At 42.1% G+C, this 106,463-nt stretch overlaps 5 protein-coding genes and 1 long non-coding RNA gene across 9 annotated transcripts; 4 read left to right on the top strand and 2 right to left on the bottom strand.

The window, feature by feature from the left end:
* The first annotated feature begins 15,463 nt into the window (after positions 1 to 15,463).
* Positions 15,464 to 18,819, top strand: gpr4 (G protein-coupled receptor 4). The gene is made up of 3 exons (XM_088301564.1): positions 15,464 to 15,604; positions 15,867 to 16,131; positions 16,647 to 18,819. The coding sequence occupies exons 1-3, from the start codon at positions 15,476 to 15,478 to the stop codon at positions 17,366 to 17,368; spliced, it is 1,116 nt and encodes a 371-aa protein (XP_088157690.1). The 5' UTR covers positions 15,464 to 15,475; the 3' UTR covers positions 17,369 to 18,819.
* A 4,836-nt stretch (positions 18,820 to 23,655) lies between these two features.
* nova2 (NOVA alternative splicing regulator 2) lies at positions 23,656 to 74,999 on the top strand. 4 transcript variants are annotated; one of them, XM_088299808.1, is made up of 5 exons: positions 23,656 to 23,891; positions 28,171 to 28,239; positions 41,723 to 41,866; positions 64,626 to 64,792; positions 69,427 to 74,999. In XM_088299808.1, the coding sequence occupies exons 1-5, from the start codon at positions 23,876 to 23,878 to the stop codon at positions 70,447 to 70,449; spliced, it is 1,419 nt and encodes a 472-aa protein (XP_088155934.1). In that variant the 5' UTR covers positions 23,656 to 23,875; the 3' UTR covers positions 70,450 to 74,999. The 4 variants fall into 4 exon arrangements, with proteins under 4 accessions (XP_088155934.1, XP_088155935.1, XP_088155932.1 ...); XM_088299806.1 differs by lacking the exon at positions 23,656 to 23,891 and adding an exon at positions 25,049 to 25,737; XM_088299809.1 differs by lacking the exon at positions 28,171 to 28,239.
* Positions 41,644 to 83,596, bottom strand: LOC148333443 (uncharacterized). The gene is made up of 4 exons (XR_015844194.1): positions 83,512 to 83,596; positions 82,131 to 82,274; positions 68,278 to 68,421; positions 41,644 to 41,938 (listed from the first exon to the last, which is right to left on the bottom strand). It is a non-coding gene; the product is annotated as an uncharacterized LOC148333443 (long non-coding RNA).
* Positions 83,597 to 89,385: 5,789 nt separating this feature from the next.
* On the bottom strand, positions 89,386 to 91,756 carry polr1g (RNA polymerase I subunit G). The gene is made up of 3 exons (XM_088300951.1): positions 91,336 to 91,756; positions 91,076 to 91,217; positions 89,386 to 90,334 (listed from the first exon to the last, which is right to left on the bottom strand). Exons 1-3 carry the CDS (start codon positions 91,418 to 91,420, stop codon positions 89,743 to 89,745), a joined length of 819 nt encoding a protein of 272 aa, XP_088157077.1. The 5' UTR covers positions 91,421 to 91,756; the 3' UTR covers positions 89,386 to 89,742.
* Positions 91,757 to 91,838: 82 nt separating this feature from the next.
* On the top strand, positions 91,839 to 95,275 carry irf2bp1 (interferon regulatory factor 2 binding protein 1). The gene is made up of 2 exons (XM_088300949.1): positions 91,839 to 93,565; positions 94,221 to 95,275. Exons 1-2 carry the CDS (start codon positions 92,571 to 92,573, stop codon positions 94,501 to 94,503), a joined length of 1,278 nt encoding a protein of 425 aa, XP_088157075.1. The 5' UTR covers positions 91,839 to 92,570; the 3' UTR covers positions 94,504 to 95,275.
* A 2,496-nt stretch (positions 95,276 to 97,771) lies between these two features.
* Positions 97,772 to 104,651, top strand: foxa3 (forkhead box A3). Its single transcript, XM_088301272.1, has 2 exons — positions 97,772 to 98,092; positions 100,978 to 104,651. Exons 1-2 carry the CDS (start codon positions 98,021 to 98,023, stop codon positions 102,220 to 102,222), a joined length of 1,317 nt encoding a protein of 438 aa, XP_088157398.1. The 5' UTR covers positions 97,772 to 98,020; the 3' UTR covers positions 102,223 to 104,651.
* Positions 104,652 to 106,463: the final 1,812 nt, after the last annotated feature.

Here is a 106,463-nt window from a genome sequence, read left to right as displayed (position 1 = left end):
ACTTTCACTGGAGCGGATCGCAGCAGAGTGCGAAGTGGTTGGGTGGAAATCAGCTCCTCCAAATCTGAAACCGTGCTTCTCAGTCGGAAAAGGGTGGAGTGCCCTCTCCAGGTCGGGGAGGAGATCCTGCCCCAAGTGGAGGAGTTTAAGTATCTTGGGGTCTTGTTCACGAGCGAGGGTGGGATGGAGATGAGATCGAAAAGTGGATCGGTGCAGCGTCTGCTGTGACGCAGTATCGGTCTGTCGTGGTGAAGAATCGATATACGTTCCTACTCTCACCTATGGTCACGAGCTGTGAGTCGTGACCGAAAGAACAAGATTCTCTGATACAAGCGGCTGAAATGAGTTTCGTCCTCGGGGTGTCTGGGCTCTCGCTTGGCATCTTTCGACGACATTTTACTTGTTGCGCTGATGTGAACTAGTGCAGTTTCAAAAGATAGTTGTCTTCATAGTGTGCCGAAGTTGTGTTACTCGTGTGAAGAATGCGCTTTGAATGACTTCATTGTTTTGTAGTTGACACTCACATGATGATAGTCAGCCACCAAATAAGATTTCACTCTCCCTATCGGGCTGTGTGAAAGTGTACCCATTGACACTAACATCCTGTCCATGTAAAAAGCAAACGTCGGATAAATGCCGGATTGTCCGTTTGAGCACTGATGTGGCTACCGAGCGGAAGCTTTGTGTGCATGAGAAGGCAAATTCAAGGACTAGTCGGGCAGCATTTCTGTGTCAAAATGCCCACGGTCACGATGGTATCTCATTCTGCACGAAAAGCAAAGGTGTCATCATGTGTAGACCAGTTGAATGCGAAGGCCAAGAAGAACTTGTTCAACTTGAAGCCACATTCCTGCGCATCGCTTTCATTAAAAGGCGGCTTTAATTGTTTATGTCGGCACCGTCTGAAGAAGATGGCCACGTGTGCATGTTGTGTGTGTGACTTCACGTGTGCAAGTGTGACTGTCTGCTTGCAGGTGTGAGTGTGCCAGTGTACGTGCATGCATCCGTGTGTGCGAGTGGGGGTGTGTTTGTGTGTGTGTTGTTTATGCATGACCGTAACAACAATGTGTGTGTCTTCACGTGCGTATGTGAGCGTATCTTTGTGTGCATGTCGTGTGTGTGTGTGCATGCATGCAAGTGATTTTGTATGTGCAGTGCATGCATGAATGTGTGCATTTGTTTGTCTGTAGTGTGTTTGTGTGTGTGTGCTTGTGTGACTGACTCTGTGTGGGTGTTAGCGAGCTAGTGTAGTGGCATGCAATTATGTGTGTGTGAGAGACCGTGACGGCGTATATGTGCGTGTTCACGTGTCTGTGCGTGCGTGAGTTTAGTGCATGTGCATGCTTACTCGTATTATTGTATATTTGCGTGTGTATATAGGTGTTTGTGTGTGTAGCGTGTGCACGTGTGTGTACTTGTTTGTGTGTTTGCATGTAGTCGTGTGCTTGTGTGACTGACTGTGTGTGGGTGTGAGCGTACTAGTGTAGATGCATGCAACGGCATGCGTGTGCGCGCGTCTGTGTGAAACCGTAACGGAGTGTATAAGTCTTTACGTGCACGTGTGTCTGTGCGCGTGCATGCTTACTCGTACTTTCGTTTGTTAGTGTGCGTATACTATATGTTTATGCGCACGAGTGCTTGAACGTGTAGTTGTTTGTGTGTCTGCATGTACGCGTATGCACGTGCGACTGATTGTGTTAATGTGAGCCCGTGATTAGTACGTGCGTCTTTGTGTATCCACGAGCGTGTGCATGGGTGTGTACGTGCTTATCTGTCGTGTGCATGCGGCGTGAGTGTGCGTGCATTGTTGTGCTTTCCAATATGTGTGTGTGTACGTGTGCTTGTTTTTGTGTGTGTATGAGCCCATGTATAGAATGAGGAGAATGTAAAGGAGGTTGCACATGCCGGCCGAGCTCTTAACAGGAAGTAATGTCGTGTTGCAGCTGTTCGACGCCTCCTCCCTCATTCACTCATTCTCGTTCTCATCCTCTCCCCCCTCCCTCGTTTTCTCTCTCTCTCTCTCTCTCTCTCTCTCTCTCTCTCGCTCTTTCTCTCTCTCGTCGCAGTGTGCAGGCGGTCCCCACTCAACTCACATTGGCTTTTGTGCATGTTACTCTTCATTGTTTTCACTTTTACCTGCGGCAAATAATAGTTTGACTTTTTTTTTTTCTAAGTCTGTGTTGGATTGTAACTGCTTGTTTTTTTTAGTTGCTGTTTGTTTGGGACCGGACAAACACGTGAACGTGAGTACAAACTTAGTTTACCTATCTATCTTGTCTATCCATCCTTCCACTTATCTGGCCATCCATACCGTGCCATTGACTAATGTGGCTGTTATTCACATTGCTATTCTTTAATTTGCACTTTACCATTCTCATAAATATTATTTATTGATCCAATACCATTGCGAAATACATAAAATATACCGTATATTTCTGTTCTTATAATTGCTAAGGACTTTGTTGTAATAGCTATAAATGTTAATGCGGTTTCTAACGTGATTGTTGGTGGCAAGTGTGTTTTTAATTATTTTAATCAATGGACTCATGGCACAAAAGTTGTGTGTTGAGTCTTGGATTGGCGTTGTCACGTTAAGATGCAAATCCTCCTCATCTGGACCGCTTATGTGTGTTGAAAAGCAAACCTGTCCACACAACAAACACAAAATAGTTTGTTGCCAGTGCCGGGGGCCGACAACTATGAGTAGAAACAAGCTGGACCGCAAACTGGACGACACTCCACGGTACCACTGAAAGCTTGGCTTGCTCAGTGCAACGCAGACGCGAAACAGAAACTGCCTGACAATCAAATCAAAGCAAAACTTTCAAGCATTGATACTTAATAAGCCGCTTCTAACAAGTGCTTCACATGTGTGGTGGGCTTTAAACAAATGTTAAGGTTTCATATTTTTTATATTTAAAAAAAATCAGCATGTGTTAATATTGTCAAATGATCACTTCTACAAAATTCCTAGGTATTCACAATATCTCACCATTGGTGGTGGAGCTACCTTCCGAATGGGGCATATTATATATAGTCCGTATTATGTAGTCCAGCAAATTGAGCGGAAGACAATGCCAAGCGTGTGTGCATGTCTGCTAATCCCAATTGTGTCTCGACGTTCCCAGCAATCAACAATGCTTGCTCAGTTCCTCCTCCAGAATTCCTACTTTCTGCATTTTTCCAATCTTCTCTGTATGTCGTTGTCCTCAAATCAACACCAACACCTTTTACTTCTTCTTCCGCTTAATTGACGAGAACAAATACAAGAAAATTCTCGTGAGCGCGTTCCAATGTTCTCATAGTGATTATATAATATTACTTGGTTTGATGTGAGCTCGTTTTGGAAGTCTCGCCTCATTGGCTGGGTTTTCATTCATTAGCGTTGATGCATCTTTGGGCCAAATAAATGTCAAGCATTACAGCACTGCTGTTGAGTATGTTAAGCAGGGGAAATAAACAATAATTCATATCTTTTTTCTGGTATGTTTTTAGAATTGGTTAATAACTTAATAAAATAATATTATATAAAAGTAGAATATCTAGTAACAAAAACAGAATTCATGTATTTAGCAGAGAGCATTAAAATCCACACACTGATTTATTGTAATGAACTTTAATGAGGAGTAGGAATTGAAAATGTGAACAAATCACACGTGAAATGAAGATAAAACATCTGCCCCGGCAGGAAGGATGCTTTGTGAAATTGGAGCTGCGACCTCCAATCCGGACAGACGTCTGCGGTCCACATGTGAGATCTTTTTGGCTCCGTCCACCCGCGGCTTGCGACGGAAATACTTGAGAAGAGACAAACAAGCCTCACAGCTTGAAAGAAAAAAAAATAGAAGCTATACACTGGATTAAAAAAAGTCTACACACCCCTGTTTAAATGCTAGGTTTGTGTAATAAGATAAATCATGTCAAAGTTCAGATGTTCGAGTAGGCTTTTTTAGATTTTTTTATTTATTTTTTTTGGGGCCTCTTTCAATTTGGGCCTGTTCATTTGTCTCAGGCCCAGCAGTGTGCATGGAACATGAAGATAAAAGCCAGAGTTTTTGTGAGGATGTCATGGGAAGCGAAGACTATCAACCAGATGTTATTACGTCACGTCTCGTTGGTGATTAGATAAAAGCAGCACCAACTATTTACTATCGTGTAATGCCTCCATCTCCACGACGCTCGGACAGGAAGTCACCAGGACCGACTTGTTTCCTGCCAGCCATCAAATCATTTCGTATTGAAATTGGTGAAGTTCAGCGCAAAATCTCGAATGTCACTATTTAGCATAAAACCAGATCAGAAGTTGAACAAAAGTTTTACTTTGACACATCATCGCAAGTGATGTCACATAAGACTTCAGCTCAGTGAGCATCTATGGAGAAGAAAACTTGTGGTCATGTGGGATTTTAAAAAAGGGACAACATTACAAATGGATGAAGTAAAAACAAACAACCCAGCTGTTAAAATGTGTAAATTGCTGTATATATTTTCAACAAAATAGATTTTTTCAATAATAAAATAATAAACCCTCATTTTAGCAGTATTATTCACACTTAATTTAACGCAGTTACATTTACTGAAAAAAAAAAATATATATATATTAGTTTTTTTATTCTATTACCCCTAAATATGTTTTATATCATTTCTTATTTCAACTAATTTACTAATTAATACAATGAAAAACAAAAAACACAAACACACAAAGACATTGTAAAAAAATATTAGTTTTAACAAAAAAAAAAAAAAAAAAATCAAAAATCAGTTAAGATTCGCTCACCTTAGGTAAAATGGCTAAATGAATGCCACAAACTCATTCACTGGCAGCCTCGCTAAAATGATTGGCATCTATATCCGTCAATGGCAGCGAATGAGTTAAGTACTCTACTGATTTTATTACGATACCCCTGAACTGGAATGAATTTTCTCCACCATTTAGCATTTTCTTTCCTGTGTGTGTGTGCGCGCGCGTGTCTGATAAAATAGTCAAGTGCAGAATGTCGGCTAACTGTTGTGTGTTTTCGTGTGTACTATTCGTGCATTGCAAGCACACCCAAAGTTGTGCCCTAATGGCTGCCATGTTGTTGTTAACGTTTGAGTCACAGAGGAGAGACAAAATTTATGTTTTGTCCATTTAGTGATGTCGTTGATGAAGGAGACGAGGTGTACTTAAAAGCTTCTGTGGTGCACTAATGCTGATGATGAGCAACTGAGGATAATGTTCCGCACCCACGCTGGTGGCTCCCCTTCACTCACAACTCCTCGCTTGCCCGTTCTAGCCCGTCCTGTTTGATTTTTTATTTTTTTTTTTTTAACGTGTCAATGCTATTGCTGTTTTGTCCTGTCCTGTCCTGTCCCATCCGGTTACTTCCTGTTTGTGTTCCTGATTTGGGAAGTGGAAATTTGTTTCTCCCTGTTAGAATAGAGTTGCCGGTTCCAGTTTGGGAGCATTATGTGCTCATCTAATGCCTCTTAATTGCAACGTTCCTCGCTTGCTCGCTCTTCAAAACCTTGAACATGACCAAGAAGTTGTTCTCATGCCACGATATTAAGGATCATCTCAATGGTTTTAAACGCACGTCTTTAGAAGACATCTCCATGAAATTATGACATGGAGCAGATACCACCCCAACACATTTCTACCTCCTCCCGCTTTGCTCCATCGTCAATCTCCTCTCTCCTCGTTGGAAATTCTCGTAAACAGAGGAGCGAGAACCGAGGAACATGATTAGCGTAATGAGATGCATCCTGTGACTTCCTGTTCCAGCAGTCGTCACTTCCTGTTGTTCCTGTTGCTGCGTGCCTCTTCGATTTGAGGCACTAATTGATACCAAAACAACTTGATTACACTCGAACGCAGTCAATACGTTGAACAAAAAGTGTTTCTAAGTTTTGCAGCTGTTAGGCTGCAATTCCTCAAATGAAAATAAAAACATTGCGATGGCGCTTGCATAAGCAACATATTCATTTTTTTTTTTTTTTTTTTTTTTTTTAGTCCTGCATAATTACAAAACATTCCGAATATGCAACCTCCACATTGGGGGTGGCGGTGGTGGGGGAGACATGCTTGACACAGACCAATCATGTTCTTCGTTGCATTTGTAAAATTGGGACGTATAATGAGTGTGGTTATTAGACTTTGATTTAATCCCACTTGAAGCCTAAAGTGCACATTTGCGGTGATAATAAGCGTTGACACGCATCAATGATGTAATTATCATCCTTGCCCCTCTGTCCATCTCCTCCCTCCCCGATGGAACTTTTGGTTGGAGGTGCTAGCGTATAAAGAAAGGAGCGAGGACCTCGAAAATTGCGATTAGAAAAATCAAATTATCTTACGGTTTAATTTGTAGTCCATCTGATCCTCGCTCGTTTTCAAACGTCACCATTGAGGAGCTCGAAGACATCAGCCGTCCCTCAACTTAAGCTAGCCCATGGAAGCTCCTCAATGCTTGATCCTCGCACCTCGATGCACATTTAAGACAATTGAGACACTCCTTAATACGCCGGCGTGGGAACAAATTCGGGATTACTTTCAATGTTTTGAGCAGCGAGGAACGTTGCGATTAATTAATCTCCGTTGGAGCAGAGTCCTCCCAACCTGGTCGATGAGTTGTCACTTTCTTTCGGAGGAGGGCCGTCTTGTCTCATAAAGGAAGTGGATTCATTTTTATTGTCCTGTTGGAGGAAAGCTACGATTCCCTTTTAATGAATGCCATGTTGCCTCTGTCATGTCCGGATGTGTCAACCCGCTCTTCACATCACTTTCTCTTCTCTTTCACGCAGCTGCACGTCAATAACATCGAGCCAATTGATTGACTCCTTCGTTGTCGCGGGGAATGACGATCAATATGAGGTTTTATTGATGGCATGGGATGAGAGTTTAACGGTTTGCCTTGAAGTCAAGGAGGCGTGGGTGGTCCTGAAACGTCAACTCTCAGTCAATTCAATGTACTATTTAAATAACCTCTGAACTCTAGACACGCAAATGCACCGCTGTGGGACTATAAAAATTAGTAATCACGCCTTAATGAGTCCCGTGATGCGGGGAATCCAGCATGGGGAAATTCCTGACTGCTGATGTTTTTCTTCTGCACTTTGAAAAGCATCGATGAGTCAATGAAACTTTAATGAGCCTCTTGAAGAAACAAAACAAATTATTTTAATGGGGTGTATTTATAGTGGGTCCAAATGTATTCTGAAGGCGGGGATGCCTGGAAATGCAATTTGTTTGCTGTCAGTCACATAAGAAATTACATTTAAATTATCAATGACTTTGACTTTAGAAACAATTACTGGATATTTTTGTGCTGGGCATCCCACAGGAAACCTTTCTCAGTCCGGAAAATTCTGCCCCTGAGACTGTTTGACTTAGCAACATGACAATGTTGCAGTCCTGCCTATCACGAGTAGATCCTCCAAAAAGTTTCAAGGTCCCATGCCCGAAATGGAAGCGAAAGACAGACATTTTGTGTTGAAGAAGCTATTATGGCTTAACTTCGGCCATTTTATGGGAAAGACTTGCCAAGACTAATGTTCCCGAGAGATTTAGTCTCATTGCTCCTAGATTTGAAGCACATATATACCATTCACTTTTCCACCCATTAAGGCACTCAAAGCGCTTCATACTGAGTTCTCATTCACCGATTGATGGCGCAGCATCAGTATCTTGCTCCGAGACACTTCGGCATGGTCACAAGGGCTGGGGGATCGAACCCACAACGTCTGGCTTGGGAGACGACCGCTCTACCATTGAGTCATGCCGCCTCCATACGTCCACTTGGCAGAACGACAACGCTAAATTGTGCAGAATTTTTTTTATTTTTTTTTATTTGGGTGGGTGGAGCATGAAAAAATGTGCACGTATGCAAACTTGGGGTGCCGAACTGTAACTATGCAGGAGTCAACTGTAGTTTTCGGTGTAATATCACCAATCACCACTAGATGGCAGACATGTCTTAGTTGCCCTTACACTGGATCCCGGACAATTGGGACACATCTTATTTCTTGTGAAAAATTGTGGCCTCCCCTCCTGCAGTGAAGTTGACAATCCCTTTAGTAGACAGATGGATGACTCAGTTGTGAAAAAGAGTTTTGGGCATTGTACGGATGCGGCTAAGTTAGGTGACTCATCGTATAACAAGAAATTGTAATGAGATTATTATTTTAATTGTTTCATTTAAAAACAAGTCAACTCCACAAGCTCAAGTTGATCTTACTTTTTGTGTGGGTGAAAGGTCACATCCTGGAGAAAATGAAAACAAGAACCACTCACTCTGTAGAAAAAGTTTGAAAAATCAGAACCTAGATCTTTTTCACCATGAAATTGAAATCTTATGAACACATGCCAGAAATTCAACAGGAAGTTGGACATTTTCATTAGAAACAGTCAGTTTGGGCAAATTCTATGGCTCGTATGATTACATTTTCCCAAACAGCCGGTAACTTTTTTTTTGCGCTGATGTGGGCTGAGCATAGCGTCAGCATTTGATGATCCTTTTGAGGATTCACCATGAAAACGGAGTTCGAGGGGCTTCCTTAAGTGATGTCTTGTCATAAAGATCTCTTTTAATAATAAATAAATAAATCAGATTCCATCAACGTTTATGTAGCCTGTAAAGTCCCTGCGGTCGAGTACTTGCAACGGGAAAGCAAAGAGAAAAAAAATGTGACCACGTGTTTGTCATCACGCTCAACCACAACACTGGCGACCAATCAGACAAAAAGACAGAACACAGGAAAGGAGAGAGGAAGCACACACACGCACACACACACGCACACGCACCATTGTACCACTCACTATTGTATGAATGTAACACAAGTACCATGGTAGAGAGGATTAGACTGCAAAGTATTGACCAAAATTCACTTGCATTCTTGGGTTCTTCTTGTGCTCCCATGATAAAAAGCTCAAGTTTCTCCTCATGTTGTGTATCAAAACATTGTGTAACCTCCTATTCAGGTTCACATCCTTTGTTTGAGATGCGGCTTCTTGCCAGCCATCGCTGATGTTTATTAGCTTTTACTCGCAAGTGTGCGTGCGTGTGGGTGTGTCTTGGTGGGTGTGTATAGTGTTTATTAGGAAGCTGGCTGGTCGTGTCCGGCTAACAAATCAGATCCTACAAGCGAAATGAAATGACCCTTTTAGGAATCATAGATCATCTCACACACACACACACACACGCACACACACACACGGTTATCTGATCACAGTGAGATGAGATCAATGAAGCAGAAGGTGCACGTTTATTAAAGTCGTTCATTTTTGTGACGTGTAACGAGTTGTCCACCTGCGTGTGAAATGATCGCTCGCTATTTGCAACGTGCACCTCTGTGGTGTTTGGAAAATACGCTCACTGGACACTTCATTGGAACACTATTTTGAAGGTGTTGTCAACACTTGTTAACAGCAAATTGTAATCAGACATGGCTTTATGTGTCACAAAATATATTTTTGATGGAGATTTAATTTTTTTTTCTCGAAAATCAAGTTGTTGAGATATTTACATTTTTTTTGTTTTTTAAGTTTCACCTATAAAAGCTTGCGCAATATATATTTTACCATCCATTCATTTTGTGTTATAATTTATAGCTATGATGTTTCAGGAGAAAATCCCACCTGTTGCCAACCCTTAAGTCATAACTAGTACTAAATATATCACTTTATTATATATTATATTATTGTTATTACTGTGTTGTTATTATGATCATGAAAACCTGATGTGCAAGAGAAAAAATAGTCAGATTTGGAATCAGCGTAACAACATAAACTACAAAAATTGGCTTGCATCGCCGATTAAAACATTTAGTAGAAAATTGTTGAACAGAACTTTTTTTTTTTTAATGGTGTCATGTCTCCTTCAAACGTTCATCAAACTTTGATGTGATACTTCGGCCACATTAATGCTCATTTGGATGAATTCCGAGTCCTGGAGTTCCATCAAAATGGCTGCTTCAAAACAAAATGGCTGACTTCTTGTTCAATTTCAGGAAATTTTCCTTGCGACATCGCAAAATCCATTCTCTTTTAAGAAACATGTCCACCCAATTTTGTGTCAATTAATGAAATGACGATTTTCTCTAGCCTTGAAGAGCTGCTACTAAAATACACGCGTTACCACCAGGATGCAAGTTTTTGCTAACTTTAGTGACTTTTTGGGCATGTTCCTCAGGAGATGAATAAATGCAGCAACATCATACTGACAACTATTGCTAATATTTAGATTATTTATTTGGTCACTGGATTTCTGTCTACAGTTTGGACTTCCACACAGGAAGTGACACGTTCAAGCGCTTTACTGATGTCATCGTGTTTTTATTTCCAGTCTGGCTCCGCACCTGAAATTCCACAAATGCTTTTGCAGGGATTTATGCGAGCCAGCAGGAAGGAAGGAAAGGAAAGAGATGTGTGTGCGTGTGTTCGCAGAGTCAGTACTTTAACATGCTTTTGACACACACACACCCCCACCCCCACACACACACATGCTCACCCCTTTCCAGCACAGTTGCACTCAGAATAGAAATGCGAGCCCACGCTGACACAATTAAATACTAAAACAGAAAATACAAGATGGAGTGTGCTGCAAACATTTGCATCTCCTACGCGAAGCACCTGTCGCGACGTCAGCTGACCCTGTGCTTTGCTCTGATTGTCTGCCGACGTTTATATTATTTCTATTCATTCAAATACATGACTTATTTGCCATTGATTTGTTATTGCCAATATTGTCACAGATACTCCAAAGTTCCTTAGCATTGTAAGCGGAGGCTGGAATCGCCTACACTGAAATTTATCCCGATACTGCTGCAATCCTCACTAGATACAAGTAAATATGATGCTGTTATTGTTGACAATTAAAAGTGTAAAATAAAGGCCGTAACACCGAGACTAATGTTGATGAAAACACTCTATCACTTGTAACGAACGCATCTATCGATATTGACTTTACATTTCCTTAGCAAGAAAAATAAAATAGAAATTGGTAGCTCTGATCCTGTTATCGAAACAATTACTTTAAAATTTGGTATGGATACCAACTCTTTACATTTACTGAAGTCAAATATAGGCGGGTCTTGACAATATTGACAACTTAACTGATAGAAATAAAATGAAGGCTGGCATCACTGTTGTCAATACTTCAAAATTAGTTTCCAGTACAAGTTAACAAGAGGATTTTATTGTCGATACTGATATTGATACCCGTCATGCTGATATTGCAGATACTGATATTGATACTTTCCTAATATTTTTCTAGCATTTCCTAACTAGTGCTAAAACTAAATAAAAACCGGTGTTACCAGCACCCATATTGATATTTTACATTGTCTAACCAATATAAGTGAATAAAAACTGGCCTTACTGATTTAAATGAAATAGAGGCTGATATCGGTAATGTGATGACAATCTTTTACATTCATTCATTATGTTCACTCTGGAGCACAATTTCGATTTTTTTTTATATTTTTGCGATATGCGACATGTATCAGATTTTTTTTTTCATGCAGTTTGAACAGTACAATTCAGATTTTTTTTTTTCAAATCCAACCTGGGCCTCTTTCGTATGTGAATATAAATCCGATATGTATGCGATGCAGTCTGAACACTTATCACTCATCCGACCTATACGGCATCAAAAGCCTAATATTTCCTCCGCCCGAGCGCAGAAGAGATTAATGGGGAGACTTCTGGCATCATCTGTGAATCTGTTCTTTCGGGTATCCGTTATTGTCTTCACATTTGACTCGAATCTAATCCTGAATGAAGCATTTGTGATGATTGTCGTCATTCAGCCAAGCAGATGCTTCATTTATTCCAGGTGGCAATGACGTGACGTCATCTTTAGTAGATCCGTTTCCATTAAATGAGGAGTGTTGGCTTCATATCTCCAAATCATTTATATGTACGTCCTCTCGCCCCGCTACATAAAATGAGTCCGTGTGGCGTGACTCGACCACGTGAGGTTTTCAAATTCACATTAGGCCTGTCCAAATTCGCCTACATGAGGAGCCTTTAAAGGCGTCAAAGGACCCGAGCCTGCAAATTGTCTTTGCAGAATTCGTAACCACGTGGGGTTGAGTTGCGACAGAAGTGATATTATGCGGCCGAAAATGCGGCCGATGAATTTGGACACAGCCTCAGACTATATTTTAGTATCTGTTCATTTTCTTTTGTGGGCTACTTAGTGCTGAGCTAACATATTGTGGTTCACCTGCGTCACGGAGGTCCAAATGCAGGTCAGCGTCTACGGGCTAAAAGTGAGCGAGACAGTCAAATTTCACTTCCCGTGGCAGTTGTGCAACCGCGTTGGACTTCCCGTCTTTGTTTGGCGCTCCACTCAAGTCTGGCCGGAGCACCTGGGTCTGCTCATGTCTATTTATAGATAGCACATTGCTGACATGCTTGATCCTTGAAAGCTTTTCTAGAGTTCCTTTACGGGAGGGCCAGCCCAGTGGACAACTTAGTTGTCTTGTGGTGACATATGCAATTTTTTTTTTTTCCACAATTTAAAACCGTTCAAAGGCATCTTTAATGTTTGCTTGTTTCTCCATAAGAGTCAATTCCTTGTAAGCCTCTTCTTCTGTTTTTCATCCTTAACGCAGATTGCTTTTCAGGCTCCTCTTTCAATCCATCTATCTTCTGTGTCCAGAATTCGTACGTTTGTCCTCGGCGTCTATGTTGTGACACGTGCTTGCTCAGTGGTTGCTTGGTGTCCTCAGTAAATACATCAGCGCATTCCTTTCTGATTCCCCACCAGATAGTTTTTCTGTTGACGGTCCCGTCTTTGGGATTTACTAGCCCAGGGGTCACCAACTGCAGTCCTCGAGGGCGCCTATCCTGCATGCTTTCCATCTCTCTCTGCTGCAACACACCTGATTAAATGAGCAGGATCATTATCAGGCTTCTGAAGAGCTTGCCGCTGAGCTTATCATTTGAATCAGGTGTGGGAGATGGAAAATATGCAGAATAGGTGCCCTCGAGGACTGCAGTCGGTGAACTTTGTACAAGCCTTTGACACAGAGTGTTACCAGTTCCAAAGTGTATTGGAATGTTACGTTACGTCGCTTTCTTTTGGCCACATGGGCTGGTTGGGGTATTATCAGCTCTGTGTTGTAGGGTTCTGATAACGGACGGTTTGTGTTCCAGTGGGTGGTCTGAGTTTGAAAAAAAATAAAATAAAATAAAAAATAATGGTCAGTGTGTGGGGGTTTTCTGTAACCCCTTACATGGAGGCAGGCGTCTGTCATCTTCAATGCGGATTTTGCAGTCCAATAAAGGCAACTTACTGCCTTTGACGTGTGAACTTGATGCATTTGTCCACTGAGTTAATGTGCTTGATGAATGAAGGCTTACAACGTCTGGTGTGAATGTGAGAACGGATGATTGTTCATCTTTGCTGGGATAGGCTCCAGCACCCCCGCGACGCATGTGAGGAGCAGCGGAACAGATAATGGATGGATGGACTTTGTCGAGTAATACTTTAAACATGTACTGAATGATAATATAAAATGCAATGGCCTGATCTCCAACATTGTAATCTTGCTAGCAGCTTCAAGACGACAAACTCTACTTGTAATTTCATTTAACGTGGGACGTGATATGGCACAAACACGAATACCCCTCACCCTCATCGACATCTTAGCCAAATATTATGAGAAACTAATGCTAATCTCTGCGAACACTGCAACTTTTGTTTATCTTTCGGCTTTGGCGTGACAATGGTTGCGCCGCCATGCTTTGGAAATTTGTTCATCGTCGCTAATCATGGCAAAGCCTGAGAAACTTTGAGTGGTTAAGGTTATTTTGTTAATTACTCCCAGTGTGATGTCACAATCTGGCAAAATTCAGAGGGGCTCGCTCACAGACACATTTTCTGAAATGGGCAGAAAGCTAGAGATTTACTCAGTTGTGTAATTTCAGGAATTCACAGTCACTTTTCCTTATGTCTTTTAAAAAATGCCCGACAAATGTTCGTATTTATCAAAGCTCCAAATATGTTGTTGGAAACATGATACAACAAGTCTGCGGCCACTTGTGTTGTTAGTTTAGCTTTGTGCCAGCGAAAACACGTGACGCTATGTTGACTGAGCGTTTGTTTGACCTGCTCTGGCATGAGATCAAACGCTGTCGGGTTTGACCAAACAAAAATCATACATGTTGATGGACAACTCCACTACAAACGCACAATGTCACGTAAGTTTCATTTAGGCTCTTCCGATAATCACTCCTGGCTAAATAAATCATAAAATCAGTGGAGAGATCCTTCCTTCCTTCTTTCCTTTTCTGAGGCTGGATTGTAAGATATGTTCTTAAAAATAAAAATGTTTATTTTTACATTTTTTTTTATTGTAAAATACTCCTTGAAATATTAGTTATATATTTTTGAATGAATTAAAAAAAAGTAAAGTATCTCAGGTGGTATCAACAATATGTTCGTGCATTTATGCTTGGGGTTGCGTCTCATTTTGTTTCATGTATGCTTTTCTGTTTCTCTTTCTAAAGATATTTTTAAAGGTGGTCGTTGTTTTTATTCATTTTATATATATATATATATATAGAATGAATAAATGTTATTGCTGTCAAGTGATTAAACTTAAATAATTACTCGCAAAAAATCTGTAATTAATTGCAATTAATTGATTTTATTTTATTATTATATTCATGATATTTAATATAAATTAATGAATATACTTGAGGAGAAAAATACAACTAATTGAAAGTACATTGTAATTATGCAACTTTAGGGAGTAAAAAGAAACGTGTTAATAAAATAAATATACCTTAAATAAATGTACCTTATTAAATAATTGGCAATTGAATTATAAGCAAATGATTTATAAACACTACAATTAAATGAGGATTACTTTATTATTAGAATTAACCATTTTCATTATTTTTTTTTTCATTCATGTAAAAATCACTTCATCTATGAATGATGTGGCCCCCTTTTTTTTTTTTTAAATCAAAATGTGACTCTTGAACACAAACGTAATCACAGCCTAGTTGTCAAAAGTCGAACTCCAGTTAGAAAATGATCATATGAACAATGTCTATGTTACAGGTGGCGTGTACAAGAAGCAGCTGTGTCAAGTCATCACACATCGATCTACTTGGGAGAACATCAGTGACTGGAGACACACACATCAGGCACACTAATCTCTAAAAGATTGATGAGGTCCACTCAGGCCCCCGTGAGGCCTGGTTCAGCGTCGATAAGGTGGCTTCATTTCACCGCCATTCAACCCTCTTCCTTCTCCAATCAGACGCAACTCCTTGAAAAGAGGCGTGGCATAGGCGGCAAAATGATAACTTTAGAGCCCTTACCCGGGAATCGAGAGCCATGACAGGTCACAGGAAGGATGCCTCGGCTCGGGCCGGTTGGGTGGAGGAGGACGACGCCACGATGTTGTTAAAATGGCGGACGAGCAGGAAGGCGCAGAGCTGAGACTTAAGAAACATTAAACACACACATTCAGGACAATGTGCAACATCTCCTTCTGTAATGTGGACAGCAAGGTGGATCAGTACTTCCAGCCCACGCTCTACATCATCGTCATGGTGCTGGGCCTGCCCACCAACTGCTTGGCCTTGTGGGCCGCCTACATGCAGGTGAGCTTCTACAAGTCGAGAAAAGACGCGCTCTCGTTGAGCTCAGTGTGCATGCCGGGTCGCTAGTGGCTGGTCTAAGCATGAAAAAAAAAAAAACACACAAGCAAGAATTGCAAACAACAAGCATCTGACAAGTTGGCATCGACCAGTCGTGTCCAAACTCGGCCCTCAAGAGCCGCTTTCCTGCCCGGACAGCAAAGTGGCTTCCTTGTTCCTCATGTCTTCTTCATCCTGATTAACTGTCACCTTCTCCTTCATCCAGGTGCGGCAGCACAACGAGCTGGGTGTGTACCTGATCAACCTGTCCGTGGCGGATCTGCTGTACATCGGCACGTTGCCACTGTGGATCGACTACTTCCTGCAGCGTGACGACTGGATCCACGGGCAGGAAAGCTGCAAACTCTTCGGCTTCATATTCTACACCAACATCTACGTCAGTATCGCCTTCCTCTGCTGCATCTCGCTGGACCGATACCTGGCAGTGGCCTACCCGCTCAGGTTCGTCAAGGTGCGACGCGTCAAGACAGGTACGTCCCGTTCGGTCGTCACCGATGCAGTAAATAGGGTATGACAAAATAGCGATATCACCATTCAGTATGGGAATGTCACAACGTTGTTTCCTGTCACGCATCACGAAATTAGCATTTTTGTTGGCAAAGCATCGGAATTTTATATTTATATAATTTTATATCTTTGACAACTCATTGATGATACACTACAAGGATGTTATGATATTTGATACCATGCATTGTGATATTAGGGTTGTATTACGGTCATCGATGTATTCATTACCTATCATGAAACAAACTACATGGAAAAAGTGGCCTGATATTAATACCACGCTATTGCACATATACTTTGTCTAAGTTTTATACTTTGCTAAAATCAGATATAACACCCAATTATTGTAAGAAGATCATAGAATTATTGGAGGAACAAGATATCACGATATAGGCTATTGATATTGCGATATCATTGCCAGTACAGTATGTATTGGGACAACCACGATAAGCGAGCGCCTGTCTTTTTGGCCCCCATGTAGCAATCCTGGTGAGCGCCACCGTGTGGCTGATGGAGATCGTAGCCAACTCAGCGCCGCTCTTCCACGACGAGCTCTTCCAGGGCCGCTTTAACCACACCTTCTGCTTCGAGAAGTACCCCATGCAGGACTGGGTGGCGGGCATGAACCTGTACCGGATCTTCCTGGGCTTCCTGGCTCCGTGGACCGCCATGCTGGTGGCCTACCGCAACATACTGACGGCCGTGCGTTGCAACGTCTCCACCGAGCGGCAGGAGAAGGCCAAGATCCAGCGGCTGGCGCTCAGTTTGATTCTGATTGTGTTGTTCTGCTTTGGGCCGTACCACATCCTCCTCCTGGTGCGGAGCGTGATGTTCCTCAGGAAGCCGTGCGACTGCGGTTCAGAGGAGCGCCTGTTCGCCGCCTACCACGTCGCGCTGGCACTCACCAGCCTCAACTGCGTGGCCGACCCCATTTTGTACTGCTTCGTCAATGAGGGTGCGAGGCACGACGTGGGCCAGGCTCTCTCCGCACTGTTGTCGGCAGCATGCCACAGGAGTTCCACTTCCTCGCCGTCGAACGCCGACGCGCTCAACGCCGCCTCCGTCACCTTGGAAACGCCCCTTGCGGCCAAGAAGCAGCCGTGCGTTTACGCCGACGGCAGCCAGGCTGTCGGATACAAGACGGAACTGATGGCGCTCAAGGAGGAATGTCTGCAGATGAGCATACTGGCAGGCAGGAAGTGACTCGAGACTCAAGGGGAGAAGTGCTTTGATGCGTGTCGGGCTTCTAATGAAGATTTTGGTTTCAAAGTTGGATTAGGGATTCAAACATGGATTAGAGTTTAGAACAGGAGTGGGCAAACTTTTTGATTGGCGGGCCACAATGGGTTCTAAAATTTGACAAAGGGGCCGGACCAGGAGCAGATGGATGGAGTTTGGTAACCTCACCTCATCTGAGAAAAAAAAATACATTTAATTTTAAATGAAAGCGAACAAAAGCATTACAACAAAATATGTCTTTGACACACCACAGTATTTAGAAAATAAAACATTAACAAGGTTTATTCATTTATTTTTTTTTCAATTTTGGCGGGCCGGATTAAAACTTTTAATGGGCCGCATGTGGCCCCCGGGCCGTAGTTTGCCCACGCCTGGTTTAAAAAATGCAAGATGATCTGGGAAAAGAATACAGAAATTGAGCTTGTTCTTGAAAAATGGCCCAGCCTGGCTGGATTATCCCGTTATCGCTTATCACAATAAAGATATGAGGCACACACAGAACATATGACTGCTTTACAATACTTTATCCTTCAGTGTTTGTTTAATTTCACACCAGAGAAAATTCTGCGGTATTTTTCTTTTTTAATGATTGAACATGAGCGTCCCTTATGTTGCGACGTGTTAATGAGTGACAAAAAAATAATCCGAACAAATTTTTGGCCGATTTTAAAACATCCAGTAACAGCCATCTGATTAATTGCTCAAGGCCAATTTCAAAGTAAATTTAAAGCCAGTGTTGAGGATTTAAATGAAGGTTTCCAGCCAGTGTTAGGGTTTGACGTCCGTATCTCAAAGTATAGTTCCAGCCACGTTGGGGTTTGAAATTAGTTTCAAGGCAGAGTTCAAATTTCACTGCAAATTTTGCTGTCCAAAAAGGGCTGGGGTCTCAAATGAGGCATTCAGATCACGGTGAGTGTTTTGAAGGTGAGTTGTGAGGTGAGCCCTCATGTATTTGCATTTCCGTTGTCAAAAGTTGAAGAAGGGTGCCAAGGTAAGGCAAAATTTGCCACCAATTTGTTGAGGTACCAAGCGCACTGGTAGGGTACTAAAGGGGCGAACGCCAGACATTTCTACTCTCAAAGCGCAAAGTGGACCACGGGAAGATGACGAAGGATACGGCGCTTTCTGTTATTCAGGAAGCGAGTTTACGTGTGTTTAACCAACGTTTGACCCGAAGGAATCAGGAAGGTTCCTTGGCGTCTTTGGGACGGGATTCTATTTGGAATCCTTCTTGCATGAACTGTTTTTTTTCTGTCACATCAGACGATGTCCACACTTTTAATGCACGCATGGACACTGGAGTCGATGGTTGGTGTTGTTTTTTTGTTTTTTTTATTGTTGAAAGACAAGTTTGTAAGTTATTCATTCTTTTGTTTTTGAATAAACCAGAATAAACTATATTGTCACCTCACCAATCAGCAGTCAAACTATTTTAAATACATATACCGTATAGCTCTTTCAAATTAGGGTTTCAAAGCAGCGTTCCAAAGTGAGTGTTTGAAATTAGGGTTTTAACCGAGCATGAGTGTTTTAAACGAGGGTCAGGGTTTTTATAGTCGGGTTAGAGGTAAGTGGGGTTTTATAGTAGGGTGACAGATTGAAATTAGGGTTTTAAAGTAGGGAAAGAGTTTCAAAATAAGGGTTTCAAACTAGTCTTAGGGTTTCAAATTAGGGTTAGGGTTTTAAATTAGGGTTAGGGTTTCAAATTAGGGTTAGGGTTTTAAATTAGGGTTAGGGTTTCAAATTAGGGTTAGGGTTTTAAATTAGGGTTAGGGTTTCAAATTAGGGTTAGGGTTTTAAATTAGGGTAAGGGTTTCAAAGTAGGGTTTCAAACTAGTCTTAGGGTTTCAAATTAGGGTTAGGGTTTTAAATTAGGGTAAGGGTTTCAAAGTAGGGTTTCAAACTAGTCTTAGGGTTTCAAATTAGGGTTAGGGTTTTAAATTAGGGTAAGGGTTTCAAAGTAGGGTTTCAAACTAGGCTAAGGGTTTTAAATTAGGGTTAGGGTTTCAAATTAGGGTTAGGGTAGGGTTGGGGTTTAAAATTAGGGTCAGGGTTTCGAAGTGGGGTTTTAAATCGAGGGTTAGGGTTTCAATTTAGAGTGTTAAAAAAGAGTTAGCATTTCAAATTAGGGTTAGGGCTTCAAAGTAGAGTTTTAAACTAGTGTTAGGGTTTCTAAGTAGGGTGATAAGCTAGGTTAAAGGTCTCCAAGAAAAACGCACTGTATGCTTATGAAAAATGTTTTGAAGGTACACATGCATGTCATTGGACAGCGATCATATAATTATTTTTGGGTCACTGAAAAATGCTTTAATCCCGTTGTTACGGCTACAGAATGGGCGCCATTTAGTCCTCCTTCCAGCGTGACCAATTTGACCCAGAATCCATTTAGAGATCAAAAGCAGAAAAACAGCACTGCAAACTGCAAGCACATTCTTGCAAAAATATTCTATTGGATATTGGAGGACTCTAATATCAAATCAAATTTATTTGAACTGATTATCTCAATTTTTATTTGAAGTTTTCCTTGCCCTGCTGGGGGTCAGGATAAAGGGATGTTGCTAATATTTGTCAACTGTCGGCATGTGAAACCCTTTGAGACTTTTCTGTGATCATGGGCTATATAAATATATTTAATTTGACTCTTCCCTTTTCGCAGCCAAGTTGGACGGTGCCACTCAGGAAACCAAATATTATTGTTTGTGAACTTTTGAGATGGGTATTATCGTGGCAACTTAAGTGGACATCTTTCATGCTGTTAGCGTCTCGAAGCAAACGAGGCAGGTTTATGATTAAATTTGGTGAATATAATATAAATTTGTTTTGACCAAATAAAAGTTGGGGACCACTGAATGAGACATCTAACAACGTGTCCAGAGTCTAAACAATAGCCCACCAAGCTTCTTCAAATGTTCGGTCCCCCTTGGAGAATGTTCCGGTCCATTCTAGCATGGGAATGCTATTGTGGTTGCTCTACAGAGGGAAGAAAAACACAACTTCCTGTCAAAGACAATCTCAGCGCTGTCAGCATGAGGTCTGTTAATGTCAACATTGGATGCACTGAAGTCATCAGATGTTCAATAGCCGATCAAGAGGACGTCGGCGTGAAGGACCTGAACCACTCGCGGGCCTTGATCAATCAACCCTGTCACTTCCTGTTTGTCAGCAAATGTGTTTCTGTTTAGAACACGCACAGTAAAGAAACTTTCTCACGGTACCCGGAAGGCTTTTGCATGCTGAACAAATAAATGCTGCTGTAAAATACATCAGCCTACGTGACTTTTGGTGTTTACCTTACCCCAATAGAAAACACCATCGAAATTGGTTTGACCTCTTGAATACACTTTGAACTCAAGATCAAATATTTAATTATTTTTCCAACAAAGTCTGAAGTCGTGTGTAATGTCACATTCTGCTTGTACTACATGTTTAAGAAAAATAAATAAATCACGGAATCAGAAACTCACAGAATTTTGTCTAATACCGCCATCTTGTGTCCGATGAACACATTGCAACAGAAAGGATATAAATAAGCAGTTATCAAGCTTATTACACCGTGTTGCTAAAACAAATTTAAAAAAGAAAGTTAGACCATAAATCGTGGCTTTTATACTATGTATCCCTTTATTATTTCATGACTTAGGGTACTATACAAAAATAAATAACAAAGAGCGCGTTTTGAGCATTTTTCCTTCATCTGATTGGCAGTTGTCAGCACTTGTTACATAATTTTAAAAAGCATCCACACTCAGTGTAGCTTTTTAAAGTTCCCATCAGTCCTTTTTGTGAATGAAGTGATGTCATGCTCTCAATCTCACTGAGTGCTATCTCCTCCTCTCTCTCCTTACCATCGACTCGTCTAGCGATCTTTGAGGGCACACCATGGACGACAATCATGCAAATGTAAAGTGGGGGAAGGGCTCAGATGAGACGTAACAAATGTCCTTCACTTGGAGCAGGAAAAAACGTCCCGTTGGTTACTTTCACCTCCTTAGCGTATTTATGTTTCACTTTTATGCTCACAACAGCCACAGAACAAACACGAAGCAGCTCGTTTTTCTCCTGCAAGAGGAAACCAGTTCATTTGAGGTAATTGTTCTCTCAAAATGGAAAACATCCATCTTGCGAGACATCAGAATATTTTGTTGTTTCCTTGAACCAAACCAAGAAGGCGAAGCAGATTGTTGATGATTCATTAATGTCATCGGGCTAAATATAAAGCTTACGCCATTAGCAATATACTAGGACCTCGAAAGTCCAACAGAAAACATTCTGGGATGTTGATCAATCTCTAATTTAATGAAGGATTTAAAACCATTTTACCCATAAGTAATGGAAGTACAAATGAGCTCTCCCATGGTCAAAGTTTTTTTGTTTTTAATTCATCATGCAGGCAAGTAACATTTTCATATATTTTTGGTGTTGAACATGCAGCTGCAGTTATTTATTTAAAAAAAAAAGTGTTGCAAAAAAAGCACTCTCACACTTATACCAAGGAACAATTTAGAGTGTTCAATCAACCACCCTTGCATGTTTTTGGAATGTGGGAGGAAACCGGAGTACCCGGAGGAAACCCGCAGAGGAACGGGGAGAACATGCAAACTCCACGCAGGAAGGCCGGAGCCGGGATGGAACCCTTCACCTCTGTCCTGTGAGCTCATCGTGCTAATCAGTCAGTCACAATGCCGCCATTCACTAAAATATTAGAAAAAAATAAATTACACACAGAAAACGGCCCACAAAAATTGGAAAAAAAATCTAAAAAAAAAAAATAAATCATCTTGAAACCGAAAATACAAAAATCTGAAAAAAAAATAATTCCCCCACCAAAAATAATCATAAATTAGATGAAAAGCACACTAATATTGTCATCAAATAGAAATAAATTGTGAATATTACATCACCGGAACTCCAAACTGAAGACCACCGAAAGAAAAACTGGGCTGCTCTTGCGCTTTGCTACCCGCAGATGGGGCCAGAGGATGAACATCTGCAAATTGAGTCTCTTTAGAGAGACTCAATATTACCTGCACAGATGTTTTTCCAAGTCCAAATTAAAACGCTGCGTGTCACATTCTGTTTTGACTAACCTACAAGTTTTAAACTGCAAAAATGTTTCTAGAAGATACAATGTGCTTTTCGGAATATTTCCTTGTGGAGCAGGAAGCGTCACAGGTGTCAAACAGGAGCTCACAAATATTAGCACATCTGCTCTGCTTGTAAAAAGTCTAAAACACTGCCTGGCCTGCATGTGTTTTTACTGCCCACCATCCTGTTTGACTTTTTCCACATGGCGGCGGCGTTGGCTGGCAGGAGCGTCTGGTAAAACATCTGGACAGAGCTTGGGAACGCAAAAGGTGCACATTGCCCCAAATAAGTTGCCACGTGGTCAACTCTCACGCCCTTGCATTCTTGAGTGGACATGGGAAATCAAGAAAAAGCACAGCAACCAGTCCAGGATGTACCCCGCCTACTGCCCGAAGACGGCTGGGATGGGCTCCAGCATGCCCGCGACCCTCGTGAGGATAGGCGGCTTAGATAACGGATTGGTGTTTGAAAAGTTTTTCCACATGATTTAAACTTTTCAATCCATTCCAAGTCACTTATTAAAACACATCCTTTAAGTATTGCTTAGTGTCTGTTGTTGTCCTCGCAGTTAAGAAATGCAAGACTATAGCATAACATGAGTTCTCCAAATGAGACGCAAAATATACTTGTTTCAAACTGTTTGTCACTTAAGTTGAGGTTTACTGAAAATCTGACACATAAAAATAAAATAGAATAAACAATGCACTGTATCTGTAAACACCAAAATGGTCAACCAAACCATATTGATATAATTTCAAACACATGGAGCAGCAAAACACACAAACAGAACAATGCAGTAATACTCACAGGAATCTATTCCCTCAGCTCTGTAGGAATCGCGACTATTACTAGAGATAGTTGAAGACCAGCTCTGCCTCTTCCTCTCACTCATCATTACGCTGCATCTCTTCCACGAGCTCGGTGCTGCCCGGGGTGTTGTGGCAAAATGTGGTACGACTGTGAAACTGCACAATAAATTGGGATTCCATACAGTAAAACACGTTTTTTTAAAAACATCACTATTAAATTCGGTGATGTAGTGGGCGGCTGCCTTAGTGTGTGGTTGTGTGTGTGTGTGCGTGTGCGTGTGGGTGTGTGTGTGTGTGTGTGTGTGTGTGCGCGCATGCAGGCAATGTCACCTTGACTACAAGCTACAGGAGGCGATGAGGGTGCATCTGTGCACTGGGCACAGGGGAGTGAGCGTGATTGCCGGTCTGTCTAGTGTGCGTGTGTGTGTGTGTGTGTGTGTGCGTGGGGGGGTGCGTGTGCGTGTGTGAGTGCGTGCGTGTGCGTGTGGGTGTGGGTGTGCATGAGTGCGTGGCAAACAGCCGAAGAGGAAGAGTGAGGAGCGACCGGAGATTCACCTCTCATCACAGAACCGCCGACATGTCAACGCACTCAGGTGGGTCACGTGACCAGTCACATGGCGTCCATCTCATGTCCATGCATCACATCGTGCTTCGTCGCTCAAAGGCATTCTAGGACAATTATGTACGTCCAACACTTTGGGGAACTTCCTTAAAGTTCCACCAACGGTATGTTTGGAAGAGTTTGGTGTGGAAGAATAAGCCCATCACACACCTATTAGGATGAAGAAGAATAGAGATTGCGGTGTCTTTTCTTGTCAAATAGAAACGTGTAAGTGATACATGCACAAGCAATCATTTTCTTCTTGATGATGCACAAAAAATACAAAGCAGCTCAATAACAAAACTAAGTTAATGTTCACGTTTGAGCGGTATATTCATTGTTAGTAGTTTGCTCTGGTGTTGACGTTTGTTTTGGAGATTTTGAGGTCTACACAATAGTAGTATTTGAAAGTCAAAAGGTGAAAAAGGAACCATGTCACTGCATGCAGCTGAATAAGCATAATATTAGGAACAGCTGAATGAAGACCTCACTGACAGAGTAAATTAAAAGTGATTATTATTCATAACGCTGATTTAAAAAAAAAATCATATTCAGGGGCAGTGCATGGTAACAATAAACTTGTAATATTTGAGCGTTATTCAAGGAACGTGATGTTAATGGGGTGGGCTAACTTTTTTTCTACTCAAGGGCCACAACTGAAACTTAAAAAAAAAAATATGTATATATATATATATATATATATATATATATATATATATATATATATATATATTAAATTACACATCAGGTAAAATTGTTTATTTTACCAGTATGTATTTAATGAATTTCAATAAAAAATCTATCATTTTTCAAAAAGAATTACGAAGAAATGTTAATTTCACAAATATTGAGTCAATATAATGAATTCATGATCCAATGATGAACGCAGATTTAATTAATAAATACATTTTAATAAACAAATGAATACATATAAATTCACGGCACAATTGTAACAGCATTCGTGTACCAAAGAAACCCCCGTACGTATTATGTCATGTTATTAGCGTAAAAACAACAAAAAACATCCGAAAGATGTGACGCCGGAGTTCACGGGAAGCCCCTGAAGGCACCACGAGGTCCTGTGACGTCACCGCCCCTTCCCTTCCCCGCCCCTCCCTCTCCCTCCTCCCGAAGCATTGAGCGAGAGTAGGGATGCTCTCCGAACGCGAGAGTGACTGCAGCATCTTCAGCGAGACGACGCACAGCAGCACGTCGCTCTTTTGCCTCCGCCTGCGCGCTCCCGACGTCACGCACGCACGCACGCGCCGGATCGTTGCTCTTCTTTTTCTACTGCGCATGCCCTGCAGCTTTTCCCCATCTTTTCTTCCGCTCGGAATTGACCCGTTTCGTCGCAATGACACGCGCGTGATGGAAGACTGACGTGAACGCGCTCCACCAGCCTCTCCTGGAATCTTCTTCTCTTCTCCCCCCGCCCCCTCCCTTGTCCACCTTATCCTCCGACCCACCCTCCCTCCTCCCCCACGCGCAGCATCTCTCGTACGCCCGTGCGCGAGAGCCCACGCCGCTTTTTCGTCTAGTGCGGACACGCGCGCGCGCCACCCTCCCGAGGACTCGCCCGCGCGGCCACGCTGCGTCAAGAAGAGAAAGGGAGAGAAAAAAAAAGCCGAAGAAGAAGGGGGGGATTTAAGCGGGCCGAGGCAACATCCAAGAGAGCGCAAACATGATGGCCGGCGGAGCAGTGCAGCAGAACGGCCTCTTCGCCACCCCGCACCACCACGGCCAGCAGCCCCACATGGAGGCCGACCCACCGGACTCGCGCAAAAGACCCTTGGAGACCCCCACCGAGGCCAGCAGCACCAAACGCACCAACACGGGAGGTAAGAGATGCGCGCGGGGGTGGGAGCGAGCGACGGACGATTAGCGGATGGGGTGGACTCGGCTCGGCTGGCCCTCGGAATGGCGACGTTTCATTATGATGCCGCTTATTATTATTATTATTGTGTAGCCTTCCGTTCTGCTTAATGGAGCGTTTTATTGGCTGCGTGACGGGAATGGGACAATGAAGCATGACCGGGGGATGCGGAGGCGAGGCGGCCGCGGAAGCCTCCCCTCCACCCGGGCTGTTTTTCTCCGCGGAAGCCCCGCGCCGGAGAAACAAGTGGGACGTAAACAAGTGAAATCCGGATGCGGCTGGTGCGTGAAGACATCATGACCTTGTGCGAGTGTGTGTGTGTACCTGAGAGTGAGTGAGTGAGATAATCTCACACATCAGCCGCCATCGCCCGATTAACGAGCAAGTGCGTCAGTGTGCACTCACGCCACCCAGTCCCTCTTATTTTGATTCTGATGATGACGATTCTGATGGTCAGTATGTCGCCATGGCAATCTCCATTCTTGTTTTCTTTTTGTGTTTACATGCTGTCATGCATCCCATCACAGCATCCCAACCATCATGCAGCCACACTATGATATACATTTAGGATCATATTTGACACTATAACACAACGGAGAGTTCTTCACGAGCAGTGTGTTTTCTAATATGGCTAAGAAGTAGAGAAATGTGTAATGATGCATTTCTACGACAGTGTTTATGTGTAAAATTACCACTTGTGTGAAAAATGTACTGGTCACTATTGCACACACTTACGTATCCTTTTTGAATTATGCATTATGAGCCTAAAAATATGAGTTGTTAACAGAAAGTAAGCAAAAGGTTCTAGATTCGTACGTCAGCATTATTTAGTTTAAATTTCAGTGACGCTTTTTTTTTTCTTAGCAGTTTCTAATGCAGATGTATAAAGAGATCCAGACTAAAAAAAAAGTGAAGAGACCCCAGACAAGACGGTACTGGCCTGTGATTAAAGAAAAACAAACCTAAAACTGGCGGAACATTTAAATCGTCTGAAATCCGCTAAATCTGCGGCGCATCAAAACATTTGCCGAGTAGTTCTGTGTGACCTACTTGCCGAAAACCTCATGGACACCACGCAGACGACGTTTGGCAGGAATGTGATGTGGAAGTCGGTGACGTTTTGAATTGAATTGAACTGAAGTGAGGGAAGTCAGTGTCGTTTAACTCGGTCATGTTTAATATTGTGGTTAAAGTTAAGTTTTGTTTTCATTTGTGACATAAATCAAATGCGCTGTGATTGAGTTAAATTCACATTTCAATGAGTGACTTACATCCGTAATGTTTTCATTCTTGAGCCAAGCTAGTCATGTTCTGATGAGCCAAGTTGGCAATATTTTTATTGACTTAAATCACGGATGATTTGACGTGTGAGCAAAATCAGTGATTGTCTGATTGTGTAAAATTAGAATTATTTTGGCCGGTGACTTAAATTGGTATTATGACGATTGAGTTTAATAAATAATTCAATCAGTGACTTAAATCAGTGATGTTTTGCCGAGTGACATAAATTGTTGATGTTTTGATTATTGACCCAAATGAATAATATTTTAATGTTAAGATGAGTGACGAATACTCCAATTAGTGACAAAAATCATTGCTTTGTTGAGAGAGTTAAATGTGATCTTTTTCTCAGTAAATTAAATCTCTGATGTTTTGATTCTCGACCGAAAAGAGTGAGAAAGGAATGTTTTGACAAGTCAGCCAAAGGAGTGATATTTTGACGAATGAGCTAAGTCGATAATATTTTGGTTAGTAATTTATGGACTTAAATTGGTGATATTTTGATGAGTAAGCTAAATCAGTTATTTTGATTGTGTTAAACATTCTGATGAGTAAATTTCATCTGTAATGTTTTGGTGGGTTAAATCGGTTCTGATTCCTAAGTTGTGCTGGTGCTGCCCGAATTTAGGTGAGTGTGTAAAACCAGTGATATTCAGATTGGTGACTTAAATGGGTGATGTTTTGACGACTGACTTAAACTACCGAGGCTTTAATGCAGCTTAGTGCTGCATGTAAAAGCCCCCCCCCCATCCCCCCAGCCCCCCCTTCCCTGGGGATGCTGAGTGCAGCAGGCAGGCAGGCCGTCCATTTAGACAAATGAAAAGCTTGGGATGATGATGAAGAGCAGGATGAAGAGGAGGATGAGGAGCGACTTAGCTACCTCGGCCAGCAGACTGAAAGCGAACAATCGGAGTTTATTGTTGACGAAATGTCTTTCGATTGAACCAACGGTCTGATGTTATCGCGAAATCAAGTGTACTTACTAACCTTAGTGTGTTAGCGTTTAGCTCAGCCATCCTCTTGGTTGTTTCTGTGAACAAATTAGTTGACGCCACGACAACCCCCCCTCCAACCCTCCGCCCTGCCCCCCCTCCCTCTCTGCTTCCTCTCTCTGTAGTGGCCTTCCTGCAGCCCCTTTTTGAAAGCGAAGGCATTGTTTTCCCACACCAAGACACTGAGAGCCATGGTAAGACTGCCTCTTTCTACCAATACCTAACCTTTACACGCACACACACACACACACACAAACTGCCTACCAAGGCATGCTAATGTGCTTTCTATTGTATCCATGACATTCATTTTTTTTCTTCCATGTATTTCCTTTTTCCACACTGCCAAGCTGGTGAGTCCTCATGACCTTTGAACTCATGCCAGCCATGCCATCATTTGGGCTTGTTGTTTAATTTATTTATCATGTGCAAGTTGAGACATTGGGCCCTATTTTGGTAGACTGGCGCCCGTGCGCTTGGAGTAAAAAAACAGGCATAACTTAATTTTTGTGGTGGCACAAGTCCAGTTTCGTGCATTTGAAGCCGTGGTAACAGAAAGTATTCTGCGCTTGGTGCAAAAACTGTACTGCCATTTTTGTGACGGGGCAATGGTCTAGTTCAGCGTGTTTGTGAATTTGATAGTCGCGCTCCGTCTCACTGGGCTCAGCGCATCTCACAATTTGGCGACAAAAAAAGAGGCAACATTTTAGACTGGCTAAAAGGTGGGCGATTTTGCAGCGCGGGACGGTATAACGTGATTTTGACGTATTCACTCAAGGCGCAGGCAGACAAATTTCATGCTCCATGGACATCATGGTGTTTCATTCATCCATATGGAACCAGCGTGGGACAATCCCTCTCAATCAGTGTGGAAATCAATCCAGTGGATGAATTAAATTGATTTTCATTTTAAGAATATGTTAATAGCACCCCCATCACTATTGGGTTCACACCCGGACGCACGTTGGGGTGCAAGGATGACGACATCATCCATCCGCAAGGGGAGATCTTGCTGCGGGTCTATCTTTGCTTCCACCATGCCAAGCATGGCGTACTCCAAACGCCCTAATTTTGATGCCAATGTGGGATGCTACTGGGATTGGAGACTATTTCCATCCCACAAAGGCAGAAACAACTCATTTTGCCCAATTCGACAGTCTAGCAAAATAGCAAATGAAAGAAAACTCCACCCATGTACACAGTTAGACTTTGCTTTGTGCTAAACTTGCACCTGGCACGAAAATAGGGCCCATTGTCTTTAACTGCTTTGTTGAGGATTTTGCCATGAAAGGAACAACAATGTATATTTTACCTCAAAGATTTAATGCATACAAAAATATACAAAGTACAAAAACAGCACTTCAGGGTGAGAAGCTTCCAAAAAGTAACACAGCGGACATTAGGAATAAATTGGGAAAGAAAATATATTAAAAATTATTATAATTTTCTTTTACACCAAACATTCTTAACCAAAAAAAGCCAATATGCGTTTCCACAAAAAACGAGAGTTTGGCTCCTTGTAAACGGTATGACAATATTTTTAAAATATATTTCTAAATATGAAAAAAGGTGAATGTGCCGGTGCTGAATGGCAAGTATGCGGTGGGTCACAGTGCATGAAAAACATACAAGTAATAAACTATCATCTATCATAGCAAAAAAAAGACATTTTACCTCTAAAATTCAATATTTACAACAATATAGAAGTAGAAATTTGATAAAAGCTACTCTTTCACAGTAGGAACTAACATTTTACTTCTAAAACATCATGCACAGAAAATCAAAAATCTGAAAAAGTTAAAAATAGACAAAATGGCTTTGAATTTAACTTTTTGTCAGCAACAACAAGGCTATTTCATGGTCAGAATGGACATTCTTTTCCTCTAAAAATTAATGAACTGGATGTCATTTTTTTGGGGAGGAGGGTTTGAATGTCATTTTCATTGCCTTATCTTACGTGTTAACAATCTGCCAATTTTCAGCAATTAAAAATAATAAAAAAAAAAATAAAATAAATCATGTTGCCGATTAATCTTTCAAGTCTTCTTGGGCACGTGTGCCAAAATAACAACACTCTAAACCAGTGGGTTGTAACCAATGAACTAGGGCTGATATTCAGACCACAAATAAAACTTCAAATCAACTGTGATTAAAAAAATCCCCAGAATAATAAAATTTATAAATGCCGATAATTTGAATTCATCAACATTTATTTCATAGTTTCAAAGGGTTGAAATCGGGAAGAAGGAAGGCTTGTGGCCAGCATCCGCTAAAACCATAAAAGTCTACAACCCCCGTTTAAAGACTCAATGAGAAAGCGGGAGTCATATTTAGACACTGCACACGTGTACGTACGTTTATGTACATGTGTGTGAATGTGAACGTGTGTCCCTGTGTGTGTGCGTGTGTGCTAGCTAGACCACTGTCAGTGGTCTGTGTGTGATCCAAATGTCCGCCTGCAGCTCATAAATCACCGCAAACGTCACATAAAGAGGTGAAGGTCTTCAAGATGAAAAGATCAATGAGAAGCCGCTTTTCCAAGCACCCGCCAGCATCTCCCTCCCACCCCGCACACACATCAGCCTTGCGAGCCCCCCCAACACCGCTTTAATCCACAGACCCTGAACTCAGCGTCATGTCTAGCAGACCTCGCCGTGTGAAAGCAGGAATTAAAAATGGATCGCATCCGCGTGATTTAAGCATGTTCGAGGCTAAAGGATGTCAAATAAGAAATATTCCGCTAACTTGAGCTTGGGAATTAATGGATATGTCAAGACAATGTTTTTTAAATGATTTTTTTTTAACAACTTCTGGAGTTTAAAGCGATTAAACCCGATTATTATACTAAGCACATGGTTGTGGACAGAGAGGAGCGAGTTTACAAAAGCGCAGACAGTTATGACAACTATTTTAGTCACTTTTACCATCCCTCTCGTGACAGTGTTTTTTTTTTTTTTGTGATTTTTAAAAAAAAATAATAATTCCGTATATAGCACCTGCTTCAGTCTTTTATCCATCCATTTCCAAGCAAAATGACTGAATCCTTCACAAGACTTCAGGACACGGTTAAGTGGCACCTAGCTGTAACAAGACACGTTGTGACACACAATTATTCCATAACCAATGAAATTTGTACTTAAACAGATGAATCCAAAGATGTATTTGGATGGGGAGACGCTGAAATTGAAAGTTCAGAGAAGGAGTGATGACAAACGAGTGAGGCAAACGGGAGGGCCATTGGCATTTAGCTAACGGTCGAGATGCTAACGAGCGTGTCGGCCATTAACGAGCGCGCTCAGTCGCGACCATTCGGCAAGTTAGCAAATGCTACCATGATGATGATGATGATGATGATGATGAGGAAGGTTCTTGTTTTTGTTCTCGCTCTTGTGTTTGCGGTGGAGGAGGAAAGATGGCCTCTTGAGGAAGGGCTGAACTTTCAGTTGCCATGGCAACCAAACTGGATCAGCACTCGATATCCTCCCATTTTTCTTTTCTGCGTTTTCTTGTTCTATCATTTTCATGATTCCTTCCTATCTTGTTTGTTTTTCTACTTTTTCCATTTTAGTTTAGAACTTTTCTTCACATCTTTTTCTTTGCTATTGTTTTATTTTTTTTTATTTTTACATAATTTATCTTTCTGATTCATCATTTCACTCATTGTTTCTATTTTTTCCTCATCGTAACTTTTTTCTTTCCCTCTATTTAATTCTTTCTTTACATTTCAAACTTTCTTCTAGTTATTTTGCACATTTTTATTTTCATTATGTTTTTCTTTCATTATTGCTTTCTTTGACCGTTCTTTCTTTTTTAATTTACAATTTCACATCTCTGTTCTTCCTTTCATTTTCTCTTGCTTTCTCCAAGCTTCTAATTTCTTTTCTTTCCTGTTCTCTCTATCTTTAAGTCTTATTTCTCTCTCTTACTGGTCTTTTTCCTCCAATTATTTTCTTTTCTCATTGGTTTTCCTTTTGTTTTCTCTCCTTTTACTTTTATCCTTATTTTCCTCTTATTTCTCACGCATTTCGTTCCCCCTTGTAATTTCCTTTCAGTCCATCATTTTCTATCCCTTTCTCATCATTGCTTGTCTTTCATCATTTTCAGTTATTTCCACCCCCTTCCTTTCCGTTTTCCATTTATTTTCCCTCCTTCCCTTGTTTTTTTTTTATTTTGGAGTTCTGTAATCCTTTTGTCTTCTGTCCTTTTCTCTTTCCTTGACTTTCCACTCTCAGCTGCACGATGTGTTCCAGTTCAATCTGTAAATTGTTGGACTGACGCAGCATTTTTTTTCCCCCCCGGAAGGTCGGGACAAGGAAGGAATACAGGCGCGCACACACGCACACACATCTAGTAATATCAGAGAGGCCGATGCTAGCTACTTGGAGTGGAGCATCTTCTTTTTTTTCGGATTGTAATATGCCAATCAGGAAGCAGGAAGTTTATGAGTCCGTATGACGAAAGCAAACGTTGGAGAACATGGCGTTCCCGGCCTACATTTTCCTTCTCTTCATCCTCCTCATGCATTCTAATCAGGCTGTGCTCCAGACCCTCACGCCCTCGCCCTCCTCCATCTATCGCCCGGCAACCGCCGCCACCGCCAATCGATCAGGAAGGGCGGTGAAGCCAATTGCTTCGACCTCTCCTCCGTCTACGTCGTTTTTATTTTTTTCCAAATACTGCATAAAAGTAAAAAAAGAAAAAGAGAAAAAATGGAGCCAAGAGGCGGAGTCGTTTCAGCTGAGCGAGCCTCGTGATTGGCTATTTAGGGTGGCGATGAATATAGATGAGAGCCGGCGATAAAAAAAAGGCTGAGCCAAGCAAGCTGCGCACCTCCCCCTCACCCAAACACACGCACACACACACACGCACGCGCGCGCACACACTCACACTACAAGGAGAGAGGCTGTTAGCATTGTTAGCATAGCTGCTTCTATTTGGCCTGATGAAGTGTTTTATTGCTTGAAATAATTGTCATTAATGACCCTTTGCTAAAGCAAAAATTCAGGAATAGTAGAGGCCCGCCCCTTAAATTTCCTGCAATGACTGTTTAAAGACCTTCATTGACTAACAGGCCATGTTTTTGTGGTTCAGCGAAAAACAATACAGTGCAGTACTTTATGTTATATGTGGAGCGTAAAAACGCATACACAGTCGCAGTATTTCAGTTACAGTGCGTAAGTAGATGCGTGGTTCTGAATCTTGAATGAATTTTTTTCCCCGCAATTGTCCAGATCAGTAGTTTTTGGCTGCGTCATTTGGTGAGCAGCGGGCCATAATTAAGCTCTACAAAAAAATTCAATTCACAAAATGTGTCATGAATCTCCATTCAACGGAGAATTCTAGATCATGATGCTTGCCACAACGCCAGGCGTCGAGATGCCTAGAAAAAAATAGATAACACACACAAACAACCACACACCCATACACACACTCACATACACACGCACGAGGCATCAAACAATCCTCCCAAAACCCCTTGATGAGCTCCAAGTGTATTTTGGTGAATCTTTCTGACTGTAGACAGCTGGTGGAGCCTCACTGCTGTTTGAGTGTGTGTCTGTGAGTGTGCGAGCGTGTATGTCTCTGTGTGCAACCCCCCAACAAAAGACCCCCACGATCAGGGGGTGTTAGACAAAGCATGTCCCCCCCCCCCCCTTTCCTCTCCCTTAAAGGAGATGAATATTTGAATTCCCCAGAGGACACGCACCCACCCCAGAGTCGCCCCCCCACTGTCCAGCCTACATGCACACACACACACGCACGCACCCCCACCCCCACGCACACACACACATACATGCACACAGACACAAAGCGAAATATACAATCCTTTTTTTTTTTTTAAAAACTTTTACAAATACAGCAAAGCTTACAAACTGCTGTTTAAGAAACGCGATCAAAGTGGCGAGCATTAACGAGCTCATAAAGTGGGCGCTGTCCCATCTGGTTTTGCCTGTTACGAGCGCACATTTAATCCGGTTGTAATCCGAGACCCTGGTGGTCATTGCGCCACTCAAACCGCAACATTTTAGCCCCAAAAGTATTCCTGCCAACAATTCGTACTTGCTCGGAAATGCCTTTAAAAAATAGGCAGAGGTGGCACACACTTTGTACTTCAGGAGAAGTACAGATACTTGTACTAAAAATAAACTCTGGTAACAGTAGAAGAACTGACTCAAGTCTTGCCATGAAAAGTAGACTAAAAAATGAACTTAAATCTTATATTTGGTTCGGCTGAATGAAATTTGACAGCAATAAAAACACCGGCGATGTCGTTCTTCCAAAACATCCCATAATTTATATAATAAATATTGTTATTCGATTGCATAGGTGCTACAAAGTGGTGTACCCATGTCTACTACAATTGTGTTTTGGATTTAGATGGCCTGTAAACAAGAAAAATGGATACGCTATGTTAAAGAATATCAAACTGTACACGCTATAAATGTGTCTATTTTTTATGGGACAGTTGTAACTTGGTTCAAGGAGGCGCTTCAGACCCTCGGGAGAACTGTCTGTGTTTCCACCACATTTGCACATGTTTGAATAAGCACCTGTTGGTCTTTGAAGTATCACAGAGGAATCAAAATAGTGAACAGAGTGAAACAGCAAAAGAATGAGCATACCTATTCAATACTAAAGACTACTGATTATAAATGTTTTGATTAAAAAAAACAAAATATCGATATTTATTCTCTGAATAATTAATGCTTAGTAATCCATTTATTAATGTCTGACAAGTTATTCATACATTTTGAAGAGAACTGTGGTCCAGAATATTAATTATTAATAATATTATTATCAATTAATAATAGAATAATATTGGGAACATACAATATGTGTTACAAAAGTATGTAAAATAAGGCTTCAAAGTGGTAGAAAATCAAGCCGTGGTCACCGCTCTCGGACACTGTGGGTTATGTTTGATGAATGCGCTGAGACCACACATCACTCAACTGTCAAATAAATACCACGGATATGACTTGGAAAAACGCATGATGCTTCTTTTAGCATCTTTCTTATGGTGACACATAATAACATCGCAGGTCTTTTCCAAATTGTTACAATGAGGCGCTCTAAAGCAGCAATACCAGCGAAAAGCTGCTGTCCAAACAACCAACATTCCCAATTATTTTTAAACCGTATAATGCATTCGCAAACAAATCTCTGATTCCATTTCACAGGGCTTTAAGTTTTCATTTTGTACGTCGGTGTGGTGGTGAGAATGAGTGGAAGCAGCTCGGAGAAAGAAGAGCCCCCATTTTCTTTGCCCCGGGGACACAAGATCCCCAGGATTTAAGACCTCAATCCAGCAGCATGTGGCGCCTATTCTGGGCCCGCTGGGTCGGCGCGGGCCTTAGCAACAGATTGCACTGTTTACTCGCACCACGATGGTGTATTATTTATGATGGAGCACCCACACACATGTTGAGCTCTGCTTATGTAACCTACAAATAGCACACACTCATGACAGCGGGGTTAAGTTGACTGGCACGGTGGTGAAATTTGTTGAGGTAACGCACAAAAACCTGGCTTTTGGACCCAAAAGAAAGGGAAAAAAAAGACGAACAACCATCTGCACTCACAAACACACTCAGGGGCAATTCAGGGTGTCCAATCATCCTACCATGCATGTCTTAGGAATGTGGCATGAAACCGGTGTACCCGGAGAAAACCTACACAGGCACGGGGAGAACATGCAAACTCCATACAGGAAGGCCGGAGTCAGAATCAAACCATGACCTCTGCACTGTGAGGCCATCGTCCGAACCAGTTGGTCACCATGTTGCGCTATAGAAAAAAAAAATATATATATATAATTTTAATTTACATTTTCTATAGGATGTTCCCCTCAATCATCGAAAAAAAAAAAACAATTTCATTTGATCATACAAATGTAATTTCTTTAGGTAACTGTACAAATATTGCAATAATATCGATATTACTATTATCAACATACATATCGCATACCGCAAGTTTTTTTCAATATTGTATGGCAAGAATGGCAGGAATCAAATCAGCAGAGGAAAAATGTACAAAGATGAGAATGAAGTTACCAGAATATAGTCATAAAATCGGAGTTGAATTATGAAATGTTCAGAAAAAGTAATGAGATAAGGAGAATACGTTGTAATGAAACAAAATGTCAATTATATAATACAAATATAAAATCTAAAAAACATTTAATTACAAGAATGAAGTGACAGTATGAAATAACAATAATAATAATACTAATATAATAATAATAATAATAATAATAATAATACAAAGAAAGCATGAATATAAATAATTAATTTATAAAAAATTAAATAATGGTTTTAATGTTAGTAAAAAAAAATCAGTTAACAAAAAGTAAACTACACATTTTGTGTAGTTTAATTTGCTGTAAAATTACAAGAATAAAGCCACACAGTTAAAGGACAAAAGGATTACCAGACTGCAGTTGGATTCATTGTAATTTTACCAGAAAAAAAGTCATCAAATGAGCACAATAAAGTAAATACATACAAAGCGTTAGGATGTGGAATTTCCCGAGAATAATCAAAGAAACTAAAATACATGGTAAATCCGCTTTACCTCCGCAGACTTTTCCCCACCATGCACATTGTCATTTTTTTTTATGCAGGGGTTAGTGAGATGCTGACAAGTCAGGGTGACCTCGGTCAGATCTACAGCGTATGCAAGGGTGACGGGATTTATCTTGTTTTGGAAAGAAGATTTGTTTGTCATAAAAGCTCTCAGCAGCAGAGTTTATTACCTCTTAAAGCCACAAGCGTTTAACTGGCAAAAGCATGCATCCCTGTTTGGACTGTGTGGCCAAAAAAGAAGTCCAGATTAGATTCCAAGAATAAAGTCATGGAGGTACAACAATGAAGTCATGCAACAGCAAGGATGAAGTTCTGGAATTTCCCCCAAAATTCTAAAAACTCAAAACGCAATCACAATCAAGTCAGAAAATTACAATTCCAAGATAAAAGTTGTAAAGCAATAATAAAATACAATTGATTAGTAATATGTTGTAAAAATAATACAATTCAGTTTCAATATTTACATTTTTAAAATTTCAAAAATGAAGACTTAAAATTTCAAGTTCTAACGCAATGCCATTGTAGTTATTTGGAATATTAGGTACGTTAATTATATTTGCATAATAATCCAAAATAATGAAGCTTCCTCGCCAGAATGGATTGTGGAAATGAGTGTGTGTGCGTGCGCGTGTTGTGTCAGTGTGCGTGTGTGTGTGCATGTGTGTTTTGTACTTTTCGTATTTACCAATTCCCCTGCTCGTTAGCATAGGCTGGTTATAATTAGCTAGCCTCCATCTTAAGCAGGTCAGCGCCAAGGCTTCGCGCCACGCACAAGTGGGTCACCGCGGCGAGGAGACGAGAATCAAGTGCATGATGGGAAACGCAGAGGGGAAGGAGAAAACACATTGATTTGTTACATAAGAGATCCGACGACACTACCAAGGCCGTATAAAACTGGAAGGTTAGCCCGACATTTGTGTTAGTCAGTCTTGCCGACAGTTGCTAACTCGCATTATAGTAGCAAATTAGCAAGTGTTGATAATTTACGCTCATCTGCTGCAAATTGAACAGTTGAGAACAATAACGACTAGCTTTACGTAAGAGTCCGGCACGCTAGTATTCAGTTAGCATGAGTACACTCGGGTAGAGGAGGTCTCTGTTGTGCCGCTAGAAGCTAATGAACAAACTAGCCGTGGTGTTGTTCTTACGAAAAGGCGAATTGTCTCAACACAAGCTGCAAATGACCTTGTTCGGGTTTAGAAGGCGATGCCCAGGTTTGTCATCAGGCTCCAGCTAAACGTTGTAAAAGTAGCCCACGGCGTGACACCAAAACAAACACAGCTGCTAATTAGCAATATAGCCCACTTGTTGCTGTAGTGAAAAATCATCCCAGAATAATTTGCTTTTACAGCATCACTGTGTTAAAAAAGTCAAAAACAGCAAAACCCCGCCCCCCCCCAAAAAAATAACGTTAAAGGTAATTTTAAATTTAAAAGTTGATTTCAGAAGCTAACATTGAAAGCTAAAGTTGAAGCTAATATTGAAAACGAATATTAGCGGTAATGTTGAAGCTAACGTAAGAAGTAATGATGTCCAACTTAAAAAAAATAAATAAAAATGGAGTCTGGTGCATGTATGCACTCCCTGCTCTTTGTCTTTCGCCGCTGTCAGTGAGTGTCGAGGAAAAAAACAGTTGAGGCGTAACTTGTTTCCTGCCTCATGTGACCTGACGCAATACGAGAAGCTCGCTGACACGTCGTTTGTTTGACTCGTCAAATCGAGTATGTGAAACAATGACGCCTGTTTCTTTTTTTAATGCGCAGTCAATACGCTGGAACGCCGCCGGGTTTTGTTTATTTCTGTCCAGCGGTCACCCGTGTGGATTTGTGTGTAAGTGGGGTGCCGCTGTAGACAGGAAGCTGGTAGCATGAAGTCTTGTCTGCCTTCAGGGACAACAGTCCATGGGAAACACCTGTGGCAGCCTTTTTGCTTTTGACACATTTTTTTTGGATCAAATTTTTCATCGCTTTACATTCAGGCGCGCTCTTTTGGTTGTTTTCTGTCTACGGCCTACAACTGTGTTGCATGCAAATATTAACTGTTAGTATCATATATATTATTTAAAAAAATAGAAAGATATTTGATGAAAAATAAAACAGTTGGAATAAACGAATGTCACAAATATTACAAAAATGTCAATGCTATTACAAAATAAATAATATTTGTAAAACATATAACTATATTCGTGGAACACTAATATTGGAAAAAGAATACTAAAATATATGGGAAAAAATAAAGTGACAAAAAAATAAATATTTGAAAAAAAAAATGGGAAAAATACTTTTGTCCAGTATTACACAAATAAATAAATAAATTGTATCAGTAAAAAAAGTACACTTGTGTATGATATTTTTTTAAAAGAGAAAAATACTAAAATATTGGCAAAAATAAAAATACTGCCACCTAAAGGACTGGAGTAGTACATGTCAGTCTTTGTCTTTCAACAGACATGGTTAGAACGTTAACAGCTCAGCCATGGTGGATGTATCGCTTGTGTCATTCCCAAAGACTTGAAAATTGACGTCCTTGCTGTATTTTTTTTATTTTTATGCTTCACTTGGAAAAGCACAGCGGTCTCGCCTGTGCGTACAAGTGTGACCCTGTAATAATAATCCTATTTTAATCTGCTACCCCCCGAGGTTACGTGTCCCGGATTATCAAACATGAGGACGGCACATGGACCCAAATCTGATGTGATACACTCGCTCGCTGACCTCTACACTCTTTCATGACCAGCGGATTTTTTTTTTTTTTTTAACTGCTGCTTCTTTGTATTTTTTGGGGAGTAAATCAATATTAAAGATCTTAAAATTACTGCAGTGTGAACATCGCTGTTGTGTAATACTACGTACCTAATAATAATTACTAGGTGTTTGCCACAGGCCAAAATCAGGGAACAAAAGGCCAAACAAAAATTTGCATTTCTTTTCTGTAAACAGGAATTAAAAATAAAACTGCTTACTGAAACATTCAACAAACAGCTTGATTGCCTCAGACATTTGTAACTTATTGTCACAAAATAAATAAAAAATTGCAACGTGTTTGTTGAAGAAGAAAAAAATTCGTCTGTGTAAATCCATGATGGTGCGCATTGATTCGGGGCAGCTGGACTGTTTGTTTGTTGAATTTATTGTTTTTCCAAGAATATTCAAACATGACTTGTACAAATTATGCGATTAGGCTAACAAAATCAAAGATCATTTAAAAAAAAAAAAGGAAACTGTCCAACAAATATGTAGAATTGCTTATTGTAGAAATAAAGTAATTATTCATTCAAATTTTTAAGTTGAATTGTTATAATTTCATTATAACTGACCAATGACAAATATGTGTGCGTGCGTGTGTGTGTGTGTCTGATTAAATAAAGGCGAAAGTCATAAGTGTACGACTTGAATTATTTTTACATTAATTTAATGGATTTTTCAATTCATTAATTTATTCAGTTTTACATCATTTTTCCGCCTTTGGTCAAAATTGACAGAGAAGCTATCTGATGACACCACATTCAGTCAGCAAGCAGGGCAGAGAAATACATGTGTCTTCGTTTATTTAGCAATTCATGTATTTATTTAAATATTTATGTGTTTGTTTCCATTCTGAGATCATCTCCAAGTCTAATTTTTCTCCCCCAAAAGTTCTCGGCAGAGCTCCAGCTCACAGGCGATTTTATGTACACCTCTAATTCTCAGAACGTGGAACGCAAACATCTTGGTCACGTTCCGCATTGCAGGCGACACACAAAAGATACTTTTTTTGTAGGGAGGACCCTCATACGCCGAAACCCGCGCGAGTGAAGCTATGCATCCAGCGTTGGGGGCTGGCGCAGATGTGATTAGAAGCTCGCTCCTTGGCTCCTTGTCGCCGTGCCAACACGCTGACGAGGACCAGATTCCTCGGCCCGACACCGAAATTAGATCAGGGCCGATGCGAGGCCGCCGCGTTCAAAGGCTTCGCGGGAAAAGCGAGCAATAATGCCGGCAGGGAATCCTCACATTATGGAAATAATGACTTGTCATGGGCATCGGTCATCGTTTGATCGCCGCTTCCCCGTCTCTTGACACTTGAGTCCAAACGGGAGCTTCTTGGAATTGAATTTCCATGAAATGTAATTGGGATGAAAAAAAAAAAAAGATTGCAGGCATGGGGACTGAGGTACAAACAGGCTGTGATCAGAATCACTTCCTTTCCTTTCCACAGTGAACTTTCGTTTATTGTGATTCAACTGCTGCAAGTGAAAATCGGAGATATGGAGAGACTGAAACTCCATAGATGGGCGAATGTAAATTAGCATAAACGTTACAGTCACTATAGACTTTCAGACAGTTGTCATTTTAACACACGTTAAGATAACACTTACAATGTATAAAACAAAATAGTATTACACGTTGTATAAGGTAAACCACCCTCCAAATAATCCAAACACCTTTAAAAATATGCACTGTAGTTATATTGAGAAAGCGCAAGAGTAACGATAAGACAAAAATATTGTCCATTGTTAAAGTGTACCGAACACTCTGTATGTTTATCGGAAACACATGCGCAAAATTGTATATTATAAAATGTCACTTTCTGTAGGCGTAAAAAGCAGGATTGAAGAGGAATTCATATTCAGTAATCTCAAGCAAAAACTAGGCTGCGACTTCCTCAGAATAACGTGCCGCCATTTAGTGGCCGACAGTAGAATTGCACCCAAAATAAACGGGAGGCAGAACTAAATCCAGTTATGTAAACTACAAAATAAAATCTGCAAAATAGTGACACCATTACTGTATATTTAAACAACGAAATGTTCAAAAAAACTATTTTTTTTGTCATCTCACAAATAGCTTAATGCTAACATGTCATGCAATTCCGTAAACGTAACGGAAATTACAAATCTTCAACTGACTGAAATTTTGAACACTTTGAAGATCTCAGTGCTGCCCAATATTTCAGTTTATAATAATCTCTGTTATTGAATTAAAAAAAACAACTGTCTGGCATGAGGACAAAGATCCAAACGGACTCCTGCTTTTGGTTTTCTGTCAAACTAGATTGTGCTTTAAGGGAAAGTTTCCCTCCTTCTAAATTCTTGTTTCCTGTTTTGCCGCCGCAGAGGAAGGCGAGTACTTCCTGAAGGTTTTGATCCCCAGCTACGCGGCGGGCTCCATCATCGGCAAGGGCGGACAGACCATCGTCCAGCTGCAGAAGGAAACCGGAGCCACCATCAAACTGTCCAAATCCAAAGACTTCTACCCCGGTAAGAACTTGGAGCCCATCACTGCATGCGTGGATCACAAATGCTGGCTTGGTTGGTCGGTCAAATTGGTTGCTAGGAAACGAGAATGGAACGATGGATGATCAATAATGACTGGATCTTAAAAAGATGCTTTGATGGTTGAATTGTGGGATTACGGTTTTTATGATGATGGATGCAAGAAAAAAAATCATGCTTGGTTGGTTTTTGGAAAGACAAATGGATGATGAATCATGAGGACGTTTTTATAAATAGATAAACGAGAGGGATGACTGTTGGATTGGGATTATGAATTAATGGTGGATTAGTGGATGCATACGTCAAAGTCGGTTGTTTGATTTGTGGAAAGATAATGGAATGATATTATTGCCTATTATAGATAGAATAAATGTTTGATTGATGGTTAGTAAGATTATGGATTGTGATTGATTGATGAATGACCTGAGATGGTTGGAAAAAAAGACAAATGATGGGATGGATTATGTATATTTATATTTTATGGATTGATGCTCGATCAATGGAATATTTAACGATGGCTTGATGGACGTATGTGTGGGTAGTTTATTGATTAATTGATTGGCTGTTTGCCGGAAAGATGAATGAATGATGGGTGATCAGTTGTGGGTGGATGTTTTGATTAAAGGATGTTTGGTTGTTGAGGGATTATGGATTATTGTTGGGTTGATGTACGGATGCATAGATATAGATGCTGGGTTTTCTGGAAATGATGAATGTCATGATAATGGATTAAGGATGGATTTACAATGATCGTAGTTCGTTAGTGGGATTATGAATTCATTTTACTGGAAGGATTAATGGAATTGTGGTCAAATGCTAGCTCATGGTTGCTTGCTTGAAATTCCCGCGAGATGCTATTAGACTGCAGTGTTGTCATGGCGACGGCAGCCTCTGTGTGTGTGTGTGTGCCGCATTTCCCATCCTATCACACAGCGCCAGGCTGTGTGTGTCTGTGTGTCCTTTTGTGGGATTGTTTGCACATTGAATTCTTTGATGTAGCGTCATGCTAACATGTGTCGCTATGTAATTATGGGTAACAGAGGCAGCCATTTTGTTTGTTTGTACCGATGCATTCGCCACCGCAAATAAGGCGCCGTTGTTGTTGTTGTTGCACACAAGACTCGCTTTGCCAGCTACAACACACACACACACACACACACATTGCAGCAGGTGGGCCTTTTGATTTGTCACCCAGGAAGAACCCTGTCGCATTTGCATACAGATGCCCCCTTCAGCGGCGGCGACAACACGCACGCACGCGCACTCACACACTCACGCACACACAGCTCCTTCAGTCAAGACAGGAGGAGTGTACAATCGTCTCTTTCTTTCTTTCACTTGTCGTCCTTCCTCCCCTTGCTAAGCGTTGCAGCTACTTTGGCACTGCGTGTGTGTTTGTGCGACTAATACTTTCACCACTTTCCTCAAACGGCAATCTAAAATGCGCTTTTGCGTGTGTGTATGCGCGTTCGCATGTCGGGAATGAGACGTCGTGTCTAATGAAGACAAAAAGGACATTTACTGAAACGTCTTGGCCGGAGCGTCTCATTCCTGTCCTTGCTCGCTCCTCGGAAGACATTAGTCACTTTCCTCCCCCACTCACATGTACACACACCCACATCCACGCACACAAAGACACACTCTAACACACATGCACAGCACACACACAAGCTAACACATCCCCTTCCTCCCTCCTGTCCGAGCTTCTCGCCCCCCCCTAAAATAGACCGTACCACTTTTCTCTTGTGTGAATGGGAGACATTGAAGCTTGAAAGTAACCTTGGCTTCCAGTGAGGAGAGGGGCATGTGTTGTTGCCATGGCAACACTAGAACTACTTTTATACACCTGCTTGCAATTCCTGCACGCCTCTTTTCCATGAAAACTTTGTTCTCTACCTTCTTTCCTTTCTTTTGTCCTTTCCTTCACACCTGTTTTTTATTCTTGCATTCTTTCTTCCCACAAACCTGCCTTCCTGCCTTCGTTCCCTCCTTTCTTTCACTCACTTTTATTCCGGCGATCCTTCAAGTCTCCCTTTTTCCCCTGAAGTCTCCTTATGTCCTTTGCTTGAACCTGCTTTCATTCCTGCCTTTCTTTCTTTTGCCCTTCCTCATTTGCTTCCCTGAGTTCTGTTTTTTTTTATTCATACATGGTTACATCCTTTCTTCCTTCTCTTAAACCTGCTTACCTTTCGGTCCTTCCTGATTTCCTGCCTCATTCTTTCAGTCCCTCCTTCCTAACATACTTCCTTCACTTAATCCTACGATTCTGCCTTCCTTCCTTACAGTCGTCTTTCCTGTCAGACCTGATCTCTTTACCTCCTTCCTTCATTCTTTCATTCCCTGCTTTGCCTTCCTTCCTGACTTGCTAGCCCTCACACTTATTTTGCACCCTTTCTCCCTTCACTTATAACTTACTTCTTTGCCTTCTTTCTTTAGCTGCTTCCTTCCTTCTCTCGGCCCACGGTTTACTCTTGTCCCCTTCCTTAATTACTTCACCACCGTCATGCTATTTGCTCTTCTTTCCTTTTTTCCTCATTTCTTCCTGCCTTCCTTCTATACAGACATGTTTTGCCTGGCATCCTTTTCATTTTTTGCATTGCATCCTAACTTCCTTCACTTCAACCTTGTACGCCGCACTTTTCCTCCAGACCGTCTTTTCTCCTGACCTTCTTCCATCCTTCCCTCAGACCTACTTCTTACTCCTTTGCTTCCTATTCTTCCTTTCAGCCTGCGATCCTTCCTTCCCTTCTTCTTCCTTTCTGTGGTACCCGTGCTCATCCATCACATCTCTGAGGAGAAAAGTGCATCAGCAGCACTTCAGCCTGAGTCGGCCAATTAAAAGCCGCCAGTGTGAGAGCACGAGACGGGCCGCCATTCATCCTCACGCACTCACGCACACACACTCACACACATGCACACACGCACACGATATGACAGCTTTATTATAGTGTGAGTTGATGCTAGTCCAAATATAACCTCATCGTCTCAAAGGACAAAGCTGCAGTCACAATGTGGGAAAAGTAACAAACGTGTGAGTGTAACGAGTACTCACACATGAGGAGCGATTTCTTTTTTTTTTTTTTCTACATCTTGTAATGTTTCTCTATCAACGTAGAGTCTGGCAGAAGATGCGACGTTGCCACTTCATCACTTTGCGCTGGAGGCCCCTCCACATTAAATATTTATCCCATACACCTGTTTTCTTTTTAATTACAATCGACCTGTTTGCTTCCTTTCGTGATATTGACCACGCACTCGCGCACGCACACACACACACACATATATATTCTGAGGCAAAGTCATAAAGTCAAACTAAAAGCAGCAAATGAATTAGTATTGATGTCCCCCCGACCCTCCAATGCACCCACACACGCTTTACGGACGCGACTTAATTTGAAAGCCTAACGCAGGGTTGCTACGTCATCAAAACGCTCGGATGATCATGCGGGTCTTTATGAAAAACATCAGCTTTTTTGTCCGTCTCGCTGTCTTTCTACTGTATATATCTTTCTATCCATACTTTAAGTGTCCAATAAATGTTGCCTTCAGGGACAATCTGACAATGCAGTGCTGTGGGGTAATATTGCAATTGCATTTTTTTTGCCTAACTTTGTGCAGCACAGGTCAAAAAGTAACAGTTGTCACAATGTCAATGCTTTTACAACCCAAAATTCGGCCTCCAAATTTTAGACAACATTGCGTTAACCTGTTTTCCGAAAAACCTTGCAAATAGGTTAATGCAATGTTGTTGTTTTTTTTAAGCACTCTGATTTTTGGGACCACGTCATGTTTGGCTTTCATTATCTACCGCCGCAGTCACAGCGCGCCACCATTTTAGAATGTTGCCTCTAATCCCACGCCATGATTGCAGCTCCCTCCACACACACACAAGCACATCTGTCACACACTCTAAGATAGTGTAGCACACACCTGACACGCACACTCACACACGCTGTTTTCAGATCAGTAAGCCTCTTATAGCATCGCTAAGCTCTCGCGCCGCAAAAACATCACAGAGCGGGGCAAACATGGCCGCCGTTGGCCTCGCGCTGTGATTCGCCATGCGGAGCTCGCCGGGCAGACCGCACAAGCCGATTGGCTGGCTTTCTCACACTATCTTCATCCTTTGTCAGTTGAGTCATCTCTCTCTGCATTTATTTACTCAACTGGCTGCCAGGATGGCCGAGTGGTCTAAGGCGCCGCGTTCAGGACCCAGTCTCCCCAGGAGGCCTGGGTTCGAATCTCGAATTTCCCCATTGTGGGACTAATAAAGGGAATATTATTATTATTATTATTATTATTATTATTAACTGCAGATAGGGAGTTGGTGTCACACTTTTGATTTCGGCATGTATTTTTCACGCTTCCCTTTACACGTGCCCCATCCAGATGTCAGTCAAGACAGAACAGGACAGGTGCACAGCCCCTTACTCACTAGGCACATCAGTCAGCGACCCGGCAGCCCCGCTGACAGGCACGACTAATCGATCTGCGCACAGCATCTGCCTCCCTGACGGGGTCAGGACTGGACGCAACCTCCTCTTCATCCTCCTTCCTCCCCATCTTCCTCGACCACAACGGTCACAACGCCTTCGCAACTTTTAGGACTGACAGCAGAGTGCAGAAGGATGATGGATGGCACTCGGCGCTCGTAGTCTTTGGCCTTTTAATGAGGAAGTGTTGAGGGTCCCGTAGAGGCCCGAGCGTAAATAGAACGGCGGGACTGCAGCCTGGCAATCGATGCCGCTGCATAAAATCTGTGTGCATGCGTGCATAGGAGAGAGAGAGAGAGAAAGAGAGAGAGAGAGAAAGAGAGAGAGAGAGAGAGAGAGAGAGACAGAAAGAGTGAGAAAGAGTGTGCGTGAGTGTGTGTGGTGGGATAATGTAGTCTTCCAATGAAATACGACCTTTGAAAACCCTCAAACACTTTTGCTGTCTCTCATCACCCCTGGAGCACACACACACACACACACACACACGCACGCTACTGAAACACACTTGCACACACTACTGAAACACTAATACACATGCTACCGAAAAACTCTCATACACACTAATGCACGCACACACAACAGAATCACTCATGCTCAATACTGAAATTCTCTCACATTCACAATTGAATTATGTGCCGCACGCGTGCTGCTGTAATTGATATAATCAAGGTAGGATGTGGGAAGATCCAGAGCCACTTTCAAGCGTCCCAAAAATACTGTCAAAGACAAATATGCAAAGCATTTAGCTTCTAATTAGCAGCTCTACTCAAAAGTTGTCAATTTGTGTTTATCTGTTTGGCGTAGTGTTCGCTGCATGCGCCACATGCACAGATCCACGACACTAATCAAATGTAATTGAGTGGCGACGTGCTGGCTCCACCAGTGAAAATCTTAATTGGTGTGGCCAGTTGCATTTTTCTTCAGACTGGGCAGTTTGTAACGCCATAGCTTCAACAAAAAGCCATACTCTGAATCTGGGTGAGACAGTCACGGCACCCTGTAACGTTTTATCCTTTGTACATTTTTACGAAACAATGTCAGATTTTATTATGACATCAGGGAACTCTTTTAAATTGTGATAAAAGTGCATGATGTGTTTCATTCAATGCTATAAAATGACTATGGCGCTGTTTGACTCTGTTGGTAGTTTGCCTGTGTGTGTGTGTGTGTGTGCGCGTGTGTGCGCAAACACCACAGCTTGTCAAAATGTTGGCTTCCTCACTGCGAGACATGAAAAGTGCAGCACATGTTGGAAATAAAAGTCAAAACGTAAGCGCGCAAGCACACACTCAAGTTGGAGCTGACGTGATGATTCACGAGCGTGTGCTCGTATAAAATACTTCCAGCTTTCTGCAGGACACACCGAAGGGTAAAGCACATTGCATCGTTCATTATTTTGCAAAAATGGAATCTGTCAGCATTCAATTTGTATGGAAACTAAATTTCCCCCCATAGGAAATAATGTGTATCGTGTTTTAGCCAAGCCAACTGACAATGTCCAGTACATTTAAAACCACTGACCGAAGTGAGAAACGAGAGTATAAACAAAATACATGTGTGGAAAAACAATACCATCTGAGTAAAGTCATTCGGTATATTGGCCCTTAAAAGTGCCTTTAAAAGATGTACCTAAATGTGTTAAACAAAATCAAGATGAGTAAAATAATAAAAAAAGTCAACACTTCTGTTATGTATATAAATATATAGAGAAAAAAACAGCATTAAAATGATTTTGACCACGCTTTTCCTTTTTATCTGCCGTGGGCCATATTGACCCATGAACAGGTGATAAACAAACACAAATTGGGTGTTCTTAATAATTGCAGATTAAAAAAATAATCTATATTTTTAAGGGTGTAATTGACATTTTTTTAGGCCGATACAAATTCCAAAATTTGGCAAAATGAAATTCTGATAACTGATTATTCGATGATTATTATTATATTAATTCAACAAATATACAATAGAATCACATTTCTTGGGCCCTTAACGATGATAACAACAATAAAGATATGAAATACAAGTAGTTTTACAATACTTAGCCATACAGAATTTGTTTAACTTTACAACAGAGAGAAACATCTGTGTTGTTAAGTCATCACTTCTGTATGATCATCTTGCTACTTTGAGTGTGACATCACATTCCTCTTTCGGAATCATTGGCACAAAAAAGCCAGAAAGCACTTTGTGCGGCCTATCATTCCCCCAAACTTTAATCCAAATCTGAATGATCCAACCTCAGCCCGCCTCTCCCCACACTGCTCCAAACCCAGATCATCAAATACATATCACATTCATTGTGTATGTGTGCGGTTGTGTGTGTGTGGGTGTGTGTGTGTGTGTGTGTGTGTGCCAGGTCATCAGAGTTCTGAGGAACAGGCCTTAGCACATTGTTGTCAGGAGTGCAAAGCCAAGCAAATGTTTGAAGCGAAGCTTTCCAAACAAATGAAAAAGATGTTCCTGTGTTGAGAATTCACATTTAACCCTCTACAGGAGCCCGGTGCGACGTGTTCACGTCAAAATGGTGAGCAACGGACATTTTTGCAGGACAATCCGACAAAACAACTCCAAAATATTTGACGAGCATTTTTTTGGGGCGTTAATTAAAACCAGAAAAGCGCTCGTTATATTGACGATCTTTGACTAGCTTTTTTGGACTGGTGTCTGTTTCTTAGCGGGAATTAATGTTGCTCGTCACTTTTTGAAAAAAAAAATAAAAAATAGTCTCGAGCCATGTTGCACATCAGCAGGGATGTGCTTCCTTTTTTGAGCCTGATGCCAATCAAATTCAGATAATTGATTAATCAGACCATTAACTAAAAAAAAATATATATATATAAAGATAAAAATTATTTTGTTCTGGGACACTTAATCCTTAGAACAATAAATATGAATTATAGGCAGAACATTTGACTATTTTATAATACTTTGTCCTGTAGTATTTGTGTCGACAGTTCGGAAAATAAATAAATCGGCCGATTTTTGCACATTTTAATTCAGTCAGGCGCTTGCAAGCTTATACTTGTCTCCTGTTGCTCTCATCGTCAGACTTTCTTCGACTTTGTGCTGATCAAGAGGTTTCTTTTTTTTTCTCATCAGTCGTGTCCAGCTGTGCAATGGCTGATGACGAAGAGGAGGGGAAGGAGAAGGAATAGGAGGGGGAGGAGAAGGAGGAACGGCCGGTGAAAGCAGCAAGGGCAAAGAGGAGAAAGGAGAGGAAAGTTGAATGTGCAGGGGTTTCTGAGAGCTTCAATGGCCACCAACTGCTGAGGACAATAGAGGGGGCGAGGCTCCCCGTATGACAATAGCGCCTTTGACCCCGATCATGAGGAGGGGGGGTGGGGTCCCCATCTGCCGTGGTGTAAGAGAGAAAGTGTCTTAGAATAGAATGGGATAGAAAAAGCCTTCATGAGCAAGCGCATAAGAAAAAGGACAACATACAGAATGTTTGGAAAATTAAACTCCAGAACAGTTTCGTTCATTTACATGAAATTTGGTAGGCTGGTCTGTCGTGACTAGCCGAACAAAAAAAGTCTCAAGAAGCCAGGATCACGTATGATCAACAGTCACTACGGGCTAATATTTGCCAAGACGCGGAGCTGTGGTGGCTTGTGAAGCACCAAAATTGGCTCGAATCCTGCATTTGGGCGTGGATCGGCAGTGCTCGGCTTGGAAGCGCACTGAGACCCCCTCAAAAGGTGGGTCTCGGTCCACACCATGATTCGTTTGTGTGTTCTCACACATGCATAAAAAGTCCGGAGCAGCAAGGGAAAGGAACCCTGGTCCGTTTAAAGTGGACCAAACAGTACATGTGTGACGACACCCTTTGATTCATTTGGCTCAGTTGTGACTGATCGGACACAAATAATAATCCATCCATCCATTATCTGAACCGTTCACGAGGGTCGCAAGCGTGCTGATTTTAATCATGACAATAATAATACTGTAAATACAGCTGAAAAAGCCAGTTTGACTTGGCAACATGAAATTTGGCAGATGAGTCGGTCATGAGTAGACCCACAAAAAATTCTCCATAAGCCATAAGAGAAATGCACAGGAAGTCTGCCATTTTGGTTTGAACTGTTCATATCAGGGTCGTCCCCAAAGTGCGTGGGGTGGTAGGGGGGCCTGTTCACAGCAACCCGCAGCTTTGATTGCTGTCATGGTGTTGAAAGCATATGGCTGAATATGCACAATCACGTCTTAGCAAAATCTCAAATGAATCCAATTTCATAATTTTCAACCATGTGTCGTACACACGCCCAACTGTGCTGACATGTCTCGACAACTAACACGATAGTGAACCCTCCACGACCCCCTCGCCCTCCCCCGCTACCCCCTTCCGTCTGTGAAAAAAGATAGCCACAGGCCACATGGAGTCAGAGGAGTTTAAAGTGACGGCCGCCGCCGCCGTGATGTGTCACTTCTCATGACAACGCGAGACGTTACTGCTTGCTAAGCTACACGAATGTCACCACGCATCTTTGTCTCACTCTGCAAACACACACACTAGTACACTAGCTTCCTGTAAATAGCACACATACTTTATTTGGTTACAGTGTTGTCATGGTGACACACATGCACACTCACACCACAAGGGCTCTCTCACATAAATCTCACTCATATGCACTCTCTCTCACATTCATTCACTCACTTACTCTCCCACATCAGTCTCATTCACTCATTCACAATTTCACACACTTCTTTCTATCAAACACACACACTCTTTCACACACTCTCACTCACTCACACATTATATCTCTCATTATTTCACACACATGCTCTCATACACTCTTGTCCACTATCTCAGAGTCACTCTCACTCACTCATAAACTCCTTCTCATTAACACCCTGGCACACACTGACCGACATAAGTCACTCACTCGCGCCCTCTCCTTTCCCTCTTATACATACTCTTTTCACGCGCACACGCACACGCACGTACTCGGTCATTAACACACACTCTCACACAATCTGTCATACTCAGAGACACACACACACACATCTTCAAGCTTCCTGTAAATAGCACACATACGTTGATTTGTTTCTGTGTTTCCGTGGTGACACACACATACACACATTCACCTCTATCGGACAAAGCAGAGGATTGTGGGACGCCCATCGCCGTGGTGATGGGAATCAAAGTGACAACCACAATGCTGAAATTGGCCCCGCCGCCCCCCCACTCCTTCCTCCGAGTGGCCCCCTCCCCCACCCGTGCCCCCTAAGCCCCCTAGCAGGTGTAAGAGCGCTAGAGAGAGAGACGTCTTTCTTCACGTCTTGGTCCACGTCCAGATCCTCTCGTCTTCCGCAGCCCTCACCAAACCCACCCTACATTACGCGTGGGTCTACGTGTGCATGCGTGTATTTTCAGCGACTTAATAAGATATCAGTTCCTTCAAATTAATACTGCAGTAAAAAACACGACATGTGACGAGTACTGCTAACCAAAAATGTCTTCATCGGACACTATTTTGTGTGTGCGTGTGTGTGTGTGCGTGCGTGAGAGAGAGAGAAAGAGAGAGAAATGTCAATTCGCTCTACATAAATAATTATAAAACTAGCCAACATACAGGAGAAGCACTTGAAGAAAACAAAACTTGCACTTCGGTTTTGTAAAATTGAATGCAGCACAAATATTGAAAGTGTGTGTGGGGGTGCGTGTGTTTGTGTTTGAGACATATCAGTTTTCTCCACATGAATTTATTACGAAACGAGAAACTGTGCATGCGAAAAGCACTTGAACACAACACAAACCTCCTAAAGGCACACCTCCCATTTAGCAAATTCAATGCAACACAATCAAATACTTGGGGTGTGCGTGTGTGTGTGCATGTTTGTGTGAGGACAGGATTGGATCCAAAAATTCAAATGAAAACAGCATGTTAAAAACAAATCCCAACACAGACACATGCACGCACGCACGCACGCACGCACGCACACACGTAGACTTCAGAGTGCATTTGCTGCGTCTTGATTGGCCCTCAACAACAATGACACTCAGCGTTGCCGGTCGCCGTGGCAACCTCCCTCGGTTGGCACAAAGGGGTCACATTTAAAAGGTCCAAATGGGCTAATGTCTCTCCTTGTGAGTACTTTCTCTCTTGCGCTCACTCACTCACTCGCCCACCACAGATGTGTGCTCTTAAAGGGGTAGTGTGTCCTTTCTTTTATGGCATGGAGAGTGCATAGAAGAAGAAGGTAAGTGCCGCAAACAAAGAGGTGTATTGATGATGTTTTTTTTTTTAACTCCGGTGAGGGGACCCCTTTATCACACGCGCGTGTACTGACATGACAATAGAGCTACTTCCACGGGGGCCCCTCCCACCTTTTTCCCCCATTATTTTTAATCCTCCCCCAGTGAAAGCCCCAAATGCCCTACTCAAACCCCCGTCCTTACAGAACCCCCCCCCCCAAATACCATCCTCACCCACGCCCTTTATGATTAATCCCCCTGCCTCAAATACCACCCCCACCCCACCTTATGATTAACCCCCCTCGCTTCTCAGTCTGGGATCCCACAAAGCCGTCAGCTGTCACGGCCACTGGACTTTCCCTTTAATTGTGTGCGTGTGTCTGTGGTGTGTTTAATGACATTGAGGACTTTTAAGTTCTGTCACGAGTGACATCCTTCCTTCTTTACCACTTTCTACCTTTCTTTCTCTGGTCTTGACTTGCCTTCATTTGATTATTTCTTCCCTCGTTCCATCCTACCTTCTGGTGCGCCTTCTTTCCCTTTTTTGCCCTTCAAGATTTTATTTATTCGTCCTTTTCTTTCTTCCTTACGCTTCTAATTTTCTCTTTTCTTAAGGCCTTCCTTTCCACTTTTCACTTGTGCTTTCTTTTTCTAAGCCTCCTTCAATCACCACTTTGTTTCTCTCATTCCTTCTTTTTTCTTATTACGGTTGAAATTAGTTTTTTGATGAGTCTGACCAAAACCGGATTGCACGAAATCCAAAACAATACTTCCCTTAGGAAATAATGTAAATCCAATTAATCCGTTCCAGACGTTTTTGCGTAAAATATCTCCTTGTCAAGTTTTACATACAAAAACAGTATGAAATAAAAGACTATAGAAGTGGATTTATGAACATCTGAAAACCGAATGATACAGAAAACTTTGGCAAATGAAAACCCAGATTCCACAGTATTAGTTCTTTCTTGCATTCTTTTAAATTCCTTCTTTTTTTTCCCATTTCTTCATGTCATTGTTTTCTCCCCCTCTCTTATTTTCTTGTAATTATTTCATTTTGTCATTCATTTGTACTGCTTTCATTTTCACTTAATTGCTCTCCTCCTTTCCTGCGTTTCTTTCCTCACATTTCATTCCTTGTCCTTGATTCAAAAAAGTTTGTTTTTTCCGTTCTTCACTTCGCTCATTTAGCTCCTTTTCCTCTCGCCCTACTTTATCTCCCTCCCTTCTTTCATTTGTTCGCCCATCTTCCCTTGCCACTTCCTCCTTTCCCCACATCGCTCTCTGTTTCCTTCCTCATTCCACTTTTCCATGTTCGTGCTTCCTTCCCACATTTCTTTCCTTTCCTCTTTCCCCCTCTGTTGTCTTTCTTCATTTTCTTTCATCTCCTCAAGTCGTTTCTGCTGACATTTCCAAAAAAAAAAATCTGTCTGCTTTATTTTTTTTTTTGTTTTGTTGTTTGTCTTGACATAAATGAAAAGTAATCATCTTCCATGTGCTTCTAATTCATAGCAATGAGCTCACACACACACACACGCACAGGCTGAGCTAATGTAGTGGAGGAGGCTCAAATTATGCCGTGGTATAATTCTTGATTATTAGGATATTTTTATGAAAACAAAAATGTTTTAAAAATGCACACATATAGTACATTTTTTATCAGTAGACGTTTCAATATCGCGTACAGGACGTATGTGCCGATTTTGAAAATACTGTCTGGGTGTTCAGAGTTCAAGTTTTTTTTTTTAATTATTGCAGCATTTTTATTTATACATTGATAATCTTGATACCTCAAATTGGAAATTGGTGAAAAAAAAAATGGAGCAACTAAGGTAGTGAAACACCCTCACATGTGGGCAAGAAGAGGCATAGCAGCACTTTCAGCCATTTGCTGACCACGTCAAACACACAAAAACAAAATTAAAACACTCCCAAGGAACTAGAGTAAGCCAAAACACGTGCCCAGTTGCTGTCACGCTGTCGAGGTACCAGTGCATAAGAAATGTCTGGTGTAAGAGAAAACACCATCAAGGAGAACTTTCATAACAAAGCGTCCATGTTGGGAGCTGTGTGGTCACTTGCAGCAATGACATCATCCCAAAAAAAGTTCTGTTGGCGACGTCCAGGTTGATGATTCACGCACTAACAAAGTGAAACAATATGGCTTCGTTCTTTCGACTTGGCGGCATGTGAAAAAAACGCTTGGGAGAAAGGCCACGCCGCCAAGCGCTGCTTTGTTTTTCTTGGTTTGGAATTAGGAATGTCATGTCCGACTTTTTTTTTTTTTTTTTTTCGGGGGGAAGCGGGAGTAAGGAAGTTGTGACATTCAGAGTGTGTGTCAATGTCGCTGCGAGTATACACGCTCACGTGCACACACACGAGGAGCCAGTGGGAACATACAGTAATTCAAGATGATCTCTCTTACAACTGAAAGGTTCTCACACACATTACAGAAATCCTTTCACACATAATACTGAAATATGAGTTTCAGTAGTATGTATGGAAGTGTTTTAGTAGAGTATGTGAGGAAAACAAAATTCTAACTAGCGTGAGAGTTTCAGTAATATGTGAGAGCATTTCTGTTAGAATGAAAGTGGTTTGGTAGTGTATATAAGTGAAAATTATTTGATTGTGTGACAACATTTAAGTAAAATTTTCAGTAGTATGTGTGACAATGATCCAGTAGCATGTGTGAGAGTATTTCAGTAGTATGACAGATATTCGTGAGAGCAAACAATTTAGTAGTGTGTCAGTGTTTAAGTTGTGCATGTGAGAGCGTTTCAGTACTACATATGTGTTTGTGTTTCATTTGTGCGAGAGTGAGCGGTAATCCTAAATTATGTCCCTGATGGCCCCTCATACCTACGTGAAATGCACACACACATGCGCGTGCACACGCACGTGCACAAAGTTCGTACACGCTCTCACACACCCACACACACGCGCACACGCGCACACGCACTGGAACAAATGGTGACCAGATTGTTGACGAAGATGATGTAAAGGAGTAGGCATGCTGGTCTCCATGGCCAGAGAACTGTGTTGAGTAAATGATGCATGTGCGCGTGTGTGTGTGTGTGTGTGTGCGCGCGGAGGTCAGCGCGCTTTTAAAGCAGCCAATCACAAACCTGCGGCATTAACAACTCATTCTCTTCTTTTTGTACATGTTGCGTAAAAGAAAGGTTTGTTATACAACTCAAAGGTGACGTCTTCGTTGGTGTGCTTGCATGCGCGTGTGTGTGTCTGTGTGTATTCGTGTATTGTGGGAGTGGCGCAGCTGTCATCATGCCAACAAATTTTAGTAAAAACAACTTTTTCAAACAAATGAAATAAAAACAATTACCAAAATATTCTCAAAAGCAAATTAGCATTTCTCATTTTGAAGTCTTCCATAATAATGAGCAAAATTTACTTTTTTTTTTTAATTATATGAAATATAAAGATTTTTCTAAAATGCATTCAATTGTTTTTTTTTCCAAAAATAGACAAATAATAAAAAGAAAAATGCAAAATAATCACGGTGTTAAAAACTTAGATTTTTCCACATTGTTAACGAATTTTTCAAAAAAATTTTTCTATTCTACACGCAACACCATATCATGACAATCTATTACCCCCCATTTTGCACATTTACTAAAAACGTTTACTAAACTTGAATGCACTGTTTATACTGTGTTGAGAAGTTAGCTTTGCAGATGCTAACTAAGTGTTAGCCACATCATAAACAACATGTCGTAAAGCGGCTCCTTGCTGCTTTAATACACAATGTCACGGTATGTCTTGTTTAGGGGAGCAAGGCTCCAGTGGAGGACCCGGTTCAAACAGGTGTGAATTTGTTAAAATGTTGTTGAAGTGTTGACGATGCAGCTGTGCATGTGTGTGTACCAAAGTGGGTGGGGGTGTATGTGTATGTGTGTGCGAGACTTTTGTACAGAAATTCGATCCTTGATATATTTAGTTTGGCGTCATTAAGTCATTCAATAAGTTAATTAGACAGTTGGCCTGGTTTGTTTGTGGGTGTGTGCGCATATTTTCCACGACAGAAATGTAAACCATTTCATGCTCCGTTACATCAAACCAAACTACCAATTTAGACGCTGATTTACAACTTATATATATGTTATTTAGTTTCATTTATTGTCTGCAAGGTGGACATTTGTCTTTGGTCTCAAATACAGAACGACAACAGATCAACAGCAACAGGACAAACACACAGCAAAACATTTTAAAGGCAAAAGGCAGAACAACAGTGACGATAACAGGCAGGTCTAACGAGACATCATTATGCAAAGTCCTGATGGCATTTGTCATTTTTGGTAAATTTTTAAATGTGTTACGGTTTGCCAATTAGGAGTCACCTGTTTTCTGAGTTTTGTCATGTGATGTTCGCAAGCTGAGCCGTAATTGGTCGTTACCTGAACCCAATGCAGCTGTGATGTCATTTGCAGTCAATACAGCGTGGCAAAATGGCCACCCCTGAGATTGATACAAATGGGGGAATTTTGCTGCTTAATTAATATTCCAAAAATGCAATATTAATCAGAATACAGCATTTAGACTAGTAGAGGGGCATAGCACATTTTATTGTAAAGATTTTTTTTTACTTGAGTTACCCTTTAAGGTTGCCCTATAAAAAGCTTGCACAACACAGATTTTACCATGCATTGAAATTTATAGCAATGACGTTTCAGAAAGAAATTCCACTTGTTGCTTTCATAAATACTACTAAAATACACTGCTATATTACATAATTTGTTATTATTATTCTTATTATTATTATGATGATGAAAAACTGATGTGCTCGAGAAAAAATGAGGGCAGATTCAAAGTCCACCAGAGTGTGAATCTGAGCGAGCATGAATAATGTATCCATTATAAAGCATGTGTGTGTGTGTGTGTGCGTGTATGGATGGTGGACAGTGTCAGCTGTTTTAAGACCCCTATCTCACCCTTACAGAGTACAATCCCCCCCAAATCCATCTCTGCACGCCACTCATGTGACCACAACTGCCCCTTCTCTATCCTGTCAGCTGTGCACGCACACTCACACACGCGCACACGCACACACACACACTGCCAAAGATAGACACGCACGCATTAGAGATGAGGTTAGAGGGGACTGTTTAGATAAATTTGAGGCCTTGGGACGTCAAGAAGCGCTGACACTGGAATAGATTTGTGTGTCTGCATGTGTGCGTGTGTGTCACCCCGCAGAAAGACAGGTGCGAGTCCATTCATGCAGTTGTGCAACACTAGACACCAACAAGGGAGATAACGCTCAACGAGCTGAAGACAGCCACTGTTATTATGGAGCGTGTGTGCGTGTGCGCGTGTGTGTGCATGCATGCGTGATGACACAAAAGACGCACATACATGCACAGAAAAGGCCAGGATGCCAAAGGTGACTCGATGAGCCACTCAGCAAGGCGGCTTGAGCGACAACAAGCAAACGTTGCACGTGGAAAAGAGGGGGGAAAAAAAGAGGAAACGTGTCTGCGAGTGAGCCGCATTCCTGCCGGCAAGTTTGGAGTGTCTTCTCCAACTTCAAGTCAGAGGCGGCGCGCGCGTAAATCACTCGGGTGGAAAGGCGTGAACTTTTCACTTCTTTTGAGACCTGGGCGATACAGCCATTAAAAAAATTCTAACCAAATTTTCACCGCCATAATTTTTGGGAAAACCCATTTGAGGATTTGCTCAATTTTTCCTGATACCAAACAAGCTTTGTATAACTGAAATAAATTGGTACATTTTCTTTAAGGGGCATGGCCTAGTGAGTGATGTCAGGAGGTTGTTGGCCAATTCGGCTGCGTGTGAGCATGTGGACATGAGTTGTGGCCTACAGCAGGTACTTGTGAGTGTTTCCATTTTCTATTTGTGTGTTTGTCCCATTCAATCAACAGCTGAAATTGCATCGGCGGCAGTGGCTCGATTCGCTTAATACATTGTGTGTGTGTGCGCGCGTCAATGCGCGAGTAAAATCGGAACAGCGCTGAACTCATTTGGTTTGAGTAGGAATTCACACCAGGTCCAGTTACTGAGCCCGTATGTGCGTGTGTGTGACAGATGAAGCCGCGGGTGATTAGGTGTGTATATATAGTTGCGTGTACTCAGATAAGCAACACTGTGAATGCACGTGTTTGTTTACAACGAGCAAAGCTACACAATTTTTCCATTGAAAATGCAGAAAGTCTGGCCCAGGTTTGAATTGTGTTCACCGTGAATCCTGCACTAGCCATTAAAATTCAGTCACAAGTTACATTTTTCTCACAAACATGCAAAATTTCCTCTACCCTCTATTTTTTCCCAAAATTCTATTTTAAAAAACCTAAAGACTGAAAATTTACATTTTTACATTTTTCTGAAACTATAAAAAAAAATGTGTCCAAATATATATATTAAAAATGCATTTCAAATGACATTTTTTGGGGAGAAGAAAATCCTAAAAGTTAGAAAGAAAAATACTCCAAATTTTAAAAATATATATTTTTTCCTCCCCAAAAAATTCTTGATCAAAAACGATTCGAAAACTTTCCCCTCAAATATACAAAAGGTCAAAAAATTTATAAAACAAGTTTGTCTTTTAAAATATTATGGGGGGGGGGGATCTAGAACAAAAAAATTACTAAAATACAGTCGAGAAAAATCCTCAACTGTGTCTTGTTGCTAGGCGGATTCCACTTTATAACACAGGTACAACACAAGAGATTTAGGAGAGCTGCCAGGAGGGTGAAGGGGTTCTCGTTCGCGGTCACTCAGGGCAACAACAGACATCCCGCTTCAAAATAAGAGAGCACAAGGGAATCGTGGGAAATTTTGAAGGGTCTCGAAGGGTGGGGGTGTCCTGAGTGTGATGGGAAGCAGGGGAGGAGAGCATGAATGAGGATGGATGAGTAGAAGAAGTTTCATACCACAAGTCACCTTTCGACTACGACTGAATGGAGGATCAATTTGAAGTTAAGCCCTGACTAATAAATCGTCTGGCCCATTTAATCGGCTGATCTCAGCTCTTTAAAGTAAAGGGAAAAAAATCCCCCCCCCCCCCCCCCAAAAAAAATGCACAGCCAATTTTTGTCAATTTTCTTTTAACAAACTACAACACAAGACAAAATAATGCCATTCGAACATTCACACTACCCCACTCCCCTAAAAAATGTTCTCTTTGTTGTAAAGATGTAAGCATTAAGGGACAAAATTTTGTTCAGTGCATATTTTTTTTTAATAAATCGTCCAATTAATCATTTACCAAATATAGAACTCAGCATTGGTAAAAAAAAAAATGGTCAGGCCAAAGTTAAAATGTTGAGTTTTTTTCAAAGGTTTAATGTACACATCAACTACAGGAGGAAAAGAAATGCCTGAGTATTATCCAGCATCTTGGGAAATTTGTGCACCAGGTCCCCTGTAAGTAAGGTCGCACTCGTATGTCCTGGAACAAAAAGGTTTTTGCCAGATGAGTGTTTTTTATGAACCAGGGCGTTGTCTGCTTACAAACTCACTTTTTTTTAAACTAATTGCCCTTCGGGGAGGTCTCTGCTCTGCTCACTGACATTCTAGTCATATTAAGTATAATCGTTAAGTCGACTTCATTATCATTAAGGCTTGCTTGAGAAACTTGTAGACTAGGATTCATTCTAATGTTCCTTAACAAGAGCCTTGTTGTAATTTAGGGGGGCTCTTAGGTGACTCAGGAGGGACTGGTGTGAGGGGGTTCTTATATGGGGGGGGGCTTGTCGAGGCAGCAGCTGCAGCAACTGAAGAAAAGGTGACATCAGTGGGGAAAAATTCTCTTTTTCTTCCAGCTTCTTTTGTTTGCTTCGATTCTTTACGTTCGAGCTGCTGACACATGGCGGAAAGAAGTGTGTGTGTAGGTGTGGTGGGGGGGGGTATTAAGGTAGGGGTCCCCACATTGTAGAAGGTAGTGAAGCCAACAAAAGTTGATCTCATATACACGCGCACACATGCAGCAACATGTGGAAGCTGTCAGGTGCACACGCCAGAAGAATTCCACTTCCTCTCTTCTTCTTGTAGAGAACACTAAAATGAGCCCAGCCATCATTTTTTTCTATGGCCTTTTCCTAATTGGCGCTCATTTGGACCCCGGCCCCAAGTATGAGAGTGTGCGCGTGCGTGCACGTGTGTGTGTTCCAAAGCAACATCAGATTTTCATCCACATAAGACTTGAGCGAAAACACGTCCAACTTTCCTTCCTGCTCATGATTACATCAGCACATGATCGCGCACGCTCACACACACACACACATAAACACACGCACACACACACACACACACGGACACAGGCACGAACGCTCTTATGACATCAGTAGCAGCTGCATAAAATCGTGTGCCTGAGTGTAATTTGTACATTTACACAGTTTGAGCATTGGAGTTTGTTGTCAAGGTTACAGCAGCAGACGGCCTCCATCCAATCGGGTCTCATGTGTCATGTGATGTCATCAATTGGCTTTAAAAAACTGTTGGTGTTAACCCTGCGATTGTGTAAAGTGCTGTTTTCTGCGAACAAGGTTTTCTAGAAAAGTATTTTTGATTTTTTGGGGAAAAAAAAAATCTAGAAAGTGCATTTCAATGAAAAAAATCATTTTGGTACATTTCTAGAATTTGTTTAAAAAGGTTTTTTTTTTTTTTTAGATGAGATCATATTTTCAGTTTTAATTTAAAAAATTCAAGGGTTTTACCAAATGTTTGAAAGAAATGAATCACATTTTCAAGAATAAAAAGTCAGATTTCCTAGGAAAAACTGTAGTCCCGTTTTTCTAAAGTCCTTTAAGAAAGAACTCATTCAAGAAAAAAAATTCCTGGGTGAAAAAAGTCTATTTCCAGTACAAAGTTACATTTTCTAAAAGTCCCTTTAAAAAAATTTATATACGCTGTAATAGGTTGTATTTCTAGATTTTTTTTTTACTTCAAGAAAAAGATGGATTTGTTTTAACACAAATTATTTTTAACAAAAATGTATCAAAATTCGTGAATTACTAGTTTTCAGAAAAAAAAGTATTCTGTTTGCTAGTTTAGTTTGTGTATTTTCAAGAAATGGAAAATTGAGGGGACAATTGAAAATGAAAACAAATATGTCAACATACAACATGAATGTTCTCATCTACACGCATGTCAACACGACAAGCTGAAGATCACATTGGCGCGCATTCTGAGGCTTACTGAGACTTTCAGAAGGAAGGTAGGAACGAAGGAAGGAAAGGAGGCATTTTAGCGGCAGGAGTCGCAAACAGGCGGCTAATCCATCAGATGTGATCAAAGGTAGCCGACTAACGCCAGCTAATCCTCCACCTTGAGGAGATCTCCTTAATGAGCTTAAAGTAATGAACGCCTCTCTTTAGCATCATGGACTGTTCCTCCCAGGAACAGTCCGACGTGACTTTTGTGGATGCCCTGACATCATCTCGGGGAGATTTTTCATATATATGAGTTTGTGCTAGTAAACAATATGATAAATATGAATGAAATAAATGATCAATAATAGAAAGCTAGCGCTGCTAAAACCACTTCATTCTTTAATTGAATTTCTGCTGGGAATGGTTGCTAGCATTAGCATGGCGGCTAGCCTCGGAGTGTCTGGCCTCCAGTTACTTGGGATTTACCAATAAAGAAAAAAAAAAAAGAAAACACCAAATGAAATTTAAATTAAATAACTTAAGGTGACGTTACACTCCAATAACGGGCATATCGTCACTTTCCCAATACAATACTCAAAATAAAATTCCAAAAAGGCTCCTCAAGGTGCCATTCCACCAACTTCGGGAAACATTGGTTAACATAAGAGTGCAACTGCATGACAGCAAAAAGAACTATTAAAAAATTACAAAATAAATGAGTCCATAACTTTGCATTTCTGATTTGAATTAGTCTCGAAGTTTGTTTTTCCCTTTCTTCCTCTCAGTAAGGCCTCAATGAAAAGTAATGCCACGCTTGAGAGACGAGACTCACTCATCGTTGAGCGCTGGTATGATTTAATTAGTTTAAGGCGACTGAAAGTGCGCTCAGCTTGTGCACTGCAGTCAGAAAGATCCAACATGAATTTAACTGAGTGAACCCGTCTGATTAAAATATGGTGAAAGAAAAATCTTAAATGTCGGGGGTTTGGATTTGGATTTTATGAAGCAGACAGCGCCTGTTTATCTGCTGTGGCCTTGCTGCAGCTCCGACTCGTGTCGTCTCGGGTCTGGCTTCTCCCACCAGGACAGACGAGATCTGTCAGTTTTGTGCATTTGGCTGAATCCTCAATTAATTGTTTGCGCTCGTAGCCCCCCCGACGCAATGCAGTCACCCAGTCTGACGTGACACTCCGCTGCGAGAGTCAACCAGGGCAACATTACATTCAAAAAATTAATCTACGCCACTGCCACACTTGTAGCCCGAAACAGATAAATTGACTTGACATTCTTTCCAATGAGGATATATTTTTATTAGTTTTGCAATAAATGAGAACGACTCAAAAGGTCGAGCAGTGTCTCGCCAAATGGATTGTGTTCCACTATTATTAGTGTGCTAGCTTATTAGCGCTCCATACAATCAGCGGTGAAGCTCTTGGGTCACCAAGAAGGCGAAGAGGAGGAGGAAGAGAAAGAGGAGGAAGGAGTGAGTCATATGAGCAGGCGTTTAATAAAACGCAGCCTGCACGATCATGATGATGATGATGGTGATGATGATGAGTGTTCCGCATGGTCGCCGTGCGCAGGAAGAGACCAGCTCTCAAAAATGAGAACACTCGCAAGGAGCAATCAGCAGACACAAACACCAATTAAATTCATTTGTCAACCAAATAGCGAAAAGGAATTTAACTTGTCAATCAAAGCCAGATACATTTTCTCTTTTGAGTGCACCGCTGTCAGGAGTCGTGCCGCATTCAGCGCCCTCTAGTGACCAAAAACGTCACTAAGCATGATTTAATCATGTTAATCATTCATTATTCATTCATTTTGTGATTTGAATGGCTTTATTTGATTAGTGCCTGGTCCCTGAGGGGGGAATGTTTGGCATGAAGATGCGGCGACACAGCTGTGCAAAAGCCTGGTGTCGAGCTCACCCAACAGTGTCCTATTCTCAAACGCACGCACACACACAACAAATACACACACGTACTCATGCCAAGACAATGGCCTGCTAATCCTTGCTGCTGATTGGACGAGGGCAGATTACCCAGAGGGCACCAGCTGTCGGGGAGAGGCAAGGCCCAGTTTCCTTCTCTGTGTCTCGCTCACACTCACACACCCACACACGCACACACTAACACACACGCACACACACGCGCGCAGCCATGTCACTGCTCAAATGCTAACGGTGACGCATGCTTGTTGACGTTCTGTAAAGGGATAAAGGAGGCAAGGAGATGAAAACGCGGCAGAATTCAGAATAATGCGGCAGCTCCATCTTTTATTTTTAGCCTAGCCTTTTTCCATCCAGCCAGCCAGCCTCATCGCATGAGCTAGCTGCACACCTTTTCATCACGCTAACAAGTCGTCGGTTCAAAGAAACGACACGGAACGTAGTCACATGTACACGGGACATGTTGGTATTTGAAGGACCCGTGGAAATGTTGCCTAAAATACCCCCTTCAAAACATAATGGCAGACTTCCTGTGTCTTTTTGTCCACGGCTTCCTGAGAATTTTTTGTGGGTCAACTCATGAGAGACTTCCCTACTGAATATAATATTGTGAAAGCTTAAAGGGCTGAATTTTCAAAAGATCTTTGGGTTGAGTTTACTGGCGTTTGGCATTTTTGGGCAACTCATCCAATTTCCTCGCCATGCTCCACCCACACGCAATGAGCAAAGTCAAATATTTAACATTTATGTGTATACGTGCTTGGAATTAGGTAGCAATAAAAAAAAAAGGCTTCTTGAGACATTTTGTGTGAACATGATAGACTTGTCTACCAAACTTGATGTTAAGTGAATCCAGCTTCAGGAAACGATTTTTTTTTTTATTTTGAATCGCAGGACCCTATTAAGAAGCTATCATCAATTTCCCACAAAAACAAAAACGTTGATACTGAAAATGTATTTGCTCTATTTGTGTGTGCAGGCACTACGGAGCGGGTGTGTCTGGTTCAGGGCACGGTGGAGGCGCTCAACGGCGTCCACGACTTCATCGCAGAGAAAGTACGAGAGATGCCACAGAGCAGTCAAAAGTCCGAACCCGTCAGCATCTTACAGCCGCAGACCACCGTCAACCCGGACCGCATCAAGCAGGTCTGTGCTTGGCTATTCTATTCGGGTTCGAGACTGTTGTGTTGCCATCTCAAATCATCTACTTGTGTTCTAGTCAATTCTAGACTGTTCTATTCAAGTCTAGTCAACTGCATTGTAGTCTATTCAAGACTATTCTATTGAGGTTTTAGTTAAATGTTGGTCTGTACTCGTGTCTAATGCATTGTGTTCTAATCAAGAGTTTTATCAGTACTAGTCCATTGTTCTATGTCTGCAACCTAAAGTGGCAGGAAGGCATCGACAGGAAATAGGAAGAGATGACGAAGGGAGGAGATTGAAAGCAGGGAGTGTTGTCATATGGCGGGAAAATGATATACAGGCGCGCACCCGTGCACAAAAATGATGGTCCCTGCTCAAGTTAACAACAATTAGTCTCATTGATTGCTAAGTTGGCCATTAGCTCTCTCTCTGATTGTCGCTTATCGACTAGTCGGTTCTGGCAATAATAGCGTCTATTGACAGATCAGGTTTGCCAAAGGGCGCAACACACGCGCACTCACACGCATGCATGTGTATAATTAAAAAGCCGGTTGAGCAGTTAGAGGCTAATGATGCCAACACGATTAGAACACCTCGAGACACTTTTTGTGATGTTAATGGAGTCTCATGGCTACTCTGAGACTCCCTCAAGGGATGTTCACGCCGAAGCCACCACTTGCTAATTTAACCATATGTCCCCATAAAGGACAAAAGCCAGAGGGATTTAATTGTATTTTCCCGTGTGGAAATAGAACTTCATTGCCAAACAGCCCAATTACATTTTGTCAATTAGTGTCGTGGATCCATGCAGAAGCATCGCCAAACACAAAACTGCTAACAGCTAATGAGTTTGTTGATGCGTTGAACAAGACAAATCCCAAAAAACAGCGCGCTATATACTAACAAGTCACCACAAATACATTACAAAAAATATCCGCATGAGTGTGTCAACAATTTGTGTCCCTGCAGTGGAGGTTAAGTCGAAGAATTTGTGCACCTCGTAAATCGTCTCAGTTAACGCCAGTTGCCGGTCACGGTGGCGACTGTTGGCTAACAAGAGCGGTTGCCACCTATCAATCATCGCGAAAAACGTGTGCCCTTTTGTCGCTTTTGTCTCCCCGCCATCAACATCAACGAAAAGAAATTTTAGCCACCACTTGAAATAGACTCAATACACAATATTCGTGTGTGTGTTTGTGTGTGTGCATATAAATAGTCCCCAAAGCGACAGGAGGCTTCTCCCTCCATTATAAGCTAAAGATAACTAAATAGCATAGCTAACCAGCTTAGCTTTTAGCTTTCTGAAGTAGAAAATATACAACACTAACATTAAATAACATTAAATAACACATTAAAAACACTAAATATGACTTTATATATAAACCAAACAAAGCTAACTAAACAAAACATTTCTGGTCATAAAAAATGTGGTGGGCTGAGGGCACCATCTCACCTCTCAGTTTCGGCCACCCAAAGGGGTAGCAGCGACCCTGGTTTACTATACACGGGTTTTGGTCGTACCAAGATTGACAAGAGACGTCTCCTTCCATTACAAGCAAAACATACCTACCAAGTCAGGTCAGATAACAAAAGATGGCTATTGTTGTGTAATTTCACACAACTATTTGGTTACTAACATTAAAAGTCATTGTTCGATATATTCCCTTAAGTACTCATCGAATAAAACATTAGCTTTTGATGGTCACAGAAGCTATTTTTGGATGTGAAGTCTTGGATGCACAAACGCACGCGCACACAAACTAGACCGCGGTCTGGTCACTTCCTGTCACCTTTGACCTCAGCCTTGGACACCTGTTTCCTACTTCCTGTTATTGACTCTTCTGGTAGGAAGTCTACAAAATGTCACCCTAACGTTAAACATGCAGAGGACTTGTGCTTTTGTGGGAGACAAATATAAAAATATAGTGGCATCTATTTGCAAATTCTAGCTATTAGTGTGAGCATTTACAATATCGTCAGGAGTTCTGTAATATTTATTATTATAAATGGTAAATTACATCATACATTATAAAATGTTTTGTTCATTTAAAATATATATAGTTCAATTAAAATGAATGTATTGTTCATTTACCTCATTACTGGTTAATTTATTTTCCTAAAAAAAATAAATAAATAAATTTAAAAAAAAAACAGCCAATCAGATTTCAGCCTTTATGTTTTATAATGTCAATCAAATCCTTCATAATTTGTCATGCTGGCCCAAGTAACTTCAAATATATCAATAATGGGACCGCTACTTTAACTAATAACATTTCAAATTCCAGCTGGCAAATGCACAGCTCAACTGTAGTTCCAGAAAAAATCTGGAAAAAGTGCGAAGAAAAGGAGGCGCTCATTAGTGAAGAACGCCATGCGACTAAAAGATGGTGGATGCGATTGCTAGCGAGGGATCAGACATGGCTTCTGTTTATACTCCCACTTCTTCTTCTCTGTGTGTGTGCGTGGGAGGAAAAGGCTGATGGATACAATCTTTTTTACTACCTCCCTCAATGCCTGTTACTTTAAGAAATAGTTTTTCTGTTTTAATCACTAGCTTCTTTGCCCCCCCCCCCAAATCAACCAAAAAACGTTTTATATAAATTTTAATGAACTGTTTTTATGTTGTATACATGTATTGTTTTTTTATTTGAATTTTTTTTTTATTTTAACGTGAATGTTGCCAGGCTCATTTGTTTAACATTGAAGGATGGCTAGTTTTTGTTCCATTTGTGCCCACTAGATGTCACTAGTTCAGGTCCTCAACACCAATTGTAACGTTTCTCCTCCTAGTCGCTTTTCACATAACGTAGTCCTCCTCCTCCTCTATTTTTTCCTCCTCCTCCTCCTCCTCCAAGGCCAAAAGTCTTTTCATTTGCACTGCATCTTTTGACTCAACTCAAAACTGATGTTGTTCATTGCAAAGATCTGCATTCACTCACCAAGTCACTCCCACACTCACTTTATACGCAACACGCTCACTTTATTAAATAAATGTACAGCACCGTATCCACTTCCCCCCCACCCTCCAAAAAAGCGATAATGGCTTTCATTTTTCTAAAGAAAAAAACAAAACATAGTCCAATAAAAAAAAATGCGCGCACATTTTAAAAGATAAAATTGTGACAAAAAAAAAATCATATATAAAAAGAAATTTGAACAAGCATTTAAAAAAAGGCACATTTAAATTCTTTCAAAGATATGTTTGAAGGGATGGAAGTTTTCTCCACATAAAACATTGAAGTATTTTTCTTTTTTTTTTGCTTTCAAATTTACTCGACTACACGTCCACTAAAAGCACTGTGCTGTGTGTTGCCTTTCACTAGCCTCTCATCTCAATACGGGATTGGAGCTGTTTCCATGACAACAGTGACCCCCTGAGTCTTTATTTTTTTATTTTTGCTGGGAAGCAGCTTTTTACAATGCCCCCTCCTCTCTCCCTCAACTCAACACTGTCCTCTGCTCTCTATCGTCAGTGTTTTGTTTTTCACCTTGTTGCCATGGCGATGCTGCACCGTCCTCCACATCTCCTCCTCCACGCACTCTCCTTGGTGTCGCATGCAGTTTCTCGTTGCATTCAAAACGTCATTTCACATACGGCAGTCCAAGGCCGTCAGACAGGCCAGCAATTAACACTTAAAAAAGAACAAGAAACCACAGTAATAAGTACTTAAGTTGAAAAAAAGTGTTCAAATTCATTTAAAGAAAAAAATGAGCATTTTGAGAGGTTTTTAAAGAATGAGTCCAAGCTGATTTTTTTTAAAGAGAAAATGGGTTCAGATAGTGTACAAAAGACTCATATGTTTCATGGTTTGTTACAGATATTTTTTTTTTGTGTTTAAATGCATTTAAAAAAATTGTGTTCAAATGTATTTTTAAAACTGACATCGAATGGATTTGAAAAAAACAAATAAAGATATGTTTAAATGCATCTTTTAAATGTGCTCCAATTCATTTGAAGAAAAAAAACAACTCATTTTTGCATTTAGTGACTATCACTTTCAAAATGGTTGGCGACCACTCCCTACAAAATTGCATTGCTGAATGGCTCTCACGTTGAAATAACTTCTGTTCTGACATTTCAAAATTGTTTACACAAGCAGATGTGCCACATCTGCTCTCTCAATCATCTCACATCTTGCCTATGCCTACTTGTCATGGATATACGCAGAGGTGCCGTTTGCATCTGCCTTTTAGGTGCTGCATTTAAAGATATAAAATCAGCCACTGCAATTCTTCTCATGTCCAAAGAATTGCATGCCACGTTCTAAATGTATTTAATATACTCCTCCCAGAATGCGCACTATAAACTGCACCGTTTGGCAGACGCAATCCTTAGTGCACCTGGTTTGTAGATCAGCGTCCATATTTGTTTGCTCGAACAACCGAGTCTGTTTTTGCATGCAGAATACTTTATTACTGGGGTCTTGAATCTTGTTCCTCGAGGCCACTAAGATTGTTAACCAGCTTCTGCAGACCTCGCTCATTATCTGATCATTTGAGTCAGGTGTGGTGCAGCAGGGAGAGTTGGAAAACATTCAGAAAACTTGAGGAACAGGATTGAAGACCCCTGCTTTAGTAATTAATCAGTAATTTATCCTCTAAATTGTGTCATTTTTGGTTGTCATCATGTTTGGCAGGCCAAGCTGATCGTGCCCAATAGCACAGCGGGCCTGATCATCGGCAAGGGCGGCGCCACCGTCAAGGCGGTGATGGAGCAGTCAGGCGCTTGGGTACAGCTGTCGCAAAAGCCCGAAGGAATCAACCTTCAGGAGCGTGTGGTCACCATCAGCGGCGAGCCTGAGCAAAACCGCAAGGCGGTCGAGATCATCGTACAGAAGATCCAAGAGGACCCGCAGAGCTCGTCCTGCCTCAACATCTCCTACTCCAACATCACCGGGCCTGTGGCCAACTCTAACCCCACTGGCTCGCCGTACGCCAACTCGGCCGAGGTCATGCCAGCGGCAGCGGCGGCGGCGGCGGCGACCGCCTCCTCGCTCCTCGGCCAAGCAGGGCTGGCTGGGGTGGGCGCCTTCCCCACGACCATGTCGAGCCTGTCGGGCAACGACCTGCTCACCATCACGTCCGCCCTCAACACACTGGCCAGCTATGGCTACAATACCAACTCTCTGGGGCTGGGGCTCAACCCGGCCGCCGCCTCGGGGGTCCTCGCCGCCGTGGCCGCCAACGCCAACCCCGCGGCCGCAGCTGCCGCTAACTTGCTGGCATCCTACGCCAGCGACGCGTCCACCAGCGCTGCCCACCAGGCAGCGGGGCTGGGCGGCTTCTCCTTGGGCTCGCTGGCCGCCGCCACAGGGGCCACCAACGGGTACCTGAGTGCCGCTTCACCCTTGGTGGCGTCCTCGCTTCTGGCCACCGAGAAGCTGGCGGAAGGCGCCAAGGAGGTGGTGGAGATCGCCGTGCCAGAGAACCTGGTGGGCGCCATCCTGGGCAAGGGCGGCAAGACGCTAGTGGAGTACCAGGAGCTGACTGGTGCTCGCATCCAGATCTCCAAGAAGGGCGAGTTCATCCCGGGAACCCGAAACAGGAAGGTGACCATCACAGGATCACAGGCGGCCACCCAGGCGGCGCAGTACCTGATCAGCCAGAGGATCACCTACGAGCAGGGGGTGCGCGCCACCAACCCCCAGAAGGTGGGCTAACCCACCACGCCCACGAGGAATAGCGAGAGGGAAGAGGAGAGGAGAGCGTTTTTTTTTTCCCACCACTTTGCGTCGTCTTCTCAGTATTCCCCCCTTCAAAAAAAAAAAAAAAGTGCTGAGATGACGAAAAAAAAAAAACATGTGTAAAATGTAAATAAGTTTTATTACTTAACGTCTTTATGGACTTTTTATTCCTTTTTGTCGCGTAAATTAAGATGTTTGTTTCGTTTGTGTACTGTGGACACGCTGAATGACAGGAAGTAGGGGAGGGGAGGGGAGCACCCCCCCCCCCAGTGTCCCCACCCACCTCCTGCAGGGGTTTTCTTGGTTCAATTTGCCCCCTCCCTCCCTTTTTCGGCCCTTTCGTGAGGGTTCCATGACTGCAAAGGTGTGCATATGACAGAACAAACGCACCCCCAAACCCTAAACAAATCCCTGCCCCCTCCCCCACCCCAAATCTTCCGTCCCACATTGATGACCTCACATAGCGAGCGATACTGCGCTGCGCAGCGTGATGACATCATCACTATTTATTCTTATCCAGAGGAGTTGAATGTAAATGTTTTAATTTAATGTTTTTGGACTGCAGATGAATGCTAACGCCACATAGTGTAATATATGTCTTATTTAAGCCAGGGGGGGGGCGCCACCTATGTTAGAGGTCTCCTCGTTAGCGTCCCCCCCTTATCTTGACCCGGCTTATCCTCCCTGGCGCTCGCTAAACCATAAAATGGAGTCCCTGTTGGCTAAAAGCACTTGGGACTAACTACTGAAAAACAGGCGGCGAGAGTGGCAGAGGTTACTGGCGTGCTCTTTTTGTGTGTTCTTTTGTGCTGTTTTTGTTGTTTTGTTTTGTTTTTACAGTCAGAGTACACTGAATTGTTGTCTTAATGCACTGTGAAGCGAGGGGACGCAACTGGACGACTATTTTGTATGGCAGGGAACACTAACGAATATGAAATATATAATATAATATATATGAATTCCGCATTGGAAGGCATACGGAGAGCCGTTCGTCAATCGGCGGAGGTGCTCGGGAAGGGACGGGACGTCTGGTGGGAGCGCCGGGAGAGGGGGGCAAACTTTTCCTTCATCAATAGGACATTTCCCCGTGACGTCACACGTACCTCCGGGTGGCAAAAGACGGAGCTTATTCAACAAAATCGCGGAAATGACTAGAATGATGACATAGTCCTCGAATTTGAAGTGTCTCTTGAAAAAAAAAAAAAAAAAAAAGACGTTATGTAAGGTCAATTTCTCGGAAGGGAAATGGAACACTGAACAAAATTAAGACATGATCATTGACGGACTACCTAATTTACATTCACTGCCATCAGTTTTTGAAGCAGCACACCCCAGATTGCCAGCCTTCTAGAGCATTTTGACTGATCTTTCAAGACCCACAAAATATTGGCTTCCAGGACAATATTAGCACCAAACCTTCCAAACAAATGAGATTCAACAAAAACACATATCCAATTTACAAACGTGCCATGAGCAACACTGGCTCAGCGCAACGTCGCTTCATTCGATGTCAGCTCAACCTATCATTGGAAAACAAGATTCACCCAGTGTTCAATGTGTGGTGCCGAAACATCTGCCTCAATAGTGACAACATGAGCCAAAATTGTTTCTCTCTCTAAAGTTTGGTGGAACCCAAATCCAAAGTGATTGCAACACATTGCAATTTGTTTGTCGTTAAGGGGTTCAGATAAATGGCACAGACGTGCTGTTTTGATGCTGAAATGGGTAACATGCTATAGAGCTGACGTTCGCTGGCTGGCTTGTCACTATGTTTTGCTTGATGACGCCAAGACAACATTTACCCTCCGCATCCAAAACGTAAAATGAATTGTTTTCGATTCCTTTAGGGAATGAGGGGGAACGACAACTTCTCACTAGTTTTCAGTCAGCGGTAGCCGCTCGCTTCTCTGCCACCCGGAAGCACTTCTGAAAAGGTCTTATTGAAGTGAATGTAAAAAGTCAGCAGCGGGGGTGCGTTGGATTCATTCACCCTGGCGAGCGTGCCCGAGTGGGTACTCCTTCCTCTTCGATAGTTTGTCTTTCTGAGGCGTCGCTGGGCCGGCGAGGCTCTCTGGTAAGGAGGCTTCTTTACTCCATCTTTAACTCCTCCATCCTCACGCACCCCCTTACCCCTCAAAACACCCCCCATCGCTACGCCGCCCCCCCCCCCCCCCCACCTCCACGTCCCCCTACCACATCGCTCCACGGGCGGCGGCCGTGATGCATGCCTCCTATTCTCGTCGTCGTCTTCTTCTTCTTCTTGTGCTGCTGCTGCTGAGGATCTTTGACGAGTCAAGCAAGGAAGTCCCGCTTTTCTTCTTGTGGTTGTTGTCATGGCAACCATGGGAGGGTTGCACTAGCTTGGGCGCGCCAAGTAGTAATACGGTGAACTCCTGCATATTCGCGGATTAGGTTTAGGGTATTGCAGATTTCTTTTTTTCCTACCCACTGTCATGATTCGCCGTTTTTTGCACTCAGGCCAAAGCAATAAAAGTGTTACTTTGGCGCCATCCTGTGACAGCTTTGTGTCAAGGAACTTTGGTGAACTGAGTTGAGGAGTTTCATTTACACACAAATAGTGTGTTGCTGCCATCTTGTGGCAGCTGGGTGTCAAGGAACTTTGTTGAAGTGCATTGAGGAGTTTCATCAACACAAATAGGGCATTGCTACCATCTTGGTGTCAAAGAACTATGTTGAAGTAAGTTGAGGGTTTCATTTAGACAAAAAAGGTCTTTTTATGGCATTTTCAGACAATTATGAACCTTTCGGGAGGGTGAGGGCATTAATTATTTGCAGATTTTCGCAGGTTCACTGTATTGAAGACATCTCGGCCAAGTGGTGGTTAGATCAGCATTTTAACAGGTTAGCATGCAGCTTTGTGGACTTCCTACCGAGGCAGTGTTGTCCATCCACAACAGAAAGACAACCTCCTCCTCCTCCGTCTTGATTTGATTTGATGATGAGCAGCGAAAGCGCGTTGTCTAGTCCCATACGTTTTCTCGTCGCAACGCTTTTTCTCCCCACTGGTCATAGTTTGGGTTCATTGTTTTTGTATCGGTGGGAAATGATGCTGCTAAGAAATGCTAACTGAAAAATGGAAAAAACACAAACATATCGAGCATAAGTTTAAAGAAAAAAAAAAAAGTCATTCTCAAACTTGTAAGTAGTCAAAAGCTGTGCCAAATTTTTTTGATTTGATATCGCAGACTTACAGTACTTTTTATACCAGGAAAAATGTGAAAAAGTGCCAAATGAATGAAGCGTATTCTATATCCTTTCTATCAAAACGCGGGGAAGTGCTTCATCAGTGTTAGCCTGGACGCTCCCACAATGCAACAGTAGAAGGAATCAATAAAACATAGCGATAGCTTAGCATTATCATGCTGTAATACAGAGAGGAAAAATAATGTGACTCCATAGCATTCTTAAACCTTTTTATAGTGAAGATGTATTTTGTGGGAATAGATGTTAACCTTTTTGCACGTATAGATTGCATGACGTCAAGTGTGGACAAAAGAAAAAAAAAACATGGAAAAAAAAGACTTCCTGTCGTTCATTATCAATGAAAACATCGAACAAAACCCGAAAAACCCCAAAAGTCCCAAATCACGGCTTTTTTATTTAGTTTTTTTAACAAGTGTGCTAACATCCCCTTCGAGCTCGGCCCACCCGTTCGTCCCTGCGCACGCGCCATGCTTTCTTTTTTGCTTTTCGCTGTTTTTAAATCAGTATTTCAGGCTGAATACATGGCTTGTTAAATTTGCCAAAAACAAAAAGAACAAATGGCCATGATATTACCTCTGAAGCTGGCAAATTAGTGGGTCGACAATTCCAATTCCATGTCGGGAACAAGTTAGTGACCCTTGAAAAGAATTCCAAACTAAATGTTTGGAATCATACAAGACGTTACTTGCGGTTAAGCATCCCTTTCCTGTCAAATTCGAACAAAAAAAAGATGTTTACGCAAAGGGGCCGAGCTGGGGGATCGTGGCGCATGTGCCAGGGTTTGGGTACTGCATGCCACATCCACTCGCTCTTTTTCGCACCATTTTTTTTTTCACTCTTATGAGCGCCCAGAAACAGTCACTTGCTGCACCTTGTCGCTAGCATGCTAATATGCTAATAGATGTTTGCGCCATTTCCAGAGGAAAAAAATAAATAAAAATCTCACCACACATATTATGGGACCCATGTCTTCCCCCTGGGCCCCCCCGCCCCTCACTTACCACCAATCACCCCTCTCAAAACTTCCACTTTGAAACACCAGCAAGTGTCAACTGCATTTGTCATATCACTGTTTCCTGTTTTTTCTTCTTCTATAGTTTACTTTGCTCGTTTGTGTTCGACTAACCGACAAGATGCCATTTGTATGTGTGTGTATTTGTCTAGCCTGTTTACTTCCACAACACACATAAGCCCCTTTCACACAAAGGTTTCGCAAAAATTGGTGACAATTTCATAAACAATTTCTTTGTTCAAAAATTTTAAGATGTCCTCTGACAGGCGGCATTCCGGGAAAATTTGGGGGTCAATTTCAACCCCGCATTCCGTATCGGTGCCTTTCACACAGTGGAGTGAGCTGGGAAAAATCTGGCTTTGAGAAGAAGTTTTAAAGGGGGAAATTTGTGCAGTGAAAGGTTTTATCTGGCTTCTGATACTATTTATGAAGACATCAAATTTGCAACCAGAGTTTAACACCCCCTTTCCGTGTCGGTACCTTTTGCAAAGGATAGCAAGCCGAGAAAAGCTGGCTTTGATTAGCAGTGCGAAAGATGTTACTTATTCTACAAATGTTGCCGTTTGCTGCTGTCTTGCCTTTTTTACATCTCTAATTTTACGTTAGAAGCCAGCAAATTGCGCGCCAACTTCCAACACCCCTGTTCTCGTTTTGGTACCTTTCGTAATGTAAAAAAGCAAGGTTGGACAGGCAATGTGAACGGCTCAATACCAATACCAATTCGGAAGTCAGACCCACACAGAACTGTGAAGGGAAAAAAAAGACAAAACGTCATTGATAAGCGCTATGAAAGGGGAAATTTAACAACAGAGATGTAACAGGGAGACTGACTCGCAAATGTACAGATTGACTTTGGCCCTCCATTCCGGATGAGTGAAAGGTTGGTGTGAAAGGGACTTCATTCATGCCCTTTTTTTGCACTTCACTGCCCCCACACACACACTTTGCTACTCTTCCTCCTCTTCTTCATCACCAGTGCCAAACTTCTGGAGGACACCCCCCCCACACACACACACACTCACCCCCACCCCCCCAAAATGGCGCCGCCAATCATTCCGAGCTTCGCGTCGCTCTCGTGTCGGGACAGCCTGTGAAGCCAGCATGCTCCGCCCCCACTTCATCACATGACGGCACCCCCCCTTTACCACCACCACCCCTACCACCCTTGCACCACCACCACCTCGTCCTCCAGCAGGATTAACCCTCCCTCCGTCCGTCCGTCCGTCACTGGCCCAGGTCCGGCCAAGGAGCCGCCCATCCCCGGCAGCTGCTTCCTAACTCTTGTCATGTTGTTCTTCAGCTGTGGAGCTCCTCATTGATCGTGTGCCATAGTGTCGGGGGGCACCTGTCACCCCTTCCTCACCCTTTCTCTGTCTCCTCTCTCGCTCCATTTGTTGAAAAAAAAAAAAAGACAGATAGAAAACTCCCCATTTTTCTAACAACGAAGATGTTTTTGGAGCCGATTGTCACCTCCCTCCTCCTCCTCCTCCTCCTCCTCCACCACGCCACCACCCCTTGCTCGCTCGCTCGCTCATGAACTTTATTATTGATCTTCCTCCTCCTCCTCCTCTTCCTCCTCCTGTTTTCATCTCCAGCTGTCGGGACAATAACTCTCCATTCCATAAGTCCAAAAAAAACCTCTGTGAGACTGTGCAATGCTCGCTGAAATGATTCTTTTTTTGTTGTTTTTTTTTTTTTCTTGCTTTTTTTCTTTGTTACGGAGCCCCAGACATGACATTGGGGAATAAAATGGTTTGATTGTGGCAAGCTACTGAACAGCCATAAGCACAAAATGCTAATTTGTGGCCAGAAATGACTAGATTGTGGCCACGAAATACTGAATTGGGGCCATGAATTACTACATTATGGCAACAGCATAGTCATGAAATTACTAAAATTGTGGCAACAAAACAAGTATGACATGTGCATGAAATACAAATTTGTGACCATTAATGTGTAGCAAAAATACTCATTTAGGCTACAAGATAACCACTGCTGATAGTATTATTAATTTGTATTTTGTGCGCACGATATACCACTTGCTTAATTTATAGCCACAAAATACAAAATTGTGACCACTAAAATACTAATTTGTTTAATATTTATTAATTTGTATTCTGCGTGCATATCATATGAAGTGTGTGGTCACACAGTAGTATTTTGTGTCAACAATATATCTACGTTGTGGCAACAATTAAGACATTATTTCCGCCATGTCATGTCCGGGGCTCTGTACTTTGTGGCTCATCATCGGGGAGAAAAAAAAAAAAAAGCGAAAAAAAAAGGGGGAATTTAAACAAACAAAAAAGTTGTTTCTTTGCCTTTTTTGTTGTCATTGTAAATAATCTTTTTTGTACAGGGCGGGGCAGCATAAAGATTTTAGCTGTGCTCTTGTTAGTCGTGTTCGTCATAGCTGCTGTATTTCCCCCGTTTAGTAAGTTCCCCGTCAGACATATCACTTGACTCGTTTTTTCGCTGGCTCGCGGCGCTGCTAACTTTGTGCAATACAGTCGGGTTTACAGCCAGCCATCAGCACATATCCTCCTCCTCCACGCCATCACATGATCAAAAGTATTAATAATGCCACCAGTGATGATGATAATTTTTCATTTCACCGCATGGCTCTCTCTGACTTCCACTCCCTGATTTTATGCTGCCCGTCGCCCCATTTCCACATATACACGAGCTATTTATTTCCTAACTCATTAAAAATAACAAATGAGTCAAAAGGGAACGACTGGAAGAAGAGAAAATATTGTTTGGATTTTTTTGGGGTTTTTTTTAGTATCTAAGTAGTGGTTGCTTTTTAACACCGTTGATGAGCTGACGTAAAAAACAAACAAACAAAAAAAGAGTATTGAATATTAAATGTAACTGTAGCATTGTGTTTGTAAAGAGACAAAAAAAAAGAGAAAAACAACCTAGTGAGTTTGTGTTTGTTGACTTGTGGATTACCAGTGAAGTGAAGGCCATCTAGTGCTCATAATAATAATATTAATATAAGAACTACTATTATTATTATTATATGATATATGAGGTCATTTTCTAAGGATTCTTATTTTGCCACAGCAACAGCAGTCATTATAAATGTTCATTTTAGCATCACCTGTCTTCTGTTGTCTTATTCTTCACCTTCCACCACACTCTGCATCATCACACTTTAACACATCAGGGGCTGAGCGTGCGTGTGTGGGGGTGTGTGTGTGCGTGTGTATATGTGTGTTCGTACAGCAGGTTGAATGGACGGATGGCTGTTGGATGGTGGGAGGGGTTTTGTCTTGTCCAGTGTCCACCAACAAGCTAAAACCAGTCAGGCTTCCATATCTCCTCATGGAAGCTCCTGACGTCGTTATAGCTACCAACCATGTGACCATCATGTGATCTGACTCAGCTGACTGTCCATAACCCCGCCCCCCCAAAACCTCCACCCACCACCAACCAACCACCACCGCCGCCGCACCACCTTTCAAGTCACCTGACCAAACCAAAATCAACCAATCACTGTCCTCCACTGCTGCTGCTGCTGCTGCACACCATGTGATGTTCTCCATTGATAACATACTACTGTACTAGTCGTGGCACCAAATGCGCTCACGCGTCTGCAGGCCTGGGAAAAACGTGCGCACAGCCCTTTAAAAGGACAAAAATAGGCTCAATGTATGTACATTATAGGTTAAAAAACCGCCCACGATTCCCTTTAAGGACAAAAATCACTTTCGTTTAAATCTGTTTAAGGACAATAATCAGATATATATGCAGTATGTCCTTTAAAGGTCAACAATCAACTCAGTAAACAATCACAACAATCACTTCCATTGATGTCCCTTCAAAAAAAAAAAAATAATAATAATTCCCTCTCTTTATGTTCCTGTAAGGACAACAATCAGATGTGACTATGTCCCTTCAAGGACAATAATTGTCTTGATGCATGTCCCTCAAAAAGTGCATTTGGCAGTTGACCCCATGTATGTCTATCTAAGGTCAATAATTGGCCCACAGTCCTTGGAAAGGACAAAAATTGCCTTCATTTGGATTTAAAGCATTTTCTGCAAAACTAACATCAAAATTGCAGACGGCAAAATTTTGACGAACTTTCCACTAAGCAGTGTAGCAGTGCAACTCAAAGTGTCCCAAGAACCACATTCGGCAACCAAAGACTGGACTCAAATGTGATCCCTGATGTTCACGGCAGGTTGCAACACACTTTGGTCCGGACCAAAGTGTATTTATGCACGATGCAAGGTGTGTCTGGCTTTGATCGGAAAACCTAAATGTCTCTGTTTTTCTTCTCAATTTAAAGTTGGTCACTGTCTTCAGTTAAGGCAGTGTTCATACTCGATCGAGTTCACTTGCACTTGATTCAAGTAGTACGGCTATATGGTTTGTACCAGGGAATGTACTTTAGCATTCACAGTAGATCAAACTAAAGAGAGCTGGCAGCACAATTGAAGCAGAATTAATTTTAACTGGACCAATCTCGAGTTCTTGCTCATGTCACGAGTGAGGGAATTATGGATTGTGGTTCTATGATAGTCCTCAGTGATGTGGCCACTGTAGCAGAGTGACATGAAGAGAAAACCTAATTTACTGCATGTTTCAACTTTGATTATGGTCATCAGCTTTGAGTGGGGACCATAAAGACAAGATAACGAGCGCCCGAAATAAGTAAGGCCTCATTCATTTGGATGAGGCCTTAACTTGGGGTGCATGCTGGTAGCTTCGCTGTAAGATATTCCAGGCCGGACCAGGTTTCTCAGTTTGGTCAGAGTCAATGTTAGTCATCTGGGAAGGATGAGACAGTTGGGTTGGATCAGGCATTTATTTCTTAAGCCTCCCGTGGCCCACCAAGTGAGGTGTTCTCGGGGCATATCCAACCACGAGGAGACCTCGGGACAGACCAAAAACCACATTGCAAGCAACTCCAATGAAGTTCCACCAGAGGGTTAGAACCTCAGTAATCTGGATCAGGCTGTATTTCGGATGGCTCCCCGTTGTCTCCCTAGTGAGATATTCAGTGGCATATCCTGCCAAGAGGAGACTTCAGGGCTGATCTTAAACATGCTGGAGGGGCTTTTTGACTCTCAGCCAGTCTGAAAACACCTTAGGAGGTTGCTTGAGATGGGGAAGTCCAGGCTGCACTGCTCAGAATGCACCAATCACCATGTCTTGCGTAGGAGTACTTATGTAGGGCGATCCTGCCTACAAACACAAGACACGTAATGTTTTCTTCCAAACTGAAAATTAAACTGCTTGGTGGAAAGGTGTCAGGGTTCAGGGTTGTGCTCCCCCGGAGCTGCAGACTACACTAGCCTTCATATTCGTGTACGTGGCGCATCATCCTCTACGAGGTCCACCTTAACCTGTTTCCATGCCAACTGCAGTCAGTTGCACGGCAACCAGCCGCCGTGAGAGGCCTGGAGGAAGGAAGACGAAGTCAGGGGCGTGCTGCCTATTCTCAGGGTGTCGTCATAGTTCGTAAAAAAGCGATTTTAGCACGTCTCATCCCGACCAAGCCCAAAGACCAGTCCGCCCTTTTCTCAGAACCAGCTGTCAATTGATAGCATCGATTCTCCGCAGAGAGCCGCTACTAACTTAAATGTTTACAACCCAAAATGAGACCAACAACGCTGTGGAAAGAATGTCAATCGACAGAGGAAGCGAGCGGACGCTTCTTTGTCGACCGACCACAAACTTTTCCGCTTACTTTATCTGTGATGTGAGCTCGTGTACTTTTTGTGTTCAAACCATTGCATGTGACTGTGAGAGTGTGCAATGAAACTATGGGGCTGGACGATGATGATGAAGGTACCCTTTTCTGTGACATCCGTCCAGCGGCCGCTCGTGTACCAATGAATGCTAATGTGTGACCATGCAAAGCTGTCGAGTTTTGTTGATTTGTACATGGTCCAATAAACCATTGAAGCAAAGTCGCATCTTAAGTCATGTGACCACAGGTAAGTGGAGTGGAGGTGGTCTCGTTGGGGGGTTGACCCGCCCGCCACACATCCGTCCAGAAGGGTCCGTCCGTCCGTCCTCTTAACATATCCATCTACCCACAATCCTCCTGTGCACCAGAGCCATCTGATCAGCCAACACCGCCACATTCGCCATGACTCCACAACACGCCAGGTTCCTGCGGCCGCCTCCGCTCCCTCTCCATGCCATCGGCTGAGTTGCTTCTTTCCGGCGGTTGTCGCAAAGCCTCCTGGGAAACGGAGTCTTCATTCACAGCATGGTCTGACCAACTTCCCGTCACTCTCCTCCTCCCACACTCTTCCTCCTTCCTCTTCATCCGCCAGATAAAGAAGCTCCTCCGACAACAACGCGCGCTCGTAGGGTGTAACCACATCCTAAGGCCATGTCCGTATTCAATGTTTTAGCAAATAATAATCGGTACTAAACTTCATGTCCTTATCAAGCATATTGTCCTGGAAGATGAAAGGGACGTCATCTTTGTTAGATTGTGGGCAAGGCTTTTCAGTGTCCCACATGGACAAATCACCACGAAAACATTCAATGTTCACCATGTAGAAGTTGGCAAAGCATCAAAAGTCAAGGTCATGAGAGGAAGGGCAAAGACGTCAAACACAAAAAAAAGCAATTGATAAAAGGACAGCAGTCTACACTGCTTATTAAACTCTCTAATCAAGTTCATAGTCATTGTTAGGGATCAGCCAGTATCAGATTTGCAGATTATAAAAACCATGAGCAAAAATATTGCGGTCTCATGGTATTGCAATTATAGCTCTAAAATGTATTATTTTGAAATAACTTTTTTTCATTTCTCTTTCAATGAGCTTCAGAAGTACAATGGTAAGCGTAAGAAAAAGAAAAAAAAAGGGAACTGAATGTTCCCAAATAAAATCAAAATGTAGTACAAGAGTAAAAATACTTATTTGTCAGAAAATAACTGTCATAGCTAGTTGTAAAGGTTCATTTCAAGACATTTATAATAATATATCACCTTGAATTTGTGGAAGAGACATGGTGGTGCTGACTTAAATGTGATAGCCTTCTTCTATCAAGTCAAAGTAGCTTAACTGACTGCTCGTACCAACAACGGGGGGTTGAGGAGTTGTGTCACTTTGCATGCACTGATGACACACAAAAAAATAAGTTCATGTTTTAGCCGTTTGGAAACCATGGCTTTTTCAAATTGTGATGTACAATGAAACTGGTAAACAGCTCATGCCTTGTTAGCAAAAAGTTTTTTTTTTCATTTTTGTTTTCATCCCACCACAAATATAGAGGAACCTCAAAGATACAAGTGTAAATATACGATAGTAAAAGCTAAAAGCAATAAAAGAGTCGAATATCTTATCTTTGGTAAAAAGGGACATATATAAGAAGTTGGATTATTTTGAACGTTTTTGTGTACAAAAAAGCCAAAGAACAAGCAAATTCATTCTTTGACACTCACTGTGAGGTACGATCCATGGTCAAACTTTGAACTGTTCCCAAAACAGCATTTTTCCAGGAATCAAGTAAAGCTGGAGTCACGCTTAAGTGCATCATGGGAGCACTTTCGGCTTCCTGAATTGGCGTTAGACGCTTCTTGTTGATTCTGCAAGCACATTAACGCTCATTTAAAGTCATTTTGATAATAGATTTCCCATTTAATCCAGCGGTAACACAGTCAAAATAGCGTTTAGAACATCTGCATCACAGTCAAACTAATGGCTTGAATTTGCAGGCATTTCAACCGATAACTTGAAGGTTTTTGTCTACATGCACCCGAACATTAACTGGCGACGAGCCCAGGGTGAAGCGTGCATGTTTCACCAAAAGTCAGGATAGACTCCAGCTAACCTCTGACGCTAATGAGGTAAAAACACTAAAGAAAAAAGATGAGCATTAAATCCAAATTCAACTTTCTCGGATCAGGAAATGATGTTTCTGCTGCATCAGAGCAGTGGCCCATCATAAAAGTGGGGCGCTCTCATTTCTCCCATAGGCAGCGGGCAACTATCTTTAGCTCAAACCCTCGTCTTCCCAAGCGTACACGCGCTTCCTTTACCTCGGCTTATCCGTCTTTGTCAATGCCGGCCCAGCAGCTGCTAGCGCTATTAGCCACTTGGGGACAGGACAACACAAACTGAGAAGGACTCCAACCTTGAAGAAATTCACTAAGAATAGACCATGCAGGGAGCACGACGAGGCGCTCACCGGAATTCCCATAACACTCCTGGGAAGTAAAAGCGCAATGTAGATAAATTGACTCGAAAAGTCGGTATAGTGTGCTCAGATTGCAATAAATGATGCGGTCTATTCCAGTGGATTTTGGGTGAGAAAAGTAGAATGGTTGCCAGCCAAGGGAGCAGTCACACATCTATCTAGACAAACCAGCATTCACACTCATTCACATCAATTAACCAACAATTAAGAGACTACAGTGACGATAACAAGAACACACAAGGACTAAATGGAAACTCCACATTGGAAGGTCAAAGCAGAGATTCAAATGTTGGACCTAAAACTGTGAGGCAGGAAATGCAGTTATAATCACTGAAAAATCACTAACTGTGTGTGGGTGGAGCTTTTTTTCCTCCTTTTTTTTTTTACTAGGAATTACGCTGATATTTTAATATTATCTCCAAAATAAAGACTAGTTTATATTAAACTCAGATAAGAAGTGGCCTTTGTAAATAAAAATCCATATATATTGGCAGCTAACCGAAGCTCACAAAGTGATCTTAAAGTTGTGTAAAACAAGAAATAAAGCTGGTGAGAATGTTTATGATTTGTGGTCGACATGATGTACCAATAAATGTTTGTTGTAATAAAGAACAAAAAACATTTACCAGTGGGTGCTTCATGTGGGCAGCATCAACAGCAGCAGCAAACAGGAAGTGCTGAAAGAAGGTAAGATGTATGCTTTAGTTTAACGATGGTGCCCCCTTTGGTGGCTCACTGTATGTGCAACCTAAGAAGCCATCAAGCGATAACAAGTCACGTGACCTCAATGAAGGCGCGATAGCAATATGCTAAGTAAATTAATTTAAGCCATACCTACGTTGAAAATAGTCATAAAAGAGGACGAGGACTAAATGAAAGATAAGATTAAAAGTAAAACAGACAAAACTTGAAACAGGATTACGACTGAATATGCACTTTACTAAACCAATGACAGAACAAGATTGAAACCTAAAACTGGATGAGGACTAAACAAGACAAACTAAACTTAAAACAGGACTAGGACCAAACCAAAAAGAAATTAGATCAAAATAGGACACGGAATAAAGTAAAACATAGCCAAAAGCCCCTTCAGAAAACTGTCTAGCCCTTCTTCAGCCACCCCCCCAGCAATTTATTTTGACATTACGCTGACGTAATTCTAGCATAAATCTAACACCATAGAGGCGCACTCAACCGCGCCAAACACTCCCACTCTGAGTCATGCACGGGCATCACAGTGAATTTCTGAACACATCTCAGGTTGACGTTAGCTAGCTTGCAGTCCATTTCAGCAACGGATCGCGATGTAATTACAAAATAAATCAATAAAATTGAAAAAAACAAACATTTAACAAAAAAAAAATCTCCCTGTTTCCACAGGGGGTAAAGAAGAAGGTGATTGTGAAAATGACCTCAGCTTGTAAGTGCGGACTTCAGGATATTGTGCTACAATAAAACCAACGAGGTGATGCAATCATACAATTTGGGCATTTCTGCCATAGTGAACATTGAACAATAAGCGCAATTTGATGGTAGGTTCCAAATCTCGACCTTGGTTAAAATTCACAACTTATACTGAATACAAGTCTCTACCGCGCACCACTGAGAACCTCTCAAGTAAGTGAAGTCATGAAAATGTATTTTTCTTTCAGCCCCCCACCTATCGGTCAAGCCAACCTTGCCCCGCCAGGGAAAAAAATCCTGGCGCCGTGCCTGCCCCACACCCACACTGCAAATCCCTGGTAGGACTAAACTCTATCTATCTATCTATCTTTCTATCAATCTAATTGTGTTGTGTTGATTTTTTTTTTCTTTTTACAACAACTCAAAATAACTTGGTTTGTTTGAATTATTTATTGAACATACAACTAAGGAACCATTGAAAGAAAAACAATAAATACACGTTCACTTGATTGTCTGAGTGGATTAAAACAAAAAATAAAATAGTTTTTCCTCACAGGCAATACTTAAATACTAACATACAAAGACCTCCCTGAAAACACCTCCCCCTAATCTCCATTATACCACCAACCCTCCTTGCACCTGAACTGTGAGGAGGCAGCAGGACAGATGAAAGATGTTCAATCTTGCCTGAATGCATCTGCTGTGAAGGACACATGAAGTACACACGCACGCGAACACACACGGACACAACATAGAGGTCCACACAATGGGGGGATGTGGTGATGGAGATGTGGTTTCCATGGCAACAGCAGCAAGCTGCAAAGAGAGCTGCTTGGAGAACATATGTCACTCTTGACTGATCACACACATAGACCCGTGAGCGCGCACGCACACACACCCCCACACACACACGCACACACGCCGACACACACGCACACACAGCCTGGCAACACGTTTTATGTGTGTAGCCAATCACAAATAATCAAGGGCTCACTTGCTTCTTTTTGCCTCAGGACTCCAAAGACTCACTCCTGATTCTCATCCCGGCCCCAGTCCTGATCCAACTGTAGTTCTGATACTCATCCATTTTCTGATTTGGGTGACTTCCCTAATAAAGGATTTGGCTCAGAACCAGAAAAGGTACCTGGTTTTGATGTAGTCCTATATACGGTCCTGGTCTTTTTCTTAATCCTTTATGACCATCTATTTCATCATCCTGGCTCTACTTTTGATATAGCATCCAATTCCTGATCTGTGTCCCTTTGCTGGTTCTGATCCACAACTTGTGTCCAGAATCTGGATCAGAAACAGGTCGCTTTTTGGATCTAGTCTACTTCTAATCCTCATCTTGGCATTGGTCTTTATCCTAATTATGGTCCTAATGCTCATGTATTTCCTGATCCTGAATCTAGTCCTGACCTGGTCCCGGTCTTGTTCTGGATCATGGGCCATGGGCCATTTACCAGTCCTGATTCATTTCTGTTTCCGGATTTTAGAGAAAATCCTCCTCCCAATCCTCATTCTGTAACTGATTAATTTCACTGTTGTTGTCCTGCTCTTAGTCTTTGTGAATGTTCCAATTTGGGCCCATTTCCTGTACTGATGCTCATCCGGGTAAATTTACTAGTCAGGGACTGACTCTAGTCATGGTCCTCGTCCTGGTCAATTTCCTGAGTCAGTGCTATTTCATGGACTTGAATCTTATCCTGATTGGGTCCATTTACATTTCCTGACTCTTATGCATTTTCTCCTCCCGATCCGCATCCTGATATGGGTCCATTTCCTAGTCCAGGTCCTCACTCTAGTCCTGTTAAACAGATCCTGAAACTTGTCCAGATACTGGTTGCAATCCTGGTTTTTGCCCCGTTCCTGGTCAGACCAGGTTTATTATATCTTCCATGTTGTCAGTTGGCTTAAAAAATGACTTGTTTCGAATAACATCATTTATCTTTGAACTTGTACCAGTGTCATCAATACATCCAACATGATTGACATCTGCCTCTTCCTCTTTGTGTGTGCGTGCATGCTCAAACGTGTAACGGTGGTCTGAGCCATATTAATTACAGTAGATAAGTGAGTGGGTTGGGGTGTGCAGACATAAAGAGGCGCGTGGGGGTTTTTGGGGGGGAGGCACAACATTAATAGGCCATCAAGTCGCTGCTGCAGCAGGGATCGACTATTAATGTCTGCCGCAGTCTCATGCGCAAACACACAGAGTACTGAGTGTGACTTCTGTAGTGTACAAGAAAGTGAAAAGAATGCGAGTTTGTGTTCAGTCATGCACACGTTACTTCACTCCATAATGATTTTTGCTCAAATGGTGGGGGGGGGGGGGGTTCAGACATTGATGACTCCCGGACCCCCACCCCCACCTCCTCTTTCTCACCAACACACTGGTCCTTGGCAGGTCCCCGTTGCCATAGCAACACTCCCGTTGCCGCAGGCTTGCTGGAACGATGTGCAGCGCTGTTTGGAAATAAAAGAAAGCGAGAGGGAGGAGTGGGAGATGGGGGAAGGGTTGAAGAGATGGGGTTGGTTCTCCAATTCATTACCTCTATAACGACCCCCCTCATCCCTTGCCATTACAGCCCCCCCTCCACCATTGCATCCCATCACAAGTATCAGCTGAGCCCAGGAAGGCCTCAGCATCCGTTCAGCAGTCTGAACACGTCGCAGCCAAACTTCCAAGCTGCATTTATTATTCATCCTCCTTGCACACATAAAAAAAAAAAACACGCACAATCTAAAGCCTCACAGAGTCAAAAAGGGGAACATAACGCAACTACTGTCAAACTCACAGTCGAAATTAATTTAACTCATTTATGTTTTATGGTGAGGCATCAAACTTTTCTGCCACATGCAATGACTAAAATTCAAATTATTCACGAGTGAATGTCAAAGGTCAAATTTGGTAGCAATCAGACAAAAGCGGAAATGACCAAAATGCCTCTAAACAGAATTCCTGTGTCTTCTTGTGACATTTTTTATGTGGGTCCAATGTACTCAAGGTAGACATGTCTATCAGATCAAACTGGCTTCAAGGGCAGAGTTTTCAAAATCTCAAGTACTGCAGTCTGCCTTTCAAGGACCCCTTGAAATGTTCAAAATGACACTAACATGGCCGCTTAAAACCACAACAGCTGACTTTGTGTGCTTTCAGGCCTGATTTCTTGAGATCTTCTTGTCGGTATAGTCATGCTAGACAAGTCTATGAAATTCCATGTGCTCATGTGAAACTGGCTTTAGGAGACTCGGTATTAGAAGCAGAATCAGATTCAGAATGCCTGTAATTGTCATTGTACTCAGTGTGCAATGAGATTTTTTGAAAGTTTTTTGTGGCTCCAGTCATGATGGAGATCTCTCCCAAATTTGACATTGCTAGCTTATCTTTTTCGACACTTGGAAATGTCCGAAACTGTCATACAATTGCCATTTTGAAACAAAGTGTCTTTTTTTTTTTTTTTTTAAATAAACCATTTGTGTCTTCTTGTTACAATAGAATTTCACCAGGCTGTTGATGTCTTCATAATGGTGTAGGATAGGAACTTTGGACAGTTTCTCGTCTTCTGTGATAAACACAAAAGTTGGAAACACTACGAAAGGGACCTTGATAAAGACACTTTGTTAAAGATATATTATTAGAAACATTAGCAAATGCCAGGTACATTACTGAAGAGAACATTTATGCACATATATATATATATATATATATATTTATTTATTTATACATAGATGTCCACACACTGATAAAAAATTAAATAACACATACTATGAAAGAGATTATTAATTAGATGATTATTGAAAAACCACAAAGACATGAGAGTGAGAGAAAGAGACAAAAGGAGGTAGTAGAGATATTAATGTGAGGATAAGCGGCTCAGATAAAGGATGGATGGATGTTCCTGACCAGTGCTGTTTGTCAATATGTGATGTTTGCCTTTGGTCTCCGTCTCCGCATGAGCAGATGTTGAAGCTCATTAGGAGTCAGGACCACACTTTGGTGCAGAGCAGCACCCACCTGACGACCAACAAGAAGCGGAGGGAGGATGCAGCGGAGCAATGCAGTCCTTCGGTAAACGCCTGAAAACACACAAAAAGCACAGTGATTTGGGTTGTATCAACAAAACAATTGGTTAAATGAAAATTCACTCTGGGAGGTTGTGAATTGTGAAGATACAGCGAAACCTGAAGGAAAATGCGGAGTGTGGCGCTACCTGCTGGACAGGCTAGAACGCGTCCATGTGTGGAAATGGACTCATGAGATGGTGACGTTAAATAAGGATGGGTTTCTTTAATTAATAATAAAGCTGGTTGCTGCAGAAAGACAGAAAACTGCCACCAATCGTCACCAAAATGCATGCAGACATTATTATTCATGCCCACTTGATGATCTAGGATAGGACGATCACGCTAATATTTGGGATTTTAAGAATGTTATATGCCGTTGTTTTTCAGAGACACTTATCGTTGAGAAAAAGCTGAACGTAAAATAAATCGCAATCAATAATCAGAATTAATGTGGACATCTGTACTTATGCTTACTTCATCTCAGAAAAATATAAGAATGATCGTGCCAAAATGTAGGATTTTATGGACAATTTTAAGAAATCGATGACTTTTTTTGTAAAATTATTGATTTTTATTATTTGTCAATTGAACTGTGTTTTTAAGAGATTAGATGATGAATACAACAAGAACATGAATCACCAGATGTCATAGATGGAGTAGGAAGTACAATAAACCTTAGGTCCCATCTCAACTTATTACACAGGTAGGTTCTTTGTAAACAGAAGGACCCTAGAGTAGAACAAATACTATGCCAGATTCACGTTCATAAAATATATACACATCTGTTTTTAGCACCATATTTTAACCTCCCTTTGAACACAAGTGATTCACACCTTTTCAATTCATTATAATTATTCCATATTTGAAGGCCTGCCTGAGCAAAACAAATATGTTTGGGTTCATCCACCTAAATTGTCCTAAATCAGCTAAAACATCAGAATAATTTGCTGTGGACCAGTGTAAAAAAAAAAGTTTCATAACTAAATGTTTCAAACTAACACATTTGAGGAGAAAATAAGACACAGAAATACTAAAAAGAGACGCGTAGGTTTATTTTAGATCAACAACATTTTTAGGGGGTGAGCACAGAGGTTAGCATTTGTAGCACACATTCAAGAGGTTCTGTGTTCAAGTTTGAATATTCTCCTCATACTAAGATGCAGTTTTCCTCCCACATTCCAAAACGTAAACGTGAGCGAAAGTTTGTTCGCCTTTATGTGCGGCTGGTAGATGATCTGGTGACCAGTCCAGGGCGTACACACCACCTGTCACCAAAAGCCAGTTGCCTCCAGCTCACCTGCACCCAAAAGAGGACAAACGGGTGTCGGATGGTTTTGGGCTCCACCCCAAAAAAAGAATCAAAGTTCAATATGAGTTGATGACATTTAGTCATGATCCGATTTGCTTTTCTTCTTTTTCTTCTTTATCGCCAAGCTCTCATCTTTGTAAGAGCCCACATCCAACTCACTCTTCACTTCCTGTTTCACTTCAACAACCTCCTTGCTGTCCTTTTTCCTCTTCCTCCTGCTCTTTTCCTTAGTGTTCCCCTGGCCTGTTTCCTCAACCTCCTGTTTGACCCTCACTTCCACCTCCTCTGTTTTTATGTGCTTGTCTTTCTTTTTCTTCTTCTTCTTCCTCTTGCAGTCCTCATCCAGTTTCTCCTGCGTTGTGGTGGGCGTCTTGCTTCCGAAGGGCTGGAATCTCTGCTTGAGTCCGGGCGGGATGGCAGGTGCAGGGGCGGCGTGGACGACGCAGGGTGCTGTGTGGGTGCCGCCGTAGCTCTCACACAGGCTCAGTAGGCCAGAGAAGGCGGGCGCCACCATCTGCGACGATGAATTGGCGGTGAGCAAGCGGAGGTCAGAGGTGCCATGATTAGACGCTAGGATGTTGTACACTTGAGGGCTATGGCCCTCGCCCACGATGGAAGGAAGCTTCAGCGTCTGAACGCCGGAAAGATTCACACTTGCCCCTTGCAAACTGCAATAAAAAAAAATAAAAAATCTGTGTTCACATTTGCACCACCACAATGATAGAAAGAACAATAAAGAAAAAGACTACTTGCTTTTGTCACAATTTGATTACAGTGACACCCGCATATTTGTGTTTCAGCATTTGCAAGTCTGTATATTCTTATTTTTTTGGGAAATCTATGCTCCATTATTCAATGACTATCTTTGTTGGGCATTATAAAAAATAGTGCTTAATTTAATTATCAATTTGACAATCATTTGCACCGACAATAATAGTAATAATAAATTTACCATAAATATTTTGGTTTTATAGATTAGGCTTGCACTAAAATGAATACAAATGAAAGCAAGTTCATTGATCTAGTTCAATTAGAGTTAAAAATATAAAAATAAAAATCATAAATCTGATTAGAATAATAATGAAAACAAATCAGTGGTTTTATCACTTCAAACTTTCATGGTTCATGATACAATTATGTCAACATGTGGACTGTACTTTTTAAAAAGGACCCAATTTATCCAAACAAACTACATGTACATATTGTTTTGTTGCCGGAGCTTGAATGCCCTCAGTGCATGTCAAATGTTACAATTAGAGTCTGCTTCCCTCCCAAAGCCAGCTTGCGTCATACATGATCCCATGTGTAGTGTCAATTAGTAAATGGGTTTCAACTTCTTTTTAAATTGCAACTCAAAAGAAAATCAAGTGAGTGAAAAATAGTCCCAAAACATGAAAGAAGTGACAGACCATCGTGGATCAAAGCTGGCAGGGGCTTTGATGAGCCACAGTTCCCTCTTGCTGCTCTTCAATGTTTTAGTAAGCGTGCTGTTGCAAGGTTTGTGGTTGTAGCACACGAAATCATCGGGACACCGATACTTGCTGCTCTTCTCTGCCAAAACACCATTCAACACCTCATAAAATACATTTAAATCTTACATTCGTGTAATTAAATCAAATGTTGGTGTTTGCTGCTACGAGAGAAAAACATAATCCCAGTGCAAATTTACCGACTTCACTTTGCCTTAACGTCGCTTCCGTGGGTGAGTTACCCGCTTCGTCTTCGCTCGAGGAGGATGAGACATCTCGAGGCATTTTAATATTGTTGAAAGATTATCGAAAAGTCGTCCAAATTGAATTATAACGTTGTATTATAATGCAGGGACGCATACTTGAAAGAGTAATTTGCACGTGCGCGAGTGGCCACAAATGAACTATGACCTTTGAGTACAACACTTCCTGCGTCGGCCTTGTTTGTAGTCCAACAACCAAACACGGTGCATTGGTTTGCTTTAAGACTCCAATCAAAACACTGCATGACCCATAAGGCACCTCGCCAGTTTGCGTATAGTTGCGCAGGGCTGGGTTTAAACTATCATTGACATATCGCGAGAGCGGTTGACAGCGTTGCTTGCTTTCTCGCTTCCTGTGGCAAATCTGTCTGTAGTCCATCAAAACACTGCATGACCCATAAGGCACCTCGCCAGTTTGCGTATAGTTGCGCAGGGCTGGGTTTAAACTATCATTGACATATCGCGAGAGCGGTTGACAGCGTTGCTTGCTTTCTCGCTTCCTGTGGCAAATCTGTCTGTAGTCCAGCAAGCAGACGTGGTGCATTTGGGGCACGTTCGAAAATGCACTCTCGAGACTCGAAGGCAGAGCGCGCTCTTCTCCTGTTAATTTTCGAACTCAGACTTTGTCCTAAATAAATCAGCGGCCCGTCCTTAAAGTGTTTCCATCTCGACGGCCCGTCCTTGAAGTGTTTCCATCTCGACGGCCCGACGCACCGTTTCCCCAGTTGGAATCCCTCGTGCGCTCACCAGCACTTCAGTTTTGGTGCACATTGAATCTCCGAACGGTCCGATTGGACCAGTGCGCGCTTGGGGGAGACTTTCGAACGCGCTTTAGAGGGTTTGCCTTGAAAGAGTGCGACATATTTAACTACATCGCCCACAATGCACCTCAACAGGTTACATAACGTGCCAGCTTTATTTGCAAGAGCGGGTTGACAGGAGTCAGGACCGGGCCTAAGTGGGTAAACAAATTAGGAATGTATGGAAAAAATCGTCAAAATCAACAGTTTTATCTCGCCTTATATTAGAATTATGTTCGTGGTTGTTCCAAAACGTGCCTGAAGAGGCAAATAGCGCTTTTAACACCACTTTAAAGAGAAATAGGTTAAGTTAGCTAACGTGTGCTAGTTCGTGTTATCCTGATAGCCGGCTAGCTCGCTCGCTCTCCGGTCATGTCGTCGCCGTCCTCGTCGTCGCGGCGCCAGTGGTGTTACCTGTGCGACCTACCAAAGATGCCATGGACGGTGGTGTGGGACTTTAGCGAGGTGGTATGCCGCGGCTGCGTCAACTACGAGGGCGCCAACCAGATCGAGTTCTTGATCGCTAGCGCGCGGCAGCTGAAGCGAAGCCACGGCATGCAGGACGGCAACGTCCGCTCACCGGGACCGGGACCCTCGCCCCACAAGCACGCCGCGCCTGGCCGCGGGGAGCCGGTGACGGACGGTGGCCGGCCGCACAATGAGCGCTTCGACCGGGGTGGCCGAGGGGAGGGTGGCAGCGTGGCCGCCGCTCGCGTGCCGCCCAATGGGTTGCATCGTGACGGACAACCTCCGCAAGAGGTGAACCGCCAGAGCCCCAGTGGGAGTCGGAGACCCATGATCGGGGCAGTCATACCCCCGAATCTAGTGACTCAGAACATAGCAGGGATCCCCCACGGGCTGCTGGCTGGGATGCCGGCCGGCCTGACTGCTCGGACGGCCCCCATGAGCAGCCCGATGATCTTTCCAGCCCCGGTGCTAGCCGAGATGAACCGCCGCCAGCTGGGCATCGGAATGGGAATCGCCCCCTTCATCACGCCGGAGCTCGAGCGGGAGCTGAGCTCGTCTCAGGCCAAGTCGCAGCAGCCACAAATCCACGCCGCCTCCAGCAAGACGGCAGGCCTGCCCTCGTCGGCCTCCGTCAGCCAGACGAGCCCGAAGCCCGCGTCGTCGCCGGCCAGGCAGCCGCGCCCTCTCGCCTCCCGCGCTGGAGGGGAGCCGCTGTCGTCTGGCAGCTCGTCCGAGGCGGCCACCACTGCTGCGGCCGCGCTTCCCCACAGCGGAGCGTCCGAGCTGGCCTCCACCTCGGCCGGCAGCAGCCTGGCCGGAAGCACCTTGTCCTGCACGCTGTGCCACGAGAGGCTGGAGGACACACACTTTGTACAGTGTCCTTCCGTGCCGGGACACAGGTGTGTACCAACACAACAACAATATCGGAGCCTTTTATGGTTAAAATAAAATCACATAATGGAAATAGAAAACGTGCTACTTAACTATCATACAAATTTAAAAAGAGGGTAAATGCTGTTAATACATTTAAAAATAATAATGATGATGATAAAAGACTTCCAGTTTTGATTTAAGATAAATTGAATGCAACTTTAAGGTTAATTGGTGTTTTTTTGTTGTTTTACATTAAATGTTATATATATATGGAAAAAGTTAAACAATAAAAACAAAAGCACTTAGCTTTGATAACAAGTAATAAAGTTAGACTGCTTCAATTGCCACTATGCTTAAATCACCTCACAAATGTCGCCCATAAATTAAAATGCAAGGTTCCCTAGTAGAATATTAACAATTAAAGATTTATAATATAACATTTAATTATAACAAGGTGGCACCTTTGAGACTAACCAATTTATTTGACACACATTTTTGCAGACAATTATGTCTACTTCATCAGGTAAAGCAGCTGAACCAGACATCTACTGTCTGTGAAAGTTAGTCTCAAAGGTGACACCTCTGTCCTATTCATCTACTTATCCGACTAACACGGCTACTCCAAAGTTCTATTGTATTGTATTAATCTTAAGTATAACGTGTGTTTGCATATACGTACAGGTTCTGCTTCCCGTGCACCAGGGTGTACATCCAGAGCCGGCGGGGTGACGGCGAAGTTTACTGCCCCAGCGGTGAGCGCTGCCCGTTAGACACGTCGGTCAACAGCCCCCCTTGGGCATTCATGCAGGGCGAGGTCTCCACTATCCTGGGCACAGGTGTGACAGGCGCTCCGTCGGCTGCCCCATCCGGAGCGGGGCCTGGTGGACCCGGGGGGCCTGGCGGTGCCAATGGGGCCGCAGCGCAGAGCGGTGATGTCACCGTCAAGAAGGAGCGAGAGACGTGATGGCTGTTTCTGTGGCAACATAGAACAAAAGGCAGGCAGGCTTGACACATACACACACACACACACACACTTTTCTGATTTGGAATAGGAAAAGATGAAAATGTTAAGGGTGGTGCACTTACACACATCAGCATTTTTGTTAATCACCCCTGCCCCTCAAAACAAGTCAAAATGTCCCCACAAAGAAATACAGCCCTACTTGACCCCCCCAAAAATGGACAAGTCTGGTGCCACACAAATATAGAAAGACAAGATGACGTTCATCATGTAAATATCCAGTGGACTCTCTCTGTCGCACACGCGCGCACACACAGACGCACACTATTTCATGTATCATGTGTCCCTGCCTGCCAGCGGGTGAATGTACAAGATGAGTGTGTTTCCTTGTAGAAGGTTCCTGGTTGATTCAAGTGCAATCCTCCATTTTACAAGCTGTCATTGAAAATGGTTGCACGTCATTTCATAAAACATGACAATTTTTTTGTAAGAATAAAGTTTTTTGTCTTTACGTTTTTTTTTTTGTAGAGCTTTTCTTTTTCGCAGAACCAGAATGTTCCTTGCACAGACGACCCAAACCAAAGCCAATGTATGTGTATACAATCTATACGGCTATATGCTAATGCTAAGGGTGTAAGTCTGTAAAACAAGTGCCTTGTGCAGCAGTGTCCCGCCTCCTCGCGGCGTCGCCATGGCGACGACCAATCTGCTCACTCTTGACTGCCGCTTCTTGTACAAAACGACCCAGTGGGAATAAACCAGATGGAAAAAGTCACACTTGTCATGGTGTTTTTTTTAATTCTATATAACATAATCTTTGATGTTGTCCTTATGCCGATTGATACTTTGTATTAACAACTGTTTCCAATTATCATAATGATAAACTTATAATACTTGAGTGGACAGTAACAGCGTTGTCCGTATAGGTTTTGGCCACCAGATGTCGCCGTTGTGCTGAAACGTTTATTGTACAGCATTTAATGTGTCCACGCCATTAGTTGACGTGCGGCTGAATGCAAATGACCCTAATGTTGATTGTCAATGAGAAAAACGAAGAAGAAAAACAGCGAAAGTGGATGTGCGGCTTCCTCCATTAGTGTCAACTCATTACCGCTATTGTGGGGACAATTATGCACGTGCTAATGGGCCACGCAGGGACCATTGTCATGCGAAGGAGGCACGCAGGGAGGCCACGCGCATGCACGCACACGCACACAGCAGACGCATATTAAAGGCAGTAGCCTTTATACCTTTTTTTTCAGCAATCTTCCTTTTGTTTATTAAGTTTATTACAACAAAATAGCCTTCTTCGTTCAACAGAAATATATTCACCAAGACTTTTTTCCTCATTCGATTAAATGTTTAAATCCTAAGTGTTATTTTAACAAGAAAAAAGTTGGTGAAAGGGAGACATTAAGAGATGGGATGTGATTTCTTTTTGTAATCATCTTATGTGTCCTATTTACGTTTTAAAACTCAATTGTACTTCACTACTTAAATTGCAGCCTATTTAAAATTCCTATTTTTATAGACATGATTATACTTACATTTAATAGAAGTTGCATTCCATTGAATGTGATGACGTCACTAACAGGATTAACTGTTGTAATTCGTCTACATCATTACGCGTACATAAGTGTCCCCTCTCGATCCACTCAGGCCTTGCTTGATGCAGGTGCGCGAGTGTTAGCCCCTCCCATTTTTCCTGCAGTATCATTAATCCTCGCCGGCGACCTCCCGCGTGCGCGTCATTACATGCCAATTGTGCCCGCCGCCATTCTCATGCACACGCATGGCCGTCTTGTGTATTCCGGCCTCGCGCATAAATTACATCACACAACGCTAAGTTACGTTCCATTGCATCACGCTATTTTATGTGATAGAGCATTCAAGTTGGTCAACATGGCAGATCTAAACTGTGACAAAGCAGTTATATATTTTTTTGGGGGGTGAGGGGTGGGGGCATTCTTTTTAGATTTTTTTTCATATCCCTTTTCAAAAAGCAGTAGTTTCAATTTAAACTTGATTTTAAAATAAATACGTTTGGAAATAAATAAAAGTAAAAAAAAAAATTTCTAAAAAAAAATAACACGAAAGGAATTAAATACGGATGTTGCTGGCTAAAAAGAAGCAAATAATGAAATCTTTATTTTATATGCAAAGAAAATATGTGTGCATACAAGCCAAAAATAACAAAACGAAGAATATGCCAAAAAGTAATTAAAAAAAAAAAGTACAAATAAATGTGTATTTTACAGACCTGAAAGTACATTAAAATAATGAAATATGTATTTTGTCTATTTTAGTTGGCATTTTACAAATCATTTTTTTAAATGAAAGTATTTTTTAAATGTTCTTGATATTGATTATATTTCATTTTGGGATCATTTATGAACCAGTAGTTTGAAATAAATCACTTAATTATATTTTATCTTCATTTCATGTATATAATATTTCAATTAAATGCGTTGTTTTTTCATCAAAGCGAGCACACACACACCCACTCACATTTTATATAGCTTGTGCGTGTGTATAGACCCCCCTCCAATATTACAAGGTATACGTTAAGCATCTTGCATCATATATATTGTTACGTACGTGTAGCGTCATAATTGTGCTATTTAATGACTGTTAGTGCAATTGTGCATGCTTTCAAATGCAACGTGTGTTGCACTTGTGACATGTTTCATGCCAATAGAGTTGGCTGTATTCCAAGCATTCCTATTAATAATACTCAAATTATTAAGATCAAGCATGTGCCTGAGTGACTTGGGTTGATTTTATGGCCCTTTTTTTAAGCAAATTTGCAGCCTAGTAAAAGTCTTCCCTTTTGCCGCCGTGTGAAAGGTTCCAAGGAGGTGACAGCCGCGGGAATTAACGACTTTCACGCCACTCTGCCTACACCAAACCACCACACCCGCCCCCGCAACCCTCGGGCCTCAAACTGACGCCCCCCACCCCCACCTCCCACGCAAGCTTTTTAACTTGATTTCACTTATTTGCTTAAATGTGCCATCTTAACTTTTAATGTGCATTAGAGGGTGTGTGTGTGTGTTGGCATGGGGGGGGTCCCGCTGCAGCCGGGGTGGCCGCCGGTCCGACCGGGCCAATAAACAGCACGCCAGGGGGCCACATCGGCCTTTTTGCGGGAGCCTCCTTCCTGACTCCGTATTGAAATGTGAAGGAGAAGGGGAGGAGGGGGGCGTGGGCGTATTCCCGGCTCTACCTTATAAAGGAGTGGGAACCGGACTGGCGGCAGTCCTCACGCCGTCCAGCGTTCCTCCTGACACGCTCCGGGCCTGCGCGTCATCCCACGGGCCTCCACGTCTGCACACAGCTGGGAAACAATGGACCAATGAACTTTTGAGTCACTTGACACCACTTTTCGCTTGAACGGAGGGTTTTTTGTGTCACCAAGGATTCTTTTTTTTTTTTTTCAAACAGGAGAAAACGTGTAACGAAAAAAGTGTAAAGGTGCGAATAGCTCGTCCAGTTCCTCTCAACGTGTTTCTTAGTGGGGATGTTGAGCTCTGTGAAGATGGAAGCACACGACCTACCTGAATGGAATACTTTCTACAGCGAGGCCAGCGAGGTAAGGATAAAGGAACACTTTTTTTCCGCACAAAAATACTGCTACAGAAATATAAATACGTAAACAAAAACGTCTTATTATTTTTGTCCAGTAAAGTGGATTCAACTTGTTTTTTTACCTGGGGAAACGGACTTCAGCGCTCGCTCATTTACGTCATTTTCAGTTAATTTGTACAATAAAAACGTTTAGTATTTCAAATTAAACAATACTAAATCATTTTGTCAAATACTAAAGGATGATCTATAACTAAAGAAACGGGACTTATTGGGATTAAATGCATTTTTACAGGATGAAAATTTTGCATCAAAAAACAAAACACAATTCAATACCGTATATGTTGAAAGAATATATTCAATCATTAAAAACACATGTAAAAAGGACCAAAAGAACAAAAAGATAATAAAATACAAAATTTCACATCAGAAATGCAGAAAAATTAAATGTGCATATTTACCGGCCACAAATATCATGTAAAAACTAATGTGTATTTCTATGCCAGAGAAGAAAGACAAAAATTAAAATAATACATATACTACAAGAACGGTACGAATAGTTAAACGTGTATTTTTTTTTCCATGGTAAAGGTAAAAACAACATAAATACGGAACATATATTTTACAGGCACAAATCCTAAAAAACATATCTCTGGCTTTTGTGATTAAGAGCTTTGGCTTAAAATATTTTTTACAGGCCGAAACAACTAATAAAAAAGATATTTACTTTACAGGCCCTCATAGACATACATATATATTTTCATATCCCATATGCCATTCATATGGCTGCGTTTTATATGAAAAATCACAGGTAAAAATAATTCAATTTATACTTCATATTCCAAACTGAACATATTTTTTCAAGCCATTCAAAAATGAAGCAATGCTTAATATTTGGTGACAATATTTCATTTGGTTTTACGGAGACAAATTGAATTCAGATTCATTCATCTATAAAGAAATTCAAACGCATAAAAGGTTCAAGTTGAGGTGATAATCAAATTAAACGTTAATGCAATCAACTACTGATGAAATTACCACGTTGCTAATATTTAACCCAAAGTGCGCGTGAAGTCTCAACTCGCCTTACTTCGAATTTTACGCGACATTGCATATCTTAGCGTTAACTTTTTTTTCTAGAATTTGGTTGGAAAACGTTTTGGAGCTGCTTGCGTTTTTTCCGTGCACGGCGCGGAAAAAGGAGGAGAAAGAGTCTGTGCAGGATCAGCGTGACGCGCTTTTTACGCACTTTGACGTTCACGCGTGAGTGTGAAATCCGCGCGCACTGAGAGCTTCATTGTGCATTGACGAGAAGAAGAAGCCACTCACAAAAACACTCCTTCGAAATTCCCATATAAAAAAATAAAACGTCACACTGTTCAATTTGTATGAATTTCATTTGGGTTGTTGGTCCAATTTTAGGGGAATTGGGGAAAAAAAGAGCAAAATACAAACTGAAAACACTGGCAAGGACCTGGTATAGGCCACAAAACGAAGTCCATCTTGGGACGTCACTTCTGAGAACACGCCCCTTAAAGGCTTACGTCAACACGCAAATACTACAGTGATCATAAAACAAATTTTCTTCATCAAATTAGATTTTTTTGGGAACAAGTTATCAATCTGGAAAAAATACTGTATTAATAGACAAAACCTTAACACATTTCAGAAAGGAAATAAACTGGTTTTAGGATATGTACTACTATAGTTTCCGTGTGTTAGTTGTCTTTCAAAGGGGGCGTGGCCTATTAAGTGACATCAGGTTGTGGAGTCGGAGTCGCTCCTTGAAAGTGGATCCGCGACTGTGGGTCTCCTTGCCCCAATGCCGGGCATCACGAAGTGTCATAGTTGTCTTTTACTTCACTCGAGTGGTGGCAGCTCTGATGGTCAATCAGTTTCAGCACACAACAATGACAAAAAAAAAAAAAAGTGCTCGAAACTTGAACAAGCTGTAAGTTGGAACACTCGTTAGTCAAGGTACTAGTGTGTGGCTGGCAACCAGTCCATTGCTTAGTTTTTCTGTGACCCATCCAATGTCTATATGCGCCCTAATATTGGATTGTGAACAATATCTTGTTTGTTGACCGGTGTTATCAGGACAAATGATAATTCTTTTTGATCATCGATAAACCCTTTGGATATCTTTTTTAATAAAAAAATTGTCCAAATCCTCATAATTTCATTTTCTTCCACAATGATTTCTGTTGTACGTGAAAGCAGACCTAACCATAACCAGAGATGGTTTCATTAGGGCCAGAGGTGGCTTTATCTGTTCCTAAATGTATTTTTGAGGCTGACTGAAAAATGTATTTACTTTTTTCTAGAACATCAGGTTTTAGAGATATTTTACATTTTTGTTTTTAAGTTTGATCTATAAAAGCTTCCGCAATACAAATTTTACTATGCATTGAAAACTATGAGGTTTTGGGGGGAAAAAAATCCACCTATTCGTGAACCTAACCCTAATTAAAAAATATATGACTAAATATTATTATTATAATCATTATTATTATTATTATTAGCAATAATAATAATAACAACAATTATAATACCAACTGTACTCAAGAAAAAACAAGGGCAGATTTGGAATCAGTGCAAAAACAAAAATAATCCAAATACATTTACTTGCACCCTAGTGAGGAGAAGCAGTATTGAAAATGGATGGATGGAGATTTACTTGCATCTGTAAATGAAAATTGCAGAAAAAAAATGTTGTCCAATGTAATCGATTAGTTGTCGATTACTCGATTGATCATTGCATCTCTAAACCAGTGTACTCCAGAGAAAAATCAGCTGAGATCGGCATTGGCTCAATCACATCCCTAATGAGGAAAAACACAATAGAAAATGGACAGTTGTATCATTAATGGACTGCTGTTGTGTTTGTTTCAGATGTATTCCTCGCCCAGCAGCATGAACTCCGCCCTGGCTTCCGTCAGCTCCATGGGGCCCATCAACAGTTACATCAACCTCAATCCGGCGGGTGGTGGAGGGGGCGGCGGCCTGAATATGGCGTACCCCGGCTCGGGCCTCAGCACGTCCCCACTGGCCTCCATGGGTTCGGGCCCAGCCCACATGCCGCTGTCCCCGGTGGCGTCCTCCCTGGGTTCTGGCTCACTGACCCAGCTGGGTCCGAGCGCCGCCCCAGGCTCGCTGTCCCACTACGGAAATATGGGCCCGTCCATGAGCCAGCTGGGCTACCCGTCAGGCGCCTCTCTGAGCCGCGCCGGGCCCAAGGAAATCCCGCCTAAGCCGTACCGTCGCTCGCTGACCCACGCCAAGCCGCCCTATTCGTACATTTCGCTCATCACCATGGCCATTCAGCAGAGTGGCAGCAAGATGCTAACCCTCAACGAGATCTATCAGTGGATCATGGACTTGTTCCCGTACTACCGGGAAAACCAGCAGCGTTGGCAGAACTCCATCCGCCACTCGCTGTCCTTCAACGACTGCTTTGTCAAGGTGGCCCGCTCACCCGACAAACCGGGCAAAGGTTCCTACTGGACTCTGCACCCACAGTCGGGTAACATGTTCGAGAATGGTTGCTACCTACGACGCCAGAAACGCTTCAAAATCGACGACAAGCTGTCCAAGAAGGCGGGAAAGGAGAGCGGCAAGGCGGGCGATGCCTTGGGCGAACGCAGCCCGGCGGGCGGAGGCTCGGATGAAGCCGACTCAGCCCACTCAGACAACTCCCACCCGGGTTCATCTGACGACCAGTCGCTGCCCCGTGGGACTGCCGGCAACGCCTTGCTGGTGCCGCTTGACTGCCCGCCGCCACCGCCCGCCCCGACCGCCATGCCACCCACCTCTTCCGCTGCCATCTTCCACTCCCAGTCCACCCATCTCCTACCCAGCGCTATGGGGCAGCACATGGACCTACAGAACGACGCCCTCAAGTCCCTGGACCCCCACTACAACTTCAACCATCCCTTCTCCATCACCAATCTCATGTCCAACGAGCAGAAGATGGACCTCAAGTCCTACCAGGACCAGGTGATGGCGTACAACAGCTATGCCTCGGGCGGCTCACCCGTGGCCGCCAAGCAGATCTACGACAGCCCCGGACCGGCAGCCATGGACTCTGGTGCCTACTACCAGACTCTCTACAGCCGCTCCGTGCTCAACGCATCGTAATCTAAAACAATACAAGACAGAGGCTTTCTGAACAGACTCTGAAGTAGCCAACTTGTCTGAGCCTGTATTCCATATCCTTCTGACCATTTTAATGTTTGTGTACTAGTATGTTCTTTGGCATCACTAGTAAGACAATTCAGACCCCGACCAACTGTGTCTTACTCGTAGTTTTTTCCACAACTAATTTGTTACTAGAACGTAATACCTTACTCGTAAACTACTCATCTCAACAATAACACTAAAAGGTCCAACAAGACAATTCAGTGCCAAATTAGAACGTATCAAGAATATGTAATAAATGCTCAAACTGCTTTATGGACAGCAGTTTGAACATTTATTCCATATCCTTGAGATCCATCTTAGCAAGGTTTTATTCCATATCCTAAAACAACATTGTCCTACTTGTGCAACCTGCATACTAATACATGGACCTTATGTTTATCAAGGATCTGGAATAAATGCTCAGATGGCTATGCATAGCCACATTTTGAAGGACCACATGTTTCTCTTCCCCCCTATGGAGACTCTCTGGTTACACACAATTATGAAGATGATGACGACGATGAAGATGGACTTTGTACAAAGTGTAAATAGCGGCAATGTTTGTGTATACGTGAGTGTGTAAAAGGGGTATTTGCATTTATTTATGAAGGGAATAAATTTTAATATATCTTATATTCTGCTTTGTCCAAACAGTTACAAACGTGTGCTTCAGGTGTTACTTTCACGCTTCATGTTACAAAAAGCTGTTCATTGCATCCCATACCTTGGGCCTCTTTTGAGTTTAATCTGGAATAAGGGATGTTCCGGAATGATTGAATATTCTGAAATGTAGAATATTAAGGGACATCGATCTTCTGGTATGGGAAGGTTTTAGAATAAGAATTTTCTGGAATATGGGTGTTCTGGAATAATTGAATATTCTGGAATAAGAAATGTTATGAGGCAGAAATATTCTAGCATATGAAAAGTCTGGAACTGGAATTGTTCTAAAATTGGTAATGTTATGGAACAGGATTATTATAGTGTTGTAATAATCTAGAATAGAAATGTTCTGGAATATGGGAATGTTCCGGAATAGAAATGTTCTAAAGTAAGGAAAGTTATGAGAGAGTAACATTCTGCTATGTGAAAGGTGAATGGGAATGTTCTGAATGTTAGTTTCCCAGGAAAAGGATTGTTCAAGAATTGGAATGTGTCAAGGAATTTGGGAATGTTCTGGTAAACGACAGCGCTAGAATAGGAATGTTCAGGATTCTCTTAGAGAAATGTTCTAGAATGCTGTAAAGTTCCTGAAAGAATGACTATTCCGGAATAAGGAATGTAATAGGACATGAATGCTTTGTATGGAAAAGATCTCGAATAGAAATGTTGAGGAGGTTGTGCTAGGGAACATTTGGGAACACTAATGTTTCAGACTAAACGACTATTCTGGAATATCGAATGTTATGAAACACAAATGTTGAGGGAGGGTGAATTTATTAAATAGGAATGTTCTGAAATAAGGAATGTTTGGAAATACAAATGTTCTGTAATAGCAATGATCCAAATTAAACGACCATTGTTCTGGTATGACAAAATTCTACAACAGGAATATTCTGAAATATGAATATTTTGGAATGTTTGAAATTAAAATATCTGTAATATGGGGATGTTGTAGTATGTGAATACGCTCGAATAGTAATGTTCCAGAATAGATGACTTTTTTTGGAACAAGAAATATTGGACAGGAATGTTTTGGAATAGAAAGGTTCCGGAATACAAATATTCTGGGATACAGAATGTTTGGGAACAACAATGTTATTCTAGAATATGGGGTGGCGATGTTTGGGATAAGGAGGCAAAGTAAACTGTGGTAGACTAACAGACATCATTATTCCGCATTTCATTTTCCTCTTGTTACCTGTTAGAGTGGGTTGGCGAGCGATATGTGTGTGTGTGCGTGTGCCTGCGTGTGTGCGTGGGGGTGTGTGTGTGCGCGTGTGTGAAGCCAGTTACTAAACGAGAGGGGAGGAGAGATGCACTATGGGAGATTTACATACAGTACTTTGCACTATGGAGCTCCCACTGGCCAGGTGGGCTGATAGTGTGTGTGTGTGCGTGTGTGTGAGTGTGTGTACGCGAGTGTTACAATACTGAGGGGGCGGTCTCTCCGTGTTTAACCAAAGGTGTCAGTCACATTGCGGTCCAAAAGTGCCTTTTTCCTCTCTTTCCACATGATCACCTATCAATAAAGTGAAAGATAATAAACATTCAGGTCACATGACGGAAGAGAATTAGTCATATTTAAGCTACGTGGTGGCTTTTTTGTTTTCACAAACTACTTTTTTTTTTTTTTAAACCGTGTTTCCTTTTAATATATTGTTTATTGTTCTTATCAATGTGATGGCCATCAGTCATGTTTCTTAATAAAATAAGGTTCAAATGGGGCAGTTGTTGTGTTGTGTTTTCACAATATTGCAATTGAATGACAGCAGTCTTTTAAAGCAAAATATGATTTTTCCTTATATAGTGAGCTCTATTTTTTGTTTTTCATGTGGTGCAGTTATTTGGCGCTATTCATTTTTTGAAAACACGTAGTTGCTAAAATATTCTGAGAAGTCACTAAATACAGCGGCAATATTTTGATGTTGGGGACACTGAAGGAAAATCATTTGTTCACTTGCATTGCTAACACACACATGCATAGTTGAAATTTGAGTTTGACTTCCTAAAGGCCCCAGTGACTGTGGCTGGATTTGGGCCACAAGCCATACTTTGCCCAGATGTGCTGCTCTCCATCCATGAGGTCGGAGGCCGGAGGGAAAAAAATGAGCAGCAAACTACAGCCTATGTGGCTCATCTGAAAATTTTGATGTCCACCCCAACATACTCAAATATTGCACCTTTGTGGCCACACATGCAATTTAGCATCTTGAACTAGCATGATTCGCCTTTGTGCAAGATGGTGAAGTGCTGCAGTGAACTGCGAGGGATGGTGAGCCCAGAAGCGCCACCACGGTGGTCGGATGCTTCGTTTTCTTGTTGAAACAGCTCGGGGCCAAATGGACGCGGCGTGCAGCAGACTAAACATGGCCGCCTCACACTGAGAGCCTCAAAGAGCAATCTGGACAAGGGCCGTCGACGGGCCGTCCGCGCACCGATCCTGACCCCGGCACGACCCCGGCGGCGAGTCAACAAAGACGACGGGAGAAGGCACGCTGTTGATTTTTGCCTCCTTGACGCATCTCACAACGGCCATCGATTGGCGTGCAGCATCAAAGTGCCGCACAAAGATGAGTGATGACTTTAATGACGCAGCACATGCAAAAATGCCTCTGAGAATACTTGGAATTGTTGTGCCAGAGTACTTTTTGTGGACAACTATCGTTTTTCTCACAAACAAATATCGCCCTTTTGTGGCCCGTCTCCCAAATGAGAGGTTGTGAGTCGGATCCCCGCCCATTGTGGCCATGTTGAAGTGACCTTGAGCAAGATACCGAACCCTCCCCCAGTTGCTCCTGATGTGTCGTCAGGAGGTAAATGAGGTAACAATGTTGAGTGCCAAAGGTGGAAAAGTGCTCTACAAATGATCTATTTTTTTTAATCACCATAATAGCACTTTGCTGTGTGGATATTTTTTGATTCCGTAAAGCATTGATAGTATGTTGCCATTTGTGTACAAATATAGTGTTTCATTGGCAACTTTTTTCATTTCCCTTTAATATTTTGATCACAACAAACAGCAAGTAAGTGCAGAAAGTACATATAGTTTCTGGTTTCAAGTTTCAATTTGCGTAATGCTATCGAACATTGCCAAATGACATAGAAGGGCTAACGAAAAGGTTGGGGGTTGCTGTGTCCAAACCCTTTTAGCAACGGATCATATAAAAATACTCATAAGCACATATTTTTTATTCTCTACGAAGAACTGCGAACAAAATATTACATCATTGTGTCATTATGATTTAATTATTATCATAACATCTTCAGGTACATGTCAAAAATAGACTGCCCCAGGTGGCCAAGGCATGCACAACAGAAGGAGCAGCACAGTGTGCAATGAATTGAGAAATACATCAAATAAAATGACTAGAATACATTGAAAAAGAAAATTAAATGGTTAAAAAATGTTGAATTATTTATATTTCCTGATGTCATTACTGTGTGTTTTTTTAACAAAGTACAATATTACAAAGTGCAAGTTGTCTTATTGAAATAAACAACATGACAAAGACTTTTGTTGGGTTATTTTTGGTAGG

Source organism: Idiotropiscis lumnitzeri, chromosome 7 (genome assembly GCF_059441095.1).
Source record: "Idiotropiscis lumnitzeri isolate Australia: NSW breed Sydney's pygmy pipehorse chromosome 7, RoL_Ilum_1.0, whole genome shotgun sequence".
Lineage (NCBI taxonomy): Eukaryota > Metazoa > Chordata > Actinopteri > Syngnathiformes > Syngnathidae > Idiotropiscis > Idiotropiscis lumnitzeri.
Note: the sequence above shows the minus strand (reverse complement) of the source record. Positions and strands in the feature narration are given on the sequence as shown.

Bases quoted from the DNA above. Each gene is read 5' to 3' on its own strand.
- nova2 (XM_088299806.1), top strand. From the start codon at position 25,581: ATGATGGCCGGCGGAGCAGTGCAGCAGAACGGCCTCTTCGCCACCCCG. The intron at 28,240-41,722 runs GTAAGACTGCCT...TTGCCGCCGCAG, and splicing joins CCAAGACACTGAGAGCCATG to AGGAAGGCGAGTACTTCCTG. The intron at 41,867-64,625 runs GTAAGAACTTGG...TTGTGTGTGCAG, and splicing joins ATCCAAAGACTTCTACCCCG to GCACTACGGAGCGGGTGTGT.
- irf2bp1 (XM_088300949.1), top strand. From the start codon at position 92,571: ATGTCGTCGCCGTCCTCGTCGTCGCGGCGCCAGTGGTGTTACCTGTGC. The intron at 93,566-94,220 runs GTGTGTACCAAC...ATATACGTACAG, and splicing joins CCTTCCGTGCCGGGACACAG to GTTCTGCTTCCCGTGCACCA.
- polr1g (XM_088300951.1), bottom strand. From the start codon at position 91,420: ATGCCTCGAGATGTCTCATCCTCCTCGAGCGAAGACGAAGCGGGTAAC. The intron at 91,218-91,335 runs GTAAATTTGCAC...GTGTTTTGGCAG, and splicing joins GTTAAGGCAAAGTGAAGTCG to AGAAGAGCAGCAAGTATCGG. The intron at 90,335-91,075 runs GTCTGTCACTTC...TTTTTATTGCAG, and splicing joins GCCAGCTTTGATCCACGATG to TTTGCAAGGGGCAAGTGTGA.
- gpr4 (XM_088301564.1), top strand. From the start codon at position 15,476: ATGTGCAACATCTCCTTCTGTAATGTGGACAGCAAGGTGGATCAGTAC. The intron at 15,605-15,866 runs GTGAGCTTCTAC...TCCTTCATCCAG, and splicing joins TGTGGGCCGCCTACATGCAG to GTGCGGCAGCACAACGAGCT. The intron at 16,132-16,646 runs GTACGTCCCGTT...GCCCCCATGTAG, and splicing joins GGTGCGACGCGTCAAGACAG to CAATCCTGGTGAGCGCCACC.
- foxa3 (XM_088301272.1), top strand. From the start codon at position 98,021: ATGTTGAGCTCTGTGAAGATGGAAGCACACGACCTACCTGAATGGAAT. The intron at 98,093-100,977 runs GTAAGGATAAAG...TGTTTGTTTCAG, and splicing joins TCTACAGCGAGGCCAGCGAG to ATGTATTCCTCGCCCAGCAG.